The sequence below is a fragment of the Bufo gargarizans genome, chromosome 5, assembly GCF_014858855.1.
Source record: "Bufo gargarizans isolate SCDJY-AF-19 chromosome 5, ASM1485885v1, whole genome shotgun sequence".
NCBI lineage: Eukaryota > Metazoa > Chordata > Amphibia > Anura > Bufonidae > Bufo > Bufo gargarizans.
In genome coordinates, this window is record NC_058084.1 from 34,655,083 (window position 1) to 34,799,261 (window position 144,179).

Sequence of the window (144,179 nt, forward strand, 5' to 3'; positions counted from 1 at the left end):
CTGCACTGTGGTATCTGGTTCTGCTGGGGCGGTATATTGTGCTGCACTGTGGTATCTGGTTCTGCTGGGGCAGTATATTGTGCTGCACTGTGGTATCTGGTTCTGCTGGGGCAGGTATATTGTGCTGCACTGTGGTATCTGGTTCTGCTGGGGCGGTATATTGTGCTGCACTGTGGTATCTGGTTCTGCTGGGGCAGTATATTGTGCTGCACTGTGGTATCTGGTTCTGCTGGGGCAGTATATTGTGCTGCACTGTGGTATCTGGTTCTGCTGGGGCAGTATATTGTGCTGCACTGTGGTATCTGGTTCTGCTGGGGCAGTATATTGTGCTGCACTGTGGTATCTGGTTCTGCTGGGGCAGTATATTGTGCTGCACTGTGGTATCTGGTTCTGCTGGGGCGGTATATTGTGCTGCACTGTGGTATCTGGTTCTGCTGGGGCAGGTATATTGTGCTGCACTGTGGTATCTGGTTCTGCTGGGGCAGTATATTGTGCTGCACTGTGGTATCTGGTTCTGCTGGGGCAGTATATTGTGCTGCACTGTGGTATCTGGTTCTGCTGGGGCAGTATATTGTGCTGCACTGTGGTATCTGGTTCTGCTGGGGCAGTATATTGTGCTGCACTGTGGTATCTGGTTCTGCTGGGGCAGTATATTGTGCTGCACTGTGGTATCTGGTTCTGCTGGGGCAGTATATTGTGCTGCACTGTGGTATCTGGTTCTGCTGGGGCAGGTATATTGTGCTGCACTGTGGTATCTGGTTCTGCTGGGGCAGTATATTGTGCTGCACTGTGGTATCTGGTTCTGCTGGGGCAGTATATTGTGCTGCACTGTGGTATCTGGTTCTGCTGGGGCAGTATATTGTGCTGCACTGTGGTATCTGGTTCTGCTGGGGCAGTATATTGTGCTGCACTGTGGTATCTGGTTCTGCTGGGGCAGTATATTGTGCTGCACTGTGGTATCTGGTTCTGCTGGGGCAGGTATATTGTGCTGCACTGTGGTATCTGGTTCTGCTGGGGCGGTATATTGTGCTGCACTGTGGTATCTGGTTCTGCTGGGGCAGTATATTGTGCTGCACTGTGGTATCTGGTTCTGCTGGGGCAGGTATATTGTGCTGCACTGTGGTATCTGGTTCTGCTGGGGCAGGTATATTGTGCTGCACTGTGGTATCTGGTTCTGCTGGGGCAGTATATTGTGCTGCACTGTGGTATCTGGTTCTGCTGGGGCAGTATATTGTGCTGCACTGTGGTATCTGGTTCTGCTGGGGCAGTATATTGTGCTGCACTGTGGTATCTGGTTCTGCTGGGGCAGTATATTGTGCTGCACTGTGGTATCTGGTTCTGCTGGGGCAGTATATTGTGCTGCACTGTGGTATCTGGTTCTGCTGGGGCAGTATATTGTGCTGCACTGTGGTATCTGGTTCTGCTGGGGCAGGTATATTGTGCTGCACTGTGGTATCTGGTTCTGCTGGGGCAGTATATTGTGCTGCACTGTGGTATCTGGTTCTGCTGGGGCGGTATATTGTGCTGCACTGTGGTATCTGGTTGTGCTGTGGTATCTGGTTGTGCTAGGGCAGTATATTGTGCTGCACTGTGGTATCTGGTTCTGCTGGGGCAGTATATTGTGCTGCACTGTGGTATCTGGTTCTGCTGGGGCAGTATATTGTGCTGCACTGTGGTATCTGGTTCTGCTGGGGCAGTATATTGTGCTGCACTGTGGTATCTGGTTCTGCTGGGGCAGTATATTGTGCTGCACTGTGGTATCTGGTTCTGCTGGGGCAGTATATTGTGCTGCACTGTGGTATCTGGTTCTGCTGGGGCAGTATATTGTGCTGCACTGTGGTATCTGGTTCTGCTGGGGCAGTATATTGTGCTGCACTGTGGTATCTGGTTCTGCTGGGGCAGTATATTGTGCTGCACTGTGGTATCTGGTTCTGCTGGGGCAGTATATTGTGCTGCACTGTGGTATCTGGTTCTGCTGGGGCAGTATATTGTGCTGCACTGTGGTATCTGGTTCTGCTGGGGCGGTATATTGTGCTGCACTGTGGTATCTGGTTCTGCTGGGGCAGTATATTGTGCTGCACTGTGTATCTGGATTCTGCTGGGGCGGTATATTGTGCTGCACTGTGGTATCTGGTTCTGCTGGGGCAGTATATTGTGCTGCACTGTGGTATCTGGTTCTGCTGGGGCAGTATATTGTGCTGCACTGTGGTATCGGGTTCTGCTGGGGCAGGTATATTGTGCTGCACTGTGGTATCTGGTTCTGCTGGGGCAGTATATTGTGCTGCACTGTGGTATCTGGTTCTGCTGGGGCAGTATATTGTGCTGCACTGTGGTATCTGGTTCTGCTGGGGCAGTATATTGTGCTGCACTGTGGTATCCGGTTCTGCTGGGGCAGGTATATTGTGCTGCACTGTGGTATCCGGTTCTGCTGGGGCAGTATATTGTGCTGCACTGTGGTATCCGGTTCTGCTGGGGCAGTATATTGTGCTGCACTGTGGTATCCGGTTCTGCTGGGGCAGTATATTGTGCTGCACTGTGGTATCTGGTTCTGCTGGGGCGGTATATTGTGCTGCACTGTGGTATTGCTGGTCCTATCTACTTGTGATGCCCGCCTTCTGTCAGTTTGGACCTACCTACAGCATGGGGCCACTTTTAGCTTTTTCTGGGGCCACTTTAAATTCCAGCCCGCCATTGATTGCATGTGACTAGAATTATAGCAACATCTGGGACCCTCACCTATGGACAGGACGGGGGTCCTCCGACCTCCACCCACCAATTCCTGCCAGACTGTACTACCTCCAAGCTGATTCCGTGTGGAATGCAATCTGCTGCTGGGAGTTGTAGTCCTGCAAAAGATGGCGGGGTATAGAGCAGCAGCAGGAGGAGAAGCTCTGCAGCTATACAGGACACCCTGCAGAGCAGGCAGAGTATAATAATGTATGGGGAAGGGACCATTACTTCATTCAGAGCCACTGGCTCCTTCCATCAGAAGGACACGGATCCGCTATACGGACTGCCCCGCAAATCACGGACGTAACTTTTTCCCTACTGTGTACAAGACGGGCAGCCCTTCTAGCAGATCCCCGACGAGTCCAGCTCACTCTTTTCAGAATGAACGCTCCGATCCTTGAATAGGCGTTTGATTGAGACGGTCTACTTCCTGCTTTCGCAGTCTGTGAATGGAGGCGGCCGTGCGGGGCGCAGTCTGCGGGAGGAGCGGGACTTGCAGCTGGTAATGGGGGGTGCTGGAGGGGGGGAAGCCCTTTGCTTGCAGAGACTTGACCCTGTGGGTGACATTGCAGCCCCTGTGACCAGGGGGACTCACTAGAAGGGGCTGCTCCATGTGTCCTTCTGCCTCCAGTCCTAGTCTAGGCTTTCACTTTGCACTTTTGTTTCTATCCTCAGTTTGCATCTCTGCCCTTGAGACTCCCTCTTCTGCGACCTGCTCCCAGGTGCAGTATAGCAGGCGCGGTGGTAGATTATGTATTCAGGCACCTGGGAAAGCTGGGTGACCACCCTGCGGGGGCTCAGGCGCGCATGCACACAGCAGTGTAGTCTAGGCGGATTTCCACGCATTGCGCGCTGCAGACTGCCGCAGGTCGGTTTCCATGCACGTGAGATTTAGAGAATCTCCCTCACTTTGCTGGTACCGTATTACGCTGCGGATTTTCAGTGCGGAAATCCATACGTAATATGCACCGTGTGCATGTGACCTAAGGAGCTTTTATTTTTTTCCTGCGGTGGAAATTTGGCACAACATTAATGCAACGTCCTTGATTTTGCTTCCGAATTTCTCCTTTTGTTTTGCAGCTGCAACCTGATATTCATGCAGAAATCCGCAGTGGAAAAATCCCTTGTGCGCTGCGTTTTGGAAACCCCCCTTTCAGATGTATTAGATCAGGGATGCTCAGCCTGCGACTGTCCAGCTGGTGTAAAACTACAACTCCCACCATGCCCTTTCATTCTCCTTTCTTCACCATTTGAAGTCACTTTTGTGTTTTGGAGAATAAGATTTTCCGCCGTTCTGTAATATAATTCTAATACAGTATTATGAAGAATACAGGCTGTCATGGTGTCTGCATTCTGCTGCTGTCACCTCTGCTTCCCCATTGCTATATCTGATCAGCGGGGGTCGACTCCCTGCGCCCCCGCTGATCAGCAGTTTGAAGGGGTCACATGACTCGGATCAGCGCTGCGGCCTCTTCATTGTGTACATTGGTCCTTGGCTTACCCTACAATGTGCAGAATATAGCAAGGGATGAGCGAATCGACTTCGGGTGAAACATCCGAAGTTGATTCGCATAAAACTTCGTTCTAATACTGTACGGAGCAGGACGTCCTCTGTGTTTTGCGGATATGGCCGTGTGCATGAAGAGCGCAGGCACTGAGGCCGCTTCGGAGAGGGGTGCAGAACGGGCTGATACTGATGGCCTGTCCTAAGGATGGTTCACCCACATTGTAACAGCGTCCCCGTGTGCGTGCTCTGTACAATCTCCACAGCTGCTTGTGTATAATATGTGTATTATTTGTCATAATTCCAGGTCTGCAAGGGCTGATCGTGGCCAATATACTACGGTGTCCCCCAGCCAGCGCCCCTCTATGTGGTGAGCACCCCGTCATCTAATGCTGTGCTCCATAGGCCCCTACGTAGGACTGCAGGGCAATCACTGACCGGGCCGCCTCTCGGAGAACGATGGAGGATGAAGGTGAGCACAGGCAGCTTGACCAGTTATTTCCGTGTACTTGGTTGTATGACTCCCTGTATGGTGGAACTCCGACTCCCAGCATGCACACTTTCTTGGCTGTTCTCAGAACTCCCATTGAAGTGAATGGAGCATGCTGGGTGTTGTAGTTTCACATCAGCTAGAGTGCCAGAGGTTGCTGACCACTGTTGTATGGCGTCCTTCTTTTTTTAGACACTTAGGTACAGGGCAGAGTTGTGTTCACTGAGCCGGTCTGTCCCCGTGGCTCCGTATTACGTGGTTATTCTGGATCGCTGATGGGTCTGGTCGCTCACAGATATCCCACTTGCCTGTTATCGTAAGATAGCACAGTGATTTTAGGCGCGTTTTTATTTTTTTTTTTTTTTTTATTTTTTTTTAACCTGTGCCAGCTTGCCCTGTTCATTTCCTTTTTGTGGGGTTTGTTGTGTCCCCCTCCCCCACATCGACTCCCGTGTAGAAGAAGAAGCCACAATTGGGACCACACGTGCAGTTTGCTTCTGATTTCCATGTGGCTCCTGTACAAAAAGTTCAAGATTATTATTATTTTGTTTTTAGAACTGTTTGTAGGATCCCGGCCCTGCGCTTCTGTAGGAAGAATATTTCTGTAAAGCCTCATTCACACCTCAGTGTTTGGTCAGTGATTTCCATCAGTGATTGTTGGCCAAAACCAGGAGTGGAGCCTCCACAGACATAAGGTTCTGCACCTGTTCTGTGTTTAGAGACTCACCTGGTTTTGACTCAAAATCACGGATGGAAATCACTGACAGACGTGTGATTGAGGCTTAAAGGGAACCTGTCATCAACTTTATGTTGCCCATACTAACGGCGGAATAAAGTAGAGACAGATGAGTTGGTTTCAGAGGTCTGTTATTTAAAAGTTAATAGTAAGTGGTTGCCGAGAACCAACATCACAATCATTGCAGACTGGGCCTGGAAAAAAGTCACAGCCTCCTGAGAAGAGTCCTGGTTATTCATGATCTCCTGCCCACCTGCTGATGGCTGACAGTCTTCTACCTAGTTTTCTCCCTTTCTCTCTAGGAGAGAACTGCCAGTCATCAGCAGATGGTGAGAGAGCAGGAGATTATAATAACCAGGACTCTTCTCAGGTAGATGTGACTCTTTTCCAGGCCTGGGCTACAATTATCATGATGCTGGTTCTCAGCAACCACTGACTTTTAAGCTCATGACACCGCTGACATCAGTATTTCTGTCACTAGTTTATGCTGCGCTCAGTGAGGTCAGCATAAAGTTGATGACAGGTTCCCTTTAAGAACTGTATTCACATTTTTTAGTATGTTCAGACAATGCAGAATCGCAAAAAAATCTCCCAACAAAGCACAGAACAATACGAGACGTTTTACAAACTCCCCAAGGAGGCGGTCCTGTCAGTGATTGACAGCTATTCCCGTATACACAGTCATAGAGGGACAGCTGTTAATCACTGATGGGACAGTCTCCTCATAGAGGCAAGGCTGTCCGTCACTGATGGGACCGTCTCCTCATAGAGGCAAGGCTGTCCGTCACTGATGGGACCGTCTCCTCATAGAGGGAAGGCTGGCCGTCACTGACGGGACCGTCTCCTCATAGAGGGAAGGCTGGCCGTCACTGATAGGTGGGACCGTCTCCTCATAGAGGGAATGCTGGCCGTCACTGACCGGGACCGTCTCCTCATAGAGGGAAGGCTGGCCGTCACTGACGGGACCGTCTCCTCATAGAGGGAAGGCTTGCTGTCACTGACGGGACCGTCTCCTCATAGAGGGAAGGCTGGCCGTCACTGACGGGACCGTCTCCTCATAGAGGGAAGGCTGGCCGTCACTGACGGGACCGTCTCCTCATAGAGGGAAGGCTGGCCGTCACTGACGGGACCGTCTCCTCATAGAGGGAAGGCTGGCCGTCACTGACGGGACCGTCTCCTCATAGAGGGAAGGCTGGCCGTCACTGACGGGACCGTCTCCTCATAGAGGGAAGGCTGGCCGTCACTGACGGGACCGTCTCCTCATAGAGGGAAGGCTGGCCGTCACTGACGGGGACCGTCTCCTCATAGAGGGAAGGCTGGCCGTCACTGACGGGACCGTCTCCTCATAGAGGGAAGGCTGGCCGTCACTGACGGGACCGTCTCCTCATAGAGGGGAAGGCTGGCCGTCACTGACGGGACCGTCTCCTCATAGAGGGAAGGGCTGGCCGTCACTGACGGGACCGTCTCCTCATAGAGGGAAGGCTGGGCCGTCACTGACGGGACCGTCTCCTCATAGAGGGAAGGCTGGCCCGTCACTGACGGACCGTCCTCCTCATAGAGGGAAGGCTGGCCGTCACTGACTGGACCGTCTCCTCATAGATGGAAGGCTGGCCGTCACTGACGGGACCGTCTCCTCATAGAGGGAAGGCTGGCCGTCACTGCGGGACCGTCTCCCTCATAGAGGGAAGGCTGGCCGTCACTGACGGGACCGTCTCCTCATAGAGGGAAGGCTGGCCGTCACTGATAGGTGGGACCGTCTCCTCATAGAGGGAAGGCTGGCCGTCACTGACGGGACCGTCTCCTCATAGAGGGAAGGCTGGCCGTCACTGATAGGACCGTCTCCTCATAGAGGGAAGGCTGGCCGTCACTGATAGGACCGTCTCCTCATAGAGGGAAGGCTGGCCGTCACTGATAGGACCTCCTCCTCATAGAGGGAAGGCTGGCCGTCACTGATAGGACCGTCTCCTCATAGAGGGAAGGCTGGCCGTCACTGATAGGACCGTCTCCTCATAGAGGGAAGGCTGGCCGTCACTGATAGGACCGTCTCCTCATAGAGGGAAGGCTGGCCGTCACTGACGGGACCGCATTCTTTACTTCAAAGCCCAGAATAAGCAGGAATTTAAAGTAATGAAATACAAGTTTTACTGCATCTTTATAGTTGGTTTTCAAGGACTTACTAACTGATGACCTTGGCACCTCTGCCTATCAATTGTTTCCAGAAACCCTGCAGATTTTGGTGCTTACTACCTAAAATACGGAAAAGATAGGCAATTCAGCCAATGTAGTGGGTTTCTTTTTGTCAGAACCAAGTACTTTATGCTAATAGATATACCAATTATCATTAATAATCATCAGATCGACAGATTGCTCCCAATAAACCACATCCCAGTCTCATTCTAATAAGATACTGTAATGGCCGCGGTGCTTCCAGCTCGGCTTGATTCACAGGTTCTTCCCTGTACACAAGCTGATCTGTGGGAGAAGCCAGGTATTAGTTTCACAGCGGACTCTTCTCTCTGTTCTTGGCTCGTTTTTAATCTGGAAGATTCCAGTGTTTCAGAGTAATTAAAGGGGTTATACAAGATAAGAAAAACATGGCTGCTTTCTTGCAAAAACAGCACCACCTCTGTCCACAGGTTGGGCTTGGTATTGCTACTCCATTCAGTTCCATAGAGATCAGCTGCAGTACCACACACAACCTATGGACAGGGGTGGTGCTGTTATTGGAAGAAAGCAGCCAAGTTTTACCTGTTAGAGGTTTTTCGAGATATTTTAAGTGATGATCTATCCTCTGGATAGGTCATCAGTATCTTATTGGTGGGGGTCTGACACCCAGAACAACTATTGATCAGGTGTTTGAGAAGGCTATGGCGCTCGCAGCTTATCCTGAGCCATGTGACATCACGTTCATCGGTCACATAACCTAGGCGCAGCTCAGCCCTAAAGAAAGTGAATGGGGCTGAGCTGCAATACCAAGCGCATCCACTACACAATGTATGGCGCTATGCTCGGTGAGCTGAGAGAAGCCTGTGGTGCTTCAGCGAGAGCTGATGCCTTCTCAAGCAGCTGATTGACTGGGGGTCCAGAGGATAAGATATCAGTATAAAAATCTCGGAAAACCCCTTTTAGGGTCCATTTAGACATTCGTAATGTTTTGCTGTCCGCAAAACGCTGACGCCGCACATCGCCGGCACTTAATAGAGCTTCTACGGACAAGAATAGGACATGTTCTATTTTTTTTTTCTGGAGCCGCAGACCGGAAATGCGTATGCGATCAGCACACTGTGTGCTGTCCACATCTTTTCCGGCCCCATTGAAAATGAATGGGTCCGCACCTTATGCGGAACGGATCCAGACCCATTCTACGGACGTCTGAATGGACCCTTAGAGTTGTCGGGACTTTGTGCTGTCCATTTTCTGAGCAGCATGAAGCTCCTGATAGATTCCCTTTCGTTTATTTGTACATTTTCAGGAGGAATAACAGTGGAGCAATGCCTCCCCGGTCCTTATGAAAAGGCTGTGCAGACAGCGCTGGACATGGGCGAGCCTCGCCAGTCACCCTGGTCTTGCTAGAATTACCTAGATCGGTCTGGCCAGATCAATGCCTTCTTTGTCTACGTGATAAAAGTTCCCTTTCTTTTGCTTTAAGGTTCTCAAGAAGAAGAGCTGAGGCAGAGAAGAAAGGCTCCTTCATCAGAACCTCAGGACGGCGAGCAGAACAAAAATACCAAAGACGATAGAAAATCTGCAAAATCTGCAAAATGTAAGTCGTCTTCTTTACGTATTATACATGCTATACATCATAGACCGACCGCTCGCCACCACGTGAGGGACCTCTGTGAAGCCCTCACGGATCCGTATTATGTCATAAGACGTCGTTTAGAGCAAGGCTACAGCTTAGGGGCCCCGTTTTCTCTGGAAAACCCCACATTTCTTGCAGGGATAAGCCTATAGAGCAAATATGGAGCCTAATTCATACAGATATTGTAGTCTCCAGTACCTGAAAGCTACCATTTAGCTGCTGAAATCTCTTCTCATGCTTCCACGACCCCTCCCCCCTCCCCCTGTAATTGTATACATCCTTTAATAAACCTTCTTTTGTAGTTATGTCGCATAGTTGTATCTGTGTGTGACGCCCACACTAACCCTATACACTACCTCATGTCATTTAAGAAGGAGAAGCAGGTGCCTCTCACCTTACCGGGCCTTTCTCTGCAGACACAGACCACCTATTGTACATCCGAGCTCTAGATATCCAGCTCGTTACACTTTCATAGGAAGTGTTTCTAGGAAATTTTCTAGGCCTATTTAATTCCGCCAAGATATTAAGCTGCTGGGTGCTCTTGCACCCATTGACCAGCGCCCCGATACCCGTACCCGGTCAGTAGGGCCCTCTGTAATCAGCCTGTCCCTCTTGATGATTGGCCGAGGAGGATTAGCTGATCTGCTTTACAGTTTTATTCTCTTCATCAGAGGCAAGCATTGACTGGAACACACAGTGGGCCCTCTGACCAGGGTTTGGGGGGCTGTTATAGGTTACAGTGGCACCCACAAGTTGCTTTTAACAAAGGTATTTTTAGCAGTCTCCATCAGGGTGGGAACACCCTGTTCTTGGGATCGGCGGGGGTCCAGCGATCGCTCTGAAACCTGTTAGTTGGCATAACCACTTTAAGGCCTAGTTCACACGAACGTATGGCTTTTATAGTTTTTAGCAGTCTGTTTTTCACGGATCTGTTGTTCCGTTGTGTTTCCGTTTCCTTTCCGTTTTTCCGTATGCCATGTACAGTATACTGTCATTACATAGAAATAATTGGGCTGGGCATAACATTTTCAATAGATGGTTCAGAAAAAACGGAACGGATACGGAAGACATACGGATGCATTTCCGTATGTGTTTAGTTTTTTTTGTGGACCCATTGACTTGAATGGAGCCACGGAACGTGATTTGCGGCCAAATATAGGACTTGTTCTATCTTTCAACGGAACGGAAAAATGGAAATACCGAAACGGAATGCATACGAAGTACATTCCGTTTTTTTTTTTGCAGAACCATTAAAATGAATGGTTCCGTATAAGGAACGCAAAAAAATGGCCTGTACACTCGCAAAAAAAAACGTTCGGGTGAACTAAGCCTAACCCCTATTATTTTTAGTTTTTGCCTCTCCATGTTTAAGCAGCTGTAATTATTATTATTTTTTTTTTGTTTATTGACATGACTGTATAATGTCTAATTTTATGCAGTAGAAATTTAATTTTTTTGGTACTGTCTTTTTTTTTTATCTCTCTATATATACAGTGCTGCCCATAATTATTCATGCCCCTGGCAAATTTTATCTTAAAGTTACTTTTATTCAACCAGCAAGTAATTTTTTGACGGGAAATGACATAGGTGTCTCCCAAAAGATAATAAGACGATGTACAAAAGGCATTATTGTGGAAAAAAAACATTTCTCAGCTTTTATTTACATTTGAGCAAACTTGCTGGTTGAATAAAAGTAACTTTAAGTCAAAATGTGCCAGGGATATAAAAATTTGCACTGTATATATAATCAGAGAGAAACATTTTTTTCATAGCAAATATAGAAAGTGTTTTTTGACACAGCCTTTTTTACTTTATTTCTTATGCAGTACATATTTCCCACTGAATAACCTGTTAAATTGGTTATTTTGTCATGTAGATACCTATTTTCTGGTGAGCTTTTTTTTTTTTAAGAAAAGTTATTGTGGTACATTTAAAAAAATAAATCCCCTTTACGGAATTCTTTTATACTTATACTGTACTCGCATACTCCTGTATGCTAATACATTATGCTCTATGGCACAGGCTGTGGTTAAGATGACCGTGTGGGTCCTAACAGCAGGATTACTGAATGTATGGTCCTGGGGTCATTATTCACCCTCTGATCGGACTAACTAGGTGGAAATACCCTTTGATCATGCCGCGGTCACAGACTGCAGTAATCAAAGGGGTTAACAGTTGTGCTTGGATCTACCTCCGATCCTCGCTGTCCAGCAAAAGTTTGCTGTTAGCTACAGTTGGTCTGTAGAGCAGGCACACTCGCAGAAGCGCTCTGCTTCCTATTAAAGAGTGACAACAAAATATAGTGGGTGGTCATTAATGGGTTAAGGGTCTTGATTTTTGGAGCCCCTACTTCAGTAGCATGTGAATATTGGTATCCATTGCTTTGGACACCTAGACAAGGGGTTGTCCTGGAGTACAGAATTTCTAAAAGCTCTGGTCCTTCGCGCCTCCATCTTGCGGTCCAGGTATTTGTTGTCTTCCTCCCTGGCATGGACATGGTCACCTGATCCTCTTCAGCCAACCACTGGCTTCAGTAGTGACGTGTCTCTTGTGGACCCATCACCACTGAAGCCAGTGCTTGGCTGAAGAGGATCCATTAAAGTTCAATTCACACTTTGCAGGGTGCATTATTATTGTCTTTTTTTTTATTTTTTCCGAGGCTGAATCATTCATAATAGTGGGTGCGGGGGAAAAAATATGGATGCACCCCAACCAGTTACAGTCTTACTGCCTGTTTCCCATCCTCCACATCTTTCTGTATATGCGCTGGCAGAGGTGGTTAGAGGTGGTTCATGGCATACATGGCACAACCTGCCCCAATCCCAGAGATCAGGGCACAGGAAGGAATCTCCGTTTCATACATGTCATGCCTTCCTCTTTTTCCTAGGTGTCGCACTGCAGCGGTTTGCAAAGCTCTTTGTTGGCTGCCTGGTAACGGTTACGAGCGGCATGATGTATGCGGTCTACCTGTCCACCTATCACGAGCGCAAGTTCTGGTTTTCCAGCCGCAGGGTAAGATGTCTTCTTTTGTAAGGCTCTAGACTCACTGGCTAATGAAACTTGATGATAAACTCGCCGACCTGTATAAGTGGAAGGGAGCGTTACAAATCTGATTCTGTAAAAAAACAAAACAAAAAAACAAAAAAAAAAACGATATATGTGTCCGTGGTCATTGAATTCTTTTCTATGGAAATAAAGCTTGCAGTATTTTAAATTTAGGATACGCCTGCTGGACATTTCTACTTTTGGATTATTTTACAGCTTCTTTCTCCCTTTCTTGCTTGTGTGTGCTCCCATAAGGTGTGCAAGGTCTCCCTGGCTCTTAAAGGGCCAGTACGCACATTCGCTAATCTGTCCCCATCTATTGACAGAATTTCTTGGAATATGTATGGCACCTTCTCCTATGAGAGGGTGCTTAAGCAATAAGATTCCTAGCTTGGCTAGTTCCTGCGAAGGTGTGCCCCCCCCCCCGGTTCGTCCGCTGTTGTCCCCCGTTGATTTCAGCACCTTATAATCTAATTAGACGACTTGGTTATACTAGGCGGAGACTGGAGCGGTTCTCTTCTCCCTGGCTGTGAGCGCGTCCAATCAGAGCTCATTCTCCCTGGCTATGAGCTGTGCGCTCTGATTGAAAAAAAAAAAGGTGCAATGACATCAGTGGGGGCTGCCCTATAAGGTAAGACCCTAATTAGACTAGGGTTAAACAGATGAAAGGTCCTCTTTAACCGTATTGACCCTGTGCTGTCCTGACCTCTGCCTGATTACTGTATTTATCCTGTGTAACCTTTCCTGACCTGTTGCCTGTTTCGCTGTATTGTACAAGCTCTGCCTGTCTTGACCTTGGCTCACCGCCTGACCAGGCTACTGCCTGTCCCCTTGGTGCCATCTCTTGACCCACCTAGGTCAGCAGCCTCTGAATGTAGACAACTCCTGGAGGTAACAGCTTGGTGGCCTCTGCAGTGAAGTCCAAATCCCTGTATGGGGGTAAAAGGGGGAAAACCAGGAGACCACTTATAATGTCCTCAGGAGTAGCCCAAAGTCAAATCCGTTCATTACCACAGTGGGTACACACCCGCTGTGCTACATTGTTCCTTTCTGACAGCCGGAAAAGTGTAGTCTTCTGTGTTGTGCTTTCTTGTAAAAAATATATTGGATACGTGACGGATCCATTACAGGTCAATGGATCAGTCATGTCTCCTTTAATAACGGCAGCCACAATGTTTGTGGGAACAAAGCAAAAAAAAATCTGCAAAACAAAAAAACGCAAGCATGAGCCCAGCCTAAGTGAGTGTATAATGCTGATGTGTTGTACAGGAGTTAATGCCCTCGGCCGGATGTGACTATAGTTGTAGTGGAGGAAGTGGTCAATGCCATGACTACAGTACTGGGGGAAAAATGCTGAAGGCTACGTCAGTCCTTCTGATGATAATGCATTTGAAAGGTGCAATAACTTCTACATCAGTATCGGCCATAATAACGATTGCTTTACTTTTCCCACTTTACAAAAATGGAAACCAGTATATGATGTGTATCTGCCCATATGTAAATCTAGCCGTCCAGATCACTGACTTTAAAGGTTTTACTCTTAAAGGAGGAGTTCAGTTTCCGGTGTTGATGACCTGTCCTCAGCTGTTTGAAGAAAACTCAGCACTCCTGTTAACCCAGGCATGTCCAAACTGCGGCCCTCCAGCTGTTGCAAAACTACAACTCCCAGCATGCCCGGATAGCTGTAAGCTATCCAGGCATGCTGGGAGTTGTATTTTTGCAACAGCTGGAGGGCCGCACTTTGGACATGCCTGGGTTAACCTGCTCACCGTGCAGGCGTAATTACAGCTCCTTCTTCCCATTCACAGTGAATGGACAGAGGAGCTGTAATTACACCTGATTATGGCTGCACAACTAACAGTGAGCAGGTAAACAGTGAAGAGTACAACCCCCTTTTAAAAAAGAAAATGATAAATATCTGCTAAAAGGATTTTTTTCCATGCAAAAAATGCATGACGTGCAAGAAATCGCAGAAGAACACTACTAAACTGACCCAGATAACAAATGGGGACGGCACATATGAATATAACATCAGCGACTATAGAACGTGCAGTACAAAAGGAGTTATTTATGCAATAAAGTGTCCATGTGAAAAACTGTATATTGGACATACAAAGAGACAGTTAAAAAAGTGAACATCTGTATAATATTAACAAAAAAGTGTAGACACTGCTGCTTGCTTGTTGTAATTAGCGCCGGTGGTTAATTTATTCAATAATTAAAATACAATCAAAAATGAATCAATGTAAGTTTTAATGATATGCAGGAAAACTGTAGTACCCAAAATCGGCCACTAGATGGTGCCAACAGGACATTAATAACACTAAGATCAGCTTCTCACACTATATTATCCAACCCGTACAAGAATGCAATGCTGCTTAAAACTATATGAGATATATATATATATATATATATATCAATTGATTATGCACAGAAACTCAACCAAGAAAATGACAGATACGAGCTCTTGCTCTGCCCAAAATGATGACCAATCTCAGATTGTAAAAGTTGTTTTGCAATGAAACTTATAAATTATCGGCTTGATATGAAACTAAGGAATATAAAGATTCCCAACATAGAAGCTCTCTTGTTATCAATATCAGATCATGTATTTAGTGATATGCATTTTCACTGAATGTCGCTGATACTGATGTGGTACTAACACTATACGTCCGCAATAAGCGGGATTTGGCTAAGTATCAAGCCAATTAATTTATACCAATACTACATAACACAAAATATACATTACCCAAGGGTCAAGTGATGTGCAGAGTCTCGAGTAAGTCTGCTCTCAAGAGTTTTCCCGATTAATCAAGATCTTTTCCAGGGATCTCCCTTTCTTTCTTTATTTTTCCCTCCCTTCCTTTCCTTTTTTCTTTTCTTTCTTACCACCTGTATGTGGTTTCTTAACCAAAAACCATCAGATGAACACACATTCCTAGTTTGGAACTTTCCAATCATTGTCGGATAGGCGTGTACATTGATAAGGGGCGTGACGTCAAAACACTACCAGAATGCACTTGACTTATAAAATCGATAATAATATGAATAAATCTTGTTTTCTCACAGAGATATCCGTGCCTCCTCTGCTAGACCAACTGTTAACTGGTTGTTAGTAAAACACCACATCTTTATAGATATAACAAAGTCCATACTTAAAGGGAACCTGTCACCGGGATTTTGTGTATAGAGCTGAGGACATGGGTTGCTAGATCACCGCTAGCACATCCGCAATACCCAGTCCCCATAGCTCGGTGTGCTTTTATTGTGTAAAAAAACCGATTTGATACATATGCAAATTACCCTGCGATAAGTCCTGTAGGTGAGATGAGTCAGGGACAGGACTCATTTCGGGTTAATTTGCATATGTATCAAATAGTTTTATTTTACACAATAAAAGCACACAGAGCTTTGGGGACTGGGTATTGCGTATGTGCTAGCGGCCATCTAACAACCCATGTCCTCAGTTCTATAAACAAAATCCCGGTGACAGGTTCCCTTTAAACTGTTTTGATTATATTCTAGGAATATATACGTCCCTAAAATATATACGATAATAGATATACAAATGTCCTTAAAAAGTCATAATAATATAACCCAGTACATATGTCTTATTGATTTTTTTTTTTTTTTTTTTATACAAACCTAAGGTTGATTATAAGTGTCCATAGATATCACAGACTTTCTGCTTATTAGCAAATAGCAAACTGTAGAGGTAATTGGCACCACCTGCTTCCATCAAATCCTTATCTCAGAGCTGAGAGACAAACTGTGATACATTAATATATACTTTGAGGAACATTTAGACCATTCTCACACTGTGGAATTCATGTTCAGATAAGAAATTCAATGAAGCTTCTACTTCTGCAGGTGTTGTGTATCTTCTAACTGTCTAAATATATTATTAATTGTTACAATAACATTATGAAAAAAGTTATACGTAAGACTGGCACTCACTATGTGGGTCACATCAACACAATTTAATAAAGCAGCAGTTTGAGTAGGGGTAAAGCCACTGAGGAAGGGGAGTGAAGTCCCCGAAACGCGTCTGGCGTTATACCCCTGCACTAACAAGAAACTGGACACAGCTTGGACCACCTAAGAAAGTTCAAAGATTGTAGCGCTCCAAATTTCTTCACTTTGTGAGTACAGTCTCGCCTACGAAGCGGACCAAAAGACCAAACCTCGCGATATCTCTGAGACAGTCACGTGAGACGCACCAGAGAGCGAGGACGCCAAGGGAGCAATAACAGCCGTGCGGTGGTGAGTAGAAAGCTAACAAACGGGACTGCCAACTGCCGTCATCTACCGGTAAGATCTGTATTCCCATATCACTTACCACCACATTGTATTGCCTACAACACCATTGGGCATAATGCTACTTTGATCACGGCATCTGCTCCCTGCCGGATAAAACCGCTATACATTGAGTGTGGATATTGCACTTCAGGAGGAAAGACTTTTTGTGGCTAGACTGCAGTGTCATATGCCCAATGTGAACATTGCTTCTTGCCGAATTAACTGTCATATGGACAGTACGAATACTCTGTCAAGGAGCACGATTGAAAATCAAATATACCGCTGCATAATAACAGGCTGGTGGAACATTTGGCACTTGAGTAGCATAATATCCCACAATACAGCCATTGAAGGGATTTCTTCTATAAGGCCCTATTTTGTATGTAGAGGACTGCTGCGAGTGCATTGCGCTTTTTACGTGTTTTTTATACATTTTAGAATGTGATTGCTTTTACTCTAGTCTTTCTACAGATATACATCTATCCGGAACTGTGGTCACGTAGAGCTGTTTTAAGTGATTTTTATGGTGTGATTAGCATATGTATTTCTGCTGCTTTATTAAATTGTGATGATGTGACCCACATAGTGAGTGCCAGTCTTATATATAACTTTTTTCATTACGTCCTCTTTACTGAGTGGGTGATCAGTCAAGACTAGAGCACCTTTTCCATTCTGAGAAAGGTGGTGAGCTATCCACTTTTATTACAAAAACATTAGCTCTCTTGAGCGACGCAGTAATCTTCCCATGGACTTACTTCGGCCTACATTAAAAATACATACAAAATAGTGAATATAAACCAACATTGCTCTTAAATGCAATGAATATCCATTATAACTAGAATAAGTAAATATAACTGTTTACACTTCTGATAAGGCATAACATAGTGGACATTACAGAGTCAGACTTTAGATGCCATGTGATCATTGCAACTAAAGAGTGAAAAACCCAGAAGTACATATTTCCGGGTTAAGACCGGCATCCCCGTGCGTCGATCGAGGAAGCTGGTCATTATTTCTAATAGGCTGGGTCTCTGTGTAGAGACCCATCGTATTAGAGCTGCAGTTTCTATGTTGGCCAGGCTTAGGAAATGAGTAGTTTTTTTTTTTGTTTTCTCCATGCTGTCCAGCAGCGTAAGGCCTCTTTCACACGGGCGTGAGTTTTTTTTGCCCGGATAAGAGCCGGGTGCGTTGCGGGAAAATGCGCGATTTTTTTCTGCGCAAGTGCAAAACATTGTCATGCGTTGCACTGACGTGAGAAAAATGGCGCATGTTTGGTACCCAAACCCGAACTTCTTCATAGAAGTTCGGGCTTGGGATTGATGTTCTGAAGATTGTATTATTTTCCCTTATAACATGGTTATAAGGGAAAATAATAGCATTCTGAATACAGAATGCATAGTAAACCAGCGCTAGAGGGGTTAAAAAAATAAAATAAATAATTTAACTCACCTTAGTCCACTTGCTCGCGAAGCTGGCATCTCCTTGTGTCTCCGCTGCTGATGAACAGGACCTGGGGTGAGCTGCTCCATTAAATAGAGCTTAAGGACCTTCGATGATGTCACTCCGGTCATCACATGGTACGTCACATGATCTTTTACCATGGTGATTCACCATGGTAAAAGACCATGTGATGACCGGAGTGACGTCATCGAAGGTCCTTAAGCTCTATTTAATGGAGCAGCTCACCCCAGGTCCTGTTCATCAGCAGCGGAGACACAAGGAGATGCCAGCTTCGCGAGCAAGTGGACTAAGGTGAGTTAAATTATTTTTTTATTTTTTTAACCCCTCTAGCGCTGGTTTACTATGCATTCTGTATTCAGAATGCTATTATTTTCCCTTATAACCATGTTATAAGGGAAAATAATAATGATCGGGTCTCCATCCCGATGGTCTCCTAGCAACCATGCGTGCAAATCGCACGGCATCCGTACTTGCTTGCGGATGCCATCCGATTTTCACACACCCCATTCACTTCTATGGGGCCTGCGTCACGTCAAAATCGGAAAATATAGAGCATGCTGCGATTTCAACTGAACGCACAAGTGATGCGTTAAAAACATCGCTCATGTGCACAGCCCCATAGAAATGAATGGGTCAGGATTTAGTGCGGGTGCCATACGTTCGCCGCACGGATCGCACCCGCACGGAAAACTCGCCCGTGTGAAAGGGGCCTAAGAAATCCATGTACAGGTTCTCCTGCAGAAGTGTCAGGCCTAACCGCGTATGGCTGAGTGCCTAAAACATCATGTCTATCCCAGGCACTGTAGATGTATGAAAGCATTTTGACATTTGTTTGATTTGGCCAAGTATGGCTCCATACTGGTTTGGTTGATAACCCTAGCCATGTTTCCAGACTTTATAATGGGTCAGACACTGACTTACAGGGTAGCTCTGAGTAGATGGCACTGGAGAGACCATTTTTCTGCTTCTGGAGTACAGTTAAGGCCTGTTTCTCACTTTTGTTTTGATTTCCAGCTTTGAGATCCGACAGGGGATCTCAAACCTGGACCAAAATGGTTTGATGTTTACACATCCGGATGCAGTTGTTACATTGAAACAGAACACACCAGATCTGGCACTAAAATCAATGTTGGGCTACTTTCACACTTGCGGCAGAGAGATCCGGCAAGCAGTTCCAAAATGTATGCCAACTGATGGCATTAGTAAGACTGATCAGGATCCTTATCAGTCGAAAAAATGCATTGAAATGCTGGATCCGTCTTTCCGGTGTCATACGGCAAAACGGATCCGGCATTTATTTTTTTCACCTTTTTTTCAGTCTGCGCATGCGCAGACCGGAAGGGATGATCCGGCTTTCCGGTATTCTGTATGCTGGATCCGGCACGAATACATTCCTGAGGGAAAAAATGCCGGATCCGGCATTCAGGCAAGTCTTCCGTTTTTTTTGCCGGAGATAAAACCGTAGCATGCTACGGTTTTATCTTTTTTTATCCTTTTGCCTGATCAGTCAAAACGACTGAACTGAAGACATCCTGATGCAAACTGAACGGATCACTCTCCATTCAGAATGCATGGGGATATGCCTGATCAGTTCTTTTCCGGTATAGAGCCCCTAGGACGGAACTCTATGCCGGAAAAGAAAAACGCAAGTGTGAAAGTACCCTTAGTCAATCACTCCGGATCCGTTTTTTTTTCAGATCTAAAAAAACTGATCCGGCATAATTGACTTACATTGATTTTGCTGGTGGATCTGCTTTGTTCCGTTTTGCAGACCGGAAGCTGGCAGCGCTTTTGAGTCCAGTCAAAAAATGCAACGCGTCCTGATCGGTTCTGCCCCCATTGATAATGAATGGGGACAAAACGGAACTGTTTTGTGCTCTGCCGGATCTCAAAACCAGAATGCCGCAACGCAAGTGTGAAACAGCCCTAATTTACATACTTTTTCCAGGTGTCATTGCCCTACTACACCAGTGGGATCTCCACAAGGAGAACCAGTAGCTTCCTGTACCGAGGACTCCGATAAATGAATTGCTTCTCATTATTTTCTCTTCTCTAGGATCTTGAGCGGGAAATCACTTTCCAGGGGGATGGAGCTGTTTACTATTCTTTTTATAAGGACATGCTGAGGGCACCGTCATTTGAAAGAGGTACAGAAGATTAATGAGTTTTCTAAGGCTTGGCCTCCACAGGGTCACCTGCACATTGAAGGTTAACCAAGGCCGAAACACAAGCTAATCCTCTAAACAGAGTTGGCATAATTGTGTAGAGATCACATACTGTTTGACAAGTATAGACTGACGGCAATGACGCCAACTGTGTAAAAAAATAAATAAATCCATAAATAGAGGCTAGAGATTCAGTGATGTGTGAGTTTTTTATGTCCTCAAAAGTCAATGTTATTTGCACACAACACAGCGATATATTACATTTTTATGGGAATGTTTGCAGGATTTCTTACTTGGACAAAATTCTGGCTCAAGTTTGGCGCATTTTAAGCAACACCGTTTTCAACTATAAGATTGATGGGGGTCCTACTGGTCATGAGAACAGGGACCTGGTACCCCTGGACCCCGAAATGACAGGAGTGGTTGTTCGGCCATGGGCTCAGCTGCTCCATTTATTTTTGTTCCAAATTTGGCTATTTCTTTGGAACTCCCATAAAACTGAATGGAGCAGCTGCGCGCATGCCTGACCAACCTCGAAATTCATTTAGGGGGGGCTCCACGTGGAACAGTGTCCACATTCTCATGATTGGTGAGGGTCTCCAACAATCTAATAGTTATCCCCTATCCTGTAGACAGGGGATAACTTTGCATAACCAGAATGCCTCTTTAGGGTTCATTCAAACGTCCGCAAGTTTTTTTGCGGTCCACAAATTGTGGATCAGCAAAACAGGGACACTGGCCATGTGCATTCCGCATTTTGTGGACCGCACATGGCCGGCACTATAACAGAAATGCCTTTTCTTCTCAGTGTCTGCGGACAAGGATAGGACATGTTCTATTTTTTTGCGGGGCTGTGGAACGCATATGCGCATGCAGACAGCACACTGTGTGCTGTCCGTATCTTTTCCGGCCCCATTTTCTTTTCCGTTTACGTTCCGTTTTTTGCATTCCGTATACGGAACCATTCATTTTAATAGGTCAAAAAAAAAAAAACGGAAGGTACTCCGTATGCCTTCCGTTTCCGTTTTTTCGTTCAAAGATAGAACATGTCTTATTATTGTCCGCATAAGGCCTCCTTAACACGAGTGTATGGCTTTTTTTTAGTATTTTGCGGTCCGCAAAAAAACTTATCCGCAAAAAATACGGATGACATCTTTGTGCATTCCGTTTTTTGCGGAACGGAACATCTGGCCCCTAAGGGTACTTTCACACTTGCGTTCAAGTTTTCCGGTATTGAGTTTCGTCCTCGGGGCTCAATACCGGAAAAAAAACTGATCAGTTTTATCCCAATGCATTCTGAATGGAGAGCAATCCGTTCAGTGTGCTTCAGTTCAGTCCCTCTTACGTTTTTTGGCCGGAGAAAATACCGCGGCATGCTGCCGTTTTCTCTCCGGCCTAAAATCCTGAACACTTCCCGGAATGCCGAACCCGGCATTAATTTCCATTGAAATGCATTAATACCGGATCCGGCCCCAAGTGTTCTGGCAAAACAGATCCGGTTTTGCGGTCTGCGCATGCACAGAGCTTTAAAAATGAGAAAAAAATTTATAACTGGAAAGACGGATCCGGTATGGCAATGCATTTGCTAGATGGATCCGTCTCACAAATGCATCCGGATTGCCGGATCCGGCAGGCAGTTCCAGCGACGGAACTTCCTGCTGGAATCCTCTGCTGCAAGTGTGAAAGTACCCTAATAGAACAGCACTATCCTTGTCCGTTATGCGGACAATAATAGGACATGTTCTATCTTTGAACGGAAATACGGAAACGGAAGGTATACGGAGTACCTTCCGTTTTTTTTTTTTTCCGGATCCATTGAAATTAATGGTTCCGTATACGGTCAATTCCGCCAAAAACAGAATGCACATGGATGTCATCTGTATTTTTTGCGGATACGTTTTTTGTGGACCGCAAAATACTGAAAAAGACATACGGTTGTGTGCAAGAGGCAGCTGTACCAGAATTCTGTCTCGGTCTGAAAATTAGAAATTTTATGCAGGTCATGTGGTTTTTTTAAAGTGTCACTAAGGCCAAAAATTATTATATTATAATTTAAAAATATTATATTATAAAATATTAAGGCAGTGAATAGTTTCAGAATGTGCTGTCGTGTACGCTCGTACAGAGCCGCTGATGTAAGGCACAGCTAAGTGGCGCCACGAAAAAAAAATTTGTGCAGTGATTTGTGGCTTGTATTTAGAAGTGCTGTGTTAGCTTTTGTGTTTGGTGTTTTTCCAGGTGTATTTGAGCTGGCGTACAACAATAGGACTGTACCTATGAAAACTATTAATGCCGTGCAGCAGATGACTCTGTACCCGGAGCTCTTAGCCAGTGCCCTGTACCAGATGTCTGGAAGTCAGGTAAACGTACACATTGTTCTGGTCTAGGTCACCACTGTTAGCGTTTGCATCCAGCTTGAGTGATCCTGTGTTACCTTATTACAGTTGCGCCTCTCTTCCCTCCCAATGAGATTGACAGGATCCATCATCTTCACTGCTCCGATGCCTGGCCCTGAAATCTCATCCATGTGCCGGTGGTAGTAATTTCGGCGCATGCTCAAGATTTCAGCCATCAGAGCGGTGAAGATGACTGTCAATCTTAATGGGCGGGGGAGAGGTGGAGGTGAAGCAGTGCTCTGAGGGGTAGGCTAAACCCTCAGTGCTCCGAGCACCTCCTTTACATACATTGACATAAAACTAACCATAAAACTGTGCCTTTCCACAGTATCACTGGTCCTACAGGGGTACCACTCCCTGTTCTGTGTCAATTTTTTTAAATTCTTAATAAACTATTTTAATAAATGATGTCCTTCGCTGTCAAAGCTATTCTCGGTGATGGGAATCTGAATGCTCTCCGCCAGTAACAGGCTGATCATATTCACTTTCACTTTCCTCTTTTTGGATTAAAGGGGGTTTTCCGGGATAGGCCTTCAGGTTAGGTTATCAGTATCAGATTGGTGGGAGTCCAACTCTTGACACGCCAGCCAATCAGCTGTTTGAAGGGCCCACAGTGCTTTTCCGTAAAACCCTTTTAACCACCTCCGGACAGCCTAACGCAGATGTGCGGTCCGGAGGTGGCAGCTCTGCGCAGAGTCACGCATATATGCGTCATCTCGCGAGAGCCGTGATTTCCTGTGAACGCGCGCACACAGGTGCGCACGTTCACAGGATCGAAAGGTAAGAGAGTGGATCTCCAGCCTGCCAGCGGCGATCGTTTGCTGGCAGGCTGGAGATGTGATTTTTAATATGCCTGGTCCTCTGGTCGTCCCTTTTGTTTGGATCGACCACCAGAGGACACAGGTAGCTCAGTAAAGTACCACAAAACACCACCTACACTACACCCCCCCTGTCACTTATTAACCCCTGATCACCCATGATCACCCCATATAGACTCCCTGATCACCCCCCTGTCATTGATCACCCCCCTGTAAGGCTCCATTCAGACGTCCGTATGATTTTTACGGATCCACGGATACATGGGTCGGATCCACAACATGCGTACAGACGTCTGAATGGAGCCTTACAGGGGGGTGATCAGGGAATCTATATGGGTGATCACCTCCCTGTCATTGATCATCCCCCTGTAAGGCTCCATTCAGACGTCCGTATGTGTTTTGCGGATCCGATCCATGTATCCGTGGATCCGTAAAAATCATACGGATGTCTGAATGGAGCCTTACAGGGGGGTGATCAGGGAGTCTATATGGGTGATCACCCCCCTGTCATTGATCACCCCCCCTGTAAGGCTCCATTCAGACATTTTTTTGGCCCAAGTTAGCGGAAATTTCTTACAAAGTCTCATATTCCACTAACTTGTGTCAAAAAATAAAATCTCACATGAACTCGCCATACCCCTCACGGAATCCAAATGCGTAAACATTTTTAGACATTTATATTCCAGACTTCTCACGCTTTAGGGCCCCTAAAATGCCAGGGCAGTATAAATACCCCACATGTGACCCCATTTTTGAAAGAAGACACCCCAAGGTATTCCGTGAGGGGCATATTGAGTCCATGAAAGATTGACATTTTTTCCCAAGTTAGCAGAAAGGGAGACTTTGTGAGAAAATACAAAAAAAATCAATTTCCGCTAAATTGTGCCCCAAAAAAAAAATATTCTATGAACTCGCCATGCCCCTCATTGAATACCTTGGGGTGTCTTCTTTCCAAAGTGGGGTCACATGTGGGGTATTTATACTGCCCTGGCATTTTAGGGGCCCTAAAGCGTGAGAAGAAGTCTGGGATCCAAATGTCTAAAAATGCCCTCCTAAAAGGAATTTGGGCCGCTTTGCGCATCTAGGCTGCAAAAAAGTGTCACATGTGGTATCGCCGTACTCAGGATAAGTTGGGGAATGTGTTTTGGGGTGTCATTTTACATATACCCATACTGGGTGAGAAAAATATCTTGGTCAAATGCCAACTTTGTATAAAAAAATGGGAAAAGTTGTCTTTTGCCAAGATATTTCTCTCACCCAGCATGGGTATATGTAAAATGACACCCCAAAACACATTCCCCAACTTCTCCTGAGTACGGCGATACCAGATGTGTGACACTTTTTTGCAGCCTAGGTGGGCAAAGGGGCACACATTCCAAAGAGCACCTTTAGGATTTCACTGGCCATTTTTTACAGATTTTGATTTACAACTACTTCGCACACATTTGGGCCCCTAAATTGCCAGGGCAGTATAACTACCCCACAAGTGACCCCATTTTGGAAAGAAGACACCCCAAGGTATTCCGTGAGGGGCATGGCGAGTTCCTAGAATTTTTTTTTTGTCACAAGTTAGCGGAAAATGATGATTGTTAGGAAAAAAAAAAAAAAAAAAAAGTCTCATATTCCACTAACTTGCGACAAAAAATTAAAAATTCTAGGAACTCGCCATGCCCCTCACGGAATACCTTGGGGTGTCTTCTTTCCAAAATGGGGTCACTTGTGGGGTAGTTATACTGCCCTGGCAATTTAGGGGCCCAAATGTGTGCGAAGTAGTTGTAAATCAAAATCTGTAAAAAATGGCCAGTGAAATCCTAAAGGTGCTCTTTGGAATGTGTGCCCCTTTGCCCACCTAGGCTGCAAAAAAGTGTCACACATCTGGTATCGCCGTACTCAGGAGAAGTTGGGCAATGTGTTTTGGGGTGTCATTTTACATATACCCATGCTGGGTGAGATAAATATCTTGGTCAATTGCCAACTTTGTATAAAAAAATTGGAAAAGTTGTCTTTTGCCAAGATATTTCTCTCACCCAGCATGGGTATATGTAAAATGACACCCCAAAACACATTCCCCAACTTCTCCTGAGTACGGCGATACCAGATGTGTGACACTTTTTTGCAGCCTAGGTGGGCAAAGGGGCACACATTCCAATGTGCACCTTTCGGATTTCACCGGTCATTTTTTACAGATTTTGATTGCAAACTTCTTCTCACACATCTGGGCCCCTAGAATGCCAGGGCAGTATAACTACCCCACAAGTGACCCCATTTTGGAAAGAAGACACCCCAAGGTATTTTGTGATGGGCATAGTGAGTTCATGAAAGTTTTTATTTTTTGTCACAAGTTAGTGGAATATGAGACTTTGTAAGAAAAAAAATAAAAATAAAATAAATCATCATTTTCCGCTAACTTGTGACAAAAATTTAAAAGTTCTATGAACTCACTATGCCCATCAGCGAATACCTTAGGGTGTCTACTTTCCGAAATGGGGTCATTTGTGGGGTGTTTGTACTGTCTAGCCATTGTAGAACCTCAGGAAACATGACAGGTGCTCAGAAAGTCAGAGCTGCTTCAAAAAGCGGAAATTCACATTTTTGTACCATAGTTTGTAAACGCTATAACTTTTACCCAAACCATATTTTTTTTTTACCCAAACATTTTTTTTATTTTTATCAAAGACATGTAGAACAATAAATTTAGCGAAAAATGTATATATGGATGTCGTTTTTTTTTGCAAAATTTTACAACTGAAAGTGAAAAATTTAATTTTTTTGCAAAAAAATCGTTAAATTTCGATTATTAACAAAAAAAAGTAAAAATGTCAGCAGCAATGAAATACCACCAAATGAAAGCTCTATTAGTGAGAAGAAAAGGAGGTAAAATTCATTTGGGTGGTAAGTTGTGTGACCGAGCAATAAACGGTGAAAGTAGTGTAGTGCAGAAGTGTAAAAAGTGGCCTGGTCATTAAGGGGGTTTCAGCTAGCGGGGCTGAAGTGGTTAAAGGCGTTATTCAAGTTCTCAAACATCCTTCCCCCCCCCCCCATGTGCTGGGCCCCTCACGGGGAATATACTTACCCAGCTCCTGGTCCCTGCACCGCTGCTGCTGCTTCTCCCTGTACACCAGGGGTGCACAACCTGCGGCCCGGGGGCCACATGCGGCCCTTGATACCATTCTGTGCGGCCCCCAACCATCTGGTAACAGACATGTATGCTTATGTCTTGTGGCTGCTCACATGTATTTCTCCCATTAGATGGGAGTCCTGGAAGTGTAACTAGACATTCATGTTATATAATGTGTGTTCAATATGCCATAAGTACAATATTTCAGTTTGTTAATACACATTTAAATTTTAATTTCGGCCCTCGTCATTGGTTCAGTCTGGCAATGTCCCAACCAGGAAACGTTGTGCACCCCTGCTGTACACGGATGAAAACATTTGGGGGGGGGGGGGAGCTTCCAATGACAGGCAGGGATGGTTATGACCCTCCTTAGCGTCACCTGCGATGGTAGGGAGGCTCGTCCCCATCCCCGCCTGCCATTGGCTGCTCCCACCCCCGACACCGGAAATTTTCATCCGTGTACAGGGAGAAGCGGCGGTGCGGGGTAAGTATATTACCTGTGAGGGGCCCGGCACATGGGAGGTGGGGGGGGGGGGGGTGATTTGAGAACTTGGATAACCCCTTTAATGCTTGATGCTCAAGTATAGCTGCTGTCATGTGGTATATGTGAGCACTACACTTGAAGGCTGAAAACCTGCACCGATATTATACGTTTCTCATAGCTGCTACAATTGCATCTAGCTTCTACATTCCTCTGAATACCCATTTAGGCCTCATGCACATGACTGTATCCAGTTTGCAGACTGTGGTTCTGCAAAATACGAATTCCGACCGCGTGCATGCCACATATCCCTCTTGTCCACAAAACGGGCATGAATTGGACATGTTCTGCAATTTGCAGGATTTACCAATCTGTAGAAGCTGAATGGATCAATGTGTGATCTGCAAACCTTAGAGTTTTGCCATCACATACAATTGGGGCATGTCGCTAGGATATCCCCTCTTTGTCTGATACACGAGAACGGAGCGGGGAAATTAATGTAGGGCGCACTGCGCATATAGGAGCAGCGCTTGATGGTGGGGTCCTCCAGCCACTGCTCTCCCCGCTCCGTTCTTGTAGGTGCGGGTCCCAGCGGTGGGACCTTCGCCTATCAGACAATGGGGACATATCTTAGCGATGTGCCCCCATAGTATGTGATGGGAATACCCCTTTAACTACAGTTGTGTGCCTGAGGCCTTATATTGGGCTGGCTTAGGCACCTGTCACCTTACCTGTTGTCTTTCCATTTGTAGGGTGCTGTGGATCCTGTTTATTTCTACATCGGGATCATATTCGGTCTGCAAGGAATTTATATAAGTGCCTTGTTTGTCACCAGCTGGATAATGAGTGGCACCTGGCTGGCTGGGACGCTGACTGCTGCCTGGTTTATTATTAACAGGTACGATTAACATGCGGCCGGGTTTACTCCCACGGGAAAAACCCCAGGCGAACAAATTTGTGGGTAAAACTGAGCAAATGACTTAAAAATCATGTAGCCATTGATCCGATGCAGTTTGGTGGGATTTCAGCGGTATGCGGTAGCCACTTATAATGTCTGACCACACACTGGCTTAAAGGGTTACTCCAGCTTTTTTTATAAGTTTTTTATTTTATTTATTTTTTTATATTCACCTCCCCGTCTGACCTCTGACCTGTCAAGCATGCCTACTTCCTCCCCGCCACTTGTTTCCGGCTCCTTGGATCCACCGCGCTCTTGGCTGCACTCCGGTCTCCGCATGTAAACTTCTGACAGAGACGGAGCAGCGGCGATGTGTCCCTACAAGCAGCACATGACCCAGTGACCTGCCATTTCGGGGGACACATCACCGTTGAGACCAGTCGTTGGCTGCAGTAGCACTCATGTCCTTGTGAGTAGTTTACATGAATGGACCGGAACGCGGCGAAGAGAGCAGTGGAGCAGGTACGTTTGCTTGACTCCACAGGTCCGGCAGGGAGGGGGAGAATTTCAAAAACTTATAAAGTTGTTGTCCCGTGTGGAGTACTCATCTCCTACCCACAGGAGCTGCTCTTTGTTACCTGCTCAGGTTAATGGGGAGCGAATCCTGAGCAGAGGATCCCCCTCTATGATGTTCATATCACCTAACTGGGCAAAATGGGACAGCTACTTTTTAAAGAGCATCTGTCAGCAGGATGGGTCCTATTAAACTAGGTATTACTGCCTCACTAGGTCATCACTATCTGATCGTTGGGGGTCTGACACCCTGGACCCGCGCCGATCAACTGTTTAAGAAGGCAGCAGCACTCCTGTGTGCACCCCGGCCTTCTCGCCTTCTCTTATCGTCTCCTAGACCAGTGATGGCACGTTCATCTGTGGCGTGGCAGTCCCTGGTGTCGTACCCCCGGCGATCAGATACTGAAGACCTAGCCTCAGGGATAGGTCATCAGTATAAAAATCACAGCAAACCCTTTTAAATCGGTGACCCTATTTTTGAAGAATCTGTGTTGTACTTCAAATGCTAATGAGGTATTCACAGCACTGAGGGTTGGGCCTGGACCCTCAGAGCATCGTTTCACTGGCAATGTTTTTGGTTGGTGTGGGAATTTTTTATTTTTTCACTTTTTATTATATTTTTGCCATATAATCGCCAGGTCCAATAGAGGAAGTGGCGTAGCTGCTTCCTCTATTCACTGCTTAGGACAAGGCATAAGTGGCAATAAACTGCTTCTGTCGTCTTGGATCCCTAACCAACCTGCTCCTGCTAGAGTGCAATCCACCCTGCGGCACTCCAATCAGAAACACAACTGATCGCACGTGGCTCTGCAGGCCGCTTGTGGGCCGCGGGTTGTGCACCCTAAACGCTCTCGACCAAATGGATCTCTATTAGGAGAATCAGTACCTTTCCGAGAGCCTGTTGTAATGCAGCATTTGTACTAGGGACCGTACAAGTTGACATGTCTGAAGAGTGGTGAGGATACACTCCGTCAGGAATTTCATGGGCCGAATGCTTGGACAAGTCTGTGTAATGCAGAATGTGCAGGTTCCTTGTTTAAAGGGGGTTGTCACACTTCACAGGTTAGTGGATAATAGGGTGATTGGTGAAGGTCTGATTGCTGGGGCCCCTGCTAGTCACCAGAACGAGGGCCCCTGTTTGAACGGAACGGTGGACACGCGTGTGCGCTGCCTGTTGATTTGGCTCTGTGAAGTCTTGTAGGCTGCTATCTCCAGCAGTCCCTTAGAGCTGAATGGATGTCTGCGGCCCCATTAAAACTGGGGAACTCTGCTCCCATACTTGTGACTTGCGGGGTCTCCAGTTGTCGGACCCCACTGATCAGACACTTGTCCCCTATCCTGTGGACAGAGGATAAGTTGTTGTAATTGGACAACCCTTTATAACAAATCAGGACCAATAACGTTCTACCAGTGAGCGAAAGGAGAAGAGCGGAAAGCTAATGACGCCTCTGTCTGTCGTTATTACAGGACGGACACCACGCGGATGGAAGACTCCATTCCACTAAGGGAGAACTGGGCTCTCCCCTACTTTGCATGTCAAGTCGCTGCACTGACTGGGTTTTTAAGGAACAGCAGTAATTTGTCTGCAGAGGTAAGTGTGCCAGGCTTTAGTGTTGTTTGAATTAATCATTAAAGGGGTTATTCAACCGCTATAACGACCCTCCTTATGACCGGGCCCCTCATATTGATTATACTTACCCTACTCCCCAGCACCTATGTCGCTTCTGATCCACACACGGGCACCGCTGCATCTCCCCGCGTCACCCGCTAAGCTAGGGAGGCTCGTCCTAGTCGCGGCCTGCTATTGGCAGATCCACCCACAACCCGCCGGATGTTTTTATCTGTGTGACGGGGAAATGCAGCAGCGGCCGTGTGGGGATCAGAGCATTGGGGGATCATTAGAGGAGTTGGATTACCGCTTTAGTAAACCATAAATTCATAAAATATCTTTGAGTCTCTGAGTGTTTCTGGTGAAGGATTCATGTAATTGTCACCCAGTCTTGTTTTGCACCTATGCATTTCGCGCTCCCAAATCCCTTCATACTAAAGCACATTAGCATTTTTTGTGAGTCTAGAAAAGCTAGGTGACGTAGGACACTTTTACACAGGCCGATGATTGGGAACGTATGACGCTCATTGCCGATCGTTGCCCCATATATACATGCCACGGTCACCTGACCAACGAGAAAACTCTGTTATGTGGCACTGAATATCATCGCCTGTGTAAACCGGTGGTGTGCTGCTGACAAATGACTGTGTAAATGACTTGTGTATTATCTTTTCAGAGGATCTGCTACCTGCTTATGTGTGCGTCCACGTATACTTTCATAATGATGTGGGAGTACAGCCATTACCTGCTTTTTATACAGGCCTTATCCTTGTGTCTCCTTGATGGACTCTCCCTGGTCAAGAAAGAGAAGGTAAACTCTTTACTGTATGTACATGTGCGACTACACCTTGTTAAAAAGATGACACTGAATATAGTACATATCAAGGCTTGAACCAAGTTCTGTCACAGCGCTGGACCCCTTTAATTGACCCCATATTAAGACCCCTTTACACGGGCTGACAGAGAGGCCAATGATCGGGAATGAAGGTTTATATGGACGCCCAATCCCAGTCATTGCCCACTTGTTATTTGCATCTACATGCAGCAATGATTGGGGGTGTATCAGGAAGAACAATCATTGCTACGATCATTCATCCCCATCCAGATTTGATTGCCAGCTGCACATCCCTGTTGACAGTAATCGACTAATGAGGATTTTAGGTGGTGCATGGACAGATAAACGTGTGAGCGGCAGCACATTTACATGAGGCAGTCACATCAGGAGCAAGTGTTTATAGGAACGTTCGTTCCTGATCCTTGGTCCATGTAAAAGCACCCTTAGATGCCCTTATGAAGGAACATCAACCGCTGTAAGCGATTTCCAATACTTAATTTCAGGGAAAAGCTTTGAGCCAGATGCAAGTGGCTAAGGGTGCTGCCACACAGGCAGTAGTGGATCATAAAAGGAGGGAACATATACAGGACAGATACGACTTCTCTTTTTTGAATTCACTCTTGGTTTTGGCTTCCAAAGCTGCATCTAGAAACCTGGCCGTGTGGCCGTACTGTAAGAGGGACCAGGCCATTCCTTGAGGTCAATCTCCGCTATGAGGGCAGTACTATTAGCATGTCACGCATGCAGGGAGCGCTCGCAAACATTGGCTTGTCTTTATAAGAACATGTAAAGGAATTGTCACATGATGATTTTTTTTTTTGTTTATTAAGAAAATGAATCTAATGAATGCACTATATCTCCTTACTTGAAAGATCATATAGTCCCATCAGCCTATACATGTTTTTTTTTATCGTATTAATATATATTTTTTTCATTTTGCAGGTTCATAAAGTACATAAAATGTACTTATTCTCTGTATTTTTGGGATATTTACTCCAGTTTGAAAATTCATCGCTGCTAACGTCTCCTCTGCTAAGCCTTGTGATAGGTTCTATGATTGCCAAAAGCCTCCAGGTAACCTATTAAGAACTGTTGTATTATTATTGTTGGGATTATATCTGTTAGGCCTCCTTCACATGGAGTTTTTGTAGTGTTTTTAAGCGCATGTAAAGAATGAGGGAAAAAACACAATGTCTGGAGCTTGCCGTATTTTGATAAGAACACAACTGACCCAAAAAGCAGGCTAACAAGCCACATCTGGCTGCAGTGTTATAAAAAGTGCAGTTAATAGTTGCACTCAAAGGGAGTGAGTACTTGTAATTACACTATGTCGCCGCTCCACAGGAGACCACGCGTAGTATAAAGACCAGAAATCGTCGCTCTTCAAACAGCTGATCGGTGTGGGTTGCGGGTGTCAGACCCTCGCAGATCAGATATTGATGAGATATCCTGAGGATAGTTCATCATTATAAACTGCTGCACAACCCCTTTAACTGCTATCCGTTAATGACCATCACGTGGTGCTGTATGTCTTCTAGATGCCCATACACCTTCAGTCTCTGTCGGCTGAACGCTCTTTTGGCCGACCGCTATCTCTCCTAACTCCCCAATCCACGTACAGCTCAGTTTGACTATTAATGTGTTGTCAGTGGGGAGAGGGGAGAACGCTACTGCCAGGCATCTTTGGAGACGGCTTCTCTCTCTGTAGGACAAAACAATGAGGCTTTAAAATTCAAAGTGCCCGATACTTTTGATGATGTCAAAGGAGAGTAGGGAGTCCCACTTAGGCTACTTTCACACTCACGTATTGACTTTCCGTTTGCGAGATCCGTCATGGGCTCTCAGAAGCGGTCCAAAATGGATCAGTTTTGCCCTAATGCATTCTGAATGGAAAAGGATCCGCTCAGAACACATCAGTTTGCCTCTGATCAGTCACCATTCCGCTCTGGAGGCGGACACCAAAACGCTGCCTGGGCGAGAGTCCTGACACTCAATGTAAGTCAATGGGGACGGATCCGTTTTCTCTGACACAATAGAACACCGAACCGTCCCGTTAGACTTTCAATGGAGTTCATGACAGATCCATCCTGGCTATAGAAGACTTAATACAACCAGATCCGTTCATGACGGATGCATGCGGTTGTATTATTGTAACGGAAGCATTTTTGCAGATCCATGACGCTAGTGTGAAAGTAGCCTTACGTGTTAGACCGCTACCTAGTCCTGCCTTTGGACGACGATAACGTAATGTGTGTGGGCCCGGGTCCTAGAAGCTGGCTTCTACTTAAAAAACAGTTTGTCTTTATGATACTACACCTTTAAAGAAGCCCAAATACCTGTGAAAATCAGACCATTTGTCTGTCGAAGACCAAGCTGGCCATTCACATTCAATAGCGATTTCTCCCATCTCCCTCCCATGTTCGCCATTCATATACGCATTCAACATGTTCAAATGTCTGTGTATGTGATGAGGATAGCAGAAAAATCTTCCCAGAGAACAAAAGGATTGTGAGAAAATATGAATTTCACCCAATCCTTGTTTCCTCTCCTTGTTTCATCATCTTTCCGGGGAGAGTTGGAAGCTCCCCACACATTGGTGTGTTGGCCGACCGTTCTTGACTGTTTTTGCGGACAAAAGTATAGTGTGCATGGCCAGCTTAAGAAGAAGTATTTTTTGACCTCATTAGTTTATACACACAGCAACACTCAGAAATCTTCCCTTCTCCAGGAGCCTGCTGAGCTCTGCCCCCCGCCTCTCTGTCCGAAAAAACAAAACCCTTACTTACCTGCCACCTTACTGAGGCTGGATTCCCCATTACATGGCTGTGTAGTTTAAAATTAACCCCTTCTTGCCTTTAGTTGGTGCTAGGGGTGTCAGTTTTTGAATACACGACTATATGTTTATATTAAAAATAAATAATAAGTTACCCTGGCACTATCAAGTGCTGAGTGTGGTGTCTGTTGCAGAATTAACCCCCTCTAAGGTGGTGCATGTGCGCTCCCCCTCATGTGGTTACTGTCGCACTTCCCTGCAACAAGTCCACTGGATGTTTTATATGCAACCCCCCCTTCCACGGACACGCACTGACGCTGTACATCCTGTCCCATTCCCCCTTCCTTAAGTGGATTAGTTGCACTACCATTGGTTCCTGTACATCCGTACATCCATATTCCCCCTCCTCCCATAGATGGAGTAATGGCTCTACCAATGTATACCATATGAACCATATGAACTTTCATCCATAGACGGACTAATTGCACAGCCGGTCGCATTACCCCCTTCCATAAGCGGAGTAATTTCTCTATCACTGGATAGTATATCCTGCGTTACCTACTCCCACAAGTTCAGTATTCACATGAACGGGTGAAGTAATTGCACCACCATTGGATATTATGTCTACTACGCCACAGCACCAGATACTTTTTTTCCTATCATATTCTTCCTCTTCCATGGGGGTGTATGCCAAGAGACTGTAGCTACTGTAGTGCCCGGGAGGAGGGAGTACTTTGACTTTTGGACATTTGCCTATTTCCCCTTTGCAAAGTTAAAACTTCTTACTTTATTTCACCTAAAAGGGTTAACTTGCACTGTTTAATACTGTGTAACTGCATTTTATATAAATGTTGTGATATATATCCTGTTCATTATCACTGTATTTACATGGTTCTGTGGAAAGAGTTAATGAATACTGAGAGACTGTTAGGGCTTTGATTGAGAAGCTGGTAATTTTCCACAGCTGCAATAGGGTTTAAAGAAGACTATGTTTTGGAGGGAAAACCCCAGACTTTTTTTTTACCACCAAAAAGCAGACAGCCTGACCTTTTAAATGTCTGGTTTAGGGCTCTTTCACATCTGCGTTCTTTTCTTCCAGCATAGAGTTCCGTCGTCGGGGCTCTATGCCAGAAGAATCCTGATCAGTTTTATCCTAATGCATTCTGTTTTGTTTTAAAACTCTTTTTATTGTTTTATTAGCCAATAAAACATACATATTGACACTTTGATATAAAAGATACATATCTGAGATACAGATACAAGATGACATAATGCGTATCAGGGATATCTCTATGACATCGTCAATAGTCTGGTAACATATCCAAGTACGTGGAGCGGATAACCACGCACCTTTAGAATAATAAGTAAATAACCACATACACAACAAGTAGTAGTAGACATACATGGGTAGGCGGGTTGTGGTAAGATGAAGGAAAGAGTAACAAAGGGGGGGGGGAGGGTTAAATCAAATAGCTGGTGTGTAAGGTATTCTAATTAACCTTGGAACTTCACCATGTGAAGGACAGTCAGATGCTATAATCTTACTTTTTGTAAGTCTCATCCATATGAACTCAAATTTGCTCAACTTCATGTAAGGGCCGTCGTTCATGTATACTTAGTATTATCTTATCCAAAGTAATCAATCTAGAGTAAATCTTCTATAAGATCTCGAGGGGTTCCAAATAGCCTCAAATTTAAGTGGGGATCCAGAGCTGGCCTCTGCTAGACTTCTCATTGCAACATGCTGGAAACACCAGGAAATACCTCCAATCCAGAAATCCTAATGCATTCTGAATGGAGAGAAATCCGTTCAGGATGCATCAGGATGTCTTCAGTTCCGGACCGGAACGTTTTTTGGCCGGAGAAAATACTGCAGCATGCTGAGCTTTTTGCTCCGGCCAAAAATCCTGAAGACTTGCTGCAAGGCCGGATCCAGAATGAATGCCCATTGAAAGGCATTAATCCGGATCCGGCCTTAAGCTAAACGTCGTTTCGGCGCATTGCCGGATCCGACGTTTAGCTTTTTCTGAATGGTTACCATGGCTGCTGGGACGCTAAAGTCCTGGCAGCCATGGTAAAGTGTAGTGGGGAGCGGGGGAGCAGTATACCTACCGTCCGTGCAGCTCCTGGGGCGCTCCAGAGTGACGTCAGGGCGCCCCACGCGCATGGATGACGTGATCACATGGCACGTCATCCATGCGCGTGGGGCGCTCTGACGTCATTCTGGAGCGCCCCGGGAGCCGCACGGACTGTAAGTATACTGCTCCCCCGCTCCCCACTACTACTATGGCAACCAGGACTTTCTGCTCCCCACTACTACTATGGCAACCAGGACTTTAATAGCGTTCTGGCTGCCATAGTAACACTGAACGCATTTTGAAGACGGATCCGTCTTCAAATGCTTTCAGTTCACTTGCGTTTTTCCGGATCCGGCGTGTAATTCCGGCAAGTGGAGTACACGCCGGATCCGGACAACGCAAGTGTGAAAGAGCCCTTAGCTATGTTGTTATGTCTGGAAACTTGTTTTTGTCTGGAAAACCTGCTGCGTCATTATCATTGAGTATGTTTAAAGAGACAGGGGGCACACCAAATGCTTAAAGGAGTGCAAGGGGGTGGTAAAACTACATATGACAAATAATCTAACCCAAGAGAGAGTCAAAAGAGCCACCCCATAAATGCACATCCAACCATTGTAGGATAAAAAATATGTATATAAAGTTTATTAGACACAACAACACACACGCATTAAAAAATTGTATACAATATAGAACAAAGTGCGGTATGCAATAAATGTATGTAACCGACACACACAGGTCCACTGAATTATCACAAGAAAATGTATGCGTTATCAACCAGCATATAAAGCAATACAATGAATCACATATAGCAAATACAAGGTAAGGTAAGACCACTAGAATTAAAGGTGCAATAAGACCGACATGGGGTCAAATATCAAGAGCCAAACCTACATAGCCAGCTGGTACAGTGGACCTGGAAACATAGCAAGCGCCCAACGCGTGTCGCCGGAGCAATCCGGCTTCCTCAGGGGTAAAGGACTGTGTGTTGGAGCGTCAGTTAATATAGGGTATTAAATAAACTGTAATTGCGTTCACCTGTGCAGCAGGAACTGTGGTCAGTGCGTGAGCGTATCAGATTCCAGTCAGAACAAGGAACCGGAAGTGTAAGTCACATGATCGGCTGGTGGAACGCATGGTGGAACGCATATGCGCTCCACCAGCCAAAACACAGCCACATAACCAGAGAGACATGGAAGGCGAACATAATTGTACTAGACATTAAAAATGGCTGTGTGGCTGTGTTTTGGCTGGTGGAGCGCATATGCGTTCCACCATGCGTTCCACCAGCCGATCATGTGACTTACACTTCCGGTTCCTTGTTCTGACTGGAATCTGATACGCTCACGCACTGACCACAGTTCCTGCTGCACAGGTGAACGCAATTACAGTTTATTTAATACCCTATATTAACTGACGCTCCAACACACAGTCCTTTACCCCTGAGGAAGCCGGATTGCTCCGGCGACACGCGTTGGGCGCTTGCTATGTTTCCAGGTCCACTGTACCAGCTGGCTATGTAGGTTTGGCTCTTGATATTTGACCCCATGTCGGTCTTATTGCACCTTTTAATTCTAGTGGTCTTACCTTACCTTGTATTTGCTATATGTGATTCATTGTATTGCTTTATATGCTGGTTGATAACGCATACATTTTCTTGTGATAATTCAGTGGACCTGTGTGTGTCGGTTACATACATTTATTGCATACCGCACTTTGTTCTATATTGTATACAATTTTTTAATGCGTGTGTGTTGTTGTGTCTAATAAACTTTATATACATATTTTTTATCCTACAATGGTTGGATGTGCATTTATGGGGTGGCTCTTTTGACTCTCTCTTGGGTTAGATTATTTGTCATTATCATTGAGTATCATTGAAGCTCTAATGTAAGTCTATACCAGACAGGAGTTGAAACAATGTATCTGTTTGTGCTGAGTTTCTCCACTCCCCCCTCCCACTAGAAGGTTCTAGTCTAGCTAGAAACTGTACATAAGGAGAGCAGTCAGAGCCCCTAGTGTGCTGAAGTTAGGGACCAGTGCTTGTCAGAGGAGACTCTGCCAGACTACTGAGTGACCAGAAGAAGACCCTGAGATGGGGATACGCTGCCACAGACCCTGGATCACCAGCCTTGGACCAGGGTACCAGCCTTCTGAAGAGAAATAGGGACGGCTAGCTCAGGCCTTTCCTCATTATCAAACCCTTCTTCTGCCAGGGAGGAGACTGGAGAAGCCAGCCCAATGCCTTGCCTCAATCGTTTTGCACCTGAATTCCTCCAGTAAAGAAGCACACTGGTTTACTGCAGACCCTGACTCTCTGGACTTATTTCCCATTGGGGTGCACCACGTCTTACCATCCCTTCCAGAGAGCGGAAACACGTGGTGACACCTCGACAGTGTCCAGGGGACCCAGCGTAGCGTTGGGGCCACCCCAAACCCAGCCACTGCACTACTATTACCCGATCCTCCCCCACAGGCGGAATACGGGCACAACCACTGGATACGGCAGCTACTACTGCATTATCCTCTTTGTTTATGGTTGTTGGTTTTGAGTGCCAACATGGCAGTCTCTGTCCTCCCAGGGTGTACCCACAAAACCGTTTAAGTCCCACTTTCTTAGGTGGTGTATCTGCCCTAGAAGAGAATTCGGAGGTTACTACCAAGCGAATTGAGTATTACACTGCCTCTGAATACTGTTTCCACTTCTAGCTCTCCTCCTTTTCAGGTGGCTAGTACTCTATTCCATGGCTGCTACTGTATGTCCTCTTCCGCAGATGGATTATTTACGCTAGCACTAGAGATCGTAGCTACTACTGTAGGGCCTGCTTACCAGGTGGCGTGTTTACCCTGACTATGGCTTTTGTGGCTACTACGGTACAGCCTCCTTCTCAGGTGGAGTTTTTATGCTAGCGCTACATATCATGGCTACTACTGTATGGCCTTCTCAGGTATTGCGCTAGCCCTTGTTTCGGTGTTACTATCTGTATGGGCTTCTTCTCATGCAAAGGATTTGTGTTAGCACTCCATGCCATACCATAGCACCTTCTATATGGTCTCCTCATCAGGTGGAGTATGGTGCTATCACCATATACTATGGCTTCTATGTTATGACCTCCTCCTCAGGTGGAGTATTGCACCAGCACTAGTTCCTGTGGATACTCCTGTCTTGCCCTATCCTCAGGTGGAGAATTTGCCTTAGCCCTAAGTGCCTTGTCTACCACTGTGTGGTTGCCTTCTCAGGCTCGGGGCTTATGTTCCCCCTGCAAGCCATGGTGGCACCCTTGTTGCTTTCCTCCTCTCTCCCTGCATTTGCACTGGATGTGGTTCTGTGGTTTCTACCACATTGCCTTCTGTTCCGTTCCATGTTTCAGCACTGGCTCTGTATGCTGTAGCTTCTACCGCTTCTCTCCTTCTATAGGTGGAACCCTCTTACTGGTCCTAGGTGTGGTGGTTGTGTCTACATTTCCTCTCAGGTGGATCTCCGGCACATTTTACGCGACCAATGGATGCCGTTGCACCAATAGGTGGGGTCTTTATGCTGGCGCTTGCAGTTTTAGCTGATTCGTCCACTCATTCCTGATGACATGGTCATCTGCAGTACTTCCATTCTCTGACCAGGTATTTGCATTAGTATGCATGCCATAGCTGATGAGCCATTCACTTCTGGTGCACAAGACGACTAATTGTGCCCCCCCCCCCCAGATTATGTTTCTTTCTACCTGGCCGGTATCCATACTCCTGAGGTTGGATTCTTACTGTTCTGGAATGCCTGCACAATTTTTTCTTATGTCCACATTTTCTCTGATGTTTTTGTGACGTCGGACATAGGAGAAATACTTCTCCAGGAGAGAATGTGATGACTATCTTGGACCAATCTGTGCATTCTGCTGATGACCGCATTGTCCCCTTCAAAAGGCAGTGTCGCTACACAGTGACAGTAGATGGTCTCTGACGAATCTACACACCTCGGATGTTTTTCGGCCTGCAGTTGGATCTGCCTGGTCCAAGCAGTTTGTGGAGTATCAAGCAGCTTCTTTTGTTAGAAGTCTCACGACAAGCCTCTATGGCTCTGGGGTAGGGATCGACCGATTATCGGATTTACCGATATTATCGGCCGATATTCAGGATTTTGAACGTTATCGGTATCGGCATTTATTTTGCCGATATTCCGATAGCGTATGGGGAACACAGATCGCGCTGCTGACAGCGCTCTCCGTGTTCCCTCAGCAGCAGCACAGGGGAGAAGGAGCAGTGTCTCCTCCCCCTGTGCTGCTGCTGCCGCTCCAGCCAATGGGAGGACAGGGGACAAGAGGAGGGGAGGGGCTGTGGCCTCTGCTCCACCAATGAAGATTAATCTCACATTAATTCATATACAGGAGGCGGGAGCTGCAGGATCACATAGCCGGCTCCCGACCTCTATGAGCTGTAGCTGCGATCTGCGGTAGTTAACTCCTCAGGTGCCGCGGATCGCAGCTACTTGTCATAGAGGTCGGGAGCCTGCGATGTGATCCTGCAGCTCCCGCCTCCTGTATATGAATAAATGTGAGATTAAGCTTCATTGGTGGCGCAGTGCGCCCCCCCAAGCCCCCCAGTATCAGACATTGGTGGCGCAGTGCGCCCCCCCTCCCCCCCAATATTAGGCATTGGTGGCGCAGTGCGCCCCCCCCTCCCCCCAGTCGCAGTGCGCCCCCCCTCCCCCCCCCAGTATTAAGCAGTGGTGCGCCCCCCCCCCCCCCAGTCGCAGTGCGCCCCCCACAGGATTCCCTCTCCCCTGCTCCTCCGATCGGAGCCCCAGCAGTGTAATGCTGGGGCTCCGATCGGTTACCATGGCAGCCAGGACGCTATTGAAGCCCTGGCTGCCATGGTAAGCTCCATGCTGCTGTGTGCACAAAGCACAGAGCAGCAGGGACAGTGTGAGCTCCTATTCACCCTGATAGATCTCTATCAGGGTGAATAGGACAAGGGTTCTAGTCCCTAAGGGGGCTAAAAGTTAGTTAAAAAAAAAAAAAAGTAATAAAAATATAAAAAAACACCAAAATATTAAATATAAATGAAAAAGAAAGATTTACAAAAAAAATAAAAATACACATTAACAATAAACATTAATTTTCATCAGATTTGTGGGAATTTAATTTTTTTTTTCAAAAATGAAAATTCCCAGAATATCGGTATAAATTATCGGCTATCGGCCTGAAAGTTCACAAATTATCGGTATCGGCCCTAAAAAATCAATATCGGTCGATCCCTACTCTGGGGGCATCTGTCTTCCACGGTACCTGCTCCTTAGGGGGTGTTTCCTTTTTAAGCAGAGATGTATGCTGCGATCCTTACCTTTTGGATCGGCTTCCATGAGTGTATTCTAGCAAGTGTATATGCTCTCTCTCATGTATTGTAACCTGCTCTCTTTTAAGAGTGCGTTGTTCAGTTTCCTCAGGCTGTCTAATGCCAGTCATGATATGGTCCTGGATCCAGCATCACTCGCAGTCTTCCTTTTGTCCAGTGGCAGAGGTTGCTTTGGCGGCACTCTTCTGCCGCATTGCTCTCTGCTTCACGGTTGGGATGCTATTGATCCAGGGACACAGTCTTTTCCTCTTAGACTACTCCCCATTTGTCTATGTTTTTTTATTTTCTTCCTCTGATTGGTTCCCGTTGTGGCTTTTTGTCCCCCTTGGCCATCCCTTATCTCTGTCTTGATGAGTGATCATATTCCATACTTTTTAGTCTCTTCGTGCTGGATTCTTTACGAGGGAGTGGCTACTCACAATTTTTTTTACAAATTGGCCCACAGGGGTCTCCTCACGTACCTGGGAGATGCCTACAGGACTAGTCCTCTGCCAGTTGCCCAGTAGTTCCTTCCAGTTTTCCTAGTTTTTTCCTGGGTCGAAGTATCCCATCCTGATACTTACACATTTGGTAAGGTCGTGTCTGGGTTTTGCTGTTGCTCGTTTGCCAGGTCTCGTGCATACCCAGATTCTATAGGTTCATTTCTGTTGAGTAAACTCCCCTCGGTTTTCCATGGGGCCTATTGCCATGCAAGACATCCTGGGTTTCCAGTACAGGTCCCCGCAGCAATTCTGTGGTCCTCGTTATCCAGAAGTACCTTCCGCACATCATCTTCAGTCGTCAGACATACTTGTCCTTCTTGTGGATATTATGTGCTGCTATCCACATCTTCTGAAACCTCTCAAGTCCTTGGGCTTTGTTTAACTGGGGTTTCCTCTTTTTGCCCAGTCTAAGACGCTGTGCGTTCTACGCTCTCTGGCTGGCCTTCCTGGTTCATGCTCTTTCTATCCCATTCAGGGTTCCTGTGCATCCTTTCCCCACATTTCTGTGCGGTATCCCATGGCCAGCCCTAGTTGTAGTCTTTTGTTCCCTCCCCATGGTACTGCTTTGGAATGTCCCATGGTCTCCTGTGTCCCCAATGATACGAGCGAGAAAATAGGATTTTTTGTTCTTGCCTGTAAAATCCTTTTCTCGCGGAGTTCATTGGGGGACACAGCACTCCCCCAGTAAGTAGATTTCTGGTTCTTTTTGGTGGGTCTCACCTGTTCTTGGTTCTGACCCATCTCCAGCTCTCTTTCATGCAATTGGTTTCTGTTGGCTTCTCCTGGCTGCGGCTACTGCTTTTGTACAAACTGATTTAGCTCAGTGTGTGCAGGAGGGATATAGCTGAGAGGAGGAGCTAACACTTTTTTTTTTTTTGCCTAGTGTCGCCTCCTAGTGGCGGCAGCAGCTATACCCATGGTCTCCTGTGTCCCCCAATGAACTCAGCGAGAAAAGGATTTTACAGGTAATCACAAAAAATCATATTTTTGCGGTGCGGATGGATCATGGACCCATTTAAGTTGAATGGGTCAGAATCCGTCTGCGGCAACTGCGTGGATCCAGACCCGCACAAATTGTGGACCCCCCACAATGCACGGAAGGGCTGGCACATGTTCATGTGCATGAGCCCTAATCCAGTTCAGGGATACCAGTAGAGATGGGCAAAGTGGGTGTAAACACAGCAGATTAGGGTGTGGAGAAGGAAAGGAAAGCATCCAAGTCTTAAGGAATGGCGGTCACACAAAGGTTCCCTGTGTGTCTGTCCTCCATGCTGCTTCTCATAGTGTGCTGCAGAGATTTAGGAGAGCATGATGTTCTCGTCTATGTGTGTGCAGTGTATGGGAGACATATCAACTAGTCTACACCTACTAGTGTAAGAACCGCCAATTAGAGAGTGCCTTCAGAGGGAAAACTGGTGATAGATGCAGGATACAAGCACATATTGGCTAGACGTACTGCTATTCCTCATGTACACACACTGGGAATAGCAGTGAAAGTCTCCTAAAACCAGTATTTTCTTAAAATGTGTTCAAGATCTTTAAAGGGGGTGCCTGGATATAGTTAAAAAAAAGGTTGTGCTTTCTTGGAACCAGTTCTACACTTGTCCATGGTCAGTGTCTGGTGGTGGAACTGAATGCAACACCAGAGGCAGCCCATTGACAAATGTGACTGAGACCCTTTTTACTGACTATATAGAACAGCAATGTATATTGGGTCACAGCAACAATGATTGATATGACATAACTTCCATATTAGATGGTGATGTTAGATGGAGACATCACCGATTGAGGCTTTTCTACTGTACACGGCTAGTGATGAGGCGCAGGATTCAGGAATGCAGATAACAAATCATTAACTGAATGTTCCTGTGCACGATTGTACACCCGAAAACCAATACTTTTCATGAGTATTTACTTTGCTTTCTGTTATTCCCTCAGATTAGTGTGAAGAAGGGCACCTTCAGAGCAAAAGTGATGAAGATGATGTACTTTTATTTAGCATTTACGATTGCAGTATCCTTGCATTTTTTAATAAGGGTAAGTGATTTGGTGTTAAAGGGGTCGTCCGGGATTAGATTATTTTTTGTCTGTCTGTTGGAACGAGAAGAAAGGACGCTTGACTGTTTCGGTCTAACGTATGGACAGTAGGAGGCGCACTGTCACAACTGGATAATTTGTCACAAATTATCCAGTTGTGATAGTGCGCCTCCTACTGACCATACGTTCAACCGAAACAGTCAGCGTCCTTTCTTCTCGTTCCCACTCTCTAACCCAAGTGGTGGGGTGGCTCCCACCCAAGGGATTCGGATAAATTTGGGCTGCACCAACTGTGAACCGTCTACATACAACTGCTACCTTAATAGGTGAGCATACATAAAAAAACTTTTTTGGTGGATTCTCCACTTATTGAACACACTCACCCTATGGGCGCCTTTCTCTACCCTTTGACCATCATTTACATCTGTCTGTTGGCTGTGACTGGAATTGCAGTTTAGTCCCATTTCCTTTAACAGGGATGTACTGTAATATCAGAGACATCCCATGGAGAATTGGGGGATGTTGTCACTGGGTTAAAAAAAATTAAGTACCATTGATGGGTGGACCGGATGACTTGCAAAGAGCTTTGCATAAGAGGCTCCTGCTCCTACCATTGCCTAAGCATCTGACCGTACCCTGTAACTGATTTGCTTTTGTTTATTGTCCAACTTGGTGACAAAAATGAAATTTCTTTCCTGGGAATACAAATGGGCCAAAGAGGGCACTTGTTAATTCTCCACTAGGTGGCGCTGCACTCTTCACACTGGTTTGGAATTGCCCCCGTTATATGGCAGCGAATGGTACTGTACGTAGTCTCTATCGGGGATGGCCAACCTGAGGCTCTCCAGCTGTTGCAAAACTAAACCTCCCAGCATGCCCATACTGCCTACAGTTATCAGCCTACAGCAGGGCATGGTGGGAGTTGTAGTTTTACAACAGCTGGAGAGCTGCAAGTTGTCCATCCCTGGTCTATATACTTATCCCCTGTAAAGATCTACAGATCCTCCTGTACATATGTGACCTTTATTCTTCAGACCGTCATTCCTCATAAAGAAAACCATCAAATCCTAAAGTCTCTCGAAGTAAAATTTGGACTGAGTATGACAAAGTAAGTTAAATTTGAAATGTACCTTTTCTTACATTTGGTGATTTAGTTTGTGCTTGCTTCCTTATTGTCCTACCTGTTTTTGTGGCGCAGGAATTTCACGGTGAACTGGCTGCTGTGTCAGGAATCATTCCAGCCGCCGTCTCAGGACTACCTCTTACGGCTTACACAGTCCTCACTTTTACCCTTTTACCTCCTGGTCTTAATTATATGCCTGTTCTCCATATCCCAGGGGATATTTAAAAGGTTTCGGTAAGTAGTTTATCTTTTCTTAGTCTAACCCAATAATGTTAAAAAGGATGTCTCGCCCCCGACCACCTCCGTCCATTTGCCTTATTAGGATGTCATAGTGGGACCCCATTTACAGGTGAAACTCGAAAAATTAGAATATTGTGCAAAGTTAATTTATTTCAGTAATGCAACTTAAAAGGTGAAACTAACATATGAGACTCATTACATGCAAAGCGAGATATTTCAAGCCTTTATTTGTTATAATTTGGATGATTATGGCTCACATTTTTGGAAAACACCAAAGTCTCAATTTTAAGGTCCCCTTTGCTCAGGGGGTATGGATGAATTAGCTGACTAGAGTGTGACACTTTGAGCCTAGAATATTCAACCTTTTCACAAAATTCTAATTTTAAGCTGCATTAATGCAATTCCTTTTCATTTGCATTACTGAAATAAATCGACTTTTGCACGATATTCTAATTTTTCGAGTTTCACCTGTATATGCCAGAATGGAGACCATTCTGCATCATTTGAAGAGGGGTGGTGATCGCCATGCTGGCTTCTACATGAGAGAACCCCTGCCCGACTGCAGTATTTGGCAGATGTGCCATTTGATAGTCTGTTAAAGTTAGGTGGCAACCCCTAAGGGATATAGGTTTTACTTGTTTTGTGAAACATTTTGTTCAAAGCCATATTCACACCAGACATTTTTGTTGCATTTTTTTTTCACTTTTGCCAAACCACATTGTAAAATTATAAAAAGAAACGTGTACCAACCATTCCGAACACCACTTTGACCCTCTCTGCCTGTAGCGATAACATGCCCATATACCACACATGACCACTGTAACCAATCGCTGGCCTCAGCAGTTCTATGGCATGAGACCACTAAGGCCAGTGATTGGCCGCAGCTGTCATGTGCAGTATAAGGGCACTTCACTGCTACAGTCTTGAAAACAAAATCTGGATCATAGCTGTGGCACTGGAATGGAGGGGGTTCAGAACGGTGAAAATAAGGATTTTTATTATTATTTTATTCCTATCTTGTCTTTTATAAGAAAAAATAAATCAACTTGGACAACCCCTTTAACCATTTCAGGACCTCCACTGTACATGTAGTGGCACCCTTTCCTGAGTGCAGTGGGCACCATAGACGCTGGGTTTCTGCTGTTTTAACAGTGGACACCCTGGGCTAATGTCTGCGTCAATTACAGAAATTTACCCCCCCCAGGTGCCTTGGTCAGTTGTGTCTCACAACATCTGAGGTCGGGCTCAGAGACTGTGTCATTTTGGCGGCGGGGCGTGTGTGTGTGTGTGTGTGTGTGTCCCCACGCCAGCAGCAGAGCAGGAGCCCACTTTTTTATTCAAAGCACCTGGCGGGATGCTGATGGACTGGCTTGCTGCTTGGAGGGACACAGGCTGGGTAAGTGCTGTTTGTCCCTTCTTACAGGCCTAACCTTCCCCTTTTCCTCGGCGCCAGGATTGTCACTATGCCTGAGCCCAGACCCCAGGTCCCGAAGCAGGCGGTCCCTTTGGTGCGTCATTTTGCTTGTGCGTCGTGTTGTGCAAAATTTCCATCCCCTCAGTCAGACTCTTTGCGTGTGCTGCTCCGCCTTGAAGTAGCTCGGCCCAAACCCATTGCTTCCCGCTGCCCATCCTATGGAAGAACCGGAATGGGCGCGTTCCCTGTCTAGGGTGGTACAAGATGTCTCCAATACCAACAAAGCTATTGTGGATATATTGGGGCGTTTGTCGTCAAGGCAGTCCTCTGACCGGTCCGACTCTGGGGATCATGGGGCGCGTGCCCATCGCAGCGGTCCCACAAAACGGGCCAGAGCATCCTCCCCCCAAAAGGGTGTCTGTGTCTCCTGTTTCCTCGGCCTCTCCTTCACCTACTAGAGAGTCTCACTCCGACGTGTCCTCAGTTGGAGGCATTTTCTGAGGAGAGAGGGTCAGATGAGGATGTTGTCTCGCCGGAGGGTCAAACTGTCCCCCATGGTGGACAATCTAATTACGGTGGTTATGGAGACGTTGCAGGTTGAGTTTCCCGCACAGTCATCTGCCAGCTCAGGTTTTTCTATTAGAAGCTCCTGTTGCTTTCACAAGTGTTTCCCCAACCACCAGGAGTTTGATTCCGCTCTCTCTCCAAGGAGTGGAATTTCCCTGATAGACGTTTTATGTTGCCAAAACACTTGAACGTCCTTTATCCTTTTCCGGAGGATTTGACTAAGAAATTGTCGGCTCCACCTATAGTGGACCCGCCAGTTTCCCGATTGGCTAAACATACTACCTTGCCAATGGCGGATGTGGCTTCTTTTTCTGATATCAAAGATAAGAAGCTAGAAGCGTTTGCAAAATCTACCTTTGAAGTAGTGGGCACAGCGCTGCAGCCGGTGTTTGCCTCTACCAAGGTGAGCAAGGCGATGGGAGAGTGGGCAAGTAATTTACGTTAGGGTCTCGACTCGGGAGTCACCTCGGGGAACTTGCAGATGTGGCCCTGCAGCTCTCGCATGCCAGTGTATATATTTGTGAAGCACCTTTGGACGCAGCCAGGTTTATGGGTCGCTTGTCAGCCCTGTTGGTGGCTATTCGTGGCAGATAATGCTTCAAAGCGGACCCTGACGGCCCTCCCCTTTACCGGCAGAAGACTTTTTTGTAAGCTCCTGGATGAGATAATTTCGGATGCTACAGGTGGTAAGAGTACCCATTTACCACAGAACAGGAGGCAGTCTAATAGGTCAAAAAAGCAGCCTTTTTTCGCCCCTTTCAGACAGACAAGTCGGCCACGGATGAGAAGCGCAAATCTTCCTTCAAGCCGCGCCCTTCCTGACATTCCCGTCAACAGGGCGTGGCTTGTGGAGTCCTTTAACCCCAAGAACTCCACTGCATGACGGACGGCTCCGTTCATGTGTTTCGGCATGTTTGGCTGGCTCACGTCTCAGATGCATGGGTGAGGGAGGTCATTGCAGAGGGCTACAAGCTGGATTTCAAATCCTCCCCTTGGTCCCGTTTCTTTTCAGTCGTTTCCTCCGGCCTCTCCCGCAGCCGCAATTTTTTTTTCTAGCAATTCGCACGCTGCTGCAGCAAGGTGTGATTGTTCCGTTTCCCGTTCAAAACCGTTTTCGGGGATTTTACTTCGATCTCTTTGTGGTTCCCAAAAAAGAGGGGACGGTCCATCACGTTCTGGACCTCAAGGCGCTCAACCGTTTCCTTCGCGTCTGCAGATTCCGGATGGAGTCACTGAGGTCGGTCATTGCGTCCATGAAACCGGGGGAGTATCTGTCCTCGATAGACATCAAGGACGCTTATCTTCACGTGCCCATATGCATCAGTCATCAGAGTTTACTCTGGTTCGCAGTGCGTCCATTTCACTACCAGTTTGTAGCCCTCCCGTTCGGCCTGGCCACGGCTCCCATGGTCTTTACGAAGGTTCTGGCGGCAGTCATGGCCTTGCTCCATGCCAGGGGGATCGAGGCGATCCCTTACTTAGACAACATCCTGGTGAAGGGTCCATCGTTCCAGCGGACAGCGGACAGCTTGAACATTGTTATAGACACCCTGGAGCGCTTCGGATGGCAGAAGTCTTGGTTTTATCCATCGCAGTGGTTGACTTTTATATGGGAATGGTACTGGACACTTGTCAGGCCAAGGTTTTCTTGCCTCAGGAAAAACTATCCGCTCTCAGTCTTCAGATTTAGAGTTGAGCGAACACCTGGATGTTCGGGTTCGAGAAGTTCGGCCGAACTTCCCGGAAATGTTCGGGTTCGGGATCCGAACCCGATCCGAACTTCGTCCCGAACCCGAACCCCATTGAAGTCAATGGGGACCCGAACTTTTCGGCACTAAAACGGCTGTAAAACAGCCCAGGAAAGGGCTAGAGCATGGGTGTCAAACATGCGGCCCGCAATGAATATCTTTGCGGCCCGGCAAAGATGTAGCATCGCAGACTGCTATGTATGAGCCGGGAGAGAGGAGGGGCTGGAGTCCGTAACTAGGGGCGGGGCCCGGTGCAGTCACTGTACTCTTACACCGGGCCCCGCCGCTCACCAAAGTATTTATAAATGTGAATCCTTATCCTGTTATTAAGTTGAACTAACGCTGCCCTCTCCCATGTTCCCATGTCCCCCTTACTTAAGCTTCAATAGCAGGCAGAGAGGACAGCAGCAGTAACGTCACTCACTGACGTCGAGCGCCTGCTCCGCCCACTTTATGAATGAAGCAGGCGGAGCAGACGCGCGACGTCAGTGAGTGACGTTACTGGTGCCGTCCGCTCTGCCTGCTATGGAAGCGTGTTCGTAAGTGCTGTGGGGATACAGGGGAACATGGGAACATGGGAGAGGGCAGCGTTAGTTCAACTTAATAACAGGATAAGGATTCACGTTTATAAATACTTCGGTGAGCAGAGGGCCGGTGTATTGGGGGACACTGTTATGAGGGGGATCTGTGGATGACATATAGCAGTGTCATCCACAGATCCCCCCCATAACAGTTCCATCCACAGATCCCCCCACCTCATAACAATGCCATCCACAGATATCCCACCCCATAGCAGTACCATCCACAGATATCCCACCCCATAACAGTTCCATCCACAGATCCCCCACCTCATAACAATGACATCCACAGATCCCCCATAACAGCACCATCCACAGATCCCCCACCCCATAACAATGCCATCCACAGATCCCCCCCACCCCATAACAATGCCATCCACAGATATCCCACCCCATAGCAGTACCATCCACAGATCCCCATAACAGTGCCATCCACAGATCCCCCATAACAGTGCCATCCACAGATCCCCCATAACAGTGCCATCCACAGATCCCCCATAACAGTGCCATCCACAGATCCCCCATAACAGTGCCATTCACAGATCCCCCATAACAGTGCCATCCACAGATCCCCCATAACAGTGCCATCCACAGATCCCCATAACAGTGCCATCAACAGATCCCCCATAACAGTGCCATCAACAGATCCCCCATAACAGTGCCATCCACAGATCCCCCATAACAGTGCCATCCACAGATCCCCCATAACAGTGCCATCCACAGATCCCCCATAACAGTGCCATCCACAGATCCCCCATAACAGTGCCATCCACAGATCCCCCCACCTCATAACAATGCCATCCACAGATATCCCACCCCATAGCAGTACCATCCACAGATATCCCACCCCATAACAGTTCCATCCACAGATCCCCCACCTCATAACAATGACATCCACAGATCCCCCATAACAGCACCATCCACAGATCCCCCACCCCATAACAATGCCATCCACAGATCCCCCCACCCCATAACAATGCCATCCACAGATATCCCACCCCATAGCAGTACCATCCACAGATCCCCATAACAGTGCCATCCACAGATCCCCCATAACAGTGCCATCCACAGATCCCCCATAACAGTGCCATCCACAGATCCCCCATAACAGTGCCATCCACAGATCCCCCATAACAGTGCCATCCACAGATCCCCCATAACAGTGCCATCCACAGGTCCCCCATAACAGTGCCATCCACAGATCCCCCATAACAGTGCCATCCACAGATCCCCCATAACAGTGCCATCCACAGATCCCCCATAACAGTGCCATCCACAGATCCCCCATAACAGTGCCATCCACAGGTCCCCCATAACAGTGCCATCCACAGGTCCCCCATAACAGTGCCATCCACAGGTCCCCCATAACAGTGCCATCCACAGGTCCCCCATAACAGTGCCATCCACAGGTCCCCCATAACAGTGCCATCCACAGGTCCCCCATAACAGTGCCATCCACAGATCCCCCATAACAGTGCCATCCACAGATCCCCCATAACAGTGCCATCCACAGATCCCCCATAACAGTGCCATCCACAGATCCCCCATAACAGTGCCATCCACAGATCCCCCATAACAGTGCCATCCACAGATCCCCCATAACAGTGCCATCCACAGATCCCCCATAACAGTGCCATCCACAGATCCCCCCATAACAGTGCCATCCACAGATCCCCCATAACAGTGCCATCCACAGATCCCCCATAACAGTGCCATCCACAGATCCCCCATAACAGTGCCATCCACAGATCCCCCCATAACAGTGCCATCCACAGATCCCCCCATAACAGTGCCATCCACAGATCCCCCATAACAGTGCCATCCACAGATCCCCCATAACAGTGCCATCCACAGATCCCCCATAACAGTGCCATCCACAGATCCCCCATAACAGTGCCATCCACAGATCCCCCCATAACAGTGCCATCCACAGATCCCCCATAACAGTGCCATCCACAGATCCCCCATAACAGTGCCATCCACAGATCCCCCATAACAGTGCCATCCACAGATCCCCCATAACAGTGCCATCCACAGATCCCCCATAACAGTGCCATCCACAGATCCCCCATAACAGTGCCATCCACAGATCCCCCATAACAGTGCCATCCACAGATCCCCCATAACAGTGCCATCCACAGATCCCCCCCATAACAGAGTCATCCACAAATCCCCCATAACAGTGCCATCCACAGATCCCCCATAACAGTGCCATCCACAGATCCCCCATAACAGTGTCATCCACAGATCCCCCATAACAGTGCCATCCACAGATCCCCCATAACAGTGCCATCCACAGATCCCCCATAACAGTGCCATCCACAGATCCCCCCATAACAGTGCCATCCACAGATCCCCCCCATAACAGTGCCATCCACAGATCCCCCACATGACAGTGCGTCATCCACAGATCCCCCATAATAGTGTCACGCACAGACCACCATTAATTCAAAGCCCACCAAAAGCACAACTTTTGGTTAAAAATATTTTTTCTTATTTTCCTCCTCAAAAACCTAGGCGCGTCTTATAGTGAAGTTTAATATTTGTGTGTGTATATATATATATATATATATATATATATATATATATATATAAATATAATAATCATTCCTCCTTGGTGGTTTTATCGTGAATACATTTTCACTTTTTGATATTTGTTGATTTATTACCTAGTTGCCACGTCGGCTTGGTCTTGCGGTTTAGCTGGTTTCCTAGTAACCACAATATTTTTGCGAGCATCATTACGTCATAACGACACCTGCAGCTTCCCGTTCCCGTTTTTTTTTTTTTTTTTGATGCGGCCCACATAAACTTAAATTTTGTTTTTTTGGCCCATGTTAGCCTTTGAGTTTGACATGCTTGGGCTAGAGGGCTGCAAAAGGCAGCAACATGTAGGTAAATCCCCTGCAAACAAATGTGGATAGGGAAATGAATTAAAATAAAAATTAAATAAATAAAAATTAACCAAAATCAATTGGAGAGAGGTCCCATAGCAGAGAATCTGGCTTCCCGTCACCCACCACTGGAACAGTCCATTCTCAGATATTTAGGCCCCGGCACCCAGGCAGAGGAGAGAGGTCCCGTAACAGAGAATCTGTCTTCATGTCAGCAGAGAATTAGACTGCATGTCATAGCAGAGAATGAGGCTTCACGTCAGCCACCACTGCAACAGTCCATTGGCATATATTTAGGCCCAGCACCCAGGCAGAGGAGAGAGGTCCCGTAACAGAGAATCTGGCTTCATGTCAGCAGAGAATCAGTCTGCATGTCATAGCAGAGAATCAGGCTTCACGTCACCCAACATTGGAACAGTCCATTGGCATATATTTAGGCCCTGGCACCCAGACAGAGGAGAGGTTCATTCAACTTTGGGTAGCCTCGCAATATAATGGTAAAATGAAAATAAAAATAGGATTGAATGAGGAAGTGCCCTGGAGTACAATAATATATGGTTAAGGGGAGGTAGTTAATGTCTAATCTGGACAAGGGACGGACAGGTCCTGTGAGATCCATGCCTGGTTCATTTTTATGAACGTCAGCTTGTCCACATTGGCTGTAGACAGGCGGCTGCGTTTGTCTGTAATGACGCCCCCTGCCGTGCTGAATACACGTTCAGACAAAACGCTGGCCGCCGGGCAGGCCAGCACCTCCAAGGCATAAAAGGCTAGCTCTGGCCACGTGGACAATTTAGAGACCCAGAAGTTGAATGGGGCCGAACCATCAGTCAGTACGTGGAGGGGTGTGCACACGTGCTGTTCCACCATGTTAGTGAAATGTTGCCTCCTGCTAACACGTTGCGTATCAGGTGGTGGTGCAGTTAGCTGTGGCGTGTTGACAAAACTTTTCCACATCTCTGCCATGCTAACCCTGCCCTCAGAGGAGCTGGCCGTGACACAGCTGCCTTGGCGACCTCTTGCTCCTCCTCTGCCTTGGCCTTGGGCTTCCACTTGTTCCCCTGTGACATTTGGGAATGCTCTCAGTAGCGCGTCTACCAACGTGCGCTTGTACTCGCGCATCTTCCTATCACGCTCCAGTGCAGGAAGTAAGGTGGGCACATTGTCTTTGTAGCGTGGATCCAGCAGGGTGGCAACCCAGTAGTCCGCACAGGTTAAAATGTGGGCAACTCTGCTGTCGTTGCGCAGGCACTGCAGCATGTAGTCGCTCATGTGTGCCAGGCTGCCAAGGGGTAAGGACAAGCTGTCCTCTGTGGGAGGCGTATCGTCATCGTCCTGCCTTCCCCCCAGCCACGCACCAGTGATGGACCCGAGCTGCGTTGGGTGCCACCCCGCTGTGACCATGCTTCATCCTCATCCTCCTCCACCTCCTCGTCCTCCTCGTCCTCCAGTAGTGGGCCCTGGCTGGCCACATTTGTACCTGGCCTCTGCTGTTGCCAAAAACCTCCCTCTGAGTCACTTCGAAGAGACTGGCCTGAAAGTGCTAAAAATGACCCCTCTTCCTCCTCCTCCTCCTCCTCCTCCTCCTCCTCCTGGGCCACCTCCTCTTCCATCATCGCCCTAAGTGTTTTCTCAAGGAGACATAGAAGTGGTATTGTAACGCTGATAACGGCGTCATCGCCACTGGCCATGTTGGTGGAGTACTCGAAACAGCGCAACAGGGCACACAGGTCTCGCATGGAGGCCCAGTCATTGGTGGTGAAGTGGTGCTGTTCTGTAGTGCGACTGACCCGTGCGTGCTGCAGCTGAAACTCCACTATGGCCTGCTGCTGCTCGCACAGTCTGTCCAGCATGTGCAAGGTGGAGTTCCACCTGGTGGGCACGTCGCATATGAGGCGGTGAGCGGGAAGGCCGAAGTTACGCTGTAGCGCAGACAGGCGAGCAGCAGCAGGATGTGAACGCCGGAAGCGCGAACAGACGGCCCGCACTTTATGCAGCAGCTCTGACATGTCGGGGTAGTTGTGAATGAACTTCTGCACCACCAAATTCAGCACATGCGCCAAGCAAGGGATGTGCGTCAAATTGGCTAGTCCCAGAGCTGCAACGAGATTTCGCCCATTATCACACACCACCAGGCCGGGCTTGAGGCTCACCGGCAGCAACCACTCGTCGGTCTGTTGTTCTATACCCCGCCACAACTCCTGTGCGGTGTGGGGCCTGTCCCCCAAACATATGAGTTTCAGAATGGCCTGCTGACGTTTACCCCGGGCTGTGCTGAAGTTGGTGGTGAAGGTGTGTGGCTGACTGGATGAGCAGGTGGAAGAAGAGGAGGAGGAAGCCGAGAAGGAGGAGGTGGCAACAGGAGGCAAAGAATGTTGCCCTGCGATCCTTGGCGGCGGAAGGACGTGCGCCAAACAGCTCTCCGCCTGGGGCCCAGCTGCCACTACATTTACCCAGTGTGCAGTTAGGGAGATATAGCGTCCCTGGCCGTGCTTACTGGTCCACGTATCTGTGGTTAGGTGGACCTTGCTACAGATGGCGTTGCGCAGTGCACACTTGATTTTATCAGATACTTGGTTGTGCAGGGAAGGCACGGCTCTCTTGGAGAAGTAGTGCCGGCTAGGAACAACATACTGTGGGACAGCAAGCGACATGAGCGGTTTGAAGCTGTCTGTGTCCACCAGCCTAAATGACAGCATTTCATAGGCCAGTAGTTTAGAAATGCTGGCATTCAGGGCCAGGGATCGAGGGTGGCTAGGTGGGAATTTACGCTTTCTCTCAAATGTTTGTGAGATGGAGAGCTGAACGCTGGCGTGTGACATGGTTGAGACGCTTGGTGACGGAGGTGGTGGTGGTGGTGTTGGTGGTACATCCCCTGTTTGCTGGGCGGCAGGTGCCAACGTTCCTCCAGAGGCGGAGGAAGAGGCCGAGGCGGCAGCAGCAGAAGAGGTAGCAGGGGGAGCCTGAGTGACTTCCTTGGTTTTAAGGTGTTTACTCCACTGCAGTTCATGCTTGGCATGCAGGTGCCTGGTCATGCAGGTTGTGCTCAGGTTCAGAACGTTAATGCCTCGCTTCAGGCTCTGATGGCACAGCGTGCAAACCACTCGGGTCTTGTCGTCAGCACATTGTTTGAAGAAGTGCCATGCCAGGGAACTCCTTGAAGCTGCCTTTGGGGTGCTCGGTCCCAGATGGCGGCGGTCAGTAGCAGGCGGAGTCTCTTGGCGGCGGGTGTTCTGCTTTTGCCCACTGCTCCCTCTTTTGCTACGCTGTTGGCTCGGTCTCACCACTGCCTCTTCCTCCGAACTGTGAAAGTCAGTGGCACGACCTTCATTCCATGTGGGGTCTAGGACCTCATCGTCCCCTGCATCGTCTTCCACCCAGTCTTGATCCCTGACCTCCTGTTCAGTCTGCACACTGCAAAAAGACGCAGCAGTTGGCACCTGTGTTTCGTCATCATCAGAGACGTGCTGAGGTGGTATTCCCATGTCCTCATCATCAGGGAACATAAGTGGTTGTGCGTCAGTGCATTCTATGTCTTTCACCGCTGGTGAAGGGCTAGGTGGATGCCCTTGGGAAACCCTGCCAGAGGAGTCTTCAAACAGCATAAGAGACTGCTGCATAACTTGAGGCTGAGACAGTTTCCCTGGTATGCATGGGGGTGATGTGACAGACTGATGGGGTTGGTTTTCAGGCGCCATCTGTGCGCTTTCTGCAGAAGACTGGGTGGGAGATAATGTGAACGTGCTGGATCCACTGTCGGCCACCCAATTGACTAATGCCTGTACCTGCTCAGGCCTTACCATCCTTAGAACGGCATTGGGCCCCACCATATATCGCTGTAAATTCTGGCGGCTACTGGGACCTGAGGTAGTTGGTACACTAGGACGTGTGGATGTGGCAGAACGGCCACGTCCTCTCCCAGCACCAGAGGGTCCACTAACACCACCACGACCATGTCCACGTCCGCGTCCCTTACTAGATGTTTTCCTCATTGTTATGGTTCACCACAACAACAAAAATATTATTTGGCCCAATGTATTGTATTCAAATTCAGCGGGATATAAATTTGAGGCCTAGTATTTAGGCGCTGGGTGACCGGTATGGATTTACTAACAGAATTAGACTTGGAAATGCACAGTAGCGTGTGTGTGAAGTTATTCTGAATGACCCTATGTGCACCTTGAATATTATATACCCTTTTAGGGATAGATTTCAAATAGCTCTGATATAGCAGAAACCACTAAATTATGAAATTGCTAAATTGGGAATTGTATTTCAACCCTGAACAAAAAATGTGCTTTGACGGACACTAAATAACTTGCCCAGCCACAACAGTACAGCGGTAACGACAGATTTAGCGGGATATAGATTTGAGGCCTAGTATTTAGGCGCTGGGATATGGCCAAAAAATAACCACACTATTGCTGGTTAAATGCACTTGGTGTGACAGCTTGACCAACCACACTACTGAGGGTTAAATGCACTTGGTAACGGGCGCAGCTTGCCCCTGATGTAGTATATGGCCAAAAAATGAACAGACTATTGCTGGTTAAATGCACTTGGTGTCACAGCTTGACCAACCACACTACTGAGGGTTAAATGCACTTGGTGACGGGCGCAGCTTGCCCCTGATGTAGTATATGGCCAAAAAATGAACAGACTATTGCTGGTTAAATGCACTTGGTGACGGGCGCAGCTTGCCCCTGATTTAGTATATGGCCAAAAAATGAACAGACTATTGCTGGTTAAATGCACTTGGTGTGATAGCTTGACCAACCACACTACTGAGGGTTAAATGCACTTGGTGACGGGCGCAGCTTGCCCCTGATGTAGTATATGGCCAAAAAATAAACAGACTATTGCTGGTTAAATGCACTTGGTGTGACAGCTTCACCCTGATGTAGGCTTTAGCCAAAAAACAACCACACCATTGAGGGTTAAATGCACTTGGTCGCAGCTTGTGCTGGCGCACCACAAGACACAAATTGGCTGCCGATCACCCCGGAAAAAAGTGACTGACAAACGGTCTGGGCAGCCTAAAAACAGTGAGCAATTGAATTTCAGCAGCTCAATGATGCACAGCTGCAGATCGATCGATTAATCAAGTCCTTTGGAGGAGTTAATCTGCCTAATCTCGCCCTACTGTCGCAGCCGCAACCTCTCCCTACGCTAATCAGAGCAGAGTGACGGGCGGCGCTATGTGACTCCAGCTTAAATAGAGGCTGGGTCACATGGTGCTCTGGCCAATCACAGCCATGCCAATAGTAGGCATGGCTGTGACGGCCTCTTGGGGCAAGTAGTATGACGCTTGTTGATTGGCTGCTTTGCAGCCTTTCAAAAAGCGCCAAGAAAGCGTCACAAAAGCGCCAAGAAAGCGACGAACACCGAACCCGGACTTTTACGAAAATGTCCGGGTTCGGGTCCGTGTCACGGACACCCCAAAATTCGGTACGAACCCGAACTATACAGTTCGAGTTCGCTCATCCCTATTCAGATTCTCTCCTTGTTGCAGCCAAATCCGGTTCCCATTCGTTGCTGCATGCGGGCTCTGGGGCACATGGTCTCTGCCTTCGTAGCAGTTCCCTATGCTCAATTCCATACCAGAACGCTACAGCGAGCCATTCTGTCCAGCTGGGATCGCTCCCCGGCCTCCTTTTGGATTGGTCAATGCGTCTCCTTACCTCAGTGCACCAGGCGCTCAGATGGTGGATGGTCTCTCCGATGTTGACGTCGGGTCGCTCGTTCCTCCCTCTCCGTTGGAAGGTGTTGACAACGGACGCAAGCCTCAAGGTTTGGGGTGGTGTGTTGGAAAATCTCTCTGTTCAAGGCGTATGGTCACACAAGGAGCGCTCCCTTCCAATCAATGTTCTGGAGTTGAGGGCGATTCGGCTCTCTCTGCAACATTGCGCCAACCTTTTCAGGGGTTGTCCGGTGCGGGTTCAGTCAGACAACTCCACGGCGGTGGAGTGCATCCATCACTAGGGCGGCATCCGGAGTCTGACAGTCATGGCACAGACGGCGCTGATTCTCAGCTGGGCGGAGAAACATGTTCCGGCACTGTTGGCAGTTCAAATACCTGGCGTCGACAACTGGATTGCAGACTTCTCAGCCAGGAGCGTCTCAATCCTGGCGAGTGGGCTCTTCACCTGCAGGTCTTACGGGCCATCTGCGAGAGGTGGGGTTGGCCGGATGTGGATCTCATGGCCTCACGGTTCAATAACAAGGTCGATGACTTTGTCACGCTGTACAGTGACCCCATAGCCCTGGAATGCAACATGCTGGTGATGCTGTGGAGTCTGTTCATGTTTCCTTACGTGTTCCTGCCTCTTCCTCTCATTCTGCCTCTTCTCCGGAAGATCGGGTCTGAGCGTCATTCTCATGGCCCCAGATTGGCCACGCAGGGTGTGGCACGCATCCCTAGTCGCCCTTCTCGCTGACAAACCTTGGCGTCTTCCTCTCCGGGAGGACCTGCTGTCGCAGGGGCCGATCTTCCTCCCGAATTTAGGGTCGCTGCATTTGAAGCCGCCGTACTGAAGGATCTGGGTTTTTCGGATGCGGTGGTCCAGACTATGATTCGGGCCAGGGAGCCGTTGTCTTCTGGAATCTACCACCGGACCTGGAAGTCCTACTTTAGTTGGTGCGAGTGGCGACAGCTGTCTCCTGTTCGTTTTTGTTTGCTGCGACTTTTGGTTTTCCTGCAGTTGGGCATGGACTTGGGGCTGGCTCTCAGCTCCCTCAAAGGGCAAGTGTCGGCTCTCTCTATTCTTTTTCAGTGGAATTTAGCTTAGTTTTCGCCGGTTCGGACTTTTCTGCTGGGAGTGGCGCATGCTGCGCCCCCTTTCCGTCCTCCGTTCGATCCTTGGGATCTTAATCTAGTGCTCAATGCTCTCCAATCTTCTCCGTTTGAGCCTTTGCAGCAGGTGTCGCTGCGCTTCTTGTCTTATAAGGTGGCTTTTTTTGTTGCAATTACTTCTGTCCGTAGATGTCACGGTTTTGTTGCTGTACGCTGTAACACGTTAGGGTACTTTCACACTTGCGGCAGAGGATTCCGGCAGGCAGTTCCGTTGCCGAAACTGCCTGCCGGATCCGTCAAAACGTTTGCAAACGTTTGATGGCATTAGTCAGACGGATTAGGATCCTGATCCGTCTGGCATTGAAATGCCGGATTCATCTCTCTCCGGTGTAATCCGGAAAAACTGATCCGTTTTGCTGGAACACTCGGGGCTGGATCCGGCATTAATGCATGTCAATGGAAAAAAATGCCGGATCCGGCAAGTGTTCCGGAATTTTGGATGGAGATAAAACCGCAGCATGCGGTATTAAAATACGAGAAAAACTACATATGTGTTATTGTTGTAATAGTGTTGATATCACTGACGCTAGTAAATGTACCCTTTAAAACATCACTTTTATTAAATATAGATAAAATAGAACTCACAAAGATGTAGACAAACAAATAATAATAATAGATTATAGGATAACTAGGACCAAGATAATTAGAGGCAAAAACAAGAGAGGTTACCGCTATGCGGTTACTCACGGTACCGTTGATACAAAATGGAGCAACCACTCACGATACCATGCATCTCAGGTGGAATAAATTGGAACAAGATTAGTCCAGAATAGGGTCAGCAAATCACCCTGGATATTCTTTGATGATAGAACGAAGTACCCCAGTTATAGAGATGAAACGATGAATGCGGCTGATGATAAAGGCCATATATAGCTGGACAATGGGATAACTGACCCCAACAGCCTATGCTATCCCTACCTAAAGCAGGGCAGAACCCCCTGTATTGGGAGGATTGTCCTACCAGAACGTAGCCCCTAGAATTAGACTCCCTGCCTAGATATCCCATGCACGGATGCCCAATATGAATGAAAGTCCATGGGGTGGCCCGGTATCCAAATCTCCCTTTTGCCTCTAATTATCGTCTATAGTCCTATTAGGATAACTAGGACCAATAACCCATCATCTATTATTATTTGTTTGTCTACATCTTTGTGGGTTCTATTTTATCTATATTTAATAAAAGTGACGTTTTAAAGGGTACATTTATTAGCTTCAGTGATATTATTGTTTATTTACCCTACCGTATCTACATATGCAGTGATTTTGTAATACCGTTGACCCAGAGAATGATGGTAACAGGTCACTTTTACCGCATTGGGAATAGCGTAAAAGAAAAACCCATAAAACTGTCAGAATTGTGTTTTTTCCAGTCAAGTCCCATCTGAAATTTTCAGCTCCCTACTACATTGTATGCAATATTAAAGGGTTTCTACCACCAGATTTGGTCCTATTTAGCTGACTGACACTACGATGTGCTAGTGTCAGCAGTCCATAACAGTGTTCTTACTTATCATCTGTCTGCTGCCGTTCACCTTAAAAACGTACTTTTATAGATATGCTAATGAGCCTCTAGGTGCTATGTGGGCGTCATTGGCACCTAGAGGGCTCCGTCCACTAACCATTTCAGCCGCCCATCGCGTCCCTCCAGCCCGCCCCGCACCTGTTGATTGACGTGAAACTTCTCAGTATCTCGTACCAATTCCCGCGCCTGCGCCGTGCGCTTCTGTATTCGGCGCAGGCGCAGTGAGTGAATACCGCGCTCCTGGTGCCGGCTTCCTCACTGTAACGTAGTTGGCGCAGGCGCAGTGAGGAAGTCGGCGCCGGAAGAATACAGAAGCGCACGGCGCAGGCGCGGGAATTGGTACGAGATACGGAGAAGTTTCACGTCAATCAACAGGAGCGGGGCGGGCTGGAGGGACGCGATGGGCGGCTGAAATGGTTAGTGGACGGAGCCCTCTAGGTGCTAATGACGCCCACATAGCACCTAGAGGCTCATTAGCATATCTATAAAAGTATGTTTTTAAGGTGAACGGCAGCAGACAGACGATAAGTAAGAACACTGTTATGGACTGCTGACACTAGCACATCGCTAGTGTCAGTCAGCTAAATAGGACCAAATCTGGTGGTAGAAACCCTTTAAATGGTGCCAGTAGAAAATACAACTTGTCCATCAAAAAAAGAAGCCTTTATATGGCTATGTGAACAGAAAAATAAAAAAGGCAAAACCAGAAAATAGAAAGGTCCTGAAGGGGTTAATCATTGCCTTTGATTCCACTGCAGGTTGTACATTTTCCTTCTGCATATGTTATGGCTTATACTTCCTTTACCAGAATTCACTGTGCAAAATCTGATACTGGTTGTTTTGTTTTTTTTTTCCTTCAAGCTTTGTTACCTTGACTCTTAACAAGACTGTTGTTCTTCCATATAGTGGTGAGCCAGCCAGCTGTAATAATACTCCTGAAGATGGGCGAGTTGGAGAAAGGCCTGAGGTCATCTATCATGTCATCCAAAGTCTTCTCCTTGGTTTACTGGCCATGAACTTTGAGGGGTGAGAACGCTCTTTGGGCTACTTCACAAAACCGATGTTAAAAAAGATCCTAAACAAGTTGTTTCAACATAAACCTCACTTACCTTATCACCATTCCATCTCCCATCCGGTCCATATGTAGTCTCTGCCGGACTAGAAGAGATGGCGTTCTGTATCTATTCATGTTCAATGGCTGGGATGGGAGCCGCATCGATGCAATTGCTGGACTTAAAAAGTAACTTTTTTAAAACCCTTTTCTCTCTGCCATTTATTTTTCATATACAGTTGCAAGAAAAAGTATGTGAACCCTTTGGAATGATATAGATTTCTGCTAAAATCGGTCATAAAATGTGATCTGATCTTCATCTAAGTCACAACAATAGACAATCACAGTCTGCTTAAACTAATAACACACAAATAATTAAATGTTACCATGTTTTTATTGAACACACCATGTAAACATTCACAGTGCAGGTGGAAAAATTATGTGAACCCCTAGACTAATGACCTCTCCAAGAGCTAATTGGAGTGCGGTGTCAGCCAACTGAAGTCCAATCAATGAGATGAGATTGGAAGTGTTGGTTACAGCTGCCCTGCCCTATAAAAAACACACACCAGTTCTGGGTTTGCTTTTCACAAGAAGCATTGCCGGATGTGAATGATGCCTCACACAAAAGAGCTCTCAGAAGACCTATGATTAAGAATTGTTGACTTGCATAAAGCTGGAAAGGGTTATAAAAGTATCTCCAAAAGCCTTGCTGTTCATCAGTCCACGGTAAGAGAAATTGTCTATAAATGGAGAAAGCTCAGCACTGCTGCTACTCTCCCTAGGAGTGGCCATCCTGTAAAGATGACTGCAAGAGCACGGCACAGACTGCTCAATGAGGTGAAGAAGAATCCTAGAGTGTCAGCTAAAGACTTACAAAAGTCTCTGGCATATGCTAACATCCCTGTTAGCGAATCTACGATACATAAAACACTAAACAAGAATGGATTTCATGGGAGGATACCACAGAGGAAGCCACTGCTGTCCAAAAAAAACATTGCTGCACTTTTACAGTTTGCACAAGAGCACCTGGATGTTCCACAGCAGTGATGGCAAAATATTCTGTGGACAGATGAAACCAAAGTTGAGTTGTTTGGAAGAAACACACAACAGTATGTGTGGAGAAAAAGAGGCACAGCACACCAACATCAAAACCTCATCCCAACTGTGAAGTATGGTGGTGGGGGCATCATGGTTTGAGGCTGCTTTGCTGCGTCAGGGCCTGGACGGATTGCTATCATCGAAGGAAAAATGAATTCCCAAGTTTATCAAGACATTTTGCAGGAGAACTTAAGGCCATCTGTCCACCAGCTGAAGCTCAACAGGAGATGGATGTTGCAACAGGACAACAACCCAAAGCATAGAAGTAAATCAACAGAATGGCTTAAACAGAAGAAAATACACCTTCTGGAGTGGCCCAGTCAGAGTCCTGACCTCAACCCGATTGAGATGCTGTGGCATGACCTCAAGAAAGCGATTCACACCAGACATCCCAAGAATATTGCTGAACTGAAACAGTTCTGTAAAGAGGAATGGTCAAGAACTACTCCTGACCGTTGTGCACGTCTGATCTGCAACTACAGGAAACATTTGGTTGAAGTTATTGCTGCCAAAGGAGGTTCAACCAGTTATTAAATCCAAGGGTTCACATACTTTTTCCACCTGCACTGTGAATGATTACATGGTGTGTTCAATAAAAACATGGTAACATTTAATTCTTTGTGTGTTACTAGTTTAAGCAGATTGTGATTGTCTATTGTTGTGACTTAGATGAAGATCAGATCACATTTTATGACTAATTTGTGCAGAAATCCATATCATTCCAAAGGGTTCACATACTTTTTCTTGTAACTGTATGTCAGACAGCCCCTTTAAGGAAATTGAAAAATGTCTGACCATCAGGAAATTCTAGTGATTGGCTGAGGAGCTAGACCTAGCTCATTACTTCTCTATGTTGCCCATTGACTACATCATCTGTATTTTAGTGATGGAAGTCAGTGGGAGCAGCGCATGAGTAACAAAGTCCTCTACACAGTGTGTAGTTCCTGTGCCCACTTTTGGCACAGAAGCTATTGCAGAAGAGCTGGTCAGCGGTGGTGCAAGTCGTTGGTCCACCCCCCCACCCCACCCCGCCATTCAGATAGTAACAGCCTATCCTGAAGGTCCTGGACAAGCCCTTTAAAGGAAGTCTGCATGGTTTGCCAACCAGAATTTTTCTGAACAACTTATCTCAAAATAATGGACAGCCAATATTTTTTACGGACAGACTGGAAAACCATAATGAATGATAAAGATTATAAGTAATCCATGTCTATAACTCATTATACTGATAAGTACTCATTACCAGCCTTTACTGTAAATGATGATAATTACCACCAAAATAATCTCCTCAAGTACCACCAGCTTCAGCTTCAAAAACAATCATGGACACATCCCTCCCCCACAAACACAAGAAAAAAAAATCACCTATTTTTACGTACTGGCACCCCTGGAAGTCTGTCAGGTCCCTTTCAGTGTATTAAACTCCTTACAGCACCAGCTAGTGGACTAAAACAGCTCAGTGCTCAGGTTCTCCTCTATAAACCTTGCTCGGCGTCTTCCCCTTAGTCTTACCGCCTCTGGGATTCTCACCAATTAACTGACTCTATGTACCCCTCCCCCATAAATTAAAGAGTTCAAGATACAAAAATAATCACTAACTGGGGAACGAACAGTACACCTTGCTGGTGACCCCCTTTTTAGCTGCAGGTCTGACAATTTTGGGCTTCTCTTCGGTCATCCAAGATGTCCACCACTTCTCAGACTACTTGATGCATACTGTTGATTTGATAGCCCGAGACACTTCCTGCTGCCCTCACATTGACCACCGCTGATCGCGGGAACATCGTTGGCCATTCCAAAACCAGGGCTGGACAAACAGGAAGCGGCTTGTGCAACAGATGCACAATGTGCACCACATAGTCTGAGAAGCGAAGCCGCCATCTTGAACGGCAGAAATGAACCTGAGAATTAGCGAATCTGCAACTAAAAAGATGAAAAGGAGAGCACCAGGTAAGTGCCCTGACGTCCCTCCAGTTAATTACAATTTTTTTTCTTAAACTGCAGGGTCGCTTTTATAGTGTGGTGGTGTCCCTCTTTATTAAAGTCTTTAGGAGTCCGAGTCAAGCAAGCATCCTATGGGGGTTGTCACTCGGTGCTCCTCAGGCCAAGGATTCTTTCTCTCTTTAAGTTCTTTTTGGACTTTACTTTCTTGGCACCTACTTTAAGAATCTTGTTCCCCCAATATCACCGAACTGCTTGTTAACTTAAAAGGGTTGTCCCATCATAGACAATAGGGGCATATTGCTAGGATATTCTCCCATTGTCTGTCTGATAGGTGCGGGTCCAACCTCTGGGACCCACACCTACACATAGAATGGAGCGGGGAGAGCTGTGGCTGGGGGACCCCAAGTTTCACGGGATCCATCCATCGCCAAGCGCCCTCCCCATATAAGTGAATGGGAGCGCACTGCGCTTGCCCGGCCATCTCTCCCATTCATTTCTGTGGAGCCGAGGGAAATCGGCGGCCCCATAGAAATGAATGGAGGGCAGCTGCGCATGTGCAGTGCGCCCTCCACCTCCTTTCCCTGCTCGTCCTCTGGGACCCGCACCTATCAGACAATGGGGGCATATACTAGCGATATGCCTCCTTTGTCTCAGATGGGAAAACCCCTTTAAGTAGCTGTTATTTTCTACTGTATCCGAGTTATATCCGTTTCCAGGAAAGCTGGGTACGAATCTGCTAAAACTATTTAATGTTACCTACAAATCAGATTGAAATGTGGTGTCTCGTTTTAGGATGAAGTACCTGTGGACGCCTTATGTCTGTGTTCTCGCTGCCTTCGGTGTTTGTTCTCCAGAACTTTGGTTGACGCTTTTCAAGTGGATTCGTCTGAAAACTGTGCACCCGGTTGTGCTGGTGAGCATGCAGTGTTACCTACCCGTGTAACGTCAGAGGCACCAAGATTTACTACAAAGCTATGCCGTTATTCATGATGACAAGCCTCCAGTGATCATCGTTTGCTTTATGCTCCATTAATTCTGATTCACATGATTGGTTATTCATGGCACAGAATTTGTGGGTGATTCCCCCTCACAAGTAAAAGCCTACAGTATTTCTTGGGTTTTGCTTGACTTAGATTATGAGGATCTTCCAATGTGACTATATTATGCCATTGTTTAAAATATTTTTTTTCTGCAATCCAGTCAAATCTATTACATTCAGTCCTGATGACACTGAGTCTGGTCATAATGCAGTAGAATTCATATAATCCATTAATTGATGACTATGACTAAATCTAAAACCTCTTATACAGGAAAATGATAAGAATTACCGTCTCCCTTCTGTCTCTGTCTTCCACTTTCCAGCTTTTCGCCTACTCCCGCAGCCGCCCCTCTGCGCGGCCGTCTCCCAGAGCTGCCCCTCTGTGCCACTCTTCTGCGCAGTCGTTTCCCGGAGCTGCCCCCTTCCACCTTTCCTCTGTTGCCTCGGCTGTTCCCTCTGTTTCCTGGGTTGCCCTTTTCTCCATTACTCCATCCACCATATCTCTGCATTTTCCATGCTTCAGATTTGATCTTGGTATTGGTGGCCAGCATTAATAAACTTCCAGCCACAAGTCCCAAAAGGCGCAATTTTTTCAGGCTACTAACCACACCATAGTGTCTTCTTCCACTGTAACACTCTTTTCATTTTCCCTTCTTCCACAGGCTTTTGTGTTAAGTGCTGTAGTCCCCTCTGTAATTGGCTTCAGTTTATGGAGAGAGGTATGAAAAACATGGCAGAAATGTCAGTGAATGTTCTGTGTGGATCGCTCATCCTGCTCAACGCTTCATTCTATCCCATTGGTAGAGGTCTGACCTCGCCGATCCCAAGAATTGATAGTGGGTTAGAAAAGCATTGTACCACTTTCCTATTGCCTGTGCTGTGCTTTTTTTTTGTTTTTATGCCACAAGCCATTGACTTTAAAAGGCTGGGCTGTTCGTACAACCTCTGAAACCAGCCATGGGATCCCGCTTCTTAGTGCAGTTGCCACTGTTGTAGTTAACTGGGGTTAAAGAGGCTCTGTCACCAGGATCAACCCTATTAAACCACGCATAGGGATCATGATGCTTATTATGTAGAGATCCTAAGCCCAGGGGAGACTTTTATAGGGTTTTTTTTTTAGGTTTCCCCCCCCTCTCATTTAACCCATAATAAAAGGCTATAGCCTTACTATATTGAGAATAGACTTTATTTTTAGAAACCTAAAACATATTACTGGTTTATTCACTGGCACAATATATGATAATAAAGAAAAAAAAAACAATGTATTATCTTTCTAGGTATAAAACACATTATTCTCAATATGATAAGGCTAAAGATTTTATTATGGGTTAAATGTGGAGAAGAAAAAAAAAAATAGCTGAAAAAAATGACAGTCCCACTCCCAAGATTCAAACCTGGGATCTCTACATGCAAGGCTGACCACTTACCGCCATGCTACAGCCTTATCATATTGAGGACTGTATATTTTCTCTACTTAGAAAGCTAACACATATTGTTTTCATTATCATATATTTAACTTGTGAATAAAGCAGTTATATGTATATTAGCTTTCTAAGCATAGAAATCCACTCTTCGCAATGTGATAAGGCTATAGTAAGCAGAGCATATGTTACATACAGTACAGACCAAAAGTTTGGACACACCTCATTCAAAAAGTTTTCTTTATTTTCATGACTATGTGAAACAACTGAAAATATTCTCGGTTCTTCAAAGTAGCCACCTTTTGCTTTGATTACTGCTTTGCACACTCTTGGCATTTTCTTGATGAGCTTCAAGAGGTAGTCACCTGAAATGGTTTTCACTTCACAGGTGTGCCCTGTCAGGTTTAATAAGTGGGATTTCTTGCCTTATAAATGGGGTTGGGACAATCAGTTGCGTTGTGGAGAAGTCAGGTGGATACACAGCTGATAGTCCTACTGAATAGACTGTTAGCTGCTTTTTTCTTGCCATAATACAAATTCTAAGTAAAGAAAAACGAGTGGCCATCATTACTTTAAGAAATGAAGGTCGGTCAGTCCGAAAAATTTGAAAACTTTGAAAGTGTCCCCAAGTGCAGTCACAAAAACCATCAAGCGCCACAAAGAAATTGGCTCACATGCAGACCACCCCAGGAAAGGAAGACCAAGAGTCACCTCTGCTGCGGAGGATAAGTTCATCCGAGTCACCAGCCTCAGAAATCGCAGGTTAACAGCAGCTCAGATTAGAGACCAGGTCAATGCCACACAGAGTTCTAGCAGCAGATACATCTCTAGAACAACTGTTAAGAGGAGACTGTGTGAATCCGGCCTTCATGGTAGAATATATGCTAGGAAACGACAGGCAACAAGCAGAAGAGACTTGTTTGGGCTAAAGAACACAAGGAACTGACATTAGACCAGTGGAAATCTGTGTTTTGGTCTGATGAGTCCAAATTTGAGATCTTTGGTTCCAACCACCGTGTCTTTGTGCGACGCAGAAAAGGTGAACGGATGGACTCTACGTGCCTGGTTCCCACCGTGAAGCATGGAGGAGGAGGTGTGATGGTGTGGGGGTGCTTTGGTGGTGACGCTGTTGGGGATTTATTCAAAATTGAAGGCATACTGAACCAGAATGGCTACCACAGCATCTTGCAGCGGCATGCTATTCCATCCGGTTTGCGTTTAGTTGGACCATCATTTATTTTTCAACGGGACAATGACCCCAAACACACCTCCAGGCTGTGTAAGGGCTATTTGACCATGAAGGAGAGTGATGGGGTGCTGCGCCAGATGACCTGGCCTCCACAGTCACCGGACCTGAACCCAATCGAGCAGAGTGAAGGCAAAAGGGCCAACAAATGCTAAGCATCTCTGGGAACTCCTTTAAGACTGTTGGAAGACCACTTCAGGCGACTACCTCTTGAAGCTCATCAAGAGAATCCCAAAAGTGTGCAAAGCAGTAATCAAAGCAAAAGGTGACTACTTTGAAGAACCTAGAATATGACATATTTTCAGTTGTTTCACACTTTTTTGTTATGTATATAATTCCACATGTGTTAATTCATAGTTTTGATGCCTTCGGTGTGAATCTACAATTTTCATAGCCATGAAAATAAAGAAAACTCTTTGAATGAGAAGATGTGTACAAACTTTTGGTCTGTACTGTACTAGGACACAGCTCTGCCCTCAATATGATGATGTCTAACCCTGTCAAGGGTAGGGGGGAGTATGCAGAACATGCGGGGTGTTACAAAAGCAGTTCTCTAAGGATTGAGTCCTGCCCCCTGGTGCTCCAGCGTGCTCACTTGCATATGAATAAAAACACCGATATCTCTGCAGCTGTTTAGCACGATGAGCCCTACCAGGCAGTATGCATGGTTTAATAGCGTTGATCGTGCTGACACAGCTTCTTTAATGGTAGATGATAATCCTAGCAATATCTTTAGTGAGGTAACCACTTTGTATGCCAGGTATTGATTTGTAGTGATACGTATTTCTGTAGTACATTCCCTTTGATCTAATCTTGGACATAACTTTCCTTTGTCTTTGGTAACTGTTTATTGCACATCTAACAGTCTGGCAATATGACCACATAATTGCACATGGCTAGAGCCACTGTGAGCAGTCGACAAGATCTTACACCTGTGTGAATGTGGCCCTGTATTTCGGGATCACAGTACCATCATATGTTGTGTAACGTTTTCTATGTTCCACAGTTCTTACCCAAGATTGTTAGTGAATTTTCAGAGCTGGAGGAGCACTACGAGTCTGACACAGTGGAGCTCATGAACTGGATAAAGTAAGTGCCTGCTGACAATACTCTGAACAGTGTTACATCGGTGAAAGCTACACAGACTCTTGAGTATTTGCCATATACTTTCCTGTACATACACTATATGGAGAAAACTATTGGGACACAATTTTAAATAATTGAATTCAGGTTTCATTCAGACCTATCGCCACAGGTGTATAAAATCCAGCACTTAGCAATGCAGTCTGCCTTTACAGGCATTTGTAAAAGAACTCACTGAATTCCAGAGTGGTACTGTAATAGGAGGTCACTGCTGCCAGAAGTCAGTTCATAAAATGTCTTCCCTCCTAGATATTCCACCATCAACTGTGAGTGGTATTATTGTAAAGTGGAAGGAACCACAGCAACTCGGCCATAAAGTGCAAACCACATAGTACATCAAGTCACCAGCACTCTGCTGACTCCATAACTGTAGAATCTAAACCAATTCTAGCATTAACATAAGCACACAAACTGTGCACCGGGAGCTCTTTGGCATGGGTGTCCATGGCCGAGCAGCTGCATGCAAGCCTTACATCACCAAGCACAATGCCAAGCGTCAGATGGAGTGATGTAAAGCACATCACCAGGAAGCGTGTTCTGTAGAGTGAGGAATCGCACTTCTCTATCTGGCAGTCTGATGGATGAGTCTGGGTTTAGTGAATGCCCGGAGAACGTTACCGGCCAACTGTAAAGTCTGGTGGAGGAGGCATAACGCTATGCGGTGGTCTTTCAGGGGTTGGTCTTGGTTCCTTAGTTCCAGTGAAGGGAGTCTTAATGCGTCAGCATACCAGGACACTTTGGACAGTTGTATGCTTCCAACTTTGTGGGAACAGTTTGACTGTTCCCCACTGCACAGAGACAGGACCATAAAGGGATGGTTGAGTGAGTTTGGTGTGGAAGAACTTGACCGGCCACACACCGCCTCCACCCTAACGAACATCTTCAGAATGAACTGGAATGGAGATTGCGAGCCAGACCCTTAGCTGCTAGGGGAAACCAACTCCATATGAAAGCCTATGTATTTAGAATGGGATGTCATAAAAGCTTGTGTAGGTGTAAGGTGTAGGCGTCCCCACACTTTTGTCCATATACTGTATGTATCTTGTCCTGATGATTTTTGGCTACTTGTTATTTTTTTCATCACTAGTACCCAAAGTGAAGGTGCAAATTCTGCAGGTTCCCAAATTTCTTTGACATGTGGGCTAACTGCTTAAAGGGATTCTGTCACCTCGTTTTAGCTTATAGAGCTGCGGACATGCAGGGCTAGATCGCTGCTAGTATGTCCGCAATATACCGGTCCCATTAGGCTGTGTACTTTTTATTGTGTTTAAAAACTTATTTTATAGATATGTAAATGAGCCTGGTAAGAGCCCAAGGGGCTGTACTAACCTTTCTGGAGCCCAGCCACTCCCGCTGTGAAGGAGCCCAGCACCGTCTGCGTCCTCCGAATCGCCTCCTTCACAGTTAGATCGCCGTAATCTCGCCATGCGCAGGGAAGGAACACTATACCGGCACTGCTCATCGTGAGGTTACGGCAATCTAACTGAAGAAAGGAGGAGATTCGGAGGACGCAGGCGTGGCTGGACTCCAAGAAGGTTCGTACAGCCCCTTGGACTCCTTACCAGGCTCATTTACATATCTCTAAAATAATTTTTTAAACACAATAAAAGGACACCGCTTTATGGGACGGGTATATTGCGGACATGTTAGCGGCGATCTAGCCGTGCATGTCCACATCTCTATAAGCTAAAACGAGGTGACAGAATCCCTTTAAGGCTACTTTCACACTGGCGTTTTGGCTTTCCGTTTGTGAGATCCGTTCAGGGCTCTCACAAGCGGTCCAAAACAGATAAGTTTTGCCCTAATGCATTCTGAATGGAAAAGGATCGGCTCAGAATGCCTCAGTTGAGTCTCCATTCCACTTTGGAGACTGATACCAAAACGCTGCTTGCAGTGTTTTGGTATCAGTCTGATGAAACTGAGCCAAACTGATCCATCCTGGCACACAATGTAAGTCAATAAGGACGGATCCGTTTTCAATTACACAATCTGGCAGAATAAAAAACTTTTAATGATGTTCAAGACGGATCCGTCTTGGTTATGTTAAATATAATACAAATGGATTTGTTCTGAACGGATGCAGTTGGTTGTGTTAGGCTACTTTCACACTAGCGTTCGGGGCTCCGCTTGTGAGTTCCGTTTGAAGGCTCTCACAAGCGGCCCCGAACGGATCCGTACAGCCCTAATGCATTCTAAATGGATGCGGATCCGCTCAGACTGCATCAGTCTGGCAGCGTTTGGCCTCCGCTCCACTCAGCAGGTGGACACCCGAACGTTGCTTGCAGCGTTCGGGTGTCCGCCTGGCCGTGCGGAGGCAAACGGATCCGTCCAGACTTACAATGTAAGTCAATGGGGACGGATCCGTTTGAAGTTGACACAATATGGCACAATTTTCAAACTGATCCGTCCCCCTTTGACTTTCAATGTAAGTCAAAACGGATTTGTTTGCATTATCATGAACAAAAAAAATATTTCTCGCCCAGTTTCCTTGGGGGACACAGAAGACCTTGGGTATAGCTCATCTCCCTAGGAGGCGTGACACTAAGTGAAAACTGTTAAGCCCCTCCTCCACAGCTATACCCTCAGCCTGGAGAGAGAGACTGCCAGTTTTTTGCTTAGTGTCCAAGGAGGCAAGACACTCCCTGCTCTGCAGGGCTCTTTTCTCCTTGTTTAAATTTTTAGATTTTTACTTTTTTCTTTCTTTTTGTTCCAGATCATCAGGGACAACAGAGACGCACTAGACCTCTCTGTTCTCCCGGGGTTGAGCTGCGCCAGTGCCGGTCACCGCACTGCTGCCTCCCCCACAGAAGGCAAGGTGGACCAGGGCAGCCCAGCTCCCCTGCATCCCGCCAGCACAAGGGTCGCCCGCACGCCAAGCCCCTCTTCCAGCGTCCTGCCACTACGGTGCCAGTAGCTGAAGGGGCGACCCTGCTGGAATGGACCGAGGGTGAAGACGGCTGTGGTAAGAGAGTGGCTTCTCCAGCCCTACGTCCCCCACCCAATGGTCTCCTGCGTGCCTGACCCCCATACTGGGCCTCTGGACCCTTCCCCTGCTGGACATAGGCTGGCCCCTGGGGTGCCGCTGTGCGGCAATCTGCTCCTCTTTTCTCCTGGCCTCATGGGACATGCTGCTAGTGAGGGGACTATATCCTGAGCTCTCCGTCTCTGGGTCCCCCCCTGGCATCTGGGCTTCCCCCCCATTTCGCCTGATCACATTGGGCTTACCGGAGGGGCAGGACGCTGCAGTGGAGTAAGGAGGACCCCTTACTCTTCCGGCCGGCGGGGTGGGCTCCCGCGGCCAGCGAGCCGCCATTTCGGCCCTCCTGTCTTTTCTGGCGGCGGGGTGGGCTCCCGCGGCCGGCAAAACCGCATTTTGGCCCCTGTCTATTCCGGCCGGCCGGGTGGCTCCCGCGGCCAGCAGAACCGCCACTCCGGGCCCCTGTATCTTCCGGCCGGCGGAGGGGCCCCCGCGGCCAGCGAGCCGCCATTCCGGCCCTCCTGTCTCTTCTGGCGGCGGGGTGGGCTCCCGCGGCCGGCAGAACTGCACTCCGCGCCCCCCTCTCTTTCGGCCGGCGGGGTGGGCTCCCGCGGCCCGCATTGGGCTTGACTATGCCCCAGCAGGTGCCGGTCGGCGGGGCTCCGCTAGTTGGTCCCAGGCTTCGGGCCTGCTGGGCCGCAATCCCGACCGGCCTGCGGGGTGGGCTCCCGCGGCCGGTTTGAACCGCCATTCCGCCTCAGGTCCCGGCGGTATGACGGGCCGGACGCCGCAACTTTAGCCCCCGGCTTCGCGGCCTACTAGGCCGCAATTTTCCGGTCTCTGGTGGAGGGGGCGGGAACTTCTCCAGGCGCGATTTTTTTCCCGCCTGGAGGTTCCTCCGCCCCCAGGGGATCGCACGCCGCCCTCCAGGCCGGATCCCTGTTAACCCTTTGGGTACAGGCCGGCTCCCACAAGTGGGTCTGTATAGTTAGCCCTCCTTTTTTTCTCCTGGTCTTCTCAGGGCCCCTATATAGTGGCTCCCCTTTAGCCTCAGAGGCTGGGTTTTAAATTAGATAAAAAAAAAAAAAAAAAAAAAAAGTTTTATAATGATAAAATAATTAATAATTGATCATGATTTCTATTGGGCTGCGCAGGACGCTGCAGCCTCATCAGTAATGCTGCATGTCTGCATGTCCTCTTTCCACAGGCGGCATGGTGTTGCGCTCCCAGCCTGCGTCGCTGCTAGGGCATTTCCCCTTTTAGGTGGTTTTTTTCTTGCCTCTTCCAGGATACGGCGCTGGCCAAGTGCATTCGGACCTTCTGTAGGCAGCATTCATCGTCTCTCCGGTTATGGTGCCTGCCATGTGCATTCCCCCCCTTCCTAGGCGGGCTACTGCACTCCCCCTGGCTGGCCATGTGCATAACCCCCTTCTTAGGCGGAATACTGCACCTTCACCGGATACGGTGCTGGCCATGTGCACGACTCCCTTCCATAAGCGGAACGCTGCACTCTCTGGTTTTGCTGCCGGCCCTGTGCGGGACCCCCTTCCTGGGCGGAACGCAGCACTCACTGGATTCGCTGCCGGCCATGTGCGTGACCCCCCTCCTGGGCGGAACGCGGCACTCTCACTGGATCTGTTGCCGATCATGTGCATGACCCCCTTTTTTAGGCGGAATACTGCACTCTCGCCGGATACGGTTTTGGATATGTGCACATCCCCCTTCCATTGGTGGAATGCTGCGCACTCGCTGATGTGCTATGATGTACTATGTTCTTATGCTGCACTCACTGGTTTCGCTGCCGGCCATTTCTTAGGCGGTATGCTGCACCCTTGTTGGATTCCCTGCCGGCCTTAGGTATGCCTCCTTCCCTCAGGCAGCATACATACTTCCCTCTGTCGTTGGTTGTTTCCTCGCAGGTACGTTGCTGGCCACGTGCATGTATCCCATACATGGCAGGGTGCTTGCGCTCTCGCTGGATCCGCTGTCGGCCATATGCATGGCCCCTCTTCCGTAGGCGGTGTACGCACTCTTGCTGGATTCTCTGCCAGCCCGGGGCATGCCTTCCTTCCTCAGGCGACATGCACGCATCCTTAGTGACTGTGTTTGTCTCTTGCCAGTACATTGCTGGCAATGTGTATGACTCCCATGCATGGCGGTGTGCTCGCACTCTCCCTGGATGAGATGCTGGCCATGTGCTTTACCCTCCCTTTTTCTGGGCGTTGTGCTACACTCTCACCGGATACATTGCTGGCCAGGAGAATGGCCCTCTAACATGGGTGGGACGCTTGCACTTCCATTGGTTACGGTGCTGGCCTTGTGCATGACCACCTCTCACTTCAAGGGCAGAATTTGGCACGCTCATGAGATTCACGGCTGTCCTTGTATGGCTGTGCTGGACTTGTACATGTCCCCCTTCATTGGCAGAGTAGTTGCACTCTCGCTGAGTTCAGTGTTGGGTGTATTATTGCACACTCATTTAATGCTAGGATATCCCTGTGCATGTTCCCCTTTCGCTAGGTGGACCTCCTGCGTTCCTGCTGGAATATAGGGTAATGTCCTGCTTCTCTGAAGTAGGTACGGCCTTAGGCATCACTCCCTTTTGGGACGGGTCTTTGCACTCTTGCCGTCTGCTGTTGGCCAGGTACAATTTCCCCCCTTTCGGGGTGGGCTGATTGCGTTCCTTCGCATGCTATGCTAGGTTTGTGCATAACTCCCTTTCAGGTTGCACTTTGCAATTCCGTACATGCTGGGGCACTCTGGGACGAGCCCCCCCCCCCCCCCTTTTTTTCTAGGTGGGTTGGCCTTCTCGCTGCTTACGGGGCTGCTCGTACGTATGCCTCACCTGCTTCCTGCGGCATACCTTTGTTTCTTGGGAGACGATGCTTGCCGCCAGCCTTGCACTCGTCCCTAGGGAGTTCATTCTGTCCTCCTGACCGGACAGGCTCTTTTGCTCTCTGCTGCACCGAGCTGACAGGGAGTGTTCGTGGGTCCTAGATGCATGCCCATGCGTCCTTCTGCGGCATTACTTCCCTGCGCTAGTGGTCACATGGTCGAGAGTGCTGTTGTCTGCGGCGCCTCTCGAATTCTTCGTTGACTCTGGCAGGACTGTGGTTCCCTTGCCTGCTGCAATTTCCTCCTCTTCGGATGCAGTGTGGTATGAGTCCTTCCTCTTGGCGCCTCTACGCTCCTGTCTGATCTGCTACCGGGTTCGGGCTGCTCTTCTCGGGAAGGTCACCCGACTTCTCTTGGGTGCTGGATTACCCAGGTCCGGGGACCTCCGCCTTGGGTTCTTCAAGGTATTCGCCTTCTGCGAGACGGTGGACTGGGCGTCTCACAGTGTAGCGGATTCTGCTTTTGAGCTGTCCTATGGCTTCCCTGTTGCCCACTCCTCCTTTCGGTTGGAGGGTGTGTTGTCGGCCTCTGTCTCGGCGGCCTTATCTCGCCGGCTTTGTTCGGCTCCCGCTCTATACGAATCACTCCGATGTGGCTTCTCGCCAGCCTTCGGAGGCTGTATTTTCACGGTCCTCCCCTCTGGGGAGAGCATGTTTGTTTATGTGGATGGTTCCGGTGTTCCTTTTGGCCTCGTACCGTCTCCCTTGTTCACGCTGGCTGTATTAGCTGTGTGCCTATTTACCGAGTCTACCGCGTTCTGTCCCCCCACTGAGTGCAGATTGCGTGGCCCGTTCTAAGACGATGGTCCTGATGTAGACTTACCTTCTCGATGTCTTGGGGGGACTACCTCGGTCCAGGTTGTCCTTTGGTCTCCCTCACCGGGACTGTACAACGTGGTTGCATCGGCATGGACTTTAGCCTGCCTTCCCCTGGCGTCTGGTGGATCCTTTGGGTTCTTTCCCTCTGTCCTCTGCTCCTCCACTCGGGTGGATACGGGACAACGTTGTTTGAGGGCCGACGGGGCTAGTTTTGTCGACCCTTGTGCCCGTGTTACTGGTCTGCGCCTGATCACATTGGGTTTTCGCCTGCTTGCCAGGCGACTGTCCGCTCCTGGCTGTGTTTCGTCCAGGATCTGTCGTAAGACTTAGGTTTTTTTTTTTTTTTTTGACTGGGGTTCTGTGGGAAGCTGTGCATTCCCCACACTGAAGTTCTTTCCCCATGGTTCTGTCTTTTCCTTGAGGTGTCAAGTGTCGGCGCTGTTCTTCCTCTTCCAGCGTTCCCGGCCCTCTGGCCTGCCAAGTCCTTCTTCCTCGGAGTGGCTCTTTGGTTCCTCTGTACTGTCCTTCGGTACCGCCCTGGGGACTGTATTCTGAGCTCTCGGCGCTCCAATCTTGTCCTTGGAGCCGTTACAGGAGTTCTCTCTATCCCTTCTGTCCTGTACGGTCGTGTTCCGTATCGGTCGTGTCTCTGACGGGTGCCAGATTGGCCTTTTTTGTTGTTACGAGCTTTCTGTCTTTTCCAGGTCAGGGCTGTTTCTGCATCCCGTTTCTTCCTTCCTTCTGAAGGTGGTGTTTGCCTTTCGCTTCAACACCTCACCTATTTGGTCGTTGTTTGGGCCTTGCCGTTTTTACTTGGAGATCTCCGACTCTTGCAGACGTTCGGCCTCTTGGGTTTCCAGGAGGTCTGTGCATAGGGTTGACAGACTCCAGGGTGGTTTTCCTCCGCTTGATCAGATTGGCTATTGCTGAGGTTACCGCACCTAGGGCAGGATTCTGTCGTTGGTGTCACCGTTCCTTTCACCAGAGCGGTCGGTGCCTCCTGGGCTGGAGGCATTGGGCTTCGGCTGTGCATTTGGGCACGGTGGCCACGGGTCTGCCTTGCACGCCTTACTGAGTTTCTACAGGGTGCATGCTCTGACTTTGGCGGATGCTGCCTTACCCCGCCTGGGTTTACAGGCGGCGGTTCATTGATGCCTTTCGGGTGCTTCACCTTGGTGCTGTGGTCCCTCCCCCTTTTGGACTGCTTTTGAACGTCCCAAGGTCTTCTGTGTCCCCCAAGGAAACTGGGCGAGAAAACGAGATTTTTGTATAACTTACCAGTAAAATCTCTTTCTCGCTCTTTCCTTGGGGGACACAGCACCCACCCATTCATTGTTTTTTCTCTGTGCGTTTTCCGAGTTTTTGTTACCCGTTGGGTAGTTGGCTTTTTGGTTCCTTGTTGGTCTTTGCCTTTTCTCACTGCTTGGACACGCAACTGGCAGTCTCTCTCTCCAGGCTGAGGGTATAGCTGTGGAGGAGGGGCTTAACAGTCTTCACTTAGTGTCACGCCTCCTAGGGAGATGAGCTATACCCAAGGTCTTCTGTGTCCCCCAAGGAAAGAGCGAGAAAGAGATTTTACTGGTAAGTTATACAAAAATCTCGTTTTTTCCGTTCTGAACGGATCTAAGCGTTTGCATTATAGGTGCGGATCCGTTTGTGCAGATACCAGACGGATCCGCACCTAATCGCAGGTGTGAAAGTAGCCTTAACTGAACGGATCTGTCCATGACGGATCCGCACAAAACGCAAGTGTGAAAGTAGCATAAGCTGTGTTCACATTTGCGCTGTTTTAATTTTTTTCTATTCCATTATAGGAGAAACAAACATAATGGCAGTGCCAGATTTGTCACGTGACTGGCACCAATAGGGGCGCACTGGCCATAGACCCTACAGGGAAAGTTGCGATGCCCAGAGGACCACCCAATCCCTCATGGCTGCCGGCTGGGTACATAACTATCTCATGCTCTCAGCATTAATTAATGTAGGAGCATCAGGTACTAATGCACCTGACCAACAGCCGCAAGTTGCAGATACCCTTCTGAATTCAACTGTATCATTATCCTCAGGACGGTGATGCAGTTGAATACTGTGGAGAGGGCGGCAGTATATTCTGCTGCACTGTGGTATTTGATTCTGGTGGGGCAGTATTTTGTGCTGCACTGTGGTATTGCTGTCCCAGAGTTCTGTTGTCCCTGTCTAATTATGCTGGCCCTATCTATTGGTGTTGCACCTCCTTTAATCACTTTGAACCATTCTACAACATGAGGCCACCGTTAGGTTTTTTTCAGGGCCACTTTAAAGAGGACCTGTCACCGATCCTGACATTGTGAACTAAGTATACAGACATGGAGAGCGGCGCCCGGGGATCTCACTGCACTTACTATTATCCCTGGGCGCCGCTCCGTTCTCCCGCTATGCCCTCCGGTATCTTCGGTCACTAAGTTATAGTGGGCGGAGTCTGCCCTTGTTCTGCTGTAGCGCTGGCCAATCGTAGCGCAGAGCTCACAGCCTGGGAGAAAATAACCTCCCAGGCTGTGAGCTCTGCACTGCGATTGGCCAGCGCTAGAGCAGAACAAGGGCAGACTCCGCCTACCATAACTTAGTGACGGAAATTTCCGCCTACTATAACTTAGTGACCGAAGATACCGAAGGGCATAGCGGGAGAATAGAGAGGCGCCCAGGGATAATAGTAAGTGCAGTGAGATACCCGGGCGCCGCTCTCCATGTCTGTATACTTAGTTCACAATGTCAGGATCGGTGAAAGGTCCTCTTTAAAGGGACTCTGTCACCACTTTCTAACCCCCACTTTTAAAACTATAGTTCTGTCCATGGAGCCCCTGTGATTACAATGGTGTTGTTATATGCGAAATCCGCTGTCTCGTTTTGATAAAAAAAAACTTTTATCTAACCTGTCAATCATGAGGATAAGGTGCCCAGGGCGTTTCTCCTGGTCTGAACATGCCGCCCGCCGCCGCCGTTGGTGCCCAGCTCCTCCTCTGATCCTTTCAGCGCCGCCTGAATGTGAAGAAATACGCCTCCGGCTCTCCCTCAGTCCCCCCTCCTTTTCTAAAATTTCGCACATGCCTGTGCCTGATGCGCCCGTGCGGACTTTTCGATTCAGCCTCATTGAGCGAAGTGCGCATGCGCACTTCGCTCAACCTCCCGATAACACGAACACTGCCGCACGCGCGGGATCTTAGAAAAGGAGGGGGGATGAGAGAGAGCCGGAGGCGTATTTCTTCACATTCAGGCGGCGCTAATTCAAGGCAGAGGAGGAGCTGGGCACCACCAACGGCTGCGGCGGGCGGCATGTTCAGACCAGGAGAAACGCCCTGGGCACCTTATCCTCATGAGTGACCGGTTAGATAAAAGGTTTTTTTATCAAAACGAGCCTGCGGATTTCGCATATAACAACACCATTGTAATCACAGGAGCTCCATGGACAGAACTATAGTTTTAAAAGTGGGGGTTAGAAAGTGGTGACAGAGTCCCTTTAAGGTCCCAGACCATCCCTGGACACCAACGGCACCAGGCAGACTTTATTGACTATAATGGCGTCTGTCAGATTTTTGTCATTTCTCCAGAAACACATCAGATGCAATGCATAGCAAGTATCCAGCCATATATTCTATACCTTCCTGTCATTATTACAGGTCTGATAGCAGCATTACTACAGCTGACCGCTGTCTATAGGGCTGTATGCAGGGTTGTTCCCATAATTACAGAATTCATGAACGATGTGATTCCTTAAAGTACGGCCATCTCATACTGTGCTATTTTCTTCTCTCTCCAGAAGCCAGGCTCCCCTTACCGCAGTGTTTGCTGGAAGCCCTCAGCTGATGGGTGCTATAAAACTGTGCACCGGATGGATGGTGACGAGCTTACCCGTTTACAACGATGAAGACCTGATGCAGAGAAATGAGAAGGTAATTCCCAGAATTAATTTATACATTTAAACGGATTGTTTCTCATGAAGACAACCTCTATACGTGTGACCTACATGGGACCCCTGTCTGTGACCCAAAATGTAGATCCTTTTTGTAAGACTCTTTCCATTTTGGCTGCCTCGAGCCACCCTTATTTAGTGACCGTTGTGTGACATTATACTTCCCCTGATGCAGATGTCTGTTTTAATAGCTTTATGCGTTCCCCGTGTAATAACAATTACAGAGCATCTAGAATGAATGAATGAATGAATTGCTAGCAGTCTGCAGTAAGGGTGCAGAGGGGAGTCTGCAGTAAGGGTGCAGAGGGGAGGTAACCAGTTGTAGGTGTGTACCTGCACAGTCTGAAAATAACAGCACTGATTGGATCGAGTCAGACTGTGCAGGTACCCCCCCCCCCCAACTGGTTACCTCCCCTCTGTACCCTTACTGCAGACTGCTAGCAATTCATTCATAACTTCTAGTAGAAATAATAAAGGAACGGCACAACATAGAGTCATAAGAATAGATGCTCCAGAATTGTTATTACATGAGGAATGCATGAAGCTATTAAAACAGGCCTGTCAGGAGCGGTGAATGGTCCCCTTTAAATTGATTTTGCTGCCAGATCCAGTTTGTTCAGTTTCACAGACTGGACACAAAATCTCAGCTTGCAGCGGTTTTGTGTCCAGTTGAAAAACGCAAGAAAACGTAAAGGAATGCATCCTAATCCAGTGTTTCCCAACCAGTGTGCCTCCAGCTGTTGCAAAACTACAACTCCCAGCATGCCTTGACAGCCTTTGGCTGTGCGGGCATGCTGGGAGTTGTAGTTTTGCAACAGCTGGAGGCACACTGGTTGGGAAACACTGTCCTAATCAGTTCTGTCCCCATTGACATTGAACAGGTACCATTTTGGGCTGGTTTTGAGATCCTCTACCGGATCTCAAAACCGAAAAGCCACAACGCAATTGTGAAACGGCCCATACTGTAAACTAGTATAGCATAGCATCACAACGAGAGAGAGATTTGTGCTGCTTCTGTATTCTAGTAAACGCTCAGCACCGAGAAGGCAGTAGTAGCCTCAGACTGTTAACACCCGTGTTCCTAATCCTATTTAGTGACATCAAACAGAGGTCCTGAAAATGGTGCAGATTTAAAATACGTTTTATTAGGAAGGTCGGAACTTTTCCTTACGCAATAACTGAGCTTTATTTACATCAAACCGTTAAAGCCCTTTAAATAACTTCACAAAGCGTTTTTCTTCATGTGTCCACTGGAGGGCGCCAGTTCACTTTGTCTGGTCATGGTAGTGTCTCCTCCTAGATGGGGGATCGGGCTGATGATTGTCTGTAGATGCCCATATGGCCCATGAAAGGTTATGGCTGTATATGTAAATTAGCTGCTCACGAGTAAGACTGCTTTCACACTTGCCACGTTTTCTGGTATTGAGATCCGGCAGAGGATCTCACTACCGGAAAAAAAAACGTTTCCATTCTGAATGGAAAAAAATCCATTCAGGATGTCTTCCATTCCGGCAGAATTCAGTTTTGTGACCGGACACACAACCGCTGCAAGCTGCAGTTTTATGTCTGGCACTGAAAACAATGTAAGTCAATGGTGACTGATCCGTTTTCTTGGGAGCCTAAAAAAACGGATCAGTCACCCATTGACTCTCAATGTATTTAGTGACAGATCAGTTTTTTTTTTTACGCTTTGATTTCACACAGCCTCATCCTAATGGGACGGATGCATCCTGATGTGCAAAATCAAAACGGATCCGTATAATTCCGGTATTGAGATCCTCTGCTGGATCTCAATACCGCAATTAACAACACAAGTGTGAAAGTAGCCCAAGTATGAATGGAGTAATAACTGAAATATCTATTTTCTTCCTTGTAGATGTATCAGATCTACAGTATGAGGTCGGCAGAGGACATCTATAAGATTCTTACCTCTTATAAAGCCAGCTATGTGGTGATAGAAGATTCGATCTGCAATGAGGTGGCCACAATGCGTGGCTGCAGAGTGAAAGATTTGCTTGATATTGCAAATGACCATGTAAGTCACTAGTAGATAACGCCACAAACTCCACCTGTCACTCCTTTTTTTTCCCTTAAAACTAAGAAAGTTGTTGCCTTAAAAATGCAAGTGACAAGAGTAGAAGCCAAATACCCTTTTGCATATGCAGTGGCGTACATAGGAGGTATATGTCAGGAAATACTCCTAACATATGCCTTTGACTGAAGGCTCTGATGAGATGTTAAAAGGGGTTGTCCCACGAAAAATATTCTACTTTTTTCAAACCATCACCTGGATCTGAATACCTTTTGTAATTGCATGTAATTAAAAATGTTGTATAGCCACTGCCTTATTCAGGGTATAGTAAGTGTAGCGCCACCTGCTGTTCGTTCTTTTACTTATTTCTCTGTCCACCCCGCCGAGATGGCCGCACATGCTCAGTTCCATCCTATAACTGCCTCCTGAGCTGTGATAGGTAGAGACTTGCAGCAGACAGGACATGCCCCCTGAGCCGGAAATGCCCATGAGCAGCCAACTTGATATAAATCTAGCAGAGCGACTGGAACAATGAGTGGGGAGATCTTTGTATCCAAGTGAGGTACAGGGCTGGTTCTAGCAAAGAGACTATACAATGTCTGATTTTAAATTTTTACATTCATTCTCCACAACTGATACTGTTTCAGTATTTTACTTACAGCCTTAGGGCTTACTCAAACAACTGTATGAATGAGTCAGATCCATCCCGCAATTTTGCAGAACGGGTGCGGACCCATTAATTTCTGTAATGGGCCATCCGTTCAATTTGCGGAACGCACACAGGCGGCATCCGTGTTCTGCAGAGCCGTAATTTGCGGACCACAAAACACGGTGCAGCCGTGTGAAGGCGCCCTTGTAGTAAATGCATGTTAGATTTTGAAAAAATTCTGCAGTTTTAATAGTGTTTATAAAAACATAATCTACAATTTGTGTACGCAACTAATGTGCAGAGCAATGTGTGTCTTTGTGGTTATAAACTACAAACCCTATGTACTCGCATCCTGCAGTCCATGGTTAAAGGATAACTGTCACACTTAGACCCTAATTTCAATTTTCATATATGTAGTTACTAATAACATGATATTCCAGAATCAGTTACTATTAGACTGACTTACCCTATATTTAATAAGATTCAGCCCTTAGTAACCAGTCTGCATAAAACTGCAATTTCACTATTCAGTTAAGATGGCCGCCACTGCCCTCACCCTGAGGCTAATCCCGCCTGCCCTCACTAGCCAGCAACAATAGCCCCCTAAAGGTGTCAGTAACCACAGCCCTCCCCCTAAAGGGTTAATCTCCTGCAGCACAAAGGGGTCCTCTTACCATATGTTGCTTTCATTTATACACTGAGCAGACGGCAGATCTCCCTTCCCTGGTCTGCGCTGCTTCAACTCTGCATTGTCCAGCTCTGCTGAGTGAGGGAGCGTCTGCCAAGCGCAGGGACAGGGAGAAGTGCACACAGCCCAGGCACTGTTATCAGCTGCTGGGGAGGACCTGGCTCTAAGCATTTACTTACAGTCCCTGGCTGTCTGTAATCTGACCTTGCACGCTGCGTGCTTCTGCGTCCTCCGTCCTTCAACAAATAGACGGACCTGCATAGCAACCTGATTTTAAGCACAGGTAAAAGTAGGCTGTACAGGGAACAAAACTGTGGAATTAAGGGGTAATTGAATACACAGTGAAAAGTTGAAATAGGGCCACCAAGGAGATATTAATCACCACAATCCAATACTCCCCCCAAAAAAAAGATGACAGTTATACTTTAAGTCTTAAATTTGGGCCCATGATCGGCTGAAAGGAACGCTCATCGCTGACCTATATAAGAGAACCAGCGATCAGCTCTTTTGTCAGCAGATCCTAAAAATGATCTGTTGCTGGCAGCACGTTGCCCCGCATCGGGCCCTGTCCAGTCATACTTGTATATCGTCAGTCGGCGCTTGTTCAGGGCTGAAACTACACCCTCGGACTACATTCACACTACAGTGGAAAGATGGCCATTAAACACATGCTCACTGTCAGTTTTTCATGACCATTCTGTATCCGTTTGTGCATCCATTTTCTGGCCTTTTGTCTGTTTTTAATGGCTGTCTTGCATCTGTCTTCATGGTCATTAAAGGGGTTGTCCGGGTATTTAATATTGATGACCTAGCCTCAGGATAGGTCCTGTCTCTCTTCCTCCGCTGTATGTCTATGGCTGCGCGCTGTCTCCTCATACGGCTGATCGGCCTGGTGTCGGACTCCCTCCGATCTGATGATGACCTATCCTGTGGATCTGTTAGCAATATTAAAAGCCCCTTTAAAAACTGGCATGAGAAATTAATGAATTTCATTGGTTTTTTTTTTTTTAACCATCCAAAAACCCCGCAGTGCACTCAGTATCTATAATAGCCCCCTTTAGTGCCCAGGTATCTATAATGCCCCGATTGTAGCCCCAGTATATGCAAGTCCCCCCCTATATATAAAATGACCCCCAATAATGTTCTCCTAGTATAAAAATTCCCCCATAAAGCCTCCAGTATAAATTAGACCCCACATGTCCTATTTTTTGACTGACACTTTTCACTGGCCATAAAAAAAAAAAAAAAAAGTGCCATCTGGATAGACCTATAGACTTTGATTGGTTCGGAAAACGGTTGTGTGAGTGTAGCCTTACTCTTACCTGTCTCCTCTTCCTACCCACCTGAGACTGTGCTCATTCAGATGTCTGTTCCCTGTGCTTGACAGGTGGTGAATGAAGATGGCGACGTCTTTGCCTATTCCAAATACGGACGATTCTGCCACGAGATCAAAATGAACTATTCTCCGTACGTGAACTATTTCACCCGGGTGTTTTGGAACAGGTCATATTTTGTGTACAAGATCAACACAATCATATCCTTCCAATACTGAAGAGCACAGCTCTGGAGGACGTCCTGTGCGGTTTTCTGCACAGCGCCAATCTTCCTCTTCCTGCACAACGCCGAGACGGTTTTGATACGCGGCGTAACTCTTATGCAATCGTTGGGTTGATGAGCAGCCCTGCCGGTAACAGGGGGGCCACAGAGGAGCACAGGGTTTGGAGCAGGGTCATCCCGAAAGGTCATAAAACCCGAAGAGTCCAAAGACGGCCCTGATCCAAGTCATTTTACTTCACTTCAGCTTTAAATTATTTTTTTTACATTTTCTTTTTAGTTTCCTTTTTATCTTTTTTGTTCTTTTAATGGTGATCTGTGTGTTTTCCCTGGCGGCCGTACGGAAGCGTAAACGACAGTGTTGTCTGCTCTTAGAAAACCCGATTACTTGTGGACATTGGTGATCTCTTTCCTGGAATCCAGGAAGATCGTCCATCGTCGCCTTGACGTGTCTGCTCTAGGAAATACTTGGGGCCAATGTGATTTAAAAAAAATTATAATATTGGCATTTTTGCACCAATTTTATTTTTTAAAGGTGCGCCACTGTTAATAAATTAGGAGCATTTTGATCTGTCTAAAAATCTGAAAATGAAATCTACACCTGTGAAGAGCAGTCATAGATTTGCTCCAAAATAGGCGCCATTTTCTCGCTGTCTTCTTAATAAGGGTTTCTAAAATGCTGAGGCCACGCTCCCTCCCTAAATCACGCCTGTATTTTTCAACTTCAACATTTTTTTTTTAACTGGTAAGTGGCGGGAAATTTTCAAATTTTTGCATAACTATAGCAGATTCCATGGCGCATATATCCTAATCCTATAGATAGTGCCTAGACCTGCAGCAGATGTATCACAGGGGCTCAGGCTGGAGGATAATGTGCTGCAGGGAGAGACATTTTCTCTCTGACTATACTTTACTTTTAGACAGATTTTTACGACAATCTCCACCCCTTTTCTTTAAGCCACACCCACTTTCCAATAAACCACACCTCTTTTCAAATACGTAAAAAACCTGTAGAAACCCTAGATGCGCCAATATGCGCTACTTTTTTGGCGCACGTAGATTAATAAATCTGGACCCGTGATTTGTGGGCATAAACTGTTGGCCCATGTAATCTCAATTCTGGAGAATTTTTTTTCGAATTTTTTTTTTGCATTGCTCTGTTCCCGTTATTGCTCCCGGAAATATATACATTTGTTTACAAAAGGGTATTACCTCTACTTTTGTCAGTAGGCAGTGTCTCTTCACACTCTGACCAATGTAATCAGCGCTGTGACAGTATCATAATGTGTAGGGCCACATCCTATTTCCAAGGGGATAGGTGACAGTCATTCATTTTTATATATGTATTTCCAGGAGGAATAACAGAGGAATTGCACAATGTGCATTTGTTTTAAAAGCTGCTCCAGCGTTAATATTTCATGGAGAATACAAGTATTTACAGAAACAGACCTGTCAGGAGAGGCGAAAGGTCCTTTATAGTGTGCAGATTTATCTTTGATGAACCCACACAAATATATCCGGAAAGTGTCCAGGTTTTGATGGTACACATGTAAGACTGGTATTGGGGTACTACTATTTATGCAATCTAATTATGTAGGGTAGTGCCAGACATACCGGAGTCTGACATGCTCAGTATTCTTTACCAAAATGAGTCAGACCGCCACCATACACATTACATCGTCGACTTACCTCTAATATGTATGGCCCACTGAAAGTGAATGTCCATATTTAAACACAAATTTTCTTTATTCAGAAAAAATAGGTAGAAAAATCTGTGCTGATTAATTTCTTAATATATCTCTATAGCATTGTAGGTCAGTTTTTAATACGGAGCTTCGAATCCCCTGTGTAGATAAATACAGGAGTTGAATGATGTCTTTCCTGCAGCCGCCACTAGAGGGAGCATACTGCCTTCTCGATTATAAAACAGTGTGCAGTAAGCTTTACTCCCCCTAGTGGTATCAGTAGTTCAGCACTGAATGTCAGACTTAAAACCAATATAATGTGAAAATGTGAACATTCACTTTAATGGCTCATTCAGACGGCCGTAGTGCTTTGCGGATCCACAAAACACGGATACCGGCCGCGTGCGTTCCGCAATTTGCGGACTGCACATGGCCCAACCATAATAGAATTGCAATCAAGAATAGTAGAAGCTCTATCGTTTCCGCGGAGCCGTGGAGCGGAACCACCATGTGCTGTCCGCATCTTTTGCGACCCCATTGAAATGAGTGGGTCCGCACCCATTCCGGAAAATTGCGGAACGGATGCAGTCTCATTCATACGGCCGTCTGATCGAGCCCTAAAGAGGACCTGTCACTGCTTCTGACGTGTCTGTTTTAGTAACTACTTGTATTCCCCATAAAGAATTCTTGGATATATTTTCTTAGTAGCCTCTTTTCCCTCTTATTCCTCCTAGGAATTTATGAAAACATTGACGAGTAAGTGTTAACATTTGGTGGTGTGTCCCTAAACAGCCTGGCATTGTCCAATCGCTGCTGACAGAATAGGGACACACCTCTTAGACGAGGGGAATAATATCAACCAGTTGTCAATGTATGCATTTTTAGAAGGAATAACAGAGGAACAACAAATGATGATCCAGACTGTTGGGATTTCATGCTACCTATTGTTCAGGCAGCATGAAAATGATGACAGGTTCTCTGTAAAACGTAATGTTCTGACTGCTTGCAGCCACCACTAGAGGGAGCTTATAAGCTTACTGCATACTGGACTCAATAATAAAATAAGCTCCCCTGCTCCCTCTAGTGGTGACTGCAGGAAGCCTAAGCATTGTGCCTATGCTGCATCAGTGCAGTGGATTGCAGCTCTGTGATGGAAAATCGATCGGACCCGTATATTCTGTGAATTGTTCTGCTCACACAAATGCAGTTGTTCCCTATGTATTGGAGGACATCCTCTTGTAAACTAGGAGAAGCAGGTCTTTCTGGTTGTTGGCCATTTGTGAATCTTCAGAAATTGCGGTATTGCTTACTTGTTTTGCCTTAGTAGCCCCTCTCCTTCCAGCTGCAGTCTACCTGTGCTCACCACTGCTTTCTGACGGACGCCACCATCATTACTGTAGTCGCTGAAGCAGAAGTGCCAACAATGGGAGGCAACCTTTTTCGAACGGAGATGCCCTTTAAAGGGGAATTCCTCACATATTATGTAAGAGGCCTTTCAGCAGACAGAAATAAATGCAAGGAGATAAAAATAGCAGCTTCTCTCTCAGCGCTTTAGATTACTGCAGGGATCTGGGAACAGGCGTATTTAGAGATCTCCATGTAGATTAAGCTGACTTTTACCTACCACCCTTTGGCGGGTTCTGTCACTTTAACACCTCTTACCATAGAATGCAGCACGTTCCCTAGAGAGACAAACAGATATTGATCTTTAATGGAATGTGTCCCTTTTATTTTTATTATAAAACCAGTTTTTTATACCTTTTTCTGTCTAAGCTGTTTTTATAGTTTGATATTTTAGACTTTTTAGTGAATATTTTACATTTTCTAGATCTTTATCGGTCATCTTCTCATCACACAAAGGATTACAATGAGAACACACACAAACACCACAATTCACAAAAACTGATGATGACCGCCTATCTCCTGCCCATCCCTGCACAATGACCGCTGCTTAGCTCACAGAGCATGCCCACAACACTATCCCATAGAAGTCAATTTCTCATCCCCAGTTTACAGGTTCTTATGGCCCATGTGGCTGCTTTGAAATACCTCTAAATACTATTACTGTAGCTTAGCCAAGATGGCCACCCCATAATCAAGTACAGGAAATAGAAAAAAAAATCTACAAACCAAATATAAGTACTAGTATCTGTTTTTAATTAATAAAAAAATTTGAAATGAAACATGCCCATTAAACTGGGTGTCACTACAAAGGGTATTTCCAGGATTCTGATATTGATAGCTTATCCTCGGCATAGGCCATCAATATCAGAACAGTGGGGTCCAACACCCCGCCAATCAGCTGTTACCTTGTAGCTCTGGTGCTGGAAGTCGGTGCCAAAATTACACAGCTGCATCCATTGTGTAGTGAAGTGTTTCCCAACCAGTGTGCCTCCAGCTGTTGCAAAACTACAGCCAAAGGCTGTCCAGGCATGCTGGGAGTTGTAGTTTTGCAACAGCTGGAGGCACACTGGTTGGGAAACACTGGTGTAGTGGATGGCGCTGGTCACTGCAGTGCTGCTCCCAATCGCTTTAGTGCTGCAGTTACCAGCACCATCCACTACACGGTGCATGGCGCTGTGTAGTTCTGGTGCCGACTTCCGGAGAAGCTGATCAAGTGGATTCAGGGTGTTTACCCCCTCTGATCTGATATTGATGGCCTATTCTACAGATGTCCCATTCTGTAGTAGCTCCAGTAGTACTATACAGGTCCTTCTAAAAAAAATTAGCATATTGTGATAAAGTTCATTATTTTCTGTAATGTACTGATAAACATTAGACTTTCATATATTTTAGATTCATTACACACAACTGAAGTAGTTCAAGCCTTTTATTGTTTTAATATTGATGATTTTGGCATACAGCTCATGAAAACCCAAATTTCCTATCTAAAAAAATTTGCATATTTCATCCGACCAATAAAAGAAAAGTGTTTTTAATACAAAAAAAAAGTCAAGCTTCACATAATTATGCTCAGTTCTGCACTCAATACTTGGTCGGGAATCCTTTTGCAGAAATGGCTGCTTCAATGCGGCGTGGCATGGAGGCAATCAGCCTGTGGCACTGCTGAGGTGTTATGGAGGCCCAGGATGCTTCGATAGCGGCCTTAAGCTCATCCAGAGTGTTGGGTCTTGCGTCTCTCAACTTTCTCTTCCCAATATCCCACAGATTCTCTATGGGGTTCAGGTCAGGAGAGTTGGCAGGCCAATTGAGCCCAGTAATACCATGGTCAGTAAACCATTTACCAGTGGTTTTGGCACTGTGAGCAGGTGCCAGGTCGTGCTGAAAAATGACATCTTCATCTCCATAAAGCTTTTCAGCAGATGGAACCATGAAGTGCTCCAAAATCTCCTGATAGCTAGCTGCATTGACCCTGCCCTTGATAAAACACAGTGGACCAACACCAGCAGCTGACATAGCGCCCCAGACCATCACTGACTGTGGGTACTTGACACTGGACTTCAGGCATTTTGGCATTTCCCTCTCCCCAGTCTTCCTCCCGACTCTGGCACCTTGATTTCCGAATGACATGCAAAATTAGCTTTCATCCGAAAAAAGTACTTTGGACCACTGAGCAACGGTCCAGTGCTGCTTCTCTGTAGCCCAGGTCAGGCGCTTCTGCCGCTGTTTCTGGTTCAAAAGTGGCTTGACCTGGGGAATGCGGCACCTGTAGCCCATTTCCTGCACACGCCTGTACACGGTGGCTCTGGATGTTTCTACTCCAGACTCAGTCCACTGCTTCCGCAGGTCCCCCAAGGTCTGGAATCGGTCCTTCTCCACAATCTTCCTCAGGGTCCGGTCACCTCTTCTCGTTGTGCAGCGTTTTCTGCCACACTTTCTCCTTCCCACAGACTTCCCACTGAGGTGCCTTGATACAGCACTCTGGGAACAGCCTATTTGTTCAGAAATTTCTTTCTGTGTCTTACCCTCTTGCTTGAGGGTGTCAATGATGGCCTTCTGGACAGCAGTCAGGTCGGCAGTCTTACCCATGATTGCGGTTTTGAGTAATGAACCAGGCTGGGAGTTTTTAAAAGCCTCAGGAATCTTTTGCAGGTGTTTAGAGTTAATTAGTTGATTCAGATGATTAGGTTAATAGCTCGTTTAGAGAACCTTTTCATGATATGCTAATTTTTTTAGATAGGAAATTAGGGTTTTCATGAGCTGTATGCCAAAATCATCAATATTAAAACAATAAAAGGCTTGAACTACTTCAGTTGGTGTGTAATGAATCTAAAATATATGAAAGTCTAATGTTTATCAGTACATTACAGAAACTAATGAACTTTATCACAATATGCTAATTTTTTAAGAAGGACCTGTATATGTCTACATATACAGGCCTTCATTGCACAGTGGAGTTTTTCGTGCCTTGGGGTAAGGTATATATCAAACTGGTGTAAAATGAAAAGTGGAGCAGTTGCTCATAGGAACCAATCAGGATTTAGTTTTCATATTTTCCCCTTAAAGGGGTTTCCCAGGAATAATCATTAACTGAAGGCCCCTAGCCTGCACTGCCTACTGAAAGATTCACAGCTGCAGCCACATACATGACCATGTCCGTGCCGCGGCCTGGAGAAAACAAGCCAGGGGCTGGAAGATGGAGGAACGGGAGCCAGCAGACAGGACTGGGGGAAATTGGGTAATGACACAGGATAGGGGCCTTTAATTAATTATTCCCGGAAAGAACCCTTTAAAGGGTTATTTCCATTTGAGGTGCTGAAGCAACATAGCTTATTGTGCTGTTATATATACATAGTGTGTTGTACTGGTTTCTGTAACTCCTATTCACTGTCCTCGGAACTCAGCTGTTTCTGTAGTTCTGACCACCCCTCGCGGCTGCGACCATGTGGGGGGTGGAGCCCAAGGAGGCGTGTTCTAGAGATAGGTGCCAATCCCAGAGGTAGCTGTGTAGGGGCTTGACTTTTGCAGGATAAGATGTGTTTTTGTTTGTTTTTTTAATACAACTATTTTGCATATAATGTGTGGTTTAACTTTCAAATCAGAATCTGGAATCTGATCGGTCGACATGGACAACTGCTCTTCTTTGGCTTTGCGCCGATTTCATGTCATATTTCAAGTCTTGTTGAAAATTGGAGTTTAACTCATAGAGAGCCACTTCCACAAGGTGGCGCTAGTGAGATGGTTCATTCGTTTGGAGATACCTCTTTGCATATTCCTTTCCCATGTAGCGCTGCTTATAAGTCTCCTTACAGGACTTTAAGGAGATCCAGCACCCTGCCTACACTGGTTTTGATAAAACTTAAAGGCTAATTACACCTTTTGGAGGCAATTTTTTTTTTATGATTGCAATTAACTTATTTTTGGCTAAAAATCATATTTTCAATTTGCTTTTATTAAAAATATTGATCCATTATTTCACAAAGGGTTAACTGTTTAACTGTGTGAATGGTACTTTCACTTTCACTTTGTGCTGGTTATCGAATAAACCTCATTTCTAAACTACTGAGAGGTCATAAACACTTATGTAATCCACATTCTTATCAGTAAGATAAGAATTTAGCTTTAATGAGTGTTTATAAATTCAGAGAGCAGAGATAAGGAGTCCGTCTGCTCCTCAGATAACGGAAAAGACAGTCTGCTAGTAGAGCATCTCAGCTCTGTACAGGAAAAAGGGTTCCATATTGTTAACAAAAAGCAATTGAAAAAAGTATTTTTAACTCTAAATAAGTACAATGCAATAATAAAATAAAAATTGCCCCCAAAGGTGTACATAGCCTTTATGACCTGTTCACAAGGGAGAGATTCACCGCAAATTCTGCATTGAAAATCTGCAGCAAACTGCAGTGCAATGTAAGCTAATGAGAGTCTAACCATCACATGCCCTCTATGCAGAAAAGGGCTCCTTCAGCTACAGAAATTAATGATCAAATTTGCATCCATACGGCAGTGGCTTTTTTCCCAAAGCAAATCTGTATGATGTGAACATAGCTTTAGGATACAATGTTGACTTTAAAATAAATTAAAATATAAATTTTAAAAAAGTGGCACGGTGTGAACCTGGTCTAATAGAGTCCATGAAAACTCTTATAGAATATACCTTGCATTTTTTAGACTTTTTTTACTGTCTGCTCCTTAGGTGTCCCTCACACAGGATCACTGATGCGCTATGCACTGTTTGTTACATTAGTTTTTGTTTGGAGGACTGGTGTACTTATGCTGTATTTGTCGGTGAACCAACATTTTTTTTGCCAAAGTCAGCACAATGTATGTTATAGATGTGGGAACCTGTGGGCACGACATGCACTGCGATGCTGCCCTTGGTCGCGACTTACATCACGTGAGTCTCTTTTGTAAAGCTACAAAACATGGAGTGATTGTTAATAAAGAAGTATGGTATGTTTTTTTTTTTATTTACCCACGAGTTCTGCTGTTTTGTGTACCTGTATTTTGGGGAAAGCTACGCTGCTTAATTTAATAACTTAAAGGGGTATCTCTCCAATTTAAAGGCTATCTACACCTTTGGGGGCAGTTTTTTTTTATTATTGCATTGTGCTCATTTTGAGCTAAAAATCCTTTTTTTTTTTTGTCTTTATTACAAATATGGAGCCCTTTTTTCTGTTCTCTGACATTATAAACACTCATTATAGCTCAGTAAATATCTTAATATCTTCACAAAGTGAAATTAAAAAGTATGATTCCCATAGCTAGACAAACAGTTAACCCTTTGTGACAGAGCGGCTCAATATTTTTAACAAAGACCAATTGAAAAAATTAGTTTTTAGTCCAAAATGAGTAAAATGAAAACATTTGCCTTCAAAGGTGTACATAGCCTTTAAAACAGTTTTTTTTTTTTTTTTTTTTAACTTTTCATAAAAATCGCTAGGCTGGCACCGAAGGGAAGGGAGCAGGGAAGCTACTGAGCATGTCAGTCCACCACAGAATGCAGAAGAAAGTGAATCAGAAGGAGGTGCTACTGGAGTGGAAAGTGTAATGCACATAAAAAAAAAATATATATATATATATATATATATATATATATATATTGCATGTATATTGAAATTATATTTCATTTTAAATGTTCTATTCATTGCATAGAAATACTTTAGATAACCCCTTAAAGGGTGGTGTCATGGACAGCAGTTTTTTTGAGCCAAAGTCAGAAGCAGAGATGTCAACCTGAGAGCTTTTCACAGGGCGATACTTGCACAAAGAGTGGCAGCAAAAATGGAAGTGGCCTTTTTTGAGCATCAGAACTAAGCTGATTATGTAATTATAGCACAGGCCAAAAAAAGGCACAATACAGATACAATTTGCATAGCCAGATTAGCCATTGATATATACAGTTGCACGAAAAAGTATGTGAACCCTTTGGAATGATATGGATTTCTGCACAAATTGGTCATAAAATGTGATCTGATCTTCATCTAAGTCACAACAATAGACAATCACAGTCTGCCTAAACTAATAGCACACAAAGAATTAAATGCTACCATGTTTTTATTGAACACACCATGTAAACATTCACAGTGCAGGTGGAAAAAGTATGTGAACCCCTAGACTAATGACATCTGCAAGAGCTAATTGGAGTGAGGTGTCAGCCAACTGGAGTCCAATCAATGAGATGAGATTGGAGGTGTTGGTTACAGCTGCCCTGACCTGTAAAAAAACACACCCCAGTTTTGGGATTTGCTTTTCACAAGAAGCATGTGGTATCATGATGGCATCAAGCTGCCTGCATCTAAAACAAAAACACCTAATCGCTGGGCAGGTAAGTTATGGTTCCTTTGTCTCACCAGCACTGTGAGTGAATTGACTCAAAGACCAGGTGCCCAGAAGAGGGGGCCCAAAACCCTGGCGACACCTGGGAAAACAGGGAGAGTTGTCAGGTCTGCATCTTCCAGGACTATGGCTTGTCTTCTAGTGACAGCTTTAGCCTTAAAGGGGTTCTGCACCTTCATTTAACTGATGATCTATCCTCTGGATAGATCATCAGCTTCTGATCGGCGGGAGTCTGACACCCGGGACCTCCACCGATCAGCTGTTTGAGAAGGCAGCGCCGCTGCCTTCTCACTATTTACCGCCGGGCCGCCCACTGACGTCACGACTTGTATCAACTAGAGTGGGCGTGGTTAAGCTCTGTTCACTTGAATGGAGCTTAGCCGCGCCCACTCTAGTTGATACAAGTCGTGATGTCAGTGGGCGGGCGGCCCGGCGGTAAACAGATAGAAGGCCGCGGCGCTGCTGGAGCGCTGCTGCTTTCTCAAACAGCTGATCAAACAGGGGGTCCCGGGTGTCAGACCCCCGCCGATCAGAAGCTGATGATCTATCCAGAGGTCTGTTGTTCACTGACCTGATGGCTTTTTCTGTACAATTACTACAATACCAAATTTCTATAGTTTTTATTTTACTTTGTGTCGCAATATTATGACACCCTTAATTTATTATATTTTCATCTACAGAGACGTGTAAGTTGTTAATTTTTGCAGGAAAAGCTGTAATTTTTATTTGTGCTATTTTGTGGTACATATGACTTTTGATCACTTTCTTTTGATTCTTTTTTTTGGGTGCAAGGTGGCCAAAAAATGGCAAATTCTGCATTTTACTTTCTTCTATTGCAACATTCTCTGTGCAGAAAAAATATTATTAGGTCTGCAGTTTGTGCTCAATGCCCTCCTTCTGTCCCTTGTGGGTGTGACTGCCTGCCACCTACCATGCTATCTGGCGTCCTCTCATGTTGCTGCCTCCATCATCCTGCCTAATATCCGCCCATCCAGGTTGTTAAAGGTCCAGTATGTGTGTTCATTGAACCTTCCCCAGCGAATGGCTCAGATAGTCCTGGGGTATATAAAGCACTGTCTTCAGGCAGAGGATGCCGGAGCTTTGAGGCTCACTGTGACCAGCAAAAGTGTTTGGAAGACTTGTGCATCAGCGATGCTCTTGCATTATTCCTGCGTTATCCACTCTGTGTGCCCATCCTGTCTGTGTGCTCCTGACCTTTCAGTTTAGCTTTGAGTTCAAGTCCATGTTTAGGTTCTCCCAGTCTGTCCTGTCTGCCTTGTTCCTGCATCCACCACTACCCTGCCAGTGCTCCTAGTGTATCCTCTTCAATGTTGCCAAATACCTGTTTCACACGGTCAGTATTGACTGTGTGAAAGAGGCTTTAGAGACTGTCCAGACTGCTTCGGCGATTGTGGCGCGGTTTTCCCGCGTCTAATCCATCCAGTCTAGTTTCCTACAGTCAAGTTCTGCCAAATAAACACCTGATCACTGTACCTAAAGGGACGATTTGTATTGGTTCACATCAGACATGATATAAAAGGAATATAAAATAACACCATACAATAGTAGCTCATATAACATCTGATTTATTAGAAAAAATAGAAATTTTGCTTTACATAATATTTAGACGTAAAATAAAAAAATTTCTCCAATAAAACATCAAGCTGCTTTATAAATATGAAGAATCGGCTGAAAACACACAACGGCTATTTACATGTCCGAGCGCTCAGTCTGGTGTATGCCACTAAGGAGACGCAGCACATATCACCGTATGTAGCCCTCCAAAAAGGACTAAGATTACAGGAGAACAAGCTCCAAAAATTCCTGAATATGCGAATATCATCGTTACAGAGCATCTTCACCTGTAGAAGTCTACTAATATGTGGTCTAATACAGGGATGGGCAAACTGCCGCTCTCCAGCTCTTGTAAAACTACAAATCCCATCATGCCCTGCTGATACCTGTAGGCAGACTGGGCATACTGGGAGTTGTAGTTTTACAACAGCTGGAGAGCCGCAGTTTGCCCATCCCTGGTCTAATACATTCTGTGTTACATCTGGGAAAGCTGGGTGACAACCAACAGTCCAGTAATTGCAGCTTCCACAGGGTGGTCACTCAGCTTCCCCAGATACCGTAATGTCAAATCAAGTATTCCTTATTCGTATATAACTAGAAAGTCCTGTCTTTAAGTATCCAAGAAAAGGAGGATGACAACCCCAGTGAGACCTGTACTAACAGCCATATTGGTTGTCATCCAGCTGACGAGGACATATATACAGGTGATTGCTCTGACTTTAGGTGGAGTTTACACAGATAAATACCGAAATATTTCATAATATAAAGAGGACCTGTCATCTCTCCTGACCTGTCTGTTCTAGTAAATATTATATAATTCGGGATTATAATGACTTATAACTCTGCATTCTATTGTTCCTTTGTTATTCATCCTAGAAATGTACGTGTAAATTGACAACTCAGTGGAGGATGTGTCGCTACACAGTCTGACACTGTCCAATCAGTGCTAACACTATCACGCTGTGCGAGGACACATCCCTTGGACAAGGGGAAGGGTAGCACTCAGTTGTCACTGTAGTCATACATTTCCAGGAGGAATAGCAGAGGAATAACATAATGCAGAGTTTGAAAACAAGATATATTCATAGGCTCCAAAATTGTTATATATATTTTTTGGGCTGAAATTTACTAAAACAGACATCTGAGGAAAGGTGTTATATCCTCTTTAAATCTTTGTCACACAATCGAAAGTCTATTGTGTGTTTTCAGCAGCCAGGTAGCAATCCAGACATTCTTAATATTTAGCAACAATATACAATAATTTACAGTATTTACAGGCAACAAGAACAGTCCATAAATCACTAATCTTATAAAACATTGTATAAAAGTGTCATAATAAAAAAAAATACACAATAAAATGTTCAGTAGGCTCTTCAAGATCAGAGAGCCGATCTTTTCCCTCTGTAGCGGTATTATTTCTTATCCCATCATCCAATATTTTCTGCAGCCTAAGGCCTCTTGCACACAAACGTTGTGTGCCCGTGGCCGTATTGCGGCCCGCATACGGCGGGTCTGCAATACACGGGCACCGGCCTATGTGCACCCCGCATCACAGATGCGGACCCATTCACTTGAATGGGTCCGCAATCATGGAGATACGGAACCACTACGTAGTGCTTCCATGGTGTTAATGTCCGTGCATCTGCACCACAAAAAAAATAGAACTTGTTTTTTTTTTTTGCGTTGCGGACGGATCACGGACCCATTCAAGTTGAATGGGTCTCAATCCGTCCCAGCCTCCGCACGGATGTTGCCCATGCATTGGGGACTGCAAATTGCGGTCCCCAATGCACAGAACGGATGCACAATGTTCATGTGCAAGAGGCCTAAGAAGGACAGACCTAAAACAAGTCTGTGCAGCATGGAGGGGCACTGTACTGTACGGCAGGTGCAACTTCTGTCACCACTATAGCACATGACGCCATAGGTAATAAAAGTGATGGTGCAAAGGAAACGAGACATCCTGCGGAACATACAGGGCAGTGAGAAAATAAGTAACTGCTGAGTCTGCAAAGGTGTGAAATAATAATCACACCACAAGGGTGCAAATACTGCTGCGAAGATCGACCTTAAAGTCCCATAATAAGTAAAAACTAATATCTTCTCGGGCTGGGGAACTTGGCGTTGTCAATCTGGAGAAGGCTGGTGTCCCGGGGACAGTTATTATGACAGACGCATGTGTTAATGAACATCACTGGTTTCTTCATTATTCTGTAATTAGGACAGAGGAACTCCACCTGGGCAGTCCTAGTGCTGTGGGGGGTGCAGCATCGCCCATCAGTGCATCCACCACAGAATTTGGGTTTGTAGCTGTGTACACTGACACAGTTGTCATATTGAAAATGGATGGCTTTCTCGGATTTCTTCACTCTCACGCATCTTTTCCCCTTCTGAAGAGAAAGAAAGAATAAAAACTTGAACACACAGGATACTTTCACAATGCATGTATAAAATAGATCACTATATACGTCAGTATGATAAAGCTGACAATCTAAGCTTTAAAACAAGACAGGGATTGTAGGACTAAGGCTACTTTCACGCTTGCGTTGTTGTTTTCCAGTATTGAGATCCGGCAGAGGATCTAAATACCGTAAAAAAACAATTCCATTTTGTCCCCATGCATTCTGAATGGAAAGAGATCTGTTCACCCATTGACTTTCAATGTATTTAGTGACGGATCCGTTTTTTTCCATTTTGATTTCACACAACCGCATCCTACGGAAAGGATGCATCCTGATGTGCAAAATCAAAACGGATCTGTTTAATTGCGGTATTGAGATCCTCTGCCGGATCTCAATACCGGAATTACAAACGCAAGTGTGAAAATAGCCAGAGATAGAGCCTATAGCAGTGATGGCTAACCTCCGGCACACCAGCTGTGGTGAAACTACGACTCCCAGCATGCTCCATTGATTTCTATGGAGTCCTGAGAACAGCCAAGCAAGTGTACATCTTGGGAGTTGTACTTTTACCACAGCTGAAGTGTCGGAGGTCAGCCATCACAGGCCTATAGAAACCGGTCGGGAGTAAAAGCTGCAGGTATATGAAGCTCTCACTTCACCTGGATGTATTTCAGGCTGATATCTCTAGCTGCTATGCAGCCTGAGCTACAACCATCAGCAGCAAGGACGTACGAGATATGTCCTTGGTTACTGAAGTTCTTCCTAGCCATATCTCATATCATGGAGAGGACAAAAAGATCTGAGCTTTATCCATCTCATGTCAAGGTGAATACATGAATAGATACCTTTTCTATGAGTCCCTCGGTCTCTTCATCACATGGTCGCACCATACACAGGCGGATCTGTTTCTGCATTTCACAGCGGCGATTACGATTCGTCACCCTGTATGAGTGTCCCATGCCACACGTCTTAGAGCACGCGCTCCACTCTGTCGTCTGCTCTATACAGTTGGCGCCCATATCTACTCCAAACGTGGCCTCAGGTCTATAAGCTGAACCAATACCAAAAATTATTATTGTAATTATTAGAATAATTATTATTATGTTTGATATCAGGAATGTGCAATTTTCTGTGACCACTGTTTTATGACGTTAGTAATGTGAAAGTCCCATCGCAGCGAATGGAGCCGCGCATGTGCACTGCTATAAGACCCTGAAAAATACCCAAGCCGGTTCCTAGCGTCCTATAGCAATGAATGGAGAATAAGCTAGGCATGTGCAACCACCGCTCCATTCACTGCTATGAGACCTCCGAAAATACAGTATCTGAACTATCACTCAGCACTTTTTGGAAGTTCCATAGCAGTGAATGGGGAATGACTGTGGCTGTGTGGTTTGCTTTTAATTCACTTTGGGGCCCCGTTCTTGATGTAGGAGCTGTACCTATCATATATTAAGAGCATAGTCTATTAATATGCCATAACTGTCCCTACAACTTTTCCTTTTTTTGTAAGTGTCCTGTAGGACAAATCATCCAAAAATGTGCTCACAACCAGGACCACCCACAGAATTTCTCAGTTCCCTGACTTATATCTTACCAGCCATAGCGAAGCCTCCGAAGGCCACTTCTTCTTTCGAGTCGCACACCCACTTCTCACAGCATTCCCCGGGGACGGTTACTTTTCTTGGGAAGGGACAATCAGGCCCTGGGAGCTGTAGGTCCAGGTTACATCTAGGAACACATCCAATCTGTCCATCCTGACATCTACAGTGGTATTTGCAGCTCGGTTGGAAGCTTTCGCCGTTGTTGTACAGGGCCCCGTTGAACATGCATTTACCTCCTTCCAGCGCTAATGTGAGAAGATGATAAAAAGAATTACCGACCTGATGGAGAAAAACAGCAGCACGTCTACCCCTGTAATTTATAAGAGAGCACTAAGCTGAGGGGACTAATAAAAGCTGAGTCTCCTGGAAACCATGACTTATACTCAAGAGCTGCATTCAAAATTCTGCTGGCTGGTAACTGGTTAAGGCAGTTATAGGATATACAGATGTATAGTGGCCATATCTCCCACAATGCATCACAGCAGAACACTCTCGGCACGAACACTAATAGGGGATAGATATTAGATAGATAAGTGGGGTCCAACTGCTGGGACCCCCACTGAACACATAACAGCAGCTGTGAGATGTGCGTTCATGCCATCAAGTGGGAAGCAAGCAGAGATGTCGGTGCAGCTCTGGATGTGAATGGAGTCCTAAATGGGTGTACCCAATGTACCAAGTGAGAAGACACAATAATGGAGGCCTAGTAAAGACTAAGCCATGGGTGCCAATGGGCAATAATACATATATATTTTTTATTGCATAGATATAACACTGTAGCGCCAGCCCTTTGCTGTTTTCCGCCCTGCACTTACCCCTGCATATGCCCACGTCACTCTGTGGCTCTGCACTGAAGTCACAGTACAAGCCCAGGTCCTCTTGACATGGCAGCACCTCAGAGCAGATCTCTTCTTGCTGCCTGGCACACACTGGACAGCAGGCACAGCCGTCAAGCACAACTGGCACATCGGGAGCACAGTTTGGCGGCTCCTCTGGGCACGTTCCACACTGTGCTGGGCATTTCTGACAGACCACCTGCAAGAAAAAGAGAGAGAATTTACATACAGGGTTCAACATCTACATGCCAACATATATGTGTAGAAATATGACGCGCTCCCCTAGGCCAATGCAGCACAGGGAGGCAGCGCTCTCCTGGATTCCAGGCTGATTGGCGTTGGCACACTGATACATGGTAGCAAGCAACAGCTGTGTGAAAGTAAAGCCTACTGCACACAACTGCATTTTTGGTTATCCGTGTCTCATTTCTATGGGTCCGCCAAAAAAAAGGATGCCTCTGTGCGTCCGGGCCACAAATGATAGAAGCTGCCCTATTCTTGCCCGTTTTATGGACATGAATAGGCTTTTTTTTTTACAAAGGTTTCCTGTGAAACCTCGATTTGCGGATCGCAAAACGGATATAGTCGTGTTCAGGAGGCCCTAAACTTTATCTTCAGGGTGCTATTACACGTGCAGCACCTGGGACTACACTTTTGTTTCCGGTGCCAAGGTGCCAACTAGCGGGAACTGCAGTGTGGTATAAGTAATAGCCCTGTTGGGGTAAAAAACACATGTGGTGACAACTTCACACAGGCAAAAACCTGCCTGCCCATGGGAGCCAATGGCCACTCTATTTTGAATGCAATACCTCAGTTTTATTCAAAATGTATTCTGTCATTGTCATGTGTTTGCTGCAATATGTGTAAAGGCTCTATAACACAGGGAGTTATCAAAATTAGTGTAAAGTAGAACTGGCTTAGTTGCCCATAGCAACCAATCAGATTCCGCCTTACATTTTTTTCAGAGTTACTTTGGAAAATGAAAGGTGGAATCTGATTGGTTGCTATGGACAACTAAGCCAGTTTTCCTTCACACCAGTTTTGATAAATCTCTCCCACAGTTTACTGCTAATTGCAGATTATTCGTAGCAAGGACATGCGGTAAAACCACATGCATTTTTTTCTGATGAGGTTTTTCCAGTGGCTCCTCAAAAAGGCTGCATGAAAGCCCAGCCTCACAGTTTGAAAATAATAAATAAATGTCTCGTTCTCTGACAGCAAGTAGAGTTCTTAAAAAATGAACTATAATGGAACACAAAGGGGGGTAAGATTCAGGACAACTGTGTAAAAGAAGAAACTGCCGTAGTTGTCCATAGCGACCAATGACAGCTAAGCTTTCATTTGTCACCAGTACAATAAGAAATGAAAGCTGTGTTGTGATTGGTTGCTATGAGCAACAAAGACAGTAGATCTTTTAGACCGTTTTATAAATCTCTCCCATAGTATTAGTACATTTCAATGATTAAGCTGTGGTAGAGGGAAGTCTGAATACTCTGCATAATTATGTACTTATGGACCCCAAATATACACCCTGATATAAGACAATAGAGTGAAAAACTAAAAAATAACTAAAATAGACAAAAAAATCTGAAAATGAATTAAACTATTAAAATAGCCCCCTGTTCAGTCCTGTGATGCACATAGACTGCAGCATACAATGACTTACTGTGTGAAGGACCAGGAATGTGCACAGGGCAGGCAGCAGGCTGCGTCCACACATCATCATGTCCCAGGAGCAGAGATTTGCAGATTTCCTGCTTCAGAGGATTAGAATTCTGTGTTCTTCATTCGCCTTCGCCCTGCTCTTATATAGGGCACTGCTACGGCCGGTGCCATCCTATTGGTTGCGCTTCTTGGGATGGGCGATGACGATTCCCAAATACTTTCCTCCCACTGCCTTTCCCTACGGAATCCCTGCGTTATGGACACTAGATGGCAATGTAATCGTTTTCCGAAGGAAAGAAAAGACATGTAATTCTTGTGAGAAGGAATGTGTTTTCCATCCCACTCATGGAACTGATTTGTGTCAGAGGAGCCGATTACTCATCTGCGCCTGAGGAATGTCTCCTATAACCACATCTCAAGACGTCTCGCATAGTCTGAAGGGACGTGCGGGCGCAATCTAATGTACTCCCTGTTAGGGATGAGCGAATTGACTTCCGATGAAACATCCGAACTCGATTTCCATAAAACTTAATTCTAAAACTGTACGGAGCAGGAGCTCCGTACAGTATTAGAATGTATTGGCTCCGATGAGACCGAGCCCATACATTGGAACCAAACCCAAGTTCGGGAAATGGTTTTTTACAGTACAAAATAATTTATAAAGTCATTATCCAAAGTCTTGCGAGACTTCGCAAAGCAATAACTTCGGCTCATCGGAGCCAATACATTCTAATACTGTACGGAGCTCCTGCCCTGTTCAGTATTAGAACAAAGTTTTATGTGAATCGACTTCTCCCCGTGGTGGCTGATACTTTTATGTAAGAGCATTCTGCCTTATGACCAGGAAAATGTCCTCATTTTAAAGGAAACTGGTCATGTTGAACATGGTATCTGAGGTGCAGGCAGCAGGTTACAGAGTAGGAGGAGCAGAGCAGATTGATATATAGATTTATGAGAAAAGATTCAGTAAAACTTGTATTTCATTCATTTAAATTACTGCTCATTCTTGACTTTGAAGTCCATGAGACGGTCCTATCAGTGATTGACAGCCTTCCCTCTATGAGGAGGTGGTCCTATCAGTGACTGACAACCTTCCCTCTATGAGGAGGAGGTCCTATCAGTGAGTGACAGCCTTCCCTCTAGGAGGAGGAGGTCCTATCAGTGATTGACAGCCTTCCCTCTATGAGGAGGAGGTCCTATCAGTGAGTGACAGCCTTCCCTCTATGAGGAGGTGGTCCTATCAATGATTGACAGCCTTCCCTCTATGAGGAGGAGGTCCTATCAGTGATTGACAGCCTTCCCTCTGAGGAGGAGGTCCTATCAGTGATTGACAGCCTTCCCTCTATGGGGAGGCGGTCCTATCAGTGATTGACAGCCTTCCCTCTGAGGAGGAGGTCCTATCAGTGATTGACAGCCTTCCCTCTATGAGGAGGCGGTCCTATCAGTGACTGACAGCCTTCCCTCTATGAGGAGGCGGTCCTATCAGTGATTGACAGCCTTCCCTCTATGAGGAGGAGGTCCTATCAGTGATTGACAGCCTTCTCTCTATGAGGAGGAGGTCCTATCAGTGAGTGACAGCCTTCCCTCTATGAGGAGGAGGTCCTATCAGTGATTGACAGCCTTCTCTCTATGAGGAGGCGGTCCTATCAGTGAGTGACAGCCTTCCCTCTATGAGGTAGAGGTCCTATCAGTGATTGACAGCCTTCTCTCTATGAGGAGGAGTCCTATCAGTGAGTGACAGCCTTCCCTCTGAGGTGGAGGTCCTATCAGTGAGTGACAGCCTTCTCTCTATGAGGATGTGGTCCTATCAGTGATTGACAGTGATGGACTTCAAAGCCAAGAATGAGCAGGAATTGACATGAATCAAATGCAAGTTTTGCTGAATCTTTTCCCACAAAACTATATATCAATCTGCTCAGCTCATCCAGCTCTTTAACATGCTGCCTACAAATTAGGCTACTTTCACACTAGCGTTTTTTGCGGATCCGTCATGGATCTGCAAAAACGCTTTCGTTACAATAATCCAACCGCATGCATCCATCATGAACGGATCCGTTTGTATTATGTTTTCTATAGCCGTGAAAATGGATCCGTCCCCCATTGACTTTCAATGGTGTTCAAGACGGATCCGTTTTCTATTGTGCCAGATTGTGTCAGAGAAAACTGATCCATCCCCTTTGACTTACATTGTGTGCCAGGACGGATCCGTTTGGCTCCGCTTCGTCAGGCGGACAGCAAAAAGCTGCAAGCAGCTTTTTGGTGTCTGCCTTCAGAGCAGAATGGTGACTGAACGGAGGCAAACTGTTGCATTCTGAGCGGATCCTTTTCCATTCAGAATGCATTAGGGCAAAACTGATCCGTTTTGGACCGCTTCTGAGAGCCCCGAATAGATCTCACGAACGGAAAGCCAAAACGCTAATATGAAAGTAGCCTTACTTTGCAATTTCATGCTGACAAGGATATTAAGGATATTAAACATTGGGTAATAATGGTCCATCTACTGTGCAGGTCCATCTAATCTGCTGGTCCATACAAGTCAATTACTGTAAAAGTCTGCTCCATCAGGTCTGCAGGTTCATCTAATGTGCATGTACAGTTGTGGCAAAAAGTTTTGAGAATTAGATGAATATTGGAAATTGGAAAAGTTGCTGCTTAAGTTTTTATAATAGCAATTTGCATATACTCCAGAATGTTATGAAGAGTGATCAGATGAATTGCATAGTCCTTCTTTGCCATGAAAATTAACTTAATCCCAAAAAAACTTTCCACTGCATTTCATTGCTGTCATTAAAGGACCTGCTGAGATCATTTCAGTAATAGTCTTGTTAACTCAGGTGAGAATGTTGACGAGCACAAGGCTGGAGATCATTATGTCAGGCTGATTGGGTTAAAATGGCAGACTTGACCTGTTAAAAGGAGGGTGATGCTTGAAATCATTGTTCTTCCATTGTTAACCATGGTGACCTGCAAAGAAACGCGTGCAGCCATCATTGCGTTGCATAAAAATGGCTTCACAGGCAAGGATATTGTGGCTACTAAGATTGCACCTCAATCAACAATTTATAGGATCATCAAGAACTTCAAGGAAAGAGGTTCAATTCTGGTTAAGAAGGCTTCAGGGCGTCCAAGAAAGTCCAGCAAGCGCCAGGATCGTCTCCTAAAGAGGATTCAGCTGCGGGATCGGAGTGCCACCAGTGCAGAGCTTGTTTAGGAATGGCAGCAGGCAGGTGTGAGCGCAGCTGCACGCACAGTGAGGCGAAGACTTTTGGAAGATGGCCTGGTGTCAAGAAGGGCAGCAAAAAAGCCACTTCTCTCAAAAAAAACCATTAGGGACAGATTGATCTTCTGCAGAAAATATGGTGAACGGACTGCTGAGGACTGGGGCAAAGTCATATTCTCCGATGAAGCCTCTTTCCAATTGTTTGGGGCATCAGGAAAAAGGCTTGTCCGGAGAAGAAAAGGTGAGCGCTACCATTTGTCCTGTGTCATGCCAACAGTAAAGCATCCTGAGACCATTCATGTGTGGGGTTGCTTCTTATCCAAGGGAGTGGGCTCACTCACAATTTTGCCCCAAAACACAGCCATGAATGAAGAATGGTACCAAAACACCCTCCAACAGCAACTTCTTCCAACAATCCAACAACAGTTTGGTGAAGAACAATGCATTTTCCAGCACGATGGAGCACCGTGCCATAAGGCAAAAGTGATAACTAAGTGGCTCGGGGACCAAAACGTTGACATTTTTGGTCCATGGCCTGGAAACTCCCCAGATCTTAATCCCATTGAGAACTTGTGGTCAATCCTCAAGTGGCGGGTGGACAAACAAAAACCCACTAATTCTGACAAACTCCAAGAAGTGATTATGAAAGAATGGGTTGCAACTTGCTATCAGTCAGGAATTGGCCCAGAAGTTGATTGAGAGCATGCCCAGTCGAATTGCAGAGGTCCTGAAAAAGAAGGGCCAACACTGCAAATACTGACTCTTTGCATAAATGTCATGTAATTGTCGATAAAAGCCTTTGAAACGTATGAAGTGCGTGTAATTATATTTCACTACATCACAGAAACAACTGAAACAAAGATCTAAAAGCAGTTTAGCAGCAAACTTTGTGAAAACTAATATTTGTGTCATTCTCATATATAGATACATATAGAATAGACATCTCGTGACAGAGTATCGCAAAATCATGTTTTTTTATGTTGAGCCAAGAATAAATGTTAAGAGGGACATACTGTATCTGTACATGTAGTCTATTTAGAAGTTTCCATTCCTTATACTTTATGCTGTGTACAGGACACCGGGGGTGGGTCCTGGACGGGTGCTATACGGCACCACTGTTTGGACTATGGTCCATTTAAATAGAGGTAGAAGGTTCAGGGGGTCACCCAAAAGTGGGTGAAAAGTTCCAGGCAGGCGCTAATTCAGAGAGGACTGGCTCGCAGTCTTCTCTATCTTAGTAAAGGAGTTTGGGGCCTGGAATTTTGGAGGCTCCAAAGTGTTATTTGGGTGGGATGAAGCCTCCACTCCTAAACCCTGGAAGCCAGCGCACAAGGGGTTAAGATCTCACAGACAACCACCCATTAAAGCAGGAAGTGATGCTGGAGGGTGTGGGTTGGGAGAGTGCACCTGTGAGGATAAGATGGAAGTCTGCTAGCTGCTCAGAGAGGACTTTTGAGTAGTTTGGAAGGGAAGCTGTGTCTGCAGGGAAGGTCTGAAGGACCTCTACTAAAAACGTATGTGCCTTTCTTTTGGTTGTTTTTCTGAAGAAAGACTGTTTTCCTAATTTATGCGGGAAACAAGCAGGACTTTTGTTGTGACGGTTTGGATGCTGAAGAAAAGCTTTATTTTGTTTTGTTTGGTCACCAATAAAGACCCTTTGCTTTACTGACACGGTTTTTCGCACTTGTCTCGCGGAGCTTAAAGACCCCAAAGCTTACAACTGGTGGAGGATGCGGGCAAAGTGCATTTGCAGGCGCAAAAAAAATGTTTAAAACTGACATTTAAAGAGACAGTATACTTATGGCATGTCGTGGGTAAAGTCAGCCCAGGCGTTACAAACAGCAGACAAAGGCATGGAGGAGGTCGTTAAGGCTTTGGCACAAGCCACCGTGACCCAGCAGCAAGCCACTGTGGCCCAGCAGCAAGCGTCAGCAGAGTCAAACCGTCGCCATGAGGAAGCAATGGCTCAGCAGCAGCAGGCCCTGGCACAGGCTATAGCTGCGCAGCAGGAAAATACACGGCTGCTATCCGCCCAGCTTACGGCCCAGCAGGAGTCCACTCAAGCACAGGTGGCTGCCTTGCAGGAGGCCGTACAGCAGCTGGCTCAGGGACAAGCGCAAGCGGTCGTTGCCGTTAGCAACCCAGTGTCTGTTAGAGCCAGCCATTTTTTGCAGAAACTAACACCCAGCGATGACGTGGAAGCCTTTCTTACCACCTTTGAAAGGATAGCAGAGAGAGAAGCGTGGCCCCGGGACCAATGGGCCGGCATTATATCGCCTTTTCTCACTGGTGACCCGCAAAAGGCCTATTTTGACCTCCCAGCTGAGCACATCAAAGACTATGAACGTTTAAAAGCTGAAATCCTGGCCCGCCTGGGAGTGACCACAGCTGTCCGGGCCCAGAGGGTGCATCGCTGGCGGTACAAATCAGACCAACCACCCAGGTCCCAGATGCATGAACTAATTCAGTTAGTTAAAAAATGGCTGCAGCCAGAAAAGTTGTCAGGTCCACAAATGGTGGAACGAGTGGTGATGGACCGGTACCTACGGTCCCTACAAGATGACCTACAGCGCTGGGTAAGCCATGGAAACCCTACTAATGCTGACCAGCTGATCGAGCTGGTTGAACGGTATACCGTGGTGGAGGACCTGCTTGGGCCTGCCAAGCGTCGAGAACCCACGCCAAGGACACCCAGACCAGCCACCAACCTGAGGAGAGAAGCCTTGCCAGATGTTGGCGTCCGCAGGTTTACACCATCTGCCCTAGAACCACGGAGGTCGGTTCCTGTACCAAAGATGGGAGACATACAATGTTGGCGATGTCGGTCCTGGGGGCATACCCGGGCACAATGCCCACTGCAGGAGGAGCCTATGGAGTGCGGAACCGGTCGGAGAAGCTCCTTCTATGTGCGAAGTGTGTGTACCACTCATCTTGACCTGGCTGCAGGACGGTTTGAGTGTGAAGTGTGGGTGAACCACCTTCCTGCCAGGGCCCTCCTGGACTCCGGTAGCATGGTAACATTAGTACATGCCAGGGTACTTGGGAGGCTTAGACCAGTGACTAAAACTCTTCGGGTGGTATGCATTCATGGGGATACCAAGGAGTACCCCTTGGTTCCGGTGACTGTCTCTTATGGCCGTGCCTCAGTTACACAGGAGGTCGGGGTGGTAAACAGTTTAATTCATGACATCATAGTGGGACGGGACTGTCCACTATTTCTAGAACTATGGAACGAGGTGCAAATGGCACCACCGGGGGAACTGGGGGCACTGGGCCTGGAAGGGACAGGGTCCGAGGGGTCCGGAGCTGAAATACACCCCTCTGATATAGAAATACCTACCATTGATAATGAAGTCGCAGGGAATGCTGATGTGGAGGATAATGCCCCTGACCCAGGTCTTAAACCCGGGTTGATCTCTGAGAGGGGGGAGGTCTTCCCATTACAAGTCATGCTGGGGGAGGATGACGAGGAGCTCTCCCCAGTTGAGGAGGATGAAGGGGAAACATCCTCAAGGCCAGTACATCCAGATCTAGACGTGTCCAGAGGTGCATTTGGTACCGCCCAATTACGGGACCCTGCCTTGGTCAATGCTCGAGAGCAGGTTTCGGTTGTTGATGGGGTCCCACAAATGCCAGATGCAGATCAGAGGTTCCCTCACTTTGCGTTGAAGGGGGACTTACTGTATCGAGTGGCTGAGAGCCGAGGGGAAACTATAGAGCAGTTGCTGGTTCCCCAACCGTATAGGCGGATGCTCCTCGATCTAACCCACAACGATGCACTGGGAGGACACCTGGGGGCGGAGAAAACAGAGGCCAGGATAAACGACCGGTTTTACTGGCCAGGGTTGAAGGCCGAGGTTAAAAGATACTGTGCGTCTTGTCCCATTTGCCAGTTAACCGCCCCAGCGCCACACTATAGAAACCCTCTGGTGCCCTTGCCGATTATCGAAGTCCCGTTTGAACGGATCGCTATGGATCTGGTGGGACCCCTGGTAAAGTCGGCACGGGGCCACCAATATATATTGGTCATCCTAGACTACGCAACTAGGTATCCAGAAGCTGTCCCTTTGAGGAAAGCCTCCTCTAAGGCCATCGCCAGGGAGTTGTTTCAAATGTTCTCACGAACTGGGTTCCCCAAAGAGATCCTGACAGACCAGGGTACCCCTTTTATGTCAAAGGTAATGGCGGACTTATGCAAATTGTTCCAAATTAAGCAGTTGCGGACGTCGGTCTACCACCCACAGACCGATGGCCTAGTCGAAAGATTTAATAAAACCCTAAAGTCCATGTTGAGAAGAGTAGTCCAGAAAGATGGGAAGGATTGGGATATGTTACTCCCTGCCCTGTTATTTGCTATCCGGGAGGTCCCACAAGCATCCACAGGTTTTTCGCCATTTGAATTAGTGTATGGACGAAGGCCCCGGGGGTTACTCGATCTGGTAAAAGAGACATGGGAAAGTGAGTCCTCACCACACAAAACGGTGGTAGAACATATCTCTCAAATGCGAGAAAGGGTGGCTAAGGTGATGCCACTGGTGAAGGAGCACATGCAGAAGGCCCAGGATGCCCAAAGAAGAGTGTATAACAGGTCGGCTAAAATTAGACAGTTCCAAGTAGGAGACCGGGTGGCTGTTCTAATACCCACGGTAGAGAGCAAATTCTTGGCCAAATGGCAGGGCCCATTTGAGGTAGTAGAGAAATTCGGTGAGGTGGACTACAAGGTACACCAGCCAGGGAAAAGAAAACCCTACCAGATCTATCACATCAATTTGTTGAAACCATGGAGAGACAGAGAACAAGTGTCAGCGGTAGTAGGGGTACAGTCAGGGGACCATGCAGGGATCGACTTGGTGCAGGTTGCTTCTACCCTGACTAGACCTCAAACCCAGCAAACAAAAGAGTTTCTACAAAAAAATAGAGATATGTTTTCAGAGTTGCCCGGTCGCACCAACGTCATCGAGCATGACATTGTGACCGAGCCCAAGGTAAAAGTCAGGTTAAAGCCTTACCGTATCCCAGAAGCTCATAGGGTGGCAGTGTCCGAAGAGGTTAGAAGAATGTTCGAGCTTGGAGTCATTGAGGAGTCGCAGAGCGAATGGTCAAGTCCAATTGTGTTGGTACCCAAGCCCAACGGCGCCCTCCGCTTCTGCAACGACTTCAGAAAGCTTAATGAAGTCTCCAAGTTCGACGCATATCCCATGCCACGAGTAGATGAGCTAATTGAAAGGTTGGGGCCTGCCAGGTACATTACCACGCTAGACCTCACAAAAGGGTACTGGCAGATTCCCCTGACTAAGGAAGCCAGGGAGAAGACAGCCTTCTCTACCCCAGAAGGCCACTTCCAATATAAGAGGATGCCATTTGGTCTACACTCAGCCCCGGCCACGTTCCAAAGGGCCATGGACAAAACTCTGCGTCCACACCAACGGTACGCTTCTGTCTACCTAGATGACATAGTCATCTTCAGCACTGATTGGGAGTCCCACCTTCCCCGGGTTCAGGCAGTCGTAGACTCCTTAAGAAGAGCAGGGTTCACCATCAACCCCGAGAAGTGTGCCATTGGGATGGAGGAAGTAAAATACCTAGGGTATATTGTGGGTAGAGGGCTGGTGAAGCCCCAAATGAGTAAGGTGGAGGCCATACAGGACTGGTCCCGTCCCCTAACCAAGAAGCAGGTCAGAGCGTTTTTGGGCATAGTTGGCTATTATAGGAGGTTTGTCCCCAACTTTGCCACTGTTGCTGCACCACTGACCGACCTGACCAGAGGCAGAAAGTCAGTGATGATAAAGTGGAACGCCAAAGACAGCTTTGTGCCAAGATCCGGTGCTTGTAGCTCCAGATTTTTCAAAAGATTTTGTAGTACAGACAGATGCTTCAAGCGAAGGGTTAGGAGCGGTCCTGTCTCAGGAAATCAATGGGGAGGAGCACCCTGTGGTCTTTCTTAGTAGGAAGCTGACGGCAGCTGAAAGAAACTATGCGGTGGTAGAGCGGGAGTGTCTGGCCATCAAGTGGGCTCTAGACTCCCTGCGATATTTCCTCCTGGGCAGAAAGTTCCGCTTGGTGTCAGACCATGCTCCGCTTACCTGGATGAGACAGAATAAACACACCAATGCCAGGGTAACAAGGTGGTTCCTTTCTCTCCAGGAGTTCAATTTCATGGTAGAGCACAGACCCGGGAGACAGCATCAGAATGCCGATGCCCTCTCCCGAGTCCATTGTATGGTGTCTACTGTTGCCTCCAACACCTCCGCGTTGAGGCAGAGGGGGGGGATATGTACAGGACACCGGGGGTGGGTCCTGGACGGGTGCTATACGGCACCACTGTTTGGACTATGGTCCATTTAAATAGAGGTAGAAGGTTCAGGGGGTCACCCAAAAGTGGGTGAAAAGTTCCAGGCAGGCGCTAATTCAGAGAGGACTGGCTCGCAGTCTTCTCTATCTTAGTAAAGGAGTTTTGGGCCTGGAATTTTGGAGGCTCCAAAGTGTTATTTGGGTGGGATGAAGCCTCCACTCCTAAACCCTGGAAGCCAGCGCACAAGGGGTTAAGATCTCACAGACAACCACCCATTAAAGCAGGAAGTGATGCTGGAGGGTGTGGGTTGGGAGAGTGCACCTGTGAGGATAAGATGGAAGTCTGCTAGCTGCTCAGAGAGGACTTTTGAGTAGTTTGGAAGGGAAGCTGTGTCTGCAGGGAAGGTCTGAAGGACCTCTACTAAAAACGTATGTGCCTTTCTTTTGGTTGTTTTTCTGAAGAAAGACTGTTTTCCTAATTTATGCGGGAAACAAGCAGGACTTTTGTTGTGACGGTTTGGATGCTGAAGAAAAGCTTTATTTTGTTTTGTTTGGTCACCAATAAAGACCCTTTGCTTTACTGACACGGTTTTTCGCACTTGTCTCGCGGAGCTTAAAGACCCCAAAGCTTACAGCTGATATACAGTATTGCAGAGCAATAATACATTTTCTTCATTTTACCACTTTGACTCGATTTCTAGACACTTTTAAAAACTGTCAAGAAAGATGTACAAAACAAACCCCGCTCATACAATGTAATTCTGTACCTCAAGCAAACACCACATTGAGGCCAATTTTTGTGGAGAAAATTATAATCTAGGAAAATGTTTAGCATTTGAAAGGAATCTGGAGTAGATGCTGTAAAGCCATAGAGCAATAGAGAAACTTGTGGCAAATATTGCCATGATGGGATTGAGCTCAGGACCATCAATGACTCACCAACAATTTTGCCAATTTCCAGATTCTCAACCTTAGGCCTCCTGCACACGAACGTAGGTGTTCCGTTTCCGTATTGCGGACCACATATGTGGATCCGCAATAAACAGACACCCTTCCGTGTGCATTTCGATCACGGATGCGGACCCATTCACTTGAATGGGTCCTCAAATCTGGAAATGCGGAACTGAAGCACCAAACAGAACCCTATGGAAGCACTACAGGGTTCTTCTGTGGGGTTCCGTTCCGTACTTCCGTTCCGCAAAAAGATAGAATTTGCTCTATCTTTTTGCGGAACAGTCGGATCACGGAATAATTCAAGTTGAATGGGTCTGGATCCGTCCCGGAGGTCGCACGAACATTCTCTGTGCATTGGGCACCGGAAATTCCGGTCCCCAATGCACGGAACGGAACACATACGTTCGTGTGCAGGAGGCCTTATTCAAAAGCGTGGTTTGCTTTCTTCACCCAGTATTAAAAAAAAGTGTCCTATCATGAAAAATAAGTTAACTCAAGAAAGAAGGCTTCCAACCTATTCTCCAACCAGCCTAGCCATACGGCCCTACGAGGTTGAAGGACACAGGGTCCCCCTCTTAGGTACACCCATCCATGCTCCAGTTGGGGTGCTGGCATCACCCAGAGCGCAATTATTTAGGTTTGACTCACTCAGAAGGGGAGTAGGCTTGCAAGGGAACTGAAAACCTGAGGGCTACTTTCTCAGGACATCAGAAGCTACATCCAATAAGAACTACTCAGGGACGGTTTGGCCATAGACCTTACAGGGAAATTTCCCTGTGGGCTGGTGCCCAGGGGGCCACCCAAGTCCTCCTCTCTGCCGCTGGCTGGGTACATAATGAGCACTTGACAGTAATTAATGCTGTGAGAATCAGGTACTCATGTACTCCACCAGCGACCGCACATGCCCTCCTTAATTCAACTGCTGTCGCCCGCACCTCACCTCCTAAGCTCCCTGATCCATAGACAACTGAAGAAGGAGGACAGAAGATGGTAACTATTGATGGCCACTATAGAGGTCCAGCTTTTGGGCCAGTATATTGTGCTACACTGGTTTATTTGGTTCTGCTGGGATGGTATTGTGCACTATGGTATTGTTGACCCAGCCTACTTGTGTTGCTGTACCTTCTGTTAATTTGGACCTGCCTACAAAATGGGGTCACTTTTTTTTTTTTTCCAGGGCCACTTTAAGTTCTCAGTCCGCCCCTAGAACTTCTCAATAAAAGTGAGCACATGGTTAAAAACATAAGTAGATGAGAGCCATGAGATTATGGCTGGAACATCTAACCAGAATTTAAAAAATTCCTAGATGTTAAACCTAGCTAGAAGACCTAGTCGGGGAAAAATAGGATGTTGTGCTCAGTATTGTAGGGCACCTCCTGAGCACCACCTTAGGGGCAATTTTACCATGAAGCTATCAAATCCCTAACGAATATTATTATTTAGAAAGATATAAACCCAGAGGTCCACCTGGGCTGCTATGTGCCGACTTCCTAGTACCTCTTGGCAAATGCTCAAGCGTATCCCATCAGTATACTTTAACATTTCTGTGTTTGTAGCCAACGCGTTCGATTTCCCGTACAAATAGAGACTCCACCATATAGACTTCCCAGCATCCTTACTTGAGCTTTTGAATTTGTTATGTACAGTATTTATTCATCCAAACATCTGTAACCTATACCGAGCTCAGAATTATGCTTCTAAAATGTAGTAAGGGAGCATTTTGCCAGTTTTACTCAGCATACCACGGGGACTGATGTCATAGCTCCTCGTTCCGTGTACTGAGCTGTTTCCCTTAGCAATTTAATCATACTTCCCATTCTAGGAGACTTGCATGCCAGGGATAACAAATGCCTTCAAAGTGAAATATTTTGGTTGCTTTGACTTTTCCATTACTCTAAGTAGATATTATAAACCCCCTTTGGAGCCACAGACAGCGGTTTGCTTGTCCAGAAGCCCGTGCACTGACTTTCCAGCTAAGCAATCTCAATTAACTCGGCTTCCTGACTTCAGATACAGGAGCGACTGAGTTCTAGTTAAAATAAGCCGCAGTAACTGGTGTCTGTGCTGAAAACATTTCCTAATGGGATTTACGTGCAAATACTAAATGCCATGGTAATAGGTGGAACAGGATTTATCAATACCGTCGCTGGAAGAATTTGTGAGTAAAAAACTGTATTAAATTTGCGCAAGTGATTAATATTAATTCATTACAAGTGCAGATTTAAAGGAAATGTGTCATCAAAAATTGTATCTGCCAGTTAAAATCAGATAGTATTTTTTTCTCATCTGTTTTTATTTTCTGATTACAGATATTTTTATTCTATTATGGGGGCGGCCATGTTGCCTGAGCTGATCCTACATAGCATTAAAAAAATTATTTACGGCCCAATGGACAGGAGGAACTTCACTGACTTCTATGGGAGAGTTTTCTAGGCATGCTTTGTGACCTGTGCAGAGGTCAGGAGGGAGCTGATAAGCTCTGACAATCACCTATTGTGAATGGTGGATCCTGTCTTATCTATACATATAGGTGGTATCATTACAGGCAGGATTAGAATGACGGATAAGCAGATAACTGCAGTAAAGTGATCTGTACAGACCAAAATGTGGCGCCAATTATTAGGCTTAGTGGCCAGTGCAAAAACTGCTGAATGTTATGATTTTTCTTTTTTTAATATAGATATTGACATGGAAAATTTAAAATAACAGCACCAAAAATTCTTTAAAATTATGTTAAACATAAAAACATGATTCAAACAATTATTCATTTTCTAAGGAGACGTTCCCTTTAAATTTAACAACGACTGACCACTGTAAATGTGAAATTCTATTTTCATATAATGACATATTGTATATTACAGTTAAAAATAATTAACATATTTATTGTAATTTATTAATACATATTTTAATATAAAATGAGCACTATCTATGGAATGGCGGTATTAGCAGACCATATCAGTCTGTATAACAAATGATGAAATAATTAAGTCCTCCAATGGCATGGGAAAACCCTTTTAAGGATGCAGCCAATGTTTGCCTTAAAGAGGTATTCCCATCTGAGACAATCGGGGCATATTGCTAGGACATGCCCCTATTGTCTGATAGGTGCGGGTTCCACCATTGGGACCTGCACCTACACCGAGAATGGAGTGGGGAAGGTGGTGGCTGGCCACCACCAAGCGCTATCCCCGTAGTAGTGAATGGGAGCGCACCGCTCTTGCACGGCCACCGCTCCCATTCATTTCTATGGGGGCGACGGAAATAGCCAGCACTCGGCTATTTTTGGCGGCCCGATAGAAATGAATGGAGGGCAGCTGCCCATGCGCAGTGGCCCTCCATAACTTTCGGGGCTTCGTTCTCACATACATGTATGGACACCTGATTTTTTATTTTTTTTGCAGGATGATTAAATAATGCAATTTAATAGCATGGTTTTCGAGCAGACCCTCCAACATGGTCAGACTTGTACAGGAAATCATAGTTACGTGCGTCTTGTCTTGGATCATGTGACAGATGGGAATATGTCACTGCTACCACCAGTCATTGGCTGCAGCGTCCACGTGAGCCACGTCAAACTGGATGTTGATGTGGGGAGACCTGAGAGCTGCAGCAGCGGTGGGGAAGCACAGAAGCCAGAACTCAGCAGGGATCAGGTAAAGATGATTACCTTCACAAGTCCATTCATATTGAAGGGTCTGTCCGAAAGACCCCTTTAATGGCCCTTACTTTGTTAGAGACTGGGAGCTGCAGAGGTTCCTCTAGTATTCTGGTTGACCACTCTGAACTTGGGTATATGAGCATCTACAATCAGTGGCATGCCTGAAAAGGGGGGGGTCAGGGGGGGCCAGAAGCAATGAGCGCTTCCATTAATACAGATGGAAGTGTTCATTGCTGGAGCGCTGACGCCCACATACTGCGGCGGAACATGGGAACGCATAGTTCACTGCCCTGCCATCGATCACCACCATAGGCTTCAGGCCTAGTAGGCCTGAGGCCTATGCAGTAGTGAAATGTCGGAGCAGACGTGCGTGATGACGTCATTGCGTGCGCCTGTGCCGGGATGCAGCTGCACAGTGAAGTGTGCGCGCCTTCCTCTCCTCTGCAAGCGCAGGTGAGTATTTAGCTTTTAGTTTTTTTTTTTTTCATTTTATGTGCCAACTTTGGGGGACGCCATGTGGGGGGGCACACAGGAGAACATGTGTGGGAAAAATATTATGGTGGGATACTGTGTGGTGGCAAATTATTATGGGAGGGATTACTATGTGGGGGCAAATAATTATGGGAGGGATTACTATGTGGGGGCAAATTAGTATATGGGGAAGTGTGGGGGAAATTACTGTGGGGGGGCAGTGTGGGGGAAATTACTGTGGGGGGCAGTGTGGGGGAAACTGCTGTGTAGGGACAGTGTGGGGGAAATTACTGTGTGGGGACAGTGTGGGGGAAATTACTATATGGGGGTAGTGTGGGGGAAGATAGTCATACACACACATCTGTCTCCTTAGTAGGATTGCTAGAACAGATTTGGTTTGATATTGGAAAGGTCCATCGTAGATCAGAGAAGCAAAAGTAGCCCCCTCGCTAATGCCTTAGGCCTCATGCACACGGCCGTTGTTTGGGTCCGCATCCGAGCCGCTGTTTTTGTGGCTAGGATGCGGACCCATTCACTTCAAGGGGGCCGCAAAAGATGCGGACAGCACTCCGTGTGCTGTACGCATCCGTTGCTCTGCTCTGTGGCCCCACAAAAAAAAAACATGTCCTATTCTTGTCCGTTTTGCGGACAAGAATAGGCATTTCTACAATGGGCCGCCCATTCCGTTCCTCAAATTGCCGAAGGCACATTGGCAGCTTCTGTTTTTTGCAGTTCCGCGGTTTGCTGACCGCAAAAAACTGAACAGTCGTGTGCATGAGGCCTTATCCTTAGTTAATTTCTTCTTTCATTCCCCATTCATTTTTTCACACAGAACAAATTAGAAAAAAAATATATATAATTTCGATGCCATAGAGAGGGCACTGAGAAGAAAATATAGCTGCCAGGTCGAACTCATAAAAGACAAGTGGGTGGGAGAAATCTGAATGGAAGAAACAACAGCTTTTCTTAATAAGGTTTCTTATTCATGACTCAAACCTCCAAGGCTCTTATGCATTATCTTACAATCGGAGCATGAAAGTCCCTTGCAGTTCTGCCATATAAGTCACGGCAGTGGCTGTTCACGGATCTTGAGGTCATTCCCTATACTTTAAAACAAACCTCATTGTGTTACAAGACATTTAATCTACCGACTTCCACCAAAGAATGTCTCAGAAACAATATCCATCTATGATGCAAGTAGATGCATTCTAGGTAATGGATGTCTGCAGTGATGCAGTGGAAAGAGGACTAGTGCATGATGTTCCTGTGTGTGGACTACAATGTATCTGAAGAATGGTTCATTACAGAACTATCCCGAGAACAATGCAGGTTGTAAATGTAGCTCTACCCCACGCAGAAGACTTCTAAGGAGACATTGTACTTGGATGATCATATGCATTCAAACCCTGAAAAACTCAAACCCTGAAAATTCATTCACTGTTGTACTAGTTCATTCCAGCATCAAGAATTATATCTTGAACTGGGAAAGTGTAGGTTGACCATATGGACCGAGAAAGGAAATATGAACTACTGTACCTATGGTTGGGTGACTATACAGTAACACAGGCGGACAGTTTTGTGTCACGATATGCTGAGGCCAAGCATAAATGACATGATTTTTGGGTCATCTATATTTCTTTTTATTTGTGTGCTGTACATGTTTGCTGACTAGTTAATCTTCGTTCTGTATCATTTTCTCCTTTGAGAAGACCATCTAATAAAAGTCCGTCTTCCTGGGTGATTGGCTCAGAGAGGTTTTACTGTATATGCCACGTGGAACAATTATGGTGAGACATTGGATTTGAATGATACAATCACAATACAAGTTAATCTTAGTAAATCATATGCCTTGAAGTTAACTCAAAACCTGAATGTGAAGACATTATTAGGGGGAAAATAGACAGAACTCTATTTATTAGAACAACACTGACCGTGGTTTGAACAAAGCCTACCCGGCATGTTTTGCATCTTTTCCCACCCTGTTTCTTGAAATATTAAAAAGCTCCCTATTCATGTTTACTGGGTGGGTAGCCTCTGCCAGGTGTCCTGAGAAACAATCAGATGTCTCTCCCTACTACCCCCCTTCACTTCTCACATCATGTTGTTTTACTCGTCCACGTTTCTATGTCAGTGTCACGTCACATCCGTGAAAAAAAGTGTACGTGTTTCATCCGTGAAGATGTCCGTGGTTCGTTTTTACCATCCGTGTGTCACCCGTGATTCACGGATGTTGCGTAGCTGAAAATTGATTTCCAAAGAGTCTCCTATCAGTCTTCAGTGAAAAACAGACACATCTGTGTTGTGTCCATGTTGCATCCGTTTTTTCACTGAAGACTGATAGGAGATTCTTTGGAAATAAATTTTCAGCTGAGCAACGTCCATAAATTATGGATGACACACGGATGGTAAAAACGGACACACGGACTAACCACGGATCCCTCACTGACATCTTCAAGGATGAAACACGTACGTTTTTTTCACAGACGTGACAATGACACAGAAATGTGGACGAGGTCTTAAGGCGCATTTACACTGCCCGAGAATCCCGAGAATGCAGAGTCATTCCCACCAATCTGGCCATGTAAATGCGCCACCGATCACCAGATGAACGAGCAAAGCATTCATTCATCGAGCGATCCTGTAATCCGTGCAGGCACCAGCGATCATTGCTTCTGGGCAGCAGTTTGTGCTGTCTAAACAGTGATCTGCTGCTCAGAAACCATGATTCTGTATGAAGACGAGGGATCACAATAGCTATCCCTTGTCCTCATACAATGAAGGAGTTCGCTTCATGTAAATACAGCGGTCTCCTTCATTGAACGAGCAGCTGACTGTCATAAATAAACGGGCCGCTCAATCGGCCCATGTAAATCCAGGTGCACTGAAGCTGCATCTCCCTCCTCCCCCTCCTCCCTGTCCTCTATTTATCCTTTCAAACTAGTTGGAGTATTTGTTGAGTGAGAAAGTTTCTAAACATTTGCAGAGAGCTTGTAATAGGCTTCTTGAAGGAGACAAACATGGCACCTTTACCCTAACTAGATATCTATAGCTTGCATTATTCATTTCAACAATAGGATTCAGGTGTAAAACATTCAAGGCCTATCATTAGAAATCACAGGAATTGGGTTGAGCTGCTATACCAGGCACAGCCTCGTGTACACAAGCTGTGACCCCTATTATCTGCTGGCCGATAGGGTTCCTACGGTTTGACAAACATTGATGGTCTATCATGACCTAAGCATATTCCTCTAATGCTTTACTCTTGGAAAACAACTTTAAGCTGTAAATAATTATGCAACAACATTCTGGGTTTGACAATAGATGGGCAATAGGCCAATGTTTCTGTTCCTGATATTTACTTGGCACATTGGCACTATGACCTAACACTAGACGGCTAGTGAGACAAAGGATCCAGTCTACTGTTTGCAGGTAAAAAAAAATCACTGTCTGGATCAGAAAAGCTGCACAGACTGTGACTTCATGAAAACATGAAGTATTTTTTATGTTGTGCCTGTAAGAGATTCATAACAAGCAATCAAGAAAATAAGCCCTATTGTTGTAGTAACAAGAACACCAGTTGTAGCAACCGAAGAGAGCCATCTGCTCTGAGAGTTACACCATGACAATAATATCCTGTGAAGAACTTGGCTCTGCATGGTTCTGTTGTCCTGTGTGTAAGGAAATTGCATTTCTTTGCACTGATTTTTTTGTATAGTTTATTCGCTTTTTATTGTACATTTGCAAAATTCATTAAAGATTTCCTGCCATTTTGCTGCTGTAGAGTCTGTGTAACGCCTGTATATAGCTGACTGTCCTGCTGTTTCTGATATAGATCCCACTGCATACTGCTCCTGGCTGTGCCACTGCAACGACCCGGAGGGGAGACAAGGATGGAAGGAGTGGTAGTGGCTATGATGGTGGTGGTAGTAGTAGTACTCATAGTGCACAGTTGCAATCTTTCCCTATGTCTCTCTCTGGGCTGTGCGGTGAATGGAGGGTGCAGCCTTTCTTGCCTTGGGTGCACCCTATACCTTTTTTGGGCTTCTGCCTGGTGGCAGTTGTTGGTGTACCGTTGGCAGGGTATAAGGCAAGAGTACAGGAGCAAGGGCCAGTGGATAATGGACGAAATAACCAGGCCCAGTTTAATTAGAATAAATAAAGTATCTCTTTACCGAGTAGATGATAAGAGCTGCAGTACAGATAGCAACACTTGGTACAGGTGAGGAGCTTACTTTTCCACAGTGGTGGTGTATGAGCAGCGACAACGATAGTAGTGGTAGTCCTCAAGTCTCATCCAATAGGTGCTAACAATCTTCCCAATGGACCACAGGGGTGCAAAACTCTAACAATCAATACTGCAGTAAGTTCCCCCAGCGGGTGCTGATCAAAGTGTGGTGGATGCTATAGCAGTAAAGTCTTAATTCCATTAACAAACAATACGTTACTATCTGAATCAAGTGCGCAGGCTAAGTGGTTCTAGACCTTCTAAGGCTGTCTGTTCTCTTTCCTTCAGGGGTATTCTCTCAGTTAAATAACTCTTTCACAGCTTTTCAGTCTCAGAAGTTGGGTCTCCTGGAGGACGCTCCACTTTGGGTCTACTTAGCAGGAGCTCACACATGTAGGTTTTATCTCTTGCTCTGCTCGGCTAAGACTAAACAGGGGGCGTATAACAGGACTTTACCCTGGCAACCTAACCAGGCTCGTCAGTTAGTTAACTATTTTTCTCCATACATTACCATTAAGTGTATATAGTGCACAAATAAAAAAATGCTTTAACAATAAATCACAACATTTGACTCAGTAACATTAAATTAACCCTTTGCAGTGATCCTTTGGGACACTGCCCCACTCTCTCCAATCTCCTCCTCCCTTGTCACGATGTTAGAGATAGAGAAAAACAGCTCCAGCATTTGAGAAATGTAGGTATTATAAAATCTTCTTTATTGAAAAGTTCATGAAATTATCAACATGCAGTATAGTATATGGTTCTCCTAAAGTCTATGTGTATCAGACTAGACTCTATACGTATTCATGAGTTTTATAATGCCTACATTTCTCAAGTGCTGATGTTGTTTTTCTCTATGCTAAACTGGATTTACTTTGCCAAAGTCAAGACCTATTTGGAGATGGTGAGCTGATTGCACATGTGTTGTCAGTGTTAGAGATAGCTGTTATGGATAGTAGATGTGGACCCACTGTGCCAAACAACCATAGTGACCAGGCAATACTTGTAGTAAGGAAATAGGCAAAGGTCAGGGCAGGCAGAGTTTGTTAAAATCTGTAAATCAGTACTGAGGTCAGTGCATGTAGCTCAGAGTCAGTTTGGTGAACATGCACAGATAAGGTCAGGTGGAAAAGAGACAGAGTCCAGGAACCAGGCTGAAGTCAGTACAAGGGTAGACAAACAGGTTATAGTTCTTTCACTTGATCTAGCAAGCTAGAAAGACCTATTGCTCAGGCGAGGGGTGGAATAAACAGCCTGGCATATATAAAAGAGCTGATTAGTCAAGCAGATGAGCACAGGATCAGAAAGGGGAATTAACTCTTTCAGTGCTGCAGGGAAAAGTCTCTCTAACACATGCATAGGAAGAGGCCTTGCAGCATTGGACACATGAGTCTGGCAACTGGGCAGAAGCTAGGTGAGTAATGCCCATGCCTGTCTCAGATAGCGGAAATGTAAGGGCCATGTAGTGCCGACATGACAATAGGACAGGGAGGGATAGGAGTTCCTACTTTGCAGATCAGGGTCTTAAAAAGGGATGTAAGCATCCAAGTCCTCAGGTAGGAAAGATCATTACGGGCTATACATAAGAAGTAAGCACACATAAGACAGTGAGAGGGGATAGATCACTCTGTGCTGTGGACAGAGTGAGAAGAGAACACATGGCAGACTCTGCAAGAGGAGGGAGGGTGAAATTACACATTCCCTCAGCATCATATCTTTCCACCTAGGTGTTGAGGGAAGTGTCATGTTCAAGTATATATATGTATATGTGCCCTGACATATATGCATATATAAGGGCCCGTCCAGATAGGTTGTGTATGCATACATGGAGATGTATGTATGCCCCCTTTGGCAGCATACATCTCTATGTATATAGAATATATATATATATCATGTGGGTGGGTTTCATGGGTATGGGTACATATATGTCTATGGATGTGTCCCAAACATCTATAGATATATGTGTACCCCTATGTATATAATGTGTGATGTATTATTATATAGGTGGGCTTATTCCTGCCCCCTATATGTATGTAATGTCCATTCATATATGTTTATGGATGTGCCTCATATATGGCCGTAATACCACCGCTGAGTATCATTTCTCCCTATACCACCAACGATATGTGCTACAGCTTGTTTCATACCTGGAACTTCTTTGGTGGAAAAGGATCAACCCAAAGTACCTCCCGTACAGAATCCACCCAGTTGGTATACCCATGAACTTGTGCTTTTCACAACACTGAGCCAGGCTGGTACCCCTCACTATTAGATATGGCAGCTGTGTACCTCCAAATCATTCATGACCATACCACATCTACCTCCAAGGACACCACCACTATTACAATAAAATAAACCACAGTGTGGAAACAACATAGAATAACTTGGGTGCGTGCTAAAATATACCCTAACTGTAACTCTGTAAGGAACAGGAGCTTCACCACATCCCTACAAGCTGTAGAAGGAGAAAGAAGTACAGAGCTGAAGCTGTGCTGAAACATAGTACTAGTGAAGGCAGCAGCATCCTGTACACACAGATCCAGCATGCATAACTGGCAGGGACACCGTAGATCAGTGTTTCTCAACTCCGGTCCTCAGGGTCCACCTGCTGGCCACATTTTCAGGATTTCTTTAGTATCAAGCAGGTGATATAATTAGTGTCCATGTATCAGGACTCACCACAGGTGTTCATTCTGTGGGATATTCTCAAATCATAACCGGCAGGTGGGCCCTGAGGACTGGAGTTGTGGAACACTGCTGTAGATGAGAAAAGTCTGGAAATAGGAGCAGGTTGCAAACTGCATATCGTGGGGTGATTTGACTTGATATTGATATGTTTAAGTCTTTGTTCCCAGAAAGTTTGGTGGTACCATTTGTCGGTATGTTAACATTTTAACATGGTCATGGGATTGAGTCGCAATGATGAACTGTGACAAAAAATATGCCCTGGGCTAGCCCCTTTAGAACCCTTTTTATTCTAATTCTTTTGTTTTTTATTTTAATTTTTTTTGTAAAAGAAATTAAAATCTCTACATTTCAACTTTGGGGGTTGTATAATTATACCGTAACCTAAACGTTAGGTCTGCGACTAAAAAGCTGTTTGATTATTTTCATCTAATTTCCATGTATTTTGGTGTGCTGAAAACAAATAAAATATTGAAAAAACTCCTAGACGTCATGATTTGCCACAAAATGCAAAATTGTCTTCAAATTTATAAAATTTTTACCAAATTTTAAGTCCAAATTACTATTAATTAATTCACATAAGTGCATTTAAGATATCAAATGCCAAAAAAACTTAAAGGGGTTGTCCGAGTTATATAAAAAAAAATATAGCACTGTAAATCTGATGGTCAGCAATATATACCGTATTTTTCGCCCCATAAGACGCACTTTTTCTTCCCCCAAAACGGGGGAGAAATGCCCCTGCGTCTTATGGGGCGAATGCTTGCCGTTTTTTACATCGCAAGCTGCGATGTAGATGCGAGCGGGGACTCGGGGAGGGACTGGGAGGAGGAGCTGGGGCCGGCAATAGCGGCGGGGCGGTGCAGTCAGTGTGGTATCCCCGCCCCCCCGCTCCGGTATAGTAATTTAAGATGTCATAATCATTTATTGGTTATTAAACATGCCCCCTCAGTCGTATTACTACCTTATATCCTAATCGCATCTGTAGAATTCATGCAGGCCGGGCGGGCAGCAGCAAGTCTTGTCATGTGCCTGCGCCGCCTACTTTATGAATGAAGCAGGCGGCGCAGGCAAGTGACGTCACTGAGGGACGCGCCGGCCGCCTGCATGGCCTGCCTGAATTCTACAGATGCGATTAGGATATAAGGTAGTAATAGGACTGAGGGGGCATGTTTAATAACCAATAAATCAATATAACATCTTATATTTGTATACTGGCGGCGGCGCCAGGGGGGGGGGGGGGGGGGCGGGGGCTGCGATCTGTGGATGGCACAGTTATGGGCTGGGGGGGGTCTGTGGATGTCACTGTTATGGGCTGGGGGGGTCTGTGGATGTCACTGTTATGGGCTGGGGGGGTCTGTGGATGGCACATATATAACAGTGCCACCCACAGATCCCCCCAGCCCATAACAGTGCCAGCCACAGATTCCCCCCCCCCCTGTAACAGTGCCAGCCACAGATCCCCCCCCCCCTGTAACAGTGTCCGTCATCCACAGATCCCCCTGTAACAGTGTCCGTCATCCACAGATCCCCCTGTAACAGTGTCCGTCATCCACAGATCCCCCTGTAACAGTGTCCGTCATCCACAGATCCCCTGTAACAGTGTCCGTCATCCACAGATCCCCCTGTAACAGTGTCCGTCATCCACAGATCCCCCTGTAACAGTGTCCGTCATCCACAGATCCCCCCTGTAACAGTGTCCGTCATCCACAGATCCCCCCCGTAACAGTGTCCGTCATCCACAGATCCCCCTGTAACAGTGTCCGTCATCCACAGATCCCCCCCGTAACAGTGTCCGTCATCCACAGATCCCCCCCGTAACAGTGTCCGTCATCCACAGATCCCCCCCGTAACAGTGTCCGTCATCCACAGATCCCCCCCGTAACAGTGTCCGTCATCCACAGATCCCCCCCGTAACAGTGTCCGTCATCCACAGATCCCCCCCGTAACAGTGTCCGTCATCCACAGATCCCCCCCGTAACAGTGTCCGTCATCCACAGATCCCCCCCGTAACAGTGTCCGTCATCCACAGATCCCCCCCGTAACAGTGTCCGTCATCCACAGATCCCCCCGTAACAGTGTCCGTCATCCACAGATCCCCCCCGTAACAGTGTCCGTCATCCACAGATCCCCCCCGTAACAGTGTCCGTCATCCACAGATCCCCCCCGTAACAGTGTCCGTCATCCACAGATCCCCCCCGTAACAGTGTCCGTCATCCACAGATCCCCCCCGTAACAGTGTCCGTCATCCACAGATCCCCCCCGTAACAGTGTCCGTCATCCACAGATCCCCCCCGTAACAGTGTCCGTCATCCACAGATCCCCCCCGTAACAGTGTCCGTCATCCACAGATCCCCCCCGTAACAGTGTCCGTCATCCACAGATCCCCCCCGTAACAGTGTCCGTCATCCACAGATCCCCCCCGTAACAGTGTCCGTCATCCACAGATCCCCCCCGTAACAGTGTCCGTCATCCACAGATCCCCCCCGTAACAGTGTCCGTCATCCACAGATCCCCCCCGTAACAGTGTCCGTCATCCACAGATCCCCCCGTAACAGTGTCCGTCATCCACAGATCCCCCCCGTAACAGTGTCCGTCATCCACAGATCCCCCCCGTAACAGTGTCCGTCATCCACAGATCCCCCCCGTAACAGTGTCCGTCATCCACAGATCCCCAGTAATAGTGCCATCCACAGACCACCATTAGTTCCAAACCCACCAAACACACAGCACACCTTTTTGGTTAAAAATATTTTTTTTCTTATTTTCCTCCCCAAAAACCCAGGTGCGTCTTATGGGCCGGTGCGTCTTATAGGGCGAAAAATACGGTACATAAACTAAGCAAGTTTTAGGGGAAAACAAAATTATATTTCCTCATTTCCCTAGTTCTCTTCTTGGCCCTTTGTTGTTATTTGCAGGTAAACAATCTCTCCCCCTCCCCCCTGCAAAGGGGGTGAATACAAGTGCTGCTCTGAGTGACATGTCTGACTACTGGGATACTCAGCAGCATGCTGTATGTGTAAGCCTCAGCCCTGAGTCTGTGTTTCTAATAGTAGAAGGGGTTAATATTTCCTGAAGAATCCAGTGGGAGGGAGACACAGGGAAGATAGCAACAGCTCCAGTCAGTGCAGGGGGGCGTAGCCAGCACTGTGATGTCTCGTGTACAGACACAGAGCTGCTCTTTCCTGCAGTCCACACTTGTACACAAATCATCATCAGGTTCTTTGTTCTAGGCTGTTCACACCTTTTCATCGCAGTTCATGTTAGCGCGTCATTCTTCAACCGTTATGTTTGTCCCATCCCCTATGGCACAGATATCCCAGTACCCAAGCCCCCTGCTACTTTGGAAGAGATACCTAGTTCTGATGAAGGTGAAGTCATACCTGAACCAGATGACGAATCAAGTTCTGACTTTGAAGATGATACAAGACCAAAATTGTTTTCTCAGGAGGAGATGAATGATTTGGTAAGAGACTTGAATCTTCCCAAAGATACTGCTGAGTTACTCAGATCAAGGCTAAAAAGCTGGAATTTATTGTTGCCAGGAGTGTCATCTTCAAGGTTCAGACATCGTGAAGACGAGTTCGTTCCTTACTTCGCCCAGGAAGACAAGTTGGTTTACTGCATCGATGTCGAAGGTCTGATGGGTCAATTTAAAATCCAATATGATTTAGAGCAATGGTGTCTTTTTATAGATTCTTCAAAAAGAAGTACTCCACAACGGTGGTTTTTACGCTTTCATAACAGGAGGTCATTCCGTACATGAAGGAAACCTATGAGAACTTGGAATTGGTTCTTCATAAACTTAAATATGAAGACCATGGTTGGCAAGTGTGTGGGGACTTGAAGGTCTTGTGCATGCTGCTCGGGCAACAAGCTGGGTATACAAAATACCTTTGTCTTCTGTGTCTATGGGACAATCGAGACCGACAAAATCACTGGACCAAGAAGAGTTGTCAGCCGAGGGTGCTAACAGTCGGTGAAAAAAATGTCCTTCGAGAAACTTTGGTACCTTCCCATAAATTTCTTCTACCACCTCTTCACATAAAATTGGGATTGATGAAGCAATTCGTAAAATCACTTCCAAGAAATGGAGAATGCTTCAAATACTTGGTCACCAAGTTTCCAGGCCTGTCGGAGGCACAATTGAAGGAAGGTGTGTTCGTCGGACCAGGCATTAGAAGGCTTATAGTTGATCAAGAGTTTGTCAATACCATGATGGATCCTCAAAAAGAAGGGTGGATTGCATTTAAAGAAGTCGCACAGAAATTTTTAGGCAATAACAAAAATCCTTACTACAAAAAGATCGTCGGACGAATGCTGTAAGCATTTCAAGCTTTAGGTTGCCTGATGAGTTTGAAAGTGCATTGCCTCCAGTCCCACCTTGACTACTTTCCTGAAAATTGGAGAGCTGTGAGTGAGGATCAAGGTGAACGATTCCACAAAGACATTAAAGAGATGGAAAGGAGATACCAGGGAAAATGGAGCATTACAATGATGGCAGACTACTGTTGGATGCTTCAGAGAGACATTCCAGATGCTACTCACAAGCGTAACTGCACCAAAAGGAGCCTCACCGGGAAGAAGAATCGAGTTTAGTGTGTGTAGGTGAGCTCATTTCAGTTTAAAAAAGGATTTTCATGAAAAAATTGTAATAAAACTTTAATTTTAGAAGTCTATTTCCATTTATTTTGAGGTATTTTCTTATTTAAAATAGTTACCTAAATTGTCAGGAAATGTGATGTCCTATGACAAAATGGAGGTCATTTTCGGATTCAGCGCACCGAAAAACATAAAGATTACGTGGAATAACCAAAACAGCTCTTGAATTTTTTTTTTTTGCAGACCTTTGTAATTTCATTTCTATTTAAAATAATTTCCCCACTTTTTTAACACCTCACCTAAAATATGTTGTACATTGTATATTACCATGACATGCAATGCAATCTGCAGGCACCATGTTATAGAGCAGGAGGAGCAGAGAATATTGATGTATAGTTTTGTGGAAAAAGATTCAGTAAAACTTGGAATTTATACATTTAAAGGGTATGCAAATAAACCAGTAAGGGGCCCAGAGGGGCGTTATTTTCAAACGAAGGATCCTAAGCCCGCCTTCACGCAGAGCTCCAGCCCGCCTCCTCTCCTTTCTGACATGACGCGCCTTGCTGCAATGTGCCTGCCCCCCATCCCGCTACGTCACATTCAAGCCATAACTCTGCTTGCCCTTTCCCTACTGCATCGTGTCTGAATCTCGGCACATGCCCAGTTGCAGAGTTGAGGCTGATGCCCTTAGTGGGACATGCAGTGTTCAGGCGCAGGCACTGTTCTGCACTGCACATACGCGAGATTTAAAAAGCAATACTGTTCCGCGGCCTGGCCAAAAAGATAGAACATGTCCTATTCTTGTCCGTTTTATGGACAAGGATAGGACATTTCTATAGTTGTGTAAAAAAAAATGTCAGCACACACTTGGCCGGGATCCGTGTTTTGCAGATCCACAATTTGAAGACCACATAACAGATGCAGTCGTGTGCACGAGCCCTTATACTGAATCTTTACCCCCAAAACTATATCTCAATCTGCTCAGCTCCTCCTGCTCTATCACCTGCACCCACAGATTTCACTGCATTTTTTGGCCACAGGTTCTCTATTGATATATTTTTTCATGTTTTGTCTCATAAATAAACTTTAGGGCTCATGCACACGCCCGTCGGATGTTTTTCTGGTCCAAAAATTGCAGATCCGCAAAACAGAGATACCGGCCGTGTGTGCTCTGCATTTTGCAGAACGGTACGTTCTAGCTTCTATAGAACAGTCCTATCCTTGTCCGTAAAACGGACAAGAATAGGACATGTTCTATTTTTTCGCAGGGCCACAGAAGGACATACAGATTCAGATAGCACACAGGTGTGCTGCCCACATCTTTTGCAGCCCCATTGAAGTGAATCAGTCCACATCCGAATGCGGATCGGATGCAGACCAAAAATACGTGGGCCTTGGTAGCAACTGCTTCCTCTGCGTCCTCCATAGTGAGCCATAATCCGAGTATCTTGGCCTTGTATTTGTATTGCTTTGTTAGTACTGTCGGACCTATATTGGACAATATTATGCACCCCTTGCCTTAGCCTCCCATCCCTGTTGTAGTGACATCATCATTAGACACATAAATATCAGGTTCCAAAACCTCTAACTTTTTTTATCCATATGCCGTATAACTATTCTTCGGAAACTCGTCTGCAGATAAGGTTGAGCCTATGAAGCTCCGTGTCTTGTAGACATTCCTGCTCAATGACAGAAGTGTTTCCTTTCCCTCCGTAGCTGGTTAAACTCTTGGTTGATGAGAATGTCAGAAGAAGGGACTTTCTTCTGCAGAAAAATAGTCATCCTGGAAACCCAGCAAATCATTTTCCAAATCACACAGGGCGGTCTGCAAAAACATCAAACAAGACTCCTTTATACATCATTGGGGGCTGCTTTATTGAACCTCAAATTGGAAAAGTCAATGGGAGTTCCCCCGGGGACCGAGGTTATTGTAATGCTGTCAGAATGCGAAATTTGTGGAATTTTCCATTTATGTATCATTATTCCCATATGATGAATTAGAATAGCAAATACATGACTATACTCATAGCCATACAGTACTTTAAAAAGAGGTTATATGAAATTAAAACATGGCCACAGGCTGTGGATTATATTACAACTCAACTTTTTAGGAGAATAGAGCCAAGCTGTAATACCGCACACGGCCACTGGATAAGAGTTGTGCTGCTTCTGGAAGAAAGACATGTTTGTTAAAAAGGAGTTTTTCCCTATGAAATTACTATCGTGGATCATAACTTCTTTTGAATAAGTTGTGCAATTTTTTTTTATTATTCCTGCTAAAATATTATGAATAAATCGCAAAAAGTCTGCATTTGGTCCAAGTGCGTGTTACCAGTTAGGGGTGTGTCCCTGCACAGCCTGACATTATCCAATGAGTGCTGCCAGTGTGAGGCTGTGCAAGGACACGCCCCCAACTGGACTTTTGGCAATTCATTCATAACATTGTAGCAGGAGGAATAATAAGGAAATTGCAGAACAGAATCATAAAAAATGATGATCCACGATTGTTATTTCATAGGGAATGCGTGTAGATACTAAAACAGAGATGTCTGAAGACGTTGCAGGTGTTCTTTAACCGTTTCATTACCAGAGTGTTTACCCCCTGTACATACCAGGCCAATTTTTCGGTTTTAGAAATGGGCCTATCTAACTGCAAATAATAATTTCTGAGCCAACCTACCGGTATTTGATATTACCGTATTTGTTAGGGGACACCTTAGACCAGGCATGTCCAAACTGCGGCCCTCCAGCTGTTGCAAAACTACAACTCCCAGCATGCCTAGATAGCTTACAGCTATTAGGGCATGCTGGGAGTTGTAGTTTTGCAACAGCTGGAGGGCCGCAGTTTGGACATGCCTGCCTTAGACCTTTCTTTTGTGCCATTAGATGACAAATATAATATTTAAAATAAAAATATTTAAATTATTTGAATAATATATATTTTTTCCTTTCGTACTGCCAGTACAGATGTTGTACAGCACCAAAACATTAGAAACTCCTTCAAAGTGCCTTTTTCATGGAACATGTGGAGAGTGAAAGAAGAGCAAGCCATGCAAGCACAGCCGTCAGTGCTTGACTATTTTCGAAAATCCTATAGCAGTGAATGGAGAATGCATTCACAGTTTGCTCCCCTTCACTTCAGGGCCCCATCCTGGAGATAGGAGTGGGTCCCAAAGATGTGCGATAGGTCATAAATGTCCCAGTTGGGAATGCACCTTTAATTCTACGTAATCTACATTATCATTAGATTATCGACTGATATTTTACCTGCTCACTGCACTGACATTCCTAATCAGATTAGCTGCATTACAGGAAAATCAGATATTAGCCCCTTCAGACTTGCATATAATTGCCTAGTAAAGTAAAGGGATTGTACAATCACTTTTTTATTAGAAGGGTCCTATAATAAACTGATGACAGTATCCCGGTGCTTATAGGCCAAGGATTCAGTTGTATTGTTTATGGCAGGTATGCCCAACCTGCGGCCCTCCAACTGTTGTAAAACTACAACTCCCACCATGCTCTTCTGTAGGCTGATAGCCATACGCTGTCTGGGCATGCTGGGAGTTGTAGTTTTGCAAAAGCTGGAGGGACGCAGGTTGGGCATCCCTGGTTTATGGGAACCCTGCGCCAAGTGTTCAATTTCCCTGCAGAGCCTCCACAGGGCAAATTAAGCATTACACAGTTCTCATGCTGGGTCCTCCTGGGTGAGGGTGCAACGGGCTGCCTCCGCCCAGGACCCTCTATATATATATATTGCGCATCCCAGGGGTAGGAATGCCGAGTGGTGTAGTGCGGCCTAAATGTCTCTTTATGTGTGTCACGGTGCTCCTACCTGGATACCATTGGACCCCAGGCTTTGGCTCCGAAGCAATAAATAAGGGGAATAATTGAGGGATTTGAAGAAATAACTTAAAGGGAACCTGTCACCGGGATTTTGTGTATAGAGCTGAGGACATGGGTTGCTAGATCGCCGCTAGCACATCTGCAATACCCAGTCCCCATAGCTCTGTGTGCTTTTATTGTGGAAAAAAAACTATTTGATACATATGCAAATTAACCAGAGATGAGTCCTGTACGTGAGATGAGTCAGGGACAGGACTCATCTCAGGGTAATTTGCATATGTATCAAATCGTTTTTTTTACACAATAATAGCACACAGAGCTATGAGGACTGGGTATTGCGGATGTGCTAGCGGCCATCTAGCAACCCATGTCCTCAGCTCTATACACAAAATCCCTGTGATAGGTTCCCTTTAAGTCCAGACCTTGAGATAAAGTTCAATGGCAGCTTTACTTGAATACATGTTTCTCCAATCAGTTTCAGGCTTTGTCTTGGTTCCAACAGGCTTTAGCATTAAACTGGCGGGCAAACTAAACTCTGCTATAACTGTTTCTCTCTGACTCTGCTGTACCGACAGGCTGGCTGTATAACTCGGCTTTTTCTGTATGCTGCACTTCTCTCTAGTCGGACTTAACTTCAGCCAATGAACTAGACTCCTGCCTCCTGAGGCTTCAGGCTTTAGCCTCCGTGGCCAGCAGAGCTTAAGGTGCTCTGGCTGGTATGGGCACATCCAACAGAGACGTGCCCCTGCACACCGTTCCCCTAGCTGGGGAAGACCTAAACTGGAACTAATGTCCCCACCCTTCCTGCAGGAAGCGGGACTAGCCCACTTCTCTCCAGAGGGGGGTAAGAATGGAATGGAGAGTTCCATTCTATCTAAGTATAGCTCTGCCATGTTTTCTGCCACCTGCTGGTGAACGAGGCATATTACATGAACAGTTACATAACATTATTATAAATGCACAGTGTTGAGGGACTTGGAAATAAATATATAGGTGACATACAGGTGTTAGCCCAGCGTTCCATGCCGGAACTGCTGCACCTACCTGCGGGCTCCCTCTTTCCCTCCTGCTGCCATGCGCCATGCTTACAAGCGTGGGCAGCAGGTAGCTTAACCATCCCAGGACCGCCGAACGCAGGATTGCGTCCTGGCGGCGGCCCTGTCATTCCTCCTGGATGCGCCGGCGCGTCCTCTCGTGAGACGCGAGATTTCCTGTGAACACGCGCACACAGGAGCGCGCGTTCACAGGAACCGGAGGTAAACGAGCTGATCTACAGCCTGCCAGCGCCGATCATTCGCTGGCAGGCTGTAGATGCGATTTTTTTTAACCCCAAAAAGGTAAATTAGACGCTGTTTTGATAACAGCGTCTGATATACCTGCTACCTGGTCCTCTGGTGGTCCCTTTTGCTTGGATCGACCACCAGAGGACACAGGCAGCTCTGTAAGTAGGACCAAACACCACCACACCCCCCCTGTCACTTATTAACCCCTTATTAACCCCTGATCACCCCATATAGACTCCCTGATCACCGCCCTGTAATTGATCACCCCCCTGTAAGGCTCCATTCAGACGTCCGTATGTGTTTTCTTTTTTTGGCACAAGATTTTTGGCACAAGTTAGCGGAAATGGATTTTTTTTTTTTTTTTTGTTTTTATCTTACAAAGTCTCATATTCCACTAACTTGCTACAAAAAATAAAATCTCACATGAACTCACCATACCCCTCACGGAATCCAAATGCGTAAAATTCTTTAGACATTTATATTACAGACTTCTTCTCACGCTTTAGGGCCCCTAAAATGCCAGGGCAGTATAAATACCCCACAAGCGACCCCATTTCGGAAAGTAGAGACCCCAAGGTATTCGCTGAGGGGCATATTGGGTCCATGAAAGATTGAACTTTTTGTCACAAGTTAGCGGAAAGGGAGACTTTGTGAGAAAAAATCAAAAAAAATCAATTTCCGCTAACTTGTGCCAAAAAAAAAAAACTTCTATGAACTCGCCATGCCCCTCACGGAATACCTTGGGGTGTCTTCTTTCCAAAATGGGGTCACATGTGGGGTATTTATACTGCCCTGGAATTTCAGGGGCCCTAAAGCGTGAGAAGAAGTCTGGAATATAAATGTCTAAAAATGCCCTCCTAAAAGGAATTTGGGCCCCATTGCGCACCTAGGCTGCAATAAAGTGTCACACATGTGGTATCGCCGTACTCAGGAGAAGTAGGGCAATGTGTTTTGGGGTGTCTTTTTACATATACCCATGCTGGGTGAGAGAAATATCTCTCTAAAATGACAACTTTGTATAAAAAAATATTCTCTCACCCAGCATGGGTATATGTAAAAATACACCCCAAAACACATTGCTCTACTTATTTTGAGTACAGCGATACCACATGTGTGACACTTTTTTGCAGCCTAGGTGCCCAAAGGGGCCCAAATTCTAAATTCACCTTTAGGATTTCACAGGGCATTTTTTACGCATTTGGATTCCAAACTACTTCTCACGCTTTAGGTCCCCTAAAATGCCAGGGCAGTATAACTACCTCACAAGTGACCCCATTTTGGAAAGAAGACACCCCAAGGTATTTCGTGATGGGCATAGTGAGTTCATGGAAGTTTTTATTTTTTGTCACAAGTTAGTGGAATATGAGACTTTTTTGAAAAAACAAAAAAACAAAACAAAACATCATTTTCCGCAAACTTGTGACAAAAAATAAAAACTTCTATGAACTCACTTTGCCCATCAGCGAATACCTTAGGATGTCTACTTTCCGAAATGGGGTCAATTGTGGGGTGTTTCTACTGTCTGGGCATTGTAGAACCTCAGGAAACATGACAGGTTCTCAGAAAGTCAGAGCTGCTTCAAAATGCGGAAATTCACATTTTTGTACCATAGTTTGTAAACGCTATAACTTTTACCCAAACCAATAAATATACACTTATTGCATTTTTTTTTTTTTTACCAAAGACATGTAGAACAATAAATTTAGAGAAAAATTTATATAGAAATGTAGTTTAAAAAAAAAAATTACAACTGAAAGTGCTTGGCGTGCATGCTGTACCTGCGCTCCCTGGACTTTGTGTGGCTGTCATGGCCCATAACAGGTAGGAGCTAGTGTTAGGGACCACTCATGAAGGCAACCTTGACGTGGTGAGTGGCTTATTATGCTTTAGCCAAAATGTACACCAATGCCTTATTCAACATCCAGCATAGAGGCAGGGCAGAGTGCTGGTTTGCAGAGTGCGATTGCATTTGTGTTTTTGCATTTGTATCTGTATTTCGCCATAGCAATGTGCACCTGCATACCGGGTTGTGCGGGCTGAACCCCCACATTTTTTTCTTTGAAAGTGAAAAATGACATTTTTTTGCAAAGATTTCGGTCAATTTCGATTAATAACAAAAAAAGTTAAAATGTCAGCAGCAATGAAATACCACCAAATGAAAGCTCTATTAGTGAGAAGAAAAGGAGGTAAAATTCATTTGGGTGGTAAGTTGTATGACCGAGCAATAAACCGTGAAAGTAGTGTAGTGCAATATTGTAAAAAGTGGTCTGTGCGCCATGCTAGAGTTTACTTCCTGCTGGAGACCTGTACTGTTGTTAGGGTTTGCATGGGTGTGTCTCTCCTCACTTGTGAGGCAGCATGTACACGCCCTCTGTCTCACCAGCCTATGGCTGGATTGCAGGAAGTATTTAAAGGCACTTCCTACCACAGGAAGATGTCTGAGCAACGTATGGTCACTAGCTTGTCTAGTTCCAATTGTGAAGGTGTTTTTCAAGTCCTGCTTTGCTGTGTACCGGACCTTGCTTTTGGAATTATCAGATTTTGCCTGTTTGCCACGTGCCTCTGACCTTAGACTTCGTTTACGGACCTCGAACTTTGTTTATGGACCTTGATTGATCTCTGCCTGTCCTAACCACGTACTTCCACTCGGTGCTTGCACCGGTATCTCTGATCCCCTGGTCAGCTGCCACTGACTCGGGGACTGCTCTGGAGTGGCACCTGGCAACTATCCTAATGGCCCAAGCCTATCCTCAGCATCAGAGGCTCTAGTGAAGACCAGGTAGTTGCTTAGTCACGCCCCTCCAGAGTATAGCCAGTCAGTGACGCAGTGGGTCCACACCCGCTTGCATAACAGTTTGCTCAGGCCATGGACCTCGCTGATCTGAACCCTCCCAGTCTCACCGAGTTACACCAGGAGTTGGCCCAACAGCATGAACGCCAGGATCAAATACTGTCATATTTATGTAATGTAAATATGTGTCTAAATGACCTGACGTCTGCTAACTTGACATCATCAGGTCCCTCTGCCACAGTTAACCCGGCTCCTCCTCCGCCATGTACCTACGTACCAGGATCTGGACCTCGCCTTTCAGCTCCTCCACACTTCAATGGTGACCCTAAGCAGTGCCGGGGGTTCATAAATCAATGTACCCTTTATTTTGAACTCTTGCCTCACCATTTGACTCGGACCGAGCCAAAGTGGCTTTTCTTATGTCACAATTTACTGGAGAGGCACTGGCCTGGACCAACCCTCTCTGGGAAAAGAATGACCAAGTAATAATGGATCTACAGGCCTTCCTAGAAGCCTACCGCACGGTGTTTGACGAGCCAGGATGCACCACCATAGCCGCATCCTCTATACTGCGGTTGCGTCAAGGGAGCCAATCCGTAGGCCAGTATGCAGTCCAGTTCCGTACTCTGGCCTCTGAACTAGGCTGGAATAATGAGGCAATTGTGTCTACCTTTTAGGAAGGTCTCTGTGGGAAAATTAAGGAAGAGCTGATGGGATGTTCCTTCTACCTTGGATGACCTCATCTTCCTGGTTACTCAAATTGATTTGCGGTTCCAGGAACGTGCCATAGAGGTGGCACGTGAGGGGAGACCTTTTCGCCTGGCGTCTTGCCTTTAGCAAGCTCCTAACCCTCAGCCTACCATGTTGTCTGCAGTTCCAGAGCCCATGCAGGTTGACCGAGTCAGGCTGACTGAACAGGAACGTGATCATCGCCGTGCTAAAGGACTTTGTTTCTATTGTGGTGGTTCTGATAATTTTCTCCGTGCTTGTCCCCTGAAGCTGGGAATCTCCCAAGCCTAGGGTCTGTTGGAGAGGCGGTCCTAGGTGAAGATAATTCCTCTCTACCCTGACTCTGCTGGCAACGTTGTCGTTTGGAGATAATCGGTTCATGGAGACGACTCTTCTGGATTCCGGATCGACAGGATACTTCCTGCAGCAAGCCATAGTGGATTGATATCCTATTCCAATCCGACGCCTGCAGAGACTATTGATGGTGTCATCTGTCGATGGAAGGGCTCTATCTGAGTCCGTACAATTTTCTACTAAACCTGTGAAACTACAGGTGGGAGCTCTCCATACGTATGAAATTTCATTCTTGATTCCTCCAAGACTGTCTCATCCTCTCCTTTTGGGGCTACCATGGCTCCATACCCATGAACCTGTTCTTGATTGGAAGTCTGGAGAGGTGCTTCGTTGAGGACAGTCCTGCCTTGGAAAATGTCTTTCTCCCACCTGCCTCTGACCTTGGACTTCGTTTATGGACCTTGCTTGTTTGCCGCCTGCCTCTGACCTCGGACTTCGTTTATGGACCTTGCTTGATCTCTGCCTGCCCTGACCACGTATTTCCCCTCGGTGCTTTCACCGGTATCTATGACCCCCTGGTCATCTGCCACTGACTCGGAGACTGCTCTCGAGTGGCACCTGGCAACTACCCTAACGGCCCAAGCGTATCCTCACCATCAGAGACTCTAGTGAAGACCAGGTAGTTGCTTAGTCACGCCCCTCCAGAGTATAGCCAGTCAGTGGTGCAGTGGGTCCACACCCGCTTCGATAACAACAGGTTAGACCATAAAAGATTGTAGCAAGGTGCAGAAGTGGTAATGCAGTCAACCGGACCGCAGGGGCAATCTGTGAGTGCACGGTGGGCGGATGGGGGTGGTAGTCATACTCATAATTCTTGTAGCTCCCTGGGCCGGTGTGCAGTGATGGGGAAGACAGCTCTAAATCCCTGGGGCACTCTCTAGTACAGGGATCACCAGTCAGATGGTAGTTGAGGTGCCCTTGATGGTATAGGCGCTTAGGGTGCTATTGAGGCTGGGACCCCGGTGTTTGTGATGCCAGCACCGTTAGGTGCAAAGGTTGGTGGTGGAAAAGATGAGGAGTCGGTTGTAGTAAAACAGTTGAACTTTTATTTAAATCACTTGTCTCCAGGCAGTCAGTACACTTCATTTATATGGCATAAAGATATGACTCAGATATTGGTTTAGCTGTAATCCTTGTAACAGGCTGGACAGTTGTCAGTGAAAGACTTACTTTAACAGGCAAGAAAAAGGCTCTTTCTGTATAAGTCTGCGCTAAGTCCATTCTCTAGCACTCAGGTACTGAATATAATAACTCTCACTAGTCAGTAGCAATCCCCAGGGCAGCTCCCTAATGGCAGGCATCAGTCTTCCGCTCCATTCTTTGGAAAGGATGCTCACTGAAGAATTATGGTCCACTATGTCCATAGAGCCATTTGGTAAAGGATAATTTTGTGCAATAATCATCCGGCTGTGTCCAGGTACTTTTAGGTTCCTCCTGGTCATTGGCACTTGTGAAGTCCATTGACCAATTTAGCTCTAACCTCCACTAGACTTTCTCTATATCCAGACGTAGACTGGTCTGTGCTGTGCTGCTGTAATACTGTTCTCTATACTCCCTTACCCTGGCCAGAGCCAAGGGGCTAAATAGCAGCTACATGGTGGACTAGGCCTGTTCTGCTCCTCCATTAACTTCCTACCTTCTCCTCTGTTCTCCTCTCCACAACCAACCACTAACTACCTTATTAGCATACCCCAGGCTATATATATATATATATATATATATATATATATATACTGTGTATATATATATATATAAGTGGTGCCAGCACCACCTAGGGCAAATAGATGTAATGACACTGCCAGCCTGTTAAAGGAATTTACTGAAATACATTAGATAGACATATAAAAAAGCTTGAAGGGCCCACGACCATCATTGAGTAGGACACTGCAGTAACTGGGGTGTTACAAGGGACTCTCCATCATTGTGGTTTACAGAGTCCAGACCTGGCACCCTCCTCGATTACGTCAGTGTTCCCTATGGAAATTGGAAGTGGCCTTTCGGAACCATACCAACCCTTTAAAGGGGTTATCCAAACCTGTAAACCTCCCACAATGCCCTGGCCTCTCATACAGAGAATACTTGCCTGGTCCTCGACGCCTGTGTCCTTTCGGATGCCTCCACAGCCGTTGCTGCATCTCCTCGTCATGAAGATCAAAACATCCGGCGACAAGGGGGTGCAGCCAGTAACAGGCCGCGACAGCAAATGGCTGCACCCCCTCATCACCGGATATAGTGATCTGCTCGACGGGTTGATGCAGCAGTGGCCATGGAAGGGTCTGGAAGGACACAGGTGTCGGGGACCGGGTAAGTATTCTCTGTATGAGGGGCCGGGGCATTGTGGGAGGTTTATAGGATTGTTTTACAGGATAAATCAGTGTGAAATGTAGACGTTCACAATTGTCATTAATTCTCAGCCAACAGGATTGGATAACCCCTTTAAGGAACATTCCGCAATGATAAATCCCTGTTATGTGTAGATTTTAAGTACAGAGCTCATTGTCTACAGTAATTAAAAACACACAACCAGAAAATGACAGTAAACAGAAAAATGGCCACGAACCAGACTACGTCAGCTGTCCAGCATCTTACAAGTCACATTCTTTCATGCTGGAGTGTGTTGAATTAAAATACTTTCTCTGGGAGCTGTCGCAGACGTAACAGGCGTCTTCTCCAAAAAATCCAGTGAACATGTAGCATTACATGGCAGCCATTCAGATAGGGGTTGTCCATGTAAATACGGATGGTATGAGTTTGCATCTCTCTGCTCCGGTTCCTAGAGGGCGGTCCTGAGGCTTCATGTTTATACATTTCATACATTTTCAAACATATGTCCCTAATAAAAATAATAAAAAAAGTTTTAAGACATTTGTTTTCGGACGGAGCGAAAACACTCTATTCTTTATAAAACATTAGCTAGGTCAGATACAAATGCATCCGCTTCTAAGCTGAGTGCAGAACTAGCTATGTACAGGATTGCTGCCTCTGAATGGAAACCGGAGTGTTCTCGTTCACTGACAGCAAACTAATATCTGATAAGTGGCAAATGAGGTTAAACACTGACAAATGTACAGAAACCCTTGATGTTTGGAGGTATATACCATAAAGTAACTCAATTCATTACGTGTAGAAGCAATTACGTAGTGCAGGGATGGCCAACCTGAGGCTCTCCAGCTGTTGCAAAACTACAACTCCCAGCATGCCCAGACTGCCTATAGCCATCAGCCTACAGCAGGGCATGGTGGGAGTTGTAGTTTTCCAACAGCTGGAGAGCCGCAGGTTGGCCATGCCTGACGTAGTGTATCTAGTGCTACGCTGCTGTAGTGCCTTTTATACAGGCAAAACAATAAGACCCCTGTATGAAGGTTCAGAGAACATGTAAATTCTGTGAGAACAGGAAAGGGATGTCCCAGACTTATCAACCACATACGCGAGACCCATGAAGGTGACCCGAATTGTCTAACCTTTGCAGGTATTGAGCTGGTCCCGAACATGCCACAGGGTGTTGATAGGTGCCGCTTATTATTACAAAAGGAGGCTACGTGGATCATTCGAGCGGCAGCCATGGGGTCCCCTTGGTCTCAATGAGAGGAATGACCTGAGTGTTTTTATTTGAAATGAATATATAGTCATTTATTACATTGTGTCAATGTGTAGACTTGTTTTTAATAAATGAAAAAGCGTCAGGGGTTACTAATACAAACACACATAACGACGCTAAAAGGAGGCGCAGATTTGCGCCGTGAGGTCATTGGCCCGAGAAAGCACGGCAGAAACAGCCGTCGCCATTCAGCGTTCTACGTGAGCACAGTTCCGCCCCAGCCCTAACTTTTATACTCTTTTTTATATGGAAGAATAAAGAATAAACGAACGTAACTGCAACAGTGGTGAGTGCCACCTTCTTTTCTTCATCTATTACTACGTGACTGATAAATGTACAGTTATGCTCAGGGGAATGAGGGGGACACTGGGTAACACTGACATGAAAAGGACCTTCAAATTTTAGTCGACAGTAATTCTAACTGTAGCAACCAGTGTCAGGCAGCTGCTGCCAAGGCCAATAAGATAATGGGTTGCATCAAAAGGGGCATAGATGCCGTGATGAGAACATAGTCCTATCACTTTACAAATCACTAGTCAGACCACACATGGAGTACTGTGTACAGTTCTGGGCTCCTGTGAACAAAGCAGACATAGCAGAGCTGGAGAGGTCCAGAGGAGGCAACTAAAGTAATAACTGGAATGGGGCAACTACAGTACCCTGAAAGTATCAAAATAAGGGTTATTGAGTTTAGAAAAAAGATGACTGAGAGGAGATGTAATAACTACGTACACATGCAATGCATTTGTTAAGTTTTCAGACCCTTTCACATTTTGAAAAACACTGCACTCAGTGAAAACAGAATCTTGGAAATCTTTGCTAATTTATGGAAAACTCAAAATCTTGCATTGACATAAGTATTCAGTCCCTTTACTCTGGTCTTCTTGGGGATGATGCCACAGGGTTTGCTCACCTTTGATTCATGGATTTTTTGTCATTCTTCTCTGCAGATCTTCTCAAGCTCTGTCAGGATGGGTATGGGACCATCGGTGGACAGCCACTTTCAGGTTAAAGACAGGCGCTCAAGGACATTTGCAGAGTTATCCCTAAGCCACTCCTGTGTAGTTATTGTGTGCTTAGGATCATTGTCATGTTGGAAAGTGAACCTTTGGACTAGTCTGAGATCCAGAGTGTTCTGGATCAGACTTTCATGAAGAAAATCACTGTGCTTTGCTCCATTCTGCTTTCCCTTTACTCTGACCAGTTCCTCTGTCCCAGCTGCTGAAAAACACCCCCAGAGCACGATGCTGCCACCACCATGCTTCACTGAAGGGATGTTATTGAGCAGGCCCTGGTTTTCTACAGACAAGACGCTTAGAATTGATGCCTAAAAGTTCATTCTTGGTTTCATCAGACCAGATAACCTTGAGAGTCCTTCCATCTGTATCTTACTGATGGGAGGCCAGTCTGCCATAAAGCCCAGATTGGTGGAGGCTGCAGTGATGGTTGACCCTCTGGAAGTTTCTCCCTCCTGCACACAGGATCTTTGGAGCTTAGCCAGAGTGACTATTGGGTTCTACTCCCCCTAAATACTTAGATCAGCCAGCCAGTTCTAGGAAGAGTCCTTGTTGTTGTAAACGTTTTTTATTTAAGAATTATGGAGGCCACTGTGCTTTTGGGAACTTTGTACCCTTATCCAGATCTGTGCCTCCTGTCTCTGGGCTCTACAGGCAGTACTTTCCTCCTCATGGCTTGGTTTTCACTCTGTTATGCATTGTCACCTGTGAGATCTTATCCACACTCAGGCATAGGAGCAGTTAGTGATGTATATGGACAGGGGAAGAGTGCACTGAGCTTGGCATTATTTCTTTGCTGGGACATCATTGATTAATTCCTGTACATCACCGTGTGTATTAATATGCTGTTGTGATATCACTGTGAGCCTTATTGCTGATCTGTGACATCACTGTGTACATTGTCCTACCATTGTGACATAAGCTTTTTGTATTCATACTACTGAAGGTGGTCATGGTGGTGCTGGGGCTCCTTTCCAAGATTTGCAATTGGGGCCCTTGTGTAATAATATTACAGCTTATAGTTACTAGCTTATTTGGAGATCCAAGGAGTTATTCTGATTGGCAGATTTGGAGTTGGGCAGGAAATGATTTTCCTAAAATGAAGAAAATTGGAAAACTCATGAGGATATTTTACCTTCTCCTTTATGAACTTTGCGGTATAATAGACTGAAGTTTTTGCGTTACAAAGTGTGTTACTATGTAAAAATGGTGAGGAAAGGGGAAGATTTATCATGTACCTGACGTCAAAAAGTAACACATTTTGGCAAACATCATGTTTGTACAAAAATGTACTGCTTATGTGCAGGACCGTCTTTAATATTGATTGGACCCTGGGCGAGAAATTACTTGGGCCCCCTGAATTCCGCTTTTCCACACCCTAACATGCAATCACGCCCTCCACCACAACACACACACACACAAAAAAAATAATAATCCACACACCTCGTAGAGTAGTAAACTTTAATAATGATGAGTGGCCACTAGACGTGTTCCTTGGCAGTAATGTAAATACTGGATTTTTTCTGAAAAGGCAGTGTTTACAGTAAGAAGCTTGCAGAGACGCGCTATAGACACCGGAACTACTACGTTTAGCTGTTGTGGTTCTGGTGACTATAGTGTCCCTCAATATAGAGGGGGGAAAAGAATCAGCACAAAAGTATAAAATAAAATGGCTGTATCATTATTCTAAAAATTAAAAAAGCACAACTTCTGAAACAAATATATAGTATTTTGCAGATAACTTTTTTTTTTTACAATGTGCAAATAGTACTGTACTACTAACCCCTCCATCCACCCCTCCCTCCCCCTTCTCCAACCACTCAGTACACTAACTCA

At 46.1% G+C, this 144,179-nt stretch overlaps 2 protein-coding genes across 4 annotated transcripts; one reads left to right on the forward strand and one right to left on the reverse strand.

Annotated features, from left to right (window-relative positions):
* The first annotated feature begins 3,167 nt into the window (after positions 1-3,167).
* On the forward strand, positions 3,168-88,558 carry DPY19L4 (dpy-19 like 4). 3 transcript variants are annotated; one of them, XM_044294261.1, is made up of 20 exons: positions 3,168-3,232; positions 4,542-4,706; positions 9,110-9,223; positions 12,150-12,274; positions 20,124-20,214; positions 22,471-22,592; positions 27,798-27,943; positions 29,984-30,107; positions 30,802-30,936; positions 31,903-32,034; positions 43,572-43,670; positions 44,705-44,778; positions 44,869-45,027; positions 61,516-61,635; positions 65,498-65,618; positions 66,407-66,463; positions 69,418-69,500; positions 80,038-80,170; positions 82,067-82,225; positions 84,947-88,558. In XM_044294261.1, exons 2-20 carry the CDS (start codon positions 4,694-4,696, stop codon positions 85,109-85,111), a joined length of 2,172 nt encoding a protein of 723 aa, XP_044150196.1. In that variant the 5' UTR covers positions 3,168-3,232; positions 4,542-4,693; the 3' UTR covers positions 85,112-88,558. The 3 variants fall into 3 exon arrangements, with proteins under 3 accessions (XP_044150196.1, XP_044150197.1, XP_044150199.1); XM_044294262.1 differs by having other exon boundaries at positions 9,110-9,214; XM_044294264.1 differs by lacking the exon at positions 66,407-66,463.
* Positions 88,559-97,853: 9,295 nt separating this feature from the next.
* CCN3 (cellular communication network factor 3) lies at positions 97,854-102,742 on the reverse strand. Its single transcript, XM_044293541.1, has 5 exons — positions 102,622-102,742; positions 100,935-101,154; positions 100,113-100,364; positions 99,361-99,566; positions 97,854-98,503 (listed from the first exon to the last, which is right to left on the reverse strand). The coding sequence occupies exons 1-5, from the start codon at positions 102,679-102,681 to the stop codon at positions 98,207-98,209; spliced, it is 1,035 nt and encodes a 344-aa protein (XP_044149476.1). The 5' UTR covers positions 102,682-102,742; the 3' UTR covers positions 97,854-98,206.
* Positions 102,743-144,179: the final 41,437 nt, after the last annotated feature.

Coding starts and splice junctions, on each gene's coding strand:
- DPY19L4 (XM_044294261.1), top strand. Junction 12,275..20,123: donor TCTGGTTTTCCAGCCGCAGG/GTAAGATGTCTT, acceptor TCTCTTCTCTAG/GATCTTGAGCGGGAAATCAC. Junction 27,944..29,983: donor GCCTGGTTTATTATTAACAG/GTACGATTAACA, acceptor TCGTTATTACAG/GACGGACACCACGCGGATGG.
- CCN3 (XM_044293541.1), bottom strand. CDS start 102,681: ATGATGATGTGTGGACGCAGCCTGCTGCCTGCCCTGTGCACATTCCTG. Junction 100,365..100,934: donor TGACGTGGGCATATGCAGGG/GTAAGTGCAGGG, acceptor TTCTCACATTAG/CGCTGGAAGGAGGTAAATGC. Junction 98,504..99,360: donor CCGAGGGACTCATAGAAAAG/GTATCTATTCAT, acceptor CTTTCTCTTCAG/AAGGGGAAAAGATGCGTGAG.